At 44.9% G+C, this 135,773-nt stretch overlaps 1 protein-coding gene across 2 annotated transcripts; it reads right to left on the reverse strand.

Moving 5' to 3' along the window:
- Window positions 1-4,087: 4,087 nt before the first annotated feature.
- CPM (carboxypeptidase M) lies at window positions 4,088-70,215 on the reverse strand. 2 transcript variants are annotated; one of them, XM_045012417.1, is made up of 9 exons: window positions 70,012-70,215; window positions 69,360-69,516; window positions 40,027-40,124; window positions 24,105-24,277; window positions 21,402-21,586; window positions 20,977-21,147; window positions 17,424-17,576; window positions 6,573-6,721; window positions 4,088-4,508 (listed from the first exon to the last, which is right to left on the reverse strand). In XM_045012417.1, the coding sequence occupies exons 1-9, from the start codon at window positions 70,123-70,125 to the stop codon at window positions 4,275-4,277; spliced, it is 1,434 nt and encodes a 477-aa protein (XP_044868352.1). In that variant the 5' UTR covers window positions 70,126-70,215; the 3' UTR covers window positions 4,088-4,274. The 2 variants fall into 2 exon arrangements, with proteins under 2 accessions (XP_044868352.1, XP_044868362.1); XM_045012427.1 differs by lacking the exon at window positions 70,012-70,215 and adding an exon at window positions 69,753-69,847 and having other exon boundaries at window positions 4,089-4,508.
- Window positions 70,216-135,773: the final 65,558 nt, after the last annotated feature.

A 135,773-nucleotide genomic window follows, 5' to 3' on the forward strand; every position in this document is an offset into this window, starting at 1 on the left:
GGCGGGCTCCCTACCCGGCTCCGCATGGCTTCCCAAAGCAGCTGGCCTGTCCCTGCGGCCCCTAGGTGGGTGCATTTGGGATTGCCACCATTGTAGATCTAGATGTTTGGCTGTGATCAAGTTCTACCCAACCATACTCTTTCAAAGGCCTTCAGTATCCAAGATGGATTGGTTAGGACGGTGTGGCCAGCCTGCAGTTCCACATTGGTGGACAGAAAGAAATTGGTCCATATATTTACCTCTATCCAGAAAAGACAGCTCGCAGGACAATCCCAAAGCATATGGTGTAAGTTGAGTACCTGCTGCATTGCAGCACCAGCATTTGTCAAACCTGGGTACTCTGGACTTGAAAAGTCTATATGGAATCTATTGCATTCTCCAAAGAACTTTCTACTGGACTTATCTTAACACTGCTTGCTAGATTTGGGGTTGTATAGTGGAAGAAATCTGATTCCACTCAATGTTGGTAAGGGAAACTAATCACTCATCTTCCCATTTCTTTCTAACATTGTCCATGCTGATTGCCAATTTGCCTGATAGTTTGGAATACAGACTAGACAATGACTTCAGTAGACTAACTTTTTCAGGAAGCTCCAAAGTTAAGGATTCTGGGGCTGCAAAGGTATCTAAACCAAACTGGTGTTGCAGAGCATGAAATATTTGCCATTCCTTCTTTGGGTCCATTGAAATTTCTTCCTAAGACGAGGAAGGAGCATGAAGGAATCATTTTCAATTATGTGATTAATGCTCAAAATGTCTTCTTTAAATTCAGTCAGGCCATAGAGTGCGTCTATATGCAATTAAAATTTTTGAATGACTCCAAATTGAAGTCTCTGAATGTAATAAGAGATATTTAAACTGAGACGCAACCAGATACCAAGCTTTCCAAGATGTCAGAATTGTGACCGATTTCTTCTACCATTTTCTGAAGAAGTCTGATTTTAGAATTGATTCTAGTGGTGGTGGGGCTACAGTTCCTTCCTCCATGTACAGCCAGGCTGGAGAGCCTGAGCATTGAAGGGCCAATCATTATGCCATTTGTTTCAAGATTGAAGCTAATATAGTAAAGCCTAAAGTTGGGTAGACTCAAAGCCGCCTGATTTGATAGGCAGTTGCGGTTTTTCTCAAAGGATATTCTGGGCTTGTTGCCCACACCCCACAAGAAGATCTTACAAATGTTAATTCTGAAAAAAAATACCTGAAGGGTAATTATAAACTGACAAGGAGCTAAGCATAAATAGAACCATTAGGAGGACATTCATCTTTAATATATTAAACTCTACCCCAAAGGGATAGAGGGAGGGCCTGTCATCTATGTACATCCAAAGCTACTGGTGTGGTAAGAAGATTAAAATTAATTTTGACTCTTTTATATTACTAGAAAAGCAGACTCCCAAGCCACTGGCTGATTTCCTCCTGTTGCCAGCGAAGTTTTGTCTAAGAGGGTGACGTTATGCCCTTTCTGAGAGAGATTGACAGTCTCCAACTTGTGCCAATTAATTTTGTGCCCTGAGATTTTCCCAAACAATTCAATGGCTTTGTAATATATTGGAGGTGGTCCGAGGGGGGTTGGTGATGAATAAAAGTATATCAGCATATTTTTGTCTGTTAAGACCCTATGTGTAATACCTTGGATCCCCTAGCGTGCTCTGATTTGTATTGCATGCAGCTCCAAGGAGAGGAGGTGGGGACAACCCTGTCTATTACTGCGGGACTAGAGACTGAAAAGAGGGGAAATGTAGTTATTGGTTGCAACCTGGGATTGTAGCATGGAAGTCTAACCTAGGAAATGAAAGAGACACGAAGTCCATATTTTTATAGGATGAGGAAAAAATACCTCCAATTTGCTCTATTGAAGGCTTTTTCCACATCCACCAACAGAACAGCCATCAGTTTTAAGGAGTTTTGATAGTAGGACAGCACATTAAGTTGAGTGTTTTCTGACCCTTGTCTCTCTTGTATAAAACCCACCTGGTCCAGGTGTATTATGCGCATTACTTTTTCTAATCATCCAACTAGGATTCTAGACAATATTTTAATATCAGTTGATTATGGATATTAGTAAATAGTTAGCATGTTCATAGGCATCTTTGTCAGGCTTAAAACTGACAGAGATTAGGGCTTCATTCACTGAAGAGGGCAGAGTGCTTCTACCAAAAAGCCTCAGTGTATACTTTGGCCAGTCTGGGAGCCAGAGTGTTTTTGAATTGGGCATAAAATTCACCAGGAAAGCCTTCGAGGCTGGGGCCTTACCCAATTTCTTGTTGCATAGGACAGCTATGCTCTCAGAAGTTTGTAAAGGGGAATCAAGCAAAATTTTTTGTTCTACTGTTAGCTGGGGGAGTCGCAGGTTTGTTTTTTTTGGGGGGGGGGGTTTGGTGTATTCGTCAAGTAATTAATCGGGAATTTTCGTTTCAATATGAGCATTGGTAGAATTTAGAGAATTGTTCATTAATACTTTTTTGATTGGTGAGTATCTGCCTCTGACGAGTGAATTGAGGGGATGTTAGCTTTCAGTGAATTAGTTTCTCAGTTTTGTTGCTAAATTCCTAGTATGTCTCTTTTACTCTAAACAAAGCAAATTCAGCCTGAGTCAAGGTTAATGTATTAATTTCATATCTGAGATGGGTCATCTTGGAGTTTATCAGAAGAGGGAGAATCAGCATAGCTAAGATCTGCCTGCTTGAGCCTTTACATTAAATTCACCAGCTCACCCTGCTTAGCTCTCTTTTTATGAGAGAAGTAGGATATTATTCTTCCCCTTAAGTATGCCTTGAAAGCATCCAGTGAGATTGCTTAGGAGATCAAATGGTTGTCATTGGTCTCAAAGAAAAATTGTGTTTCTTCCTCCACAAAGTTTTTTTTTTTAAATTGTGTGTCTAGTAATAAAGAGGAGTTTAACCTCCATCTTCCAGTAGCCCCTATATTTCAGGAGATGAGTAGCAACACCACAGGTGCATGATCAAAGATCATAGTAGGTGTTGTTTCATTGTTAATGAAATACAAAGCCACCTGATACCAAACAGAATTCACTCTGATTATAGAGAATGCAAGGGTGAGAAAAAGGTGTTGTTTCTACCTCTAGGGTTCTGCTGCCTCCACATGTCCTTTAAGCCCCGTCTGGGCAATAATGGTCTGCCTCACGGAGGATTAGGAATGGTGGAGTCTGCTCGATCTGTCCAAAAGCAGGTCTAACATTTTGCTGAAGTCCCTTGATATAATCAGATTTACTAGGGAGGAGTCAATCTCAAAATAATTGATTGAAAAAGGAGGAATCATCTTCGTTGTAACAAAAGTTAACAAAAAAGTGTATGTAACATGGGAGACGCCAGCGTTGTTAATTAAGAGCCTTCCTTCCATGTCTTTATCGGTTGATAGGATTTATGGGTTCAATTTTTTTATTGAACTGAATTAACACCTGCCTAGACTTGGCTGGGTAATTACTAAAAAAGCCTCAGGCTCAATGAGGATTCCTGGAGGACTGTTAGATCAGCTTTCAACTTGAAGTGACACTTTTTTTTGTTTTGTTTTATAGGGTTATAGTGACCCAAGGACAGAAAGGCACATATGGATTCAGGGATCCCCAGGGTTTACCAAAAAGGGATCATGAAAGGCCTTTACTGAAAGCCTGTTTCACACTGGTCATCGTGATTGTGAGATGTCTGTACAGAGAATATCTATGGGGTTATGTATCCATGCTGAAAATTATTCTAACTAGGCCTTGTAATCAAAGGCAGGTCACTCAAAGATAGTGTGCCTTGAGTCATACTTCTCCAGACAGGGAGGTGGGAGACACTTATATCCCTGGTGGACCATTGTGTATCTTACAACAGAAGTCTATAAGCATACTGAGTCAAGTGTTAATGAAGAGCTTACCTGGACTTCAGAAGGCAATTAATGGGAAGAGTTACACAGTGTGGGGGATGACCCTGTTTTCAGGTGAAGATCAAAGGTCTTGGTCTGGTATATCTGGGGTGCAGACAGACACCTGAGCTACCTTCAACTTGTGAAGACAAACCTGCTGCAAGCTTGATCTTGTGAAAGGGGGATGGATTTCAGCATTATTCTGGTATATTTAAACAGTCAAAACATTTATTGATTGTCCAGCCAACATTTTAAAAATATAGTAAACTTGGTTAAAAAAAATCTTAGGTTTCAATTATACAATAATATACACTCTTTTGCAAATACAGCTTTTAGCTCTTAAAAAACACATTTGTGCACTGATGTGCTAGAGATAATGTCTTCAAGTCTCACCTAATTCATTCTTGGCTTTATTTGAAAACTGTATACAAAACAGTCATTAAAGCCAAGAAATGCAAAGTAGGTTTTACTGCTGCTGAAATGCTTTCAAAATCCTGATAAAGAGGTTTGGTAGGGCATGAAGCATCTCTTGCTAGTGTGGAGATCTCTGGGAAAACAAAGTCATATTTCAAAGCACTGAAGTTTTCAGGACCATTTGGTACTAGCAGTGTCTTTAGTATTGATCCAGATCCGGGTATTGTAGCCTAAGGACAAACAGGAAAATGTTCTTACTAGCTTGTTTAACATGCTAGCTCTAGTCATTTTAGTTCAAAATATGTGTAAAGTTAATTATGTGAGTGCTTCTTTGCATCTAATGCAGAGATTGGATGTTGTGCTCCTCCTGTATAAATTAGTTAGGTAGAATGTGAAAGTAAAGATATAGAATGAACATTAAATGAGAAGGGTGAGAAATATTTTACAAGTTTAAGTCTATTTGCAATAACATTGCTGATAACAGAGGAGAAAACATACTAGGTATCTCTTGGCAATTTTTTCACAAAAAACAAAAGGGCTTTAGTTAATTTTGCTTTAGCTGGTTTATTGGCTAATGATGAATGAACAATTAACTATTGGATGACTCAAATTATCAAAGCAAAAGAAATGAAGTCTGCATTGAGTGAGCCAAAGTAAGAATATTTTGTTTGATTAAGATGCTAAGGACACGAATAAGTGCTGGGTAGAACTCAGAATGTGTTTGTCCATATTGGATGGAAATATCCACAGGGAATAATAAATATTACCATGAACTCTGACATCAGTCAGGATTTCTCCTTGCTGCTTGTGGCATGTATTAACAGTTAGATGGGAGTCTCTGCCTTGCATAGGCCAAACAACTAGAGTCAACAACTGTCATTCACTTTTCTGGCTGTAGGTTGGGAAGTGTATTTATTTCTTTTTTAAAATGAGATTCTATTCTTCTGAAAAGTGACTGTATAAAAATGGCAGCTTCTTACTCAGTCAGTCCCCTCACAAGGTGCAGAGTCATATCTGTTAACTTAAGTGATATGTTTACTCTTGTAACTCTGCGGAGTCAACACAGCTAAGACTGAGTGAGCAGTGAATTTTATTCTATCTTGTAACTTAATACACATTTCTGTTAATTTACAATTAGTTAAAACTATGAAACTCTTTTGAAGAGCTGAGTGATGCAGTCAAAGGCCTAAGTTGGCCTGTAAAACCTATCAGTTGTGGTGATGCATTAGAAGGAAAAACCCAGGTTCACTTTCAGATCCCCAATATAAGTTTACAGGGCTAGTTGGTAGAAAAAAAATCTCATCATTTGTAAACAGACATCTGATGCGAAAATCCACTGAAGCAATAAGTAAGGCTACGATTTAGTCACGGATGTCATGGAATCCATGACTTCTAGCGACCTCCGTGACTTCAGCCTGCAGTGGTTGGGAGCTGCTGAAGGCCTGTCATGTTACCGCCTAGATATTAGGCTTTAGAAAATGCTGATAGTTTGTCCAACTTTGCACTCCTTTTAGAAAATAGGATTTTCTGTACTCATTTTTCTCATTCAAATGGGCAAATATGGCTCTGCATACACAATGAGAAGGTGCCATTTTTTTACAGTCACTTTTCAGAGCAGCACCATGCCTCACCTGGAAACATTGGAAATAGGCAGGTTGGCTGCATTTTTTAATATTTTTGATGGATACTGTTGATGGTTTTTTTAATCTTTTTTTTTTAGATTTGACAAATTGTCAACCTGTCAAAACACAAAGTAAATATCCTTAAATCAAGCTCTAATAATTTCTTAAGCAACATTTTTCTTTCTTTGCCTCTAATTTTGATGATCATTAATGGAAATAGTTTTGGTTGGGGTTGTATGTGTATGATGAAATCAACATTTGACACCCAATAAAAATCTAATCCTGCTCACCCTAGAAATATGCAACTACTATTTAAAAGGCCTCTGAATGAAAGAGATTTTGTTCTGTCATGCCAGTCCTTGCCATTCCCCCTCCCCTTGTACTGTGTCCACATGAGGCCTTTTGTACTTCTCACCTGCTCACTTTTCAATAAGTAATGGGTATTGCTAAATGGATGAATATTGATTTGATGATGTTACCAAGAGGAGAATGGCTGTTTTCAGCAATTAGGGGAACTCGCTGCCCTGTGTAGATGCTGTACATTTATTTTATTAAAACAAAACAAAAATCCAAACCCCAACACCTTAATTTCATAGGATCCTGTCTCTCGCAATTTCAAGAACTCTCTGAACATAATTTAGAAATGGAGGCTTAGCAGAGTAGTCATCTTACATTAAGCACATAGCTTCCAGGCAGGAGGAGAAGGTAATATTCTCCATGTTGATTGGTTCTATAAGGACAGATATGTTCCTTTCCTTTGGCTTCCACTATTACATTTGGTATAGGCTGTCCATGCCTGTCAAGAACTTGACCTTTGACACCTATGAGGCAGGGAGAGAGTATGTAAATGTGATTGTTGGTTTCACTTTCCGGTCTGGAAAAGCCAGTTTTTTTCATCGTTCATTGCAACATATGCTTGTTTCATTCATTTCCTCCCAAAACTAGACACAGAATTCTTAGTTCTTAATCATTTACCTTCCATCAAGTTAAAATGCAGCAGTGTCAGCTTTTCCATCTCATTCTCTAAAGATACAATTTCGTAGTTTACACTGATGTTGCTGCACCTGTTCTCTACAGAAGAACTTGCTTAAATCTCTTTTATGCCCTTGAATTTATTTACCTAGCTTGAAACAAAACAAAAAAACTCATTTACCCTGTTGGTGTGGTCAAACATTGCTTCTTGACTAGTGTTTCAAAAAGGCAGAGTAGTATTGTATATTTACTTATATTTTAGTCTTCCCAAATCTTCTAACACACCAGATTTTCAAGAATGAGCAGTTTTGTTAACTGACTTGTCTGCAACAGCTAGTTGAGACAATATTGATGAAGTGTTTTAGCTCAGTTTCTGCTATTTTAGTCAATATATTTAATAAAAAGGTATAATTTTGGCTCAGTAGCAACCTTGCCACTGTGTAAAGGTTGTGGGTTCAGATCCACTCATCCAAGCCCATGTTATTGGTGGTTTGTTTTTTTACTTATCTTGTTCAATGAAACCCCCAGGTTGAGCAATCTTACTCTAAGGTTTAAACAGTGCTGTATTAAATCCAGATTTCATTGTATGTGTGTGTCTTCCAAAAGAATATCTATCTGTTAAAATTAATGAGTAAAGTCTAGTCTATCAACCACATTTCAATAATCAAGGATCATGGGCAAAAGGTTAATGTGTATCTCTTGCTCCAAATTACTGCAACAATAAATAACACTACCCCCACCTGTTATAGTAAAAACAACAAAGCTCTAATACAGCAAAGGCTCAGTTTTCCCTTTTGATGTTACATTTTTTTTCTTCATAGTTACAGGTTAATTTTGATGTTGATCACCTCAGAGTTATATTTATTGCAATTTCCTTTTATTCTGCTTTAGGACCTGTGCAGGCAGCTTCTGCCTCAACCTTCCCCCTCCTCCCCTGCATCTACCACCACACACACACTTCCACTAAAGAACTCAACACTGTCATCTGGGATAGATGTTCAATATGAACACTTCGGAAAAATTTGGTTGCCATGAGTCGCTTCCTACCACTCTTTGTTGCTAAGCACATGCAGATAAATGTATAACCAGTGTTTACCTAGTTTATAAAGCCTTTCAGATATTCATTTTGCCTCTTTGCAAGCTCTAAACATTATTTTGCCAATAGGGTAACAGGAAGCAGTCAGTCTGTTAAAAGTGCCAAAGAAAAGGCACGTAGGTCAGTTCAGAATGCAGAGAACGTGCTATGACAATTAAGGAAAAGGAGACATTAAGTTTTAAAACTGAGAGTTAGAAAATGAACCAAATTTAGCAGTGACATTAGGAATGTAAGCAGGAAAGTATGGTAACTGGCACTGATTTGACAGTGTGTGTATAAAATTAATAATTTACACTGATCGTGTATTTTCTAAGGACCAGATTCATTCCAAGTGTAAGCAGGTACATTCCTCCCATTCCCCATATGCAAGTGGAGGAAAGCTATACAGGAATAAGGCACCTTTATAGTAGTATAACTGCATTTACACTAGGGGTTGTACTGGTATAACTCTTTCAGTAAAATATCATACTCCTAGCCAATTCAGACTCTTAGAAATGAAGGGCTAGAAGGGACCTCGAGAAGTCACCAAGTCCAGGCCCCTGCACTGTGGCAGGACTAAGTAAACCTACACTATCCCTGACAGGTGTTTATCCAAAACCTTCAGGGATGGGGATGTCACAACCTCCCTTGGAAGCCTATTCCAGAACTTAACTACCCTTTAATTAGGCAAAACTTTCTAACATCTAACCTAAATCTCTCTTACTGTGAATTAAACCATTTACTTTCTGGCCTACCTCCAGTGGACACAGAGGATTGATCCCTGGCCTCTATATAGCAGCCCTTAACTTACTTGAAGATTCTTATCATGTCCCCTCTCTGTCATCTCTTATTAAGACTAAACTTGCCCAAGTTTTTTTAACCTTTCCCCATAGGTCAAGTTTTCTAAACCTTTTATAATTTTTGTTGCTCTCGTCTGGACTCTCTTCGTTTGTCCACATCTTTCCTAAATTGTGGTGTCCAGAACTGGACACACTATTCCAACTGAGGCCTCACCAGTGCCAAGTAGAGTGAGACAATTACGGCCCATGTCTGACATACAACACTCCTGTTAATACCCCCCAGAATTATATTAATATTTTTTGCAGCTGCATCACATTGTTGACTCATATTCAATTTGTGATCCACCATAACCCCTCGATCCTCTTCAGCAATACAACTGCCTAGTCAGTTATTCCCTATTTTGTAGTTGTGCATTTTTTCTTAAGTGTTGTAATTTGCATTTGTCTTTAATTTTGTTGATTTCAGAGCAATTTTCCGGTTTGTCAAGGTTGTTGTGAATTCTAATCCTGTCCTCCAAAGTGCTTGCAACCCCTCTCAGCTTGGAGCCATCCACACATTTATAAGCATGTTCTCCACGTCATTCATGACAATATTGAATAGTATCTGACAAGGACTGCACCCTGTGGGACCCTACTAGAAACGCTCTCCCACTTCAACAGTGAACCGTTGATAACTACTCTTTGAGTACAATCTTTCAAGCAGTTTTGCGCCCACCTTATAGTAATTTCATCTAGACCACATTTCCCTAGTTTGCTCATGAGAATGTCATATGGGATTATGTGAAAAGCTGTATTAAAATTAAGATATACAATACTGCTTCCCCCACATCCACTTGCCCAGTAACCCTGTCAAAGAAGGAAATTAAGTTGGTTTGGCAGGAATTGTTTGTGACAGATGGATCCTTGTGTCACAGAGTCACCAGGCCAATGCTCTGGAACTACTCCATACGAAGCCAGTAAGGACTCTGGAGGAGCATGCCTCCTTTCTCTGAGCATACTGTCACCAGGGCAAGAAGCTAACACAGCTTTGACCTTCCTGGATCTGACCTCAGAGCATTCAGCATCCTCTTCCTCCCCCTGTGCTTCCCACAGTGAGTCTGCCCGGGCAGGGCTCCTGGGGAAACCAGAGGGCCCTGCACCCCAACTTCTGCAGTCAGCAGTGACTCTCAGCCAGCATGGTTTATTAGTTGACAGGAACACAGCATAGAACAGAGTTTGCTACCACAGAAATCAGTGACTTTCAGCCAAGTCCACCTGGGGGAGTCCTGGGCCAGATGGCCTGGACTCTCCCTTTTCCAGTCCCCCAAGCAGGCTCCCCAGCTTCCAGCGACCTGACCTCGGCCACCCCTGTTGCTCCCCCTCCTCTTTGTCCTGCTTCCCAGGCAAAACGTGTCACCTGGTCGCACCCCCCCTCCTGGGTCTCAGGTTACATTTGTGTGGACAGCTGGGCAGCCTCACCTGCCCCGAGGGCATCAGCAAAAATCACCACCCCCAATTCCCACCACCGAAATATTGGTGCAGTGCACAGGGAAACGGCGGTACACATAGTATTAGTATAGGACAGTAAGACTCACGTGCAACATAACACGATGAATAAAACTCCACTTCGTCACACCTTGTAACCCTCTTACCCTCTCGGTGCTTACAAAGTAATTTAATAATTTGTACCAATATCTTCCCACTTATCAAAATTAGGCAGACTGGTCTATAAGTTCCTGGGTTCTCTTTGTTGCCCTTTCTAAAGATAGGTACTATGTTTGCCCTTCTCCAGTCCTCCATGAGCTCTTAACAATAATTGTCAATGGTCTGAGCTTGCTTCAGCTCGTTCCTTAATTACCCTAGGATGAATTTCATTGGGGTCTGACAATTTGAATACATCTAATTTATCTAAATATTCTTTAACCTGGTGTTTCCCTATTTTGGCTTGCACTTCCTTCCCCCCACCAATGTTGTTAATAGTAATTGTGTTCAATATCTGGTCACCATTAACCTTCCTAGTGAAGACTGAATGAAGCGTAATAGTCATTAAACAGCCTTCTTGATGTCATCAGTTATTAGCAGGCCTTCCTCACTAAGCAGAGGAGCTACACTTTCCTTTGTCTTTCTCTTTCTCTTGCTCCTACTGTATTTAAAGAACCTCTTCTTATTGCCTTTTATGGCGCTTGCTAGGTGTAATTCTCCCTACATGCTTGTGCTATTCTTTTGTACTCCCCTTTAGCAATTCATCCATGTCTCCACTTTTGCAGGATTCCTTTTTGCTTTTCAGGTTATTAAAGAGCTTCTGATAAAGCCATATTGGCCTCTTACTGTTCTTATCTGTCCTTCACATGGGGATTGTTTGCAGTTGGGCATTTAATATTGTGTTCTTGAGAAACTACCAGCTGTCCTGAACTCTCCTTTCTTCCTTAGATTTTCTTCCTATGGGACCTTACCTAGCAGTTTTTGAAGTCTGCTTTTTTGAAGTCCGTTCTCCTTATTCTGCTGCTCTCACTCCTTCCTTGCCTTAGAATTGTGAAAGCTGTCATCTCATGATCACTTTCACCCAAATGGCCTTCCCTCTTCAGATTTACAACCAATTCTTCCCTGTTGGTCAGTTTAAAATGGCTGTCCCCCGGTTACTTCCTCCACTTTCTGAAACAAAAATTATTCCCAATACATTCCAAGAACTTACTGGAAATTTTGTGGTTTGCTGTATTAATTTTCCAACAGATATCTGGGAAGTTAGTCCCTCATTACAACTCCATCTTGTGTTTTGTGTATTTCTGTTATTTGCTCTAGAAATACCTCCTCCACTACTTCATCTTGATTTGGTGCTCTATAGTAGACCCCCTACTATGATGTCATGCCCATTTTCCCCCCTTTTTTCTTTACCCAAAGACTTTCAACTGGTCTGACTCTTCCCTCCTTCTGGTCCCCAGAACAGTTACACCAATTCTAATTGTGGAGTCCCATTTCAGACAGAGCTGCAGTATAAAGTAGGGCCATCCAAACTTTTACTCAGCTGAGGGACCATAATAAGAATGTCTGCAGCATTCAATTAGGCAAATTTCAGGCCCTTTCATCTTTAATATGAAAAGCATGGCCAGTGGACAGAACATAAGAACAGCCCTACTGGGTCAGACCAAAGGGACATCTAGCCCAGTATCCTGTCTTCCAACAGGGTCCAGGTGCCCCAGAGGGAATGAACAGAACAGGTAATCATCAAGTGTTGCTCATGCCCAGCTTCTGGCAAACAGAGGCTAGGGACACCATTCCTGCCCATCCTGGCTAATAGCCATTGATGGACCTATCCTCCATGAATTTATCTAGTTCTTTTTTGAACCCTGTTATAGTCTGGCATCCTCTGGCAAAGAGTTCCACAGGTTTACTGTGCGCTGTGTGAAGAAATACTTCCTTTTGTTTGTTTTAAACTTGCTCCCTATTAATTTCATTTGGTGCCCCCTAGTTCTTGTTATTTACTCATTTACTTTCTCCACACCAGTCATGATTTTATAGACCTTTATCATGTTCTCCCTTAGTCATCTCTTTTCCAAGATGAAAAGTCCCAGTCTTATTAATCTCTCCTCATATGGAAGCCGTTCCATACCCCTAATAATTTTTGTTGCCCTTTTCTGAACCTTTTCCAGTTCCAACTGATATTACAAGTCCTAGCCTGCCATGCTTTATTAGCATCTAAAGGCACATCTACACAGAGTTTTTTTGGGAATATAAACTTTGGCAGAATAACAAATCCAAAATAAGCACTTATGCTGAGACTGCTAGTAGCTGCAAGGTATTCTTGAATATAAAATATTACGACACTGTAGAACTATGTGGGCTTCCCCTCATGTGCCACTGATAAATTATGTAAGGGAAGAAAACCCATTTTGGCCATCTACTACACTGCTTATGTTTTTCCTTGAAAGCAAAATATCTGTAGGCATCTAACTTTTTTTTTTAAACTATTCAGAAAGAGAAGATTATTTAGGCCTGTGCTTCTCAACCTTTTTGATACCAGGGAGTGACTTGCTGCCTTCCTAAGCCATATTAGGGCGATCTCAGGGACTGGTGCGGGTCCATAGACCGGTCGTTGAGAAACAATGACTTAGACTATGTCTATACATGAGCTATGGGAGTGATTCCCAGCGGGCCTGTGTACACATACTCACACTAGCTTTCATCTGTGTATGTGTACATAAGCAAGGAATCGTACTCCTAGGTCACAGTGTAGATATAGTCTTAGGGCTTGGCTACACTTGCAAGTTGCAGCGCTGGTAGAGGCTTTCCAGTGCTGCAATTAGTAACCGTCCACACCTGCAAGGCACATCCAGCGCTGCAACTCCCTGGCTGCAGCGCTGGCTGTACACCTGGTCAGGTTGGGGTGTAGCGATTGCAGCGCTGGTGATCCAGCGCTGCTCATCAAGTGTGGACACACACCAGCGCTTTTATTGGCCTCCAGGGAATAAGGAGATATCCCAGAATGCTTTTAACTAAATTACTCGCTTTGTTTTGTTATGCAGCCTCTCTTTGTTTTGTTGTGAACTCCAATCGGAGCTCAGTTGAACTGCTTATCTAAAAAAACAAACACTGATCACAGCAAACAGGAGCTATCTGTACCTGACTGTGAACGATCAAATGAGAGGCAGGGAGTGAATGTTTGCTTGACAGAGAAACAGCGTTGGATGCAGGCTGTTTGCAATTAAGACTAAGGGTTCGCGAACATTTTGTGATTTTTCAATCCAGGAAGCTAACACACAGTGTTGGCTCCAAAAATCCACTCTCTCTATCTTCCCCGCTCCCTGTCACAGTACACCACCCTCCACCCCCCTCTTTTGAAAAGCACGTTGTTGCCACTTGAATGCTGGGATAGCTGCCCATAATGCAGCACTCCCAACAGCGCTGCAAATGTGGCCACACACCAGCGCTGTTCCTGCACAGCTGCATGACCAGCGCTGTAACTCCCAGCGCTGCAACTTTCAAGTGTAGCCAAGCCCATAGAGTACAAGCTCTTTGGGGCAGGAACAGTTTTTTGTGTTTATACAATGCCTACCACAATGGGGTCTTGGTCTGTGACTGGGGCTCTAAGGATCTATGACAAGTTTAAAGAGTAGGGTGTATTTCTGCCTGTGAATCCTGACAATTCCCTGCCCTCAGGTTTTTTTATAACAAATTTTACAAACATGCTAATTCTATAGTACGCTATAAAATACATAAGTATGCTAACTAGAAAATGTGCACCTACATTTTCTTTCCAGGATATGGAATCAGGGCCCACATGAGCAGGCCTCTATTTAAGCACTGTATGCCTATGTATTAACCCCCATATGAAAACTTGAAACAAACTGTTGCACAGGGCAATGTCTCGTGTGCGTGTGTGCTCTGGGTTGGTCTCTGTTAAATCACTGCTCGCTTCTGACCTCTTCCATTTAGAAGTTGCTGCCCTCTAGCACTGCCAGCCTTTGCCCACATAGGGGCAGAGTAGCTACATTTCACTTTAAAAAAAAATCTAATTCCTTCTTCCCCATGCTGCTTTTCTCTGAAGTGAAACCCTATAACTGTCTTTAATTACTGAACATCCCAATACAAACTGCCATCTCTAATCCCACACAGCCCACTGTAAATTACCCAGGATCGCCTCATCCTTTGAAGTGTGGGCATCACTTTTAGGTGCACCACACTGTGCAGAAAACTCATACTAAACCACAGTTCATAGGTTTAGAAAGAAGTTTAATGAGGGTGAGTTCTGTCACTTCTGTCCTATTCCTGGCTGAGGGAGGGGCTGGGAGGGTTCCATTGTGGTGACATGAGGCAATACTCCTTGAGTGACGAAGGCTTCTGCTCAGTTAGGGTGACCAGATGTCCTGATTTTATAGGGACAGTCCCAATATTTGAGGCTTTTTCTTATACAGAAGCCTATTACCCCCCACCCCCGTCCCTATTTTTCACGCTTGCTGTCTGGTCACCCTATGTTCAGTCCTTCCTGGGCAAGCAGGGCAAATGTTCCTCTCTCTCCCCTTCATACTAGGGAGCATATGAGGAGCATAGGTGGACAGTTTCCTCAAGGGCTAATATCATAAGGCTGAAGTCTGTTGCAATGTTATCAAATCTTGCAATACTTGATGTCTTTCTTAGAGACACAGCTTCCAAATTCATGTTTTGTTTTGTTTTGTTTTTAAATGAAAAGTAAGATTTCAGCCCCCATGGTTGTGGAGAAAAGCTTGAAAATGTGACCTCAGTACATCCTAATTGCTTAGAAACCAGAAGGCAAAGAAAGAGAACCCAAATTATTATTTTTTTAAATCTTACTGCATTTAAGCTAATATTTTGGGATTTGGGGGTGGGGGGAGGGAGGAGATGGGGCACGACTAACGAATAAGGATAAGATTGTTATGGAGGTCACGGAAGTCATGGATTCCATGACTTTCAGAGACCTCTATGACATTTTTTGCTTCAGCCATGGGGTACAGGAGCTGAAGCTGTCAGCCAGTGGGGACCCAGAGCCCTGAGCTGGCTTGGGTAGTGGGAGAACCTGGAGCTCCCAGCTGCTGTGAGTGGTGGGGGACATGGAGCTGCCGTCATGGCAGTGGCTGCTTCACCCCTTTTCCCCCCTCACAGCAGGGCTCGGGTGTCATCATCCCCCATCAGCCTCTCCCCTGCCAATTATTTTTAGTAAAAGTCACAGACTGGTCTTGAACTTCTGTGAATTTTTGTTTACTGCTTGTGACCTGTCCGCAGCTTTTACTAAAAACAAGCGTGACAACTTCTTAACCTTACTAATGAGTTTTGGCAATACCAGTTGCCAGCTGCTTCTAACTGGCTCCTAGTTCTGACACCTCGGTAAAGCCACCGATGAGTGGGAGAAGCCATTAATTTCCTAAGTAGTTGAGCCGTGCTCCTTCACCTGTGTGTGTGTTCTCCCCCTGCGCCCAGCTACTATAGATTCTAATCTCCTATGCCCAGTATTGGCTGTATGCCCCTCTCCCCCTCAGCACGTGTCTGCATCAGAGCTGGACCCCCTGTAGATTTTAGATCCCAGCATCTCTCTAACTCCTTTTGCCTCCTGAGCCTGGAGGATAGAGGCAGAGGCTGGGATATTTGTCTGACTCCTCAGAGGACCCTGTTTTGAACACTGCCCACTGGTGTCCACTTCCCAGAGACTGGCTGAACACAAGTCTCTATTTTACGTGACTTCAGTTCTGTTGCTGCTCTGCATACAGGAGCACCATAGAGGTCAATGGGAAGATCTGTGCAGAGAACAGCTGCAAAAATGGGCCCTCTGTGTGGTCACTCGCTTATGAAGTTTTAATCGATACGTTGAAACCTGGACAGCTGTCAGGAATGAGGAAGGCAGATGAATTCTGCTCTTAATAGCTCCAGGAACCTAAATGAAGCAAACCCACAAAAAGTAAGCCCCACCCTTTTCTCATTTGACACAAATGATATGTTTTGTCAGTCTTCATTTAAAAAAAGCTTTTTCATAAATGTCTCTTAGAATGGCTGCGTCTTTCCACAGATTTCTATTTTAACCAATGCTAGTCACTGCTCACTGCCCCTAACAGGTGTGAAAGCTGGATGTATGTTCCTTGACTGCTATGTGTCACTACTGTGACAGTATCTATCCAACTTGAATAAAGCTAGATACAGTAAAAGCTTTGTTATCCAACATGTTGGGAGAATGGGGGGTGCTGGTTAGTCAAAAATTCCGGTTAACTGAGTTTTACTTACCAATGGAGGGAGGGAGTTTGGGTGCAGGAGAGGTTGTGGGACATGGGCTCTGGGAGGGAGTTTGGGTGTGGGTGAGGCTCGGAGCAGGGGGTTGGGGCATGGGAGGGGTTTTTGGGTGTCAGATCCCGGCGGCGCTCACCTCGGGCAGCTCCCCGCAAGTGGTGACATGTCCTTGCTGCTCCTAGGCAGAGGCATGACCAGGTGGCTCTGGGTGCAGGCACTGCGTCTGCTGCTCCCATTGGCCATGGTTCCTGGCCAATGGGAGCTGCGGAGCCAGTGCTCGGGGTGAGGCAGGGACAGCACACAGAGACCCCATAGGCATTCCTCTGCCTAGGAGCAGCAGGGACATGTCGCTGCTTCTGGGGAGCCACGCAGAGCCAGGTAGGGAGCCTGGCATCCCTACTGAAGACTTGAACTTGGAGATATCAGAAATGCCAGTTTCTAGAGTTTTCTGTTTGGTAAAGTGCCAGATAACACAGCTTTGACTGTAAATTGGTCTGTTCACATACACTTAGTTTGGAGATTTCCTCTCTTTTCTCAAACCCCAATCTCAGGTTAAAGGGGGTTCACCTACATGGTTCAGTTTTTTTTAAAATGTTTGCATTTTTCTTCAGAACCATCTATGAATGAATGCATTCACAATCTAATATTCCAGATGCCCCAGTTGCTTCTGGGCAACATTCTCTGGCTCACTATCCTCCCTTAGCCACCATCATGCTCACAACATTGTTTCTAAAATGGGGATGGCGCACACAGCTCTCTGCTACATCTGTCTCTTAATTCAGCAAGAATGAAGAAAAAACGGATTTCATATTGAAAGTCAAAGGCCCTTATAGAAGTAGTTCTTTTGGTTCTAGCCTGTTGCTGGAGAGCCTGTTACATGTCCATGTCCATGTTGTTACTACAGCTGACCCTACACAAGCTGTATTGGAAGTTGAGCAGATGAAATTCAAAATACAAAAGCCTACCCACCAAGATGAACTTGTTTAATGTATTCAATCAAAGCAGCTTTGTTGTCATTCCAGAAGGCCTGAAGTTGACTTGCTGGTGGATATTTACAGCATGACAACTCCAATGTAATTTCAAAACATTGTCCCCAGATGTAGTTGTAATCCTGCATCCCACCTAAGAAAAAAAATTATTTGATTATTACAGCGAGAGCCACTGAGTAAGAGCTAGAAATGGACTAGGAGACTTGCAACTTCTTCTAAACTCTAGCCTTCTTGAAGTATTTCCTTCATTTCCATGATGCAAGGGCAATTCAGTTAGACAAATTACCACAAATTGGGAAGTACAATTGTTTTTTAATACCTTAGTCAGTTAGATTTATGATCCCCCGTGGAAAACCTGCTTACTTAAAAAAAACAACCACCCCAAAGTGCAGTGGAATTACTAGAATGAGGCTATAATAATGGTTGAGAAAGGGGACCCTTTGATTCAAAACCTCTTTTCAACTACTTGTATCTACAAGAGAGACACAAAATTATATTTTGGCACTAAATTTGTCATGCTCAGTTGTGCCTCAAAATCCTTTTAGCCATTTGAATTATGAATGTGGGGAAAATGTGATTTATTTTTATTTTTTTTTACAATAAGAAAATTGTTCAGGTGTGGGGTTTTTTGGCATGCTGAGGACCAAAGTGAATTGATTTAAACAAGGAAGATATAGTGTATCTTACACATATTTATCTAAGCAATGATTTAGCTTAAAATACATTTATTCAGTATTTTAGTTTTTACACATTTTATTATGTTAGAAAATGGCAAATGATACATCTTATTTACTAGATTTATTTTTATTTTGTGTGTGTGAAATTATATGGATGGAAACTGGAATTAAGTTAGAAATTCACAAAAACAGCATTTAGATGTTTTTATTAGTTAAATAAAGCTTACTTTAAATGTGCTGGACACAAAAGGAAAATATGTATTTTTATCAAAGCATGTTCTGCATTTAAAACTGATTTATTAAACAAAAGGAAATATTATCTGTAATTCATTAATTGAACTGATTGTTTCTAGTCACTATGTCCTTCAAGATTTTAGAACTAGTAGATCTCACTCTCTCACACTGAATTTTTATTCATAGACTGGAAAAGGAAAACAAGCTTCCATGTTTTTTCAACTCCTAATTGATTTCTTAACTTTGAATTAACTAGCTAATGAACTGAACTACATGAATAAACTGAAATGAAGAAAATATTCTCTATAACTTCAGAAGAGGTTACTGCTGGACTAGCACTACAATAATCTCTGGTTCCAGGTGCTAAGCCAATGGCTTCCACCACTTGAGTGGTTTGACTTTCTTTAAAACTTTGGCAGTAAACAGGTTTGAATATATTTTTTATTTAAATGCTTTAAATAGGTTACAGTAAGTTTGGACTAAACATAGGTTGTCATAATTTCAAATTTAATTTTATGTGTTTATTTTTAAAAATAAAAAGGTATTTAATTTCATTATATATATTCCATTATATATATTTTAATATAATGATTTTTATCCACCCTGCTGTAGTACTTTGGTTTTAAAAACCTGGATTTGGCATTTGCAGTATGGAGAACTCTGGGAGGAATGTAGGCTTTGCCAAGCTTGGGAGAAGACTGGTTGAGTAGTTGAAAATAGTTTACTAAACACGTGTAGTGTCACTTTTCGTAGTGATTCTAGTACATAGAATGTGGTTATTCAGGTGTGTATATCTGGTTATTTACACATGGATATAAATAGGGGTGTATTTGTTTCAGTGATTAGACATGAAGACATGTTACATAAATGTGAAATTGGTTCTCTCATTTTTAAACAGAGAGAGATTTTATCATCTCAGCTACACCAGATGAACTCTACTGATAACTGGAGTTACACTTGATTTACACAAGCATAGCACAGATAAGAATTTGGCACAGAGTTCATCATATATGTATGTGCATCTATGTTAATGCATAAAAATTAACCCCTTCCCTCTCAATTTGTGTATTGTAGGGGCGGGGGTGATGGAGCAAGTGCAAATGAAGGAGATGGACTTGTGGTGTTATTTGAATGGGGAAAAGCTGGCCTGACAGCAGAAGGGGAGGGGAAACCTTTGTGGCAGCTTGCCAATAGACAGACAGCTGTGCCAGCTGGTTAGGGAGGAGCTCTGAAGAGATGTGACAGATTATGAAATTAAGTTTGTCCAGAACACTGTCAAAGATAAATTTTACTGCATTAAGTATAATACCTTTGGGGCCACTGTATTAAAAATGCATGTTTATGTACTATTGTGGAATTCTATGGAACTTTGTTAGCCAGAAGACACAATTAATGCAATCTGCATTTAACTGCAATTAATGCAATATGAGGAACTTCAAAGGACCTTTTGGAACAATGCATGTAAAGTGGATTTCCTAGGCAATACCTGGGAGTAAGGGGAATGCAAATGACCCATTGGAATCCATCCCTTTGAACTTATGCCCTTGGCAGAGAAACCAAGTGTCTGCTAATTACCTGCTCCTGGAAACTCCAGATCAAAGATCCCTGAACTGTATAAGGGGTGGCCTAAGCTAGTCATGAGTGTGCTTGTTCTGAGCTGAAGCTGTGATGAACTTGAAACCATCAAGAAACCCCTTGGGTGGGGTTCTGAAAGATTGCTCCTGCCAGAGCTCATGGTAGGGTTGAGGTGAACTCTAGTTAATTTATTAGTATATGTGTAGGTTCTGTTATATGTTTTCTCTGTAGTGCTTTTATCTTAATAATAAAATAGGAAGTGCTAGGTGGTTAACTTACAATTGTTACCGATCCTTGTTAGTCTCTGAAGAGAGGCCAAGTGAAGCTTGCTCTGAGTGCCTGTCTTTTACTGATAATAACATGGGGAAGGGATAGCTCAGTGATTTGAGCATTGGCCTGCTAAACCCAGGGTTGTGAGTTCAGTCCTTGAGGGGGCCATTTAGGGATCTGGGGCAAAAAATCTGTCTGGGGATTGGTCCTGCTTTGAGCAGGGGGTTGGACTAGATGACCTCCTGAGGTCCCTTCCAACCCTATGATTCTAAGGCAGAGAACTGTTCAGCCTGGAGATACCCTGGTCAGAAGAGAGAGAGAGAGGCACCCAAGAGAGGTGACAGCCAGGGGAGATGGAAGCCAGAGAGCAGGTGCCCTTGCTGGACCACAGAGGGGGAGTACAGATCAATTGCCCTGAACTGTGACAGGTGCTATGCTGGCTGATGGAGCAGTAAAAGAGCCTGGCTTAAGGGCAGGGAGGAGCTGAAGACCCAGCCAGTGGAAGCTGGCCCATTAACTTGGATTAGCTAACATACTGGTACATGCTGGATGCTCCACAAAAGCTTGTGTCCTGAAGTGCCCAGACTAGTATGTGCAAACACAATGGATAGCTCAAGTTAATTAACAATCAGCTCACTTGAGTTAAACTCTAGTGTGGACAAGTCACAGAACTTTCGCTGTCAAGGAATGCAAAGGTGTGTTTTAGCAAGTACATGTTGGAGAATCAAATAAAAGCAGTGGAAATCAGAGAACATTGGAAAATACTGACATTTTTACCTTGCAGTTGGTACCAGGCATACCCATTTGTAATGCCATATGGAAAGACTGGTTTATTCCCACATTCATTCCCTTTGTACATGCTGGCATGGTTGGAAGAGTAGGTTTTTGCAAGGTGTATGAAAACATCATCATCTCGTGATCTGCTATAGCCTTGTAAAGAGCCAGTAGCTGTATAATAGAGATGGCCATGGTACAAGCCAAGTTAATGTTAAAAACACACAAAATATTGTCTTAGATAAAAAATATGAAGCCCCCAAACCTACACATCAGTTTGTGTGATACACTGATAGTACAGTTTCACTGGATCAGTGAGCTTGTGTAAGTCTGGTGCTTCTCTTCAACACATCAGGCATTTTGTTTTGCTCATACTGAATCAGGCAGAAAAAAATGGACCCAAATAAGAAACACAGATATTAGCTTACCTGGGTTACCATTATCAAATGTATAACTGGCAACCAGTGCTCCACCATGCAAGTTAGCTGAAAGAACAAATGTCTCATTTTGTATCCAATTTATCACTGCTTGAGTCTCTGGCTGGATTGTGACATTGTTACTGTTGAAGACATCAGGGAAATTCCTATTCAGATCTTCCCCATTCTTATTGAACCTGTGAAAGAGAAAATACAGTTCTATATTTGTTAATCTGTTGAATCTGAGTAGATTCACAATGCTTTGGATCTGTGTTAGTGACTGTTGGGAACAGAGTTACTGGAACGGTACATGGAAAGAATGAGCATCACAAACTGTGTTTTCACAAATCATGAAATAGTGACTTTATTCTGCATTGTGTATGCTACTAGCCTCTGCCCACAATGGGCAGATTACTGTAGAGTAATTAATATATTTCCAAGTGGAGACATTGGGAGTGATGCTTGAAACATCACACAAAACATAGTAAAATGTAACATTGCATAAGCCAAATAAGGGAGTGTATGAAATAAAAGGGTGTGTTTTCCACTTGTTTAGAAAGAAACCATGACTCACATGACTGCCAGTCATAATGCAGTCATCCCAAGCATGTGGCTACAAAAACTCTATAGATATTCAAAGCATTTTTTCCCTCTGACGGTGTTTGAAATTCCAACCTGTGTTCAAGTGCTTATTTCTGCCTTTCTTTTCTCCACTAGGAGGACAGTCTACCCATCTGATTAATATTGAGCTTTGGGTGTTAATTTTTAAAAGTCTCATTAGCTTAGCATCAATCCTTTGGATGCTTCACCCAATGGGAAAAAAAACCCTCTCCATTTAAAGATTCTTAGCCCACTTGTTTCAGGAATAAATATCTACCTTATCCAAAAGCAGGGCTTACTCTAGTTCGATAAGTATCAGAGGGGTAGCCGTGTTAGTCTGGTTCTGTAGAAGCAGCAAAGAATCCTGTGGCACCTTATAGACTAACAGACGTTTTGCAGCATGAGCTTTCGTGGGTGAATACCCACTTCTTCGGATGCAAGAGAAGAAGATTGCATCCGAAGAAGTGGGTATTCATCCACGAAAGCTCATGCTGCAAAACGTCTGTTAGTCTATAAGGTGCCACAGGATTCTTTGCTGCTTCTAGTTCGATAAGGCGCCAAATCCCCTAGGTTGCCAAAGTGGCTATGACAGCCACGGCAAAAGACCCAAGAGAACCCAATTCTTAGTTACACAAGTAGTCCTGGTACAATCAGCACAACTACTTGCATGAATATGAGTTGCAGGATTGGGCACTTTGTTCTTCTTTACCTTCCCAACTTTGTTAATTTGTTCTCTGCCACTTAGCATTTCTCTTCCTTATACTTTTCCATTCTGTCTCTTTTTCTATGGCTTTTTAAAATTGTCTACCCTTTTTAGTCTCTGCAGGGTCTCCGGCAATAACACTAGAGCATATAGGGTTTTGCAGAAGTGGCACAACGTTTACGTTTTCTTTGGCATCAAATACTTTACACACACAGAGCCAGCTGCCATTAGTGCAATATCCCTTGAAGCCAGGTCCATTTGCACAACCTCATCCACATTATTGAGACTGCTTTTTAATACTGCTTTGTAATTCTGCCTTTTGTTAGCATAGATGGGGCCTAGGGCTTTGTCTTCATTGGGAACTTGACAGTTCTCCTGCCAATGGTCTAGTACCACTGCAGCTAGTGTGAACATGGCTGATAATATTTTTACCCTGTCTTAACTGGATAAAAGCAATATGGACAATGTACAAATGTAAAAATGCTGCGGGCAGTCTATGCTAGCAACATTGGTGCTAGACCAACCATCAAAGAATTGACAAAAATTCTCAGTGGAGATGTGCTGTAAGAATACAGCCATCACTGCTTTAGAGGAAGCACTACACAGCACCTCCCCACCGATGAAGAGCTCTCTATAGCTGTCTGTTCCATATTTGCCTAAAATTGGCCCAGAGTAGAAATCAACTGAGACACCGTAAGTGTCTGCTGTAGGGGTGGGGTGGAATAACATGTCCTTTTGTAGTGCATAAAATGTCCGGTTTTAATGTGAATTCTTAAATTTTCTTTCTTGGTGGGGCAGGTGAAGAGTGGAGGCTTCGCCCAGTTTGGCATTTGTATTGTTAAACGCTGTATTCATTTATGTCTTTCCCCCACCCCCAGCAAACAGATTCATTTTAAGTTTTCAATCTTCCACCTCATCTCAAAGAAGAGTTGGGGGAAGAGGGCATTCCGCCTGCCCCTGATTCTGAAAATTTGAGATTCTCAGTTGAAGTTAAGTCCTTGTGACTGTTTTTATTTTTTGGCGTCTTGGGGATCCCGAGAAGATGTACTTTGAGTCGGAATCCAGAATAACCCAAGGTTAAAACCACTTAAAACCGATGATCATTCCTCTCTAGTTCAGAGCTGGCATTCTCTCTCTCCTCCCCGTGCCCCTAGATCTCCAAGGGCACATGCATGCACACGCTTTCTCTCTCGCACACCCAGTGTCTGACAGCTTTCTTCAAAGCAAAGCCCTGTGCCCTTCTAAAGACTGTGGCCCAAAGCATATCCCGAGTGTAGCTCCTAGGCTATTCTATCCACCAAGTATGACCCAGCTGCTTGGCTATCTCTAAATGTTAACAAAACAAACAACAACCTCCCTACTTACTGTCTCCTCTGCCCCCTACCCTACCCTGAAAAAACACACACCCTTACCTTCCTTCTGAGTAATAACAATCATGCGTTGTTGTAGCTTCAAATCCATCCGGGTTCATTGATGGCATGATATGAATCCGCGTGCTATTGATTAGCCTTGTAACAACTGGATCACTCTTATCATTGGTCACCAGGAAGTCTATCAAATGGAGCAGCAGCTCCCTGCCAACTGTCTGTATTGAGAAGCACAGTTTTTATTTTTCAAGTCCACTGTGAAGAAAGGAAAACGCTCAACACGGTGCTTATTTGATCTGACAAAGATAATACTGTATGATATAGACATGACAAAACTATAATCATAAAACAAATGCACTGTGGTCAACATTATTTTGTTACAATTCTTGGCCTCTAGAAAATTAAATGTAATTTAATAGAAGAGAAAGAAATGAATGTGGAGGGGCCACTTCTAACAAGTGATTTTAAATTCGGATTGACTGGGGTTTCTACTGTAGTGGGAACTGAACTGTGCCAGCTACAATGATGTTTAAGTAGTATACAGGTAGGGATTGTTTGTTTGATACCCATCTTAGAACTATGTATTTTTAGCATGTTAGAATATTAAAACCATCCTATCAATGCAGAGTTGTCTGTACTAGGGAATTGCACTGTTGCATGGGGCAATATCTTCTTACTAGCCATCTTGTTTGGGTGCACACCGTGCACCATATCTACACACAACACACTATTCAACCACTGGTGGGCCTGTGGATTTCTGCACTGATCCCACAATGCCTTGGACCTTCCTGGGGCAGGTGCATAATGCCCTTGCCCAGGAGCCCGTTAATTCTGTTGGCAGTGCTGCCTACGGATCTTTGCACTGGGCCCTGTTTATTCTACCACAGAACACTGCTCACCCATATGGATACATAGTTTCCACACATCACTTGTCGACTTTCAGCACTGCCCCTCGCACATTATGGGCACAGTAAAATCACCACCACAACTGTGGCTTCCAGTAGTGGTGTACAGACTTATGTCATACATCAGCATTTGTAAAACTGTCAACATAACAATTTACAATAACTGCTACAGTTCTTACTTAGTCACAAACTTCTATGGAATAAAGGATTCTGGTTTGGGCTAGTTCCTAACCAGCATTTTACATGGGATTTAGAACTATTCATTACAGGATTCTTGAAATATGATGTGATCTTTGCAGCAGTTCACGTATTGCTAGGCATCAAAACACGTAACTTAACTAGTCCCACAAGAGAGGATTTCTTCTAAAAAAATAACATGAATGTTAAATGTTTTTTTAAAATTCATTTCTTTTAAACTTAATCTCTTTAAAAACAAAGAGGACCCCAGTAATAGTCACTGATGAGTTTGCCGACGTGTCTTAAATTGTTGGTAATTATCTTCCTTGTCTGGTATATAAACAAAAAACTCTGATGTTTTATGAATCCAGAAATTAGTAATAACTAAGGCCCTGACCCTGCAACAAACTCCTTAGGGGGAACACCCAAAATAAAAGTCAATAGGGCTTTGTTTTGGTGCAGACCTCCATTCTCACGGACAGGGGTGAAAGTAACTTAATGGGGTTATGTTGCAGGGCGGCCGGGGTCCTGGGCAAGGTGTGGGGGGGTGGCTCTGGGCTCCCGGAAGGGGCGGGGCCTCACGTGGAAGGGGCAGGGCTGAGTCCAGACTCCCCCAGCCACCCTTTCAGTGCTGCCCGGCCCGGGGCTCAGGTGGTGATTTAAAGGGCCAGGGGCAGACGCCCCTTTTGCCCTCCCATTCCCCATCAGCGGCCCTGCCAGTATAGATGACTGTGCTCCGGTGCCCACTTTCTTAGTGGTACGCTGTACCGGACCGGCTTACTTTCACCTCTGCTCACAGAGCTCATTGCAGGATCAAAGCCAAAAAAGAGAAGAAGGTAAATGCACTTTGTCACATTCCCCTACCCCCTATTCCACAAAATCAACAGTACTTAATAGCCCTCAGTTTTTGCGCAAATTATTTTATTACATAGCACTGCAGTGGAGGGGTAGAATTTAAAAATAAGTTTATCGAAGAAGAGGAAAGTAGATGCTGAATGCTGAGTATTTAACAAAGAGTGGACTTCAAAATACTTTTTTACTGATGTGGCAGGTAAAGCTGTATGCTTACATTGCAAAGAAAGTGTGGCACTATTCAAAGACTATAACTTAAACCAGCATTTTGAGAGCAAACATGCGTCCACATATAAGAACATGTCTGCCGAAGAGAAAGAAAAGCGCATTAGATGGTTACTCGAATGCAAAAGAGCAGTTTTTTCACACAACTGTCCGCAGCACAAGATGGAATTAGAAGAACAAGCTACATGATTGCACACAATCTCCAAAAACAGCAAACCATTCTCCGAGGGAGAATTTATCAAGGAATGTTTGGTTGACTCTGCTGCGATATTGTGCCCAGACAAGAAAAAGCACTTCGAAAACATTTCATTGTCAAGGTGAACAGTGGTGAGACGTATAGAAGAAAACTCTGAGAACCTGGACCAACAGTTGAAAAATCAAGGTAAATGATTTCTCATACTTCGCACTGGCACTCAACAAAAGTTATGACATTAGAGACACAACCCAGTTGTTGATTTTCATTCAAGGTATTACCGCAAATTTTGGACTCACAGAAGAACTGGCATCAATGCAGTCAATGAAAAATATGACCACTGGAAAAGATCTACTGGAGGCAGTAAATAACAGTGTCTCAAAATTGGGATTGGAGTGGAAGAAATTGGTGAGTGGGACCACTGATGGAAGCCCTAATCTGACAGGCAAAAATGTTGGATTGTTGAAAAGAATACAAGACCAAGTGACAGAAACAAACCCAGAGCAGAAAATAATTTTTCTACATTGTATTATTCACCAAGAGGTCCTCTGTAAAAGTGTTCTGAAATTAAGCAAGGTCATGGATACAGTTACAAAATTGGTCAACTTTATTGGAGCATGAGCATTAAACCACAGGCAATTTGTCTCTCTGCTAAAAGAATCTGAGTCAGAGCTCAGGGATGTTCAGTACCATACATATGTTAGATGGCTTAGGTTGGGGGAAGTTCTGAAAAGAGTGTGGGGTCTGAGAGCAGAGATTAATTTGTTTTTGAAAATGAAAGGACAAGATGTGGATTTCCCTCAACTGAATGATGTGAACTGGCTCTCTGATTTCGCATTTGCCATTGATGTTATGGGTGACATGAACGAACTGAACTCAAAACTTTAAGGTAGGGGGATTTTTGCTCATGACATGTATTCCCTTGTCAAGTCTTTCATGACAAAGTTGCTCCTTTTCCCATCAGACTGGAAACAAGCAGTTCACACACTTCCCCACTTTGCAACAGATTACAATATCTGACCAGAACCTGGAAATAATTTGTTATTGCTATGCATGCTGAATTTTCTTGCCACTTTGGGTATGTCTACACTACAAGAGTAGTTCGATTTAACTTAGGTCGAATTTGTGGATTCGACCTTATGAAGTCGAATTTGTGTATCCACACTAAGGACACTAATTCGACTTTGTGAGTCCACACTAACGGGGCAAGCGTCGACATTGGACGCGGTGCATTCTGGGCAGCTATCCCACAGTTTCCGCAGTCCCCGCTTCCCATTGGAATGCTGGGTAGAGCCCCCAATGCCTGCTGGGGGAAAAATGTGTCGAGGGTGGTTTTGGGTAACTGTCGTCATTCAACCGTCACTCCCGCCCTCCCTCCCTGAAAGCGCCGGCGGGAAATCGGTTTGCGCACTTTTCTGGTCAGTGACAGCGCGGACGCCACAGCACTGCGAGCATGGAGCCCGCTGCGATCATCGCTGCACTTATGGCCGTTGTCAACTCCTCGCACCTTATCGTCCACCTCTTCCACAGTCAGCTGCTGAGAAATCGGGCGAGGAAGCTCCGGCAGCGCGGTGAGGACATGAAGTGTCAGAGTGGCACAGACCTCTCACAAAGCACGGGACCCCACGCCGCGGAGATCATGGTGGCAATGGGGCACGTTCATGCTATGGGACGGCGATTCTGGGCCCGGGAAACAAGCAAGGACTGGTGGGACCGCATAGTGCTGCAGGTCTGGGATGAATCACAGTGGCTGTGAAACTTCAGGATGCGTAAGGGCACTTTCCTTGAACTGTGTGACTTGCTGTCCCCTGCCCTGAAGCGCCAGGACACCCGGATGCGAGCAGCCCTGACTGTGCAGAAGCGAGTGGCCATAGCCCTCTGGAAACTTGCAACGCCAGACAGCTACCGGTCAGTAGCGAACCACTTTGGCATGGGCAAATCTACCGTGGGGGTTGCTGTGATGCAAGTAGCCCACGCAATCGTTGACCTACTGCTCTCAAAGGTAGTGACCCTGGGAAACGTCCAGGTCGTCATAGATGGCTTTGCCGCGATGGGATTCCCAAACTGCGGTGGGGCTATAGATGGGACTCACATCCCTATCCTGGGACCGGCCCACCAGGCCAGCCAGTATATTAACCGAAAGGGCTACTTTTCAATGGTGCTGCAAGCACTGGTGGACCATAGGGGACGTTTTACCAACATCTACGTCGGGTGGCCGGGCAAGGTTCATGACGCGCGTGTTTTCAGGAACTCTTGTCTGTTTAGACGCCTGCAGGAAGGTAGTTTCTTCCCGGACCACAAAATAACTGTTGGGGATGTGGAGATGCCTACAGTGATCCTCGGGGACCCAGCCTACCCGCTAATGCCCTGGCTCATGAAGCCCTATACAGGCGCCCTGGACAGTGACAAGGAACTCTTCAACTACCGGCTGAGCAAGTGCAGAATGGTGGTGGAGTGTGCTTTCGGACATCTCAAGGGGAGATGGAGGAGCTTACTGACTCGCTCGGATCTCAGCGAAACCAATATCCCCATTGTTATTGCAGCTTGCTGTGTGCTCCACAATCTCTGTGAGAGCAAGGGGGAGACCTTTATGGCGGGATGGGAGGTTGAGGCAAATCGCCTGGCTGCTGATTACGCTCAGTCAGACACCCGTGCGATTAGAAGAGCCCAGCGGGAAGCGCTGTGCATCCGGGAGGCTTTGAAAGCTAGGTTCCTCAGAGAGCAGGGTAACCTATGACTGTCCAGTCTCTTTACAGAGAAGCTGAACCTGCCCCTGTTTCAGTTACTATTGACTTTTTTCAGCGGTTACATACCCCGTTCACCAGGTTTTCCCCCTTCCAACAGACGTTTAAAAATAAAGTTATTGGAACATTTTTAATTAACAAAGTTTTCTTTACTAACGAATTCGCGTTAAAGGGTTCAAACAGGGACGCAGACTGTGGTGGGTACGGTGTGCAGTGATGTACAGACCACTTCTACACTCGAGGAATGACAGGCTCCTGCTCCTACAGCGGTCTCTGGGGGGAGGACGGTTACAGGAGGGTGTGCAGGAAGGGGTGGGTTTGCAGGAAGGGGTGAGGGGTGTGTGGGAAGGGTGAGTAGGTGTAGGGGGATGATGGCTCTGGCTGGGGCTCAGGGCATCGGAGAGGCTCATGGCTAGGGTGGAAGGGCATGGTAAGGGCAGCCTGCCTTGCCATTTGTGGATGCCAGGCACTCGGACCCTGGGGCAGCATACACCTCCCAGACTGACCTGGGGCAGCAGACACCTCCCAGAGTGACCCGGGTGCCTAGTGACTGCACTCTGTGTGTGACCTGCTGTTGATCCTGCCCCCATGTCTGTACCCTGGTAATGGTGGCTGTCCTATGCAATTAACAAACCCCTATCTCCCCTTCACACAAAGTCTTCTGCAAAGAAACATGACGGAAACAGTAATTAACAGCAAACTATTGTTAATACTCAACTACACAGTTGGGGGATGAAACTGGGATTTGGGATTGGGTGAGCCAGGAAGGGAAGCAATTCTCATACTTTAGGGAATGAGAGCTGTTTGTTACATGAGCGCTCTGCTGGGGTGGAGTGACAGTTTTCACGGCCCCTAGCACCCCTCCTTCTTGTTATTTTGGGTGAGGGGGGGACAGGACTTTGTGGCGGGGGAGGGCGGTTGCAGATACAGTTCAGGGGGGTTCTCTCCTCCTGCCTGCGGTCCTGCAGAACATCCACAAGGCGCCGAAGCGTGTCCGTTTGCTCCCTCATTAGGCCAAGCAGCGTTTGAGTCGCCTGCTGGTCTTCCTGCCGCCACCTGTCCTCCCGTTCACTGTGTGAGCGCTGCTGCTGAGAGAGGGTCTCCCTCCACTGGCTCTGCTGGGCCGCCTCGGCTCTGGAGCAGGCCATCAGTTCAGCGAACATCTCGTCCCGAGTCTTTTTCTTTTGCCGCCTAATCTGCGCCAGCCTCTGTGAGGGGGATGCCGGGGCAGGTCGGGAAACAGCCGCAGCTGTGTGATGGGAAAAAGGAAGTGAAGTGATTTCCTTGCAAAGATACATGTTTGCGAACACTGAACACAGTCTAGTCTGTTTCTGTGAACAAGACCATACACGGCACCTATCTCATGCGCTCTCAGGACAAGTTCAAATTTTCGGCATTCGCTTTCATTGCCTGGGGTCTTGCACTGGAGATCAGACAAGCGGGGCAGGACAGCAGAATCCGTGTAGCAGCCAGGCCTGGTAAGCCGTAAACTTTAGGCTGCTTAAAAGTTATGGATAGCAGTGCCCTCCTGCTGCAGGCAATCTGGAAAGCATAAACTCTGACCCTGTTCCACCCCCTCGCGGCTGTCCCCGGGAAAGATCCCTGTATACTTCCCCTCTGCAGCCTCCACCACGTGGCTGTTAAACGACACTTATTGTTATGCAAAGGAAAAGTGAAGCATTCCCAATAGTAACATTACACTAATTCCCCTAATTAGATGCAGCAGTCGCCGAGCGAGATCACCCTGAGGCAGGTCACTAAGAGAGACAGAGAGCGCATGCTGCGTGAAACCCTGCACAGTCCAGGGCCCTATGCTGCCATGCTCGTCGAGGCAATGCTCCCACTGTACGTGAGGATAGCCTGGCGCGGAAGAGTGTGCTTCCACGGAGCACCCAATAAGGCACCTCTCCCCAGGAACCTCCTGCGGAGGCTTTTCGAGTACCTCTACGAGAGCTTCGTGGAACTCTCCCAAGAGGATTTCTGTTCTATCCCCATATGCATTGACCTTCTTTTCATATAGTTTTTATTCCTGTTTTTTAAAAAATAAATGTTTACATGTTTATAGCACTTACCGACTGATCCTTCCCCTGATTCAGAGTCCAGGTTAACGGCCGGGGAGGGTTGGTAGGGAATCTCTGTGAGGCTGATGAAGAGATCCTGGCTGTCGGGGAAAGCAGTATTGTAAGCGCTGTCGCCTGCCTCGTCCGCCACAAACCCTTCCTCATCTTCCCCATCCGCGAACATCACCAAGAAACTGCCCATCGACACTATCCCATCCTCAGAGTCCACGGTCACTGGTGGGGCAGTGGTGGCAGACCCACCGAGAATGGCATGCAGTGCCTCGTAGAAGCGGCATGTCTGGGGCTGGGCTCCGGAGCGTCCGTTTGCTGCTTTGATTTTTTGGTATCCTTGTCTCAGGTCCTTGATTTTCACACGGCACTGCGTTGCATCCCGGCTGTATCCTCTGAGTGCCATGGCTTTGGAGACCTTCTCGTAGGTCTTTGCATTCCGTTTTTTGGAGCGCAGCTCCGAAAGCACAGACTCATCACCCCACACAGCGATCAGATCCAAGACTTCCCGGTCAGTCCATGCTGGGGCCCTCTTTCTACTCTGAGATTGCATGGACCCCTCTGCTGGAGAGCTCTGCATCGTTGCCGGTGCTGCTGAGCTCGCCCCGATGTCCAACCAGGAATTGAGATTCAAACTGGCCAGACAGGAAAAGGAATTCAAATTTTCCCGGGGCTTTTCCTGTATGGCTGATCAGAACATCTGAGCTCGGACTGCTGTCCAGAGCGTCAACACAGTGGTGCACTGTGGGATAGCTCCCGGAGCTACTAAGGTCGATTTCCGTCCAAACATAGGCTAACTCGACATAGCCATGTCGAATTTAGCGCTACTCCCCTCGTCGGGGTGGAGTACCAAATTCGAACTAAAGAGCCCTCTAGGTCAAACTAATTAGCTTCCTGGTGTGGACGGTTGCACGGTTAAATCGAATTAACGCTGCTAAATTCGACAAACTCCTAGTGTAGACCAGGCCTTTGAGGATTTTAGAATGATAGAAAATGACATGGCTTTGATCTCCTCCCCTTTCACATGTGATGTGGTCTGTGGACAACACTCCAAGTGACCTCCAACTTGAGCTTATTGACTTGCAGTGTGATGCATTGCTTGCGGAGCAACTCAAACCAGTGTCACTTCTGAGGTTTTACACATCTCTCAATGATCAGAACTTTCTGAAGATCAAGGCTCGTGCCCAAAAGATGCTTGTACTGTTCAGATCAATTTGCGTCTGCGAGCAGACATTTTCTGTGATGAAAGTCAACAAATCAAAGTACAGATCTTGGATCAATGATGACCACCTTGCAGCAGTGCTCTGCATTGGAACAACAGAAATGACACCTGACTTAACCTCCCTTGTTAATGCCCAGAGACTTTCTTCTTCACACTGAGTTTAATTTCTTCTTTTACACTTAATTTTAATAATGAACATAAGTTGTAAGTAAAAGCTTAGTGTTATTACAAATTTTACAAGTGTTCACAAAACAGTTTGCAATATAAATTGCCTTCTAAGATAAGTTTTGAATAATAACAATTAACTGAATATATGATTAAGTGTAATTACTTTGTGTAAAGAACATAATGGGGGTCTTTTTACAATAGATGGTGAGGTAATTTCATTCATAAGAAATGTGCAGTCTGTGACGACTTACCAAAATTCGTGGAGTGGGCCCCCTGCGAAAATTATTGCCCACCCCTGATTTAGAGACTAAGACCAGAGAAATGGTCCCCGCCTCTGTAGATGTGCAGGTCCGATGCACAGAGGCATGTCTGGAAACCCATGATAAGATGGTGAGCACAGAAAGAGAGTACCAGGAAGCTTGTATGGATACCAGTGCGTTGGCTGATGAGCCATGCAGAAAGACCCCCCCAAAAGGAGCAGGTAGCAGTCTAATAAAGAAGCGGGTGTCCTGTGGCACGAACACTAAGATCCCATGCACTACAGAGGCTGCAATAATGGCAGTAGCCCCCTCATCTACAGAGCAAACCTCTGCAATAAGGGACTGGGGTGAGCTAGAAGAGAAAGCTGCTACTGCTGATCGGAACCAGGCTGAAATCCTGGAACTACGGACTCAGGTCACGCAATGCTGGCAGAAGCTGGAAGATATCTGCTCTTCACGGGACAGGATCATAGGGCAAGCAGTAAAACAGGAGTAAGAGCTGACCTGCCTCACAGTGGAGAAGGAGACAGGGGAACAGCAGTGCTTTCTGCTGCAGAAGTAGCTTACTAAGCTCCAGAACCTGCTCAAGGTCCAACTCAGCTAAGGAGAAAGAGCTGGAGTTGTGTGGACCAAGGCCACTGCAGAAGGAAAATGATTTGGACAAGGACATATATCTGCCTGCTGAAGCAGAGAGCTGCCCGACTGTGGCTCTAAAACCCTAGGATCTTGATGAGGCAGCAGAGCAAGGCCAAAACCAGAAAATCAAAGAACTATACTAAAAAGAAGAGCTCTTCTCAGAGGAAAAAGGAAGCTAAAAATGGTCCTAACATGCTGAATGTTGTCCACACAATAGTGTGGGTATGGAAAGAACAAAAGTGAGTGTTGCTAAGCCAGGTATTGAAAGCAGTGGGCAAAACAATACAGTCCCTGGTCTTTGGAAAACCCGGAAGGGATCTGAACCTGGATAGAGAGATCTTTAACTCTGAAGGATGTACATGCAGATGCATCCAGAAGGACTCCTCTCCAGATCTGGAGGCCACAGTAAAAGAGTTTATTTCTTGGGAAATCCCAGCTTTGTTGATCTGAATGCCTCGCATGTGGTAAATTATGACATGCCACTGAATATGGACGGGGCAGCGAGTTGTATGGGCCTGTGGTGCCCGTGCTCCACCAATATGAGAGCATGGCGGACTGGTTCCACCAAAGTTTGGGGCCAGGTCTCTCCCCTGGCCCTGCATCCTGCCCCCACATGCCTCCCTCAGAGCGTCCCTTCCGGCCTGCCACCCTTGGGAAATTTAAAAGGGCCCAGGGCCCCCGCCGCCACTACTGGCAGCGCAGCAGAGCTAAGGTGGCTTCCTGCCCACCCACTCCGCTCCCAGGAGCAGCCGGCACGTCCCTGTGGCCCCTAAGGGGGGGGGGGCTCCATGCACTGCCCCTCCCCCAAGTGCCAATTCTGCCAACTGTGGCCAATGGGACCTGCAGTGGCTCGAGCAGCGGTGCGCGGAAACCCGTCTGGCCCCACCGCCTGGGGCTGCTGCCAGAGGGGGGTGTGGTAAGCACTGCACCCAAACTTTCTCCCAGAGCCTGCCCCCCGCACCCCAATCCCCTGGCCCAGCCCAGAGCCCATACCTGCTCCGGCACCCCAACCCTCTGCCCCAACCCAGAGCCCACACCCAAACTCCCTCCCAGAGCCTTAGGCAGGTGGCTGGGGGTAGGACTTGGACCTATTCTGGGCACCACCAAAAATTATACAAACCTGCCATTCCTGAATATGGAGGGTTATGTGCAACATATGGGCTACCTACAGAAAAGAGGATCCCAGGCTGTGGTAACTTCATATTTCTCTGAGGAAGATAAGAGTATTGCCCAGGACCTGGTGGACTTCCTAATGTTAGCCAAACAAGAAGTTCCCCCTTGGCTGAAGAACATGGCTAAAGAGTAACTAATTCAAACTGGATTCTCCAGAGACCGACAGACAAAGAAACAGCCAACAAGACTGATGGGTGATTTCTGGTAAGCTTTTAGCCTGCATCTAGAAATGTTTGTGATTTGTTTTCTCTGTAGTGCTTTTACCTTAAGAATAAATGTGCTTGTTTACAGAGAGCTGTGTGATACTCATAACTGCTGGCAATGACGCTACCTTAGCCTTTACGGAGAAAGTAAAGTGCAGACTTTAGCCTGTTTAGGCAGTCTGGCTTGCTGGGAATATCAGTGTATGCAGGGACCTGCACTGTCTGCAGGGGAAAAAAACCCAGTCCAGAAGGAGAGAGACTTGTGTCTTCACTCAATAGAAGTGATGGCTGAAGAACCAGGAACCTAGAGTGGGTGTGCTTAGTGTACCACAGAGGAGGAATACATGTGCAGTTGCCCTGAACTACAATACCAAGCACTAAATGGCCCAGGTATACCTCACTTTGTTTGCTGAGTTTATACTTGAATGAGCCAGAGCCGGTTTAAAACTTGTATTTGTACAAATACATTTCCTTATTGAATGGTACCCAGATGTATCTGTGCCAACCTGTTGATATTTCGCACTTGTAACAAAACAGGAGAACTACTGAATATCATGAACATGCTGTGTCTTCCTCCCTTTTGCCACTGAATGAAATGTCAAAGCCTGTTTCAGAGCTAGTAAGTGCACTAGGTGTTACCAAGTAGACCTGTTCTATCCCCACACAGTCTCTAGTTATCTTAAGAGATGGTTTAGAAGAAGAGTAGAGGGAGCTGGGGTGAGAGGAGGAAAGGAGGGGGGGAAGTAACTTGAGATTGGTTTAAGGCACTATGTATGTTGTGGAAGAATGTTAATCCTCTGCCTTTTTAAAAATGTCATTTTCTGGTGAATGGACTTCAGAGATTTCCAAAAACAATCATAGTGCTACTGACCTTGTTTTTTAGTTACAGTATAAACCCTTGTCTGTTATGCTGCTTATTGGCAAAATACATCACATCCAAGTTATTTAACTTAGGCTAGAGTTGAAAGATAGGAATCTAGCAGAAAAAAGAGAACAGTCCACTCTATAATCAAACACATCATTTGCAAGCTCTTTTCTCAGCATCTTCCATTTTTTTCTTTTTTTCATGCCATGGTGCACATCAGAGAATCTGCTAGTCAGTTTTCATATGGTTCCTTGAAGCACTTTCTTGTGGTTTTGTTTTTCCCTGGTGCTCAGCAGGTCACCTTTAGCCAGACTCTTCCTGGGAATTTTGATGATCTAGATGTGGTTTTCACTCATTTCTATTGTCTAGAGTTATGAGGCTTCTGAAAATCCCTGAGAAACATCCAAATATATAAAAAAGACACTTGTCTAAAAGAAAATCTTGGGACACAAAACACAGGAACTGCAGAGGTAACTAGATGGAAAGGTTTGCTTTGGCAGATCTTTTACCTCAATAATACTTGATATTTGATCACAAACAACCAAAATGCAACCCACTTATCCACCAGATTATCCACCTCCTATCTAGAAGCCTTTCTTTAATAATTCTTTTCATTTCATGGAGGTTAAAGTTTTGTGATGTCACAAGAAGCCAACATTATAGATACGTTCTTTCACTTAGGCTAGTTCAACACTGATCATGGGCCCAGTTTCTTGCAACAGAAAAAAGATAAGATAGCTGTAATTAAAGGAAAAACTATTGTGAGTTGTAATAAGATAATGGGGCAGGGGGAGCTTTCTCCTGAGGGCCAGACAACTTGATAGCTGTAACAAAGTTAGGAGAGCCAACTGTTCAGATTAACTGGTGAATGGGATAGAAATGTCCAAGTAGGTAACACTTAGAAGTTTTAATGAAACTATGGGGGAAGCTGCATACCGTGGTGTAACTGGGATCTCTAGTTTAGTTGTGCAAATGGGGCTTAGGTCATTAGAGCTGGCTGGAGAACAGCAATTCCACTGCACAGCAATGGTTGAGGTTTCAAAATTTGTTTTTATTCTGCATTGCAACAAAAACAAATCTTTTCAAAGGTGGGAGAGACTCGTGTTCCAGTCCTTGCTTTTCAATGCATTTTTCATTCCAGATCACTCTGGATCAGGCAAAGCAGGGCCTTGCACCTGGGCCTCCCACCTCCCAGGCCAATACCCTATCACCCAACCCAACCAGAGAATGTGTCTCTTACTTAACTTCCTGATGAAAACTTCATAGAAACAGACCAGTCTCCACACAACCTTTTGGCTTTGAAACAGCATATTTTGTCAGAACTTCATTTAATCAAAAATGTTCTGATCAGTTCTAATCTGACCTGAGCTGATAGTGATAAAAAACAATAACTTTAACATTGTTGAGTTGAGCTCCATTCAGGCCCAGGGACATGGAGCTATGCCAAATAGAATGAAAATTTGTTCTGGTCTCTAGATACACCAGAGCGGAGAGTGTAAAACAAACTATTAACATGACTTGGTTATGTCTCTATTAAAATAATTTAACCTATTCTAAAAATAACTTTAATATCCTGATTCTGAAAAACAAACAAATCTATCTGCTCTCCAAAACAGGAGCCACAACATTAAGATGTCAACTTCTCTGTTGGCAACCTTCCAAAACCACAGCATGTGTTTTTCTTCCAGCTGCAGATATGCATGGACTGCATGCAACTCAAACACATCACAGATCATTCTTCTGAGCAGGGTCTCCAGTGTAATACCCAACATTCCAAACAAAATAAGTAGGTCCAATTTTAGCTTTACCTGTCTGAACACTGTCCTTCTAAAACTCTTTGTTGTTGACAACTGGCTCCTCAGGGGGATATACAATACATACTAGGTATGCTATACAGCAGGCAAATGATGAATATACAGCTTCATTATAATAGTTGCTAGTCTAAATAAATCAAGTCAATGCATGCTGTACACGTAACACAACACTTATTGGCTTAATACGTTAAAGGGGAAGTTGAATATATTAAAGGGGAGGTTGAATACCACACCAGGGGACTAGCTCAGCAGAATTTTAGATTATGTGAATGAACATTCAAAGTCCCTGATGTTTTGCTGTATAGGACTTAGCTTCCTGTACTATAAAATCTGTTTATGGCCAGAGAGGAAAACTAAATGTCAACTTTACACATGTTAATTCTATACACAGAACATGGACCTAAAGGTGACCATGTGTCCCTGGAAAGCAGGAACAGCCCTGTTTCCAGGATCTCTCCCAGCTTCCCAATTGTTTTTTATATATGCACCAGAGTGCTGTTCCAGCGTCTTGAGGATTTGATTGAAACTGGTTGTTAGAAGGAGCTGATGGGCAACTGAGCTAATGAACTGTGCAGGTCAAGGACTACTCTCCCACAAACAAGCCTGTCATAGTGTCACCCTTTATCTCTGTCTACTCAGTCAAATGCACATAGTGAGATTCTGAGCAATGCATTGAGCTTAACTACCCAGTGCCCAAAGAACAAAGTCTGTGCATTCTAACAAACAATGCAAGAAACTAGTTTAATTAGGGGACATTTGTCATAGGTCAGTGTCGTAATTACCTCTGTAAGCATTTGGGGGCGTGGACTGTTTTTGTTCTCTGTTTGTATGGCACCTAGCACAATGGGGCCTGGTCCATGATGAGGTCAACTGGTGCTACAATAAATTAATCCACAATATTGTTCTAGCATAGTTTGTGCTATTCTTTAGGAGTAGAAAGCTTGTGCTATATAATCTATATTTCTTTCTAGAATGTATAGTATGGAATTTTACTGCTATTCTACAGAATTATTGCCAAGAACTCCCTCTCATATTGGGAGTCTACATCAGTCAGATGTAGTCGGTTTTGAGGTAAAATTTAAGGCATCTTTTACATGCCTATTAAATGTAGCTATAGCTTTTGTTTTAAAAAGGGACTTGAGTAAGATATAGATGAAATATTTGAAGAAAGGAGAAATCAGAAAAGTGAAAAAATGAAATCTGTGCTCACAGGTACAGTGGATATTGTACAATGGGATTACAGTAGTAGCCAAAGCAGCAAAGAGTGCTGTGGCACCTTATAGACTAACAGACGTATTGGAGCATGAGCTTTCGTAGGTGAATACCCACTTCGTCGGATGCATGAGTACTAGCCAATGTATCTTCAATAAAGACATTCTTTCTACAATGCCCTGATGTCTGCAAGTTTCTGTTTTGTATTCATAAACTGTTCTCAGCCACATTAGGTGAGGCATTTTAGTGATGGGTACCAACGCAGAGTCTGTCTTCAAAAGTAAGGCAGCTGGCACTAGATAGGGCAATTATCACTCATTTTTGGACTCACTGGGTTGTATCTAATATTACTGGTAAGGCTGTAGTACTTTCCTAGAAAGACTCTTACACTTGAGACTCGTTCCAAGTTATGCTAGGGTCTCAGGGCATTATCCAGAAAGGGGACATGTAAGGTTTACTCCATGTCTGCCATCTCAAACAGGTATCAACTGATGCAAGAGGAAGTCTAATGTGCTCTGTGTAAAGTGCTGAACTCTGCAACCTTACATTTAGCTTCTGTGGACATTCTGCATGAGGTCCATATACCATACATTGAATGTTTAATGTGCTCTCTCTCTAGCGGACCTTAGAGGTGATCTGTAATGGAGAAAAGAGAATGCTTGTTCTCTTTTTGATATATGAAGGAAGCCTAAATTATTTGTTTTTCCTCAAAAAATAAATGCTTATTTACATTAGAAATTCAGGTCTTTTCTGGGGTGGAAAAAGACAGGTGAACTAATGAAAATGGCAGTATCACAGACCCAAGGGAGGGAAAGTTGTGCTATTAAAAGGGAAAGATTTTTAGTCTGACTGTTTAAAAGCTTTTTTGGAAGTTTTGTTGACAAATTTTGGAGAAAGGAAGTCTTCTTGTTAAAAATTAATACACATTCCTTCAATTAACTTAAGAGCTCACACAAACACCTGAGACCTTCCAGAGATCCTCCACCAAACCCAGGAAAGATCAGACTTGAGATTTCTTAGATTGAAGAAAAACAAATAAATGTAAACATTTCAGGCTTTTTCAAACAGGCAAAAGGGCATAAGCCCATTTCAAGTCCTTTGTAGGTCACCTTTTAGAATCTGGGAGAAACTGGAGGGGTACAGTAAACCCCAATAATTAGTAATATGAGCATAAGCAAAATTCCTTTTAAGATCCCTGCTAAATGTTTTGCTATAAATGACATTGCAAAAATTGAAATTGTAGACGTACCTCATCCCCATGCATATTAGCAATATACTTGAATTCTGGTATGCCAATGGTATGTTGGGTTGGAAACCTTCCCAGAACAAGAACCCACAGGTCTCTACCTTTAAGAGGGGAAGGGGAAAAGAAATTTTAAGTGTCAAATGATAAACTTTTTTTTTTTACAAGCCTACCCTCCGTATAGCATAATATAGTAATTTTTTTTTTTTAGTAAACTTCAGAACTGTATTTTGTCTTCAAAGCCCAAATTAAAAATGTACGGAAGTATTCTTGTATAATATTCCAGTCTTCAAGCTAGACAGTTTTCTAAGATATTCATCTGGGGGGGGGGGGGGCGAGAACCACACACACACACAAATCTGCTACTAAGCGACAGGAAAACAAAAGAAAACAGCTTCCTCAAGAACAGGCAAAATATTTCAACACCAAGTAAAGTAGGAGCATCAACTTGCAAAATAAAATACAGTAATGAATTGTTGGTGAGACATCTGGAGACACTGGAATAACTATAACAAAGTTTCTCTGAGGTAAACAGGGATAAGAAATGAGTCATAAAAATAAAGTTAACTATAATGTATTATCTATAGCAAAAGCTTTTGTTGTTGGGTACTGGTCTTGCCACCTTTCCTCATGGGAGGAAATTGCAGGATTAGGCCCTTGATTATCAAATTTAAATTGGCTGCCAAAATGTGATCAGATTTAGGAAGTGAAGTAGGATACTCTACCACTATTCATAGCTACCATCTTATCTTCCATTGAAAGGGGAGAGTTAAAGGGAAAAATAGATTTGCTGAAATTAATATTCTTCCTAGCGGACCCTGGAACTACCCACAACCAAAGCACCCATTACTCTGTGTAAAATAAGCTAATGGATGGAGACAAAACTTGTCTTGTACATGTAAATAAATGGACCTAGTAGGTGTCTGTTCTAATTAGCAGCATGTCAAAATTATAAATGTTAAAGAAAAACAGGAAGCCTATATCTACTTTTTAAAAGGATAATATATTGAAACATTACTATTCTGTAGCTATTCCATACAAAGGATTGCACTACAGTAAAAAAAAAAGGTACATACTAACAGAAAACACTGCCTTATAGGGTGACCAGATGTCCTGATTTTGGAGGCTTTTTCCTATATAGGCACCTATTACCCCCCACCCCCGTCCCGATTTTTTACACTTGCTATCTGGCCTTACCTTGTGGATCTGTGGGCCTGTTTTTTCTAATCTTTTTTTAAGCTTGTCAATTTTTTTAAACCAAACACAGACCACATGTAATGGACCACTCTGATGCACATACACATTTAGCCCTAAATCTGACTTCTTCAAAGCGGATTGTGTTCAGATATTCGATCAGCACATATTTTTGTGACTAGTAGAGCTTCTGTTTTACCATATTAGAGCCATTTTACATTTGTGAATCTTCAAAACTGGTCTGCATGATTCATTTGAAGAAATCAAATAAGTTTATTCCATACTTTAAATACTTGGCTGATCAGTCCGTGAGTTCTAATACCAAACACTCTGAGCCAACCATGGGTGATAGTCACTTAATACCAAACTGCTTTGCAAATAAAAAAGCTTTGGGAATATTTCAGTATACAATCTCCCCCACTCTCCTCTCCTCCCACTCCCCCCACAAAAAACCCTTCCCCAACGCAATAAAAAACAAACTAGAATTCACCAAAATTTGCATTTGGTTAGTATCGTTCAGCCAGATCTATTTAAGCCCAGTATGTGCCACCCTTACTCACAGTTAGCAATAATACCTTACCATACAAGTAGTCCCACTGAAGTCAGTGGAACTACCCTCGAAATAAGTAACTAAATGTGAGGAAGAATAGCAGAATCTGATGATTCTTGATAAGAAAGACAAGAGATAGTAACAGCATGCAAATCTATTATCTATCTGAGGGTTTTATACTGCTGCCCACCATCATAGCACTTGCAGAGTGCTCTGGGACGGACTCCTGACGGTCAGCGCGGGCGACCAAGACCGGCTAGAGCTGCCTCTCACTCTAGTCAAGTTCTCAGAAGCCCTCTGCCACATGCCCACCAATAAATCATAGTATCTCAGTGCCTTCTGTGTAAAATCTATAGCAATAGTGAAGTCCCTAGTGGACTTAATGGAGTTTCCAGCACATATCCCTTTTTGTCAAACTCTGCTTGGGGTAGGATGTTTGTTGGGGGAAAGAGAGAAGGGGAGTTAGTAGGGGGCTGGAAATAAAACTGACGTTTAGATTGTCAGAACCATTTATGATGGAAGGGTTTTGCAAAGAGGAAGGTTTTGCAACATTTCTTAAAGATGGGCAGACTCTGGACTCACTGGATCACCTCTGGAAGATTGTTTCACAGCTGGATCCCCTTGCCAGAGAATGTCTTCTCCTCATCTCTCACATCTTTGTGATCTGCATTGTCCCAGGGAAGCATAGCCCTCATGGTGGTTCATAGATCAAAATTTAGTCTTTGATGTAGCTGGGGCTTGACCCATTACTACTCAGCCTAAAATCTAGAAAATCATTATTTGCTATAGGATGCAAAACTTTAAAATAGGATTTTTAAAATAAACTTTACATAGCTTTGACACATCCACTTCTGTTCCATACAAAAGTTATTAACGAAACTGTTTATGTTAAAAGTTCACAGGCAGGTTCCAGAAGGGAGAAACCCAAAATATGGAATAACTAAACTTTTAAAGCACATCCCCTCTTTCAAAACACAAGACAAACTTGCTGTAGTAGAAAGTCTCAAGCCTGGAAACATCATCTCCTGCAAAGGTGCTACTTTTATTCCAAGGTGAAATCCTGGTGTGGAGCACGCAGTCCAGATAACAGGACTAAGCATTCAGCCATTTGCACATGGGACCAAATAATACTTTGAGTGCACAGTGTCAAGGTATTATGGAGTTCTTGACTGGGAACAGCGTAAACTAACAAGCTCATCAAGGCAGGGACTATTCTTTAACAATTGTTGTACAGCATCTAGTACCTGGTAGAGGCCTATAGGAACTACTGTAATCCAAACATTGTTAAACTCTTGGGATTTTGGGTGTTTTTCTTAAAATTACAGTGCTTACAGTTGTGCAATTATGTTAGAATGAGTTTTTTTTTAAAAAGTTTCTAGCACTCATGATTGTAAAGAATCTAGAAAATGTGAACACCCACAGGCACAAAAGGCAAAATAAGACCCCACATGTTTTAAAATCTCATGATTTTAAAACCAGATTTAGTTCTGTACATTTGGGATTGGCAATACTGTATTTTCTTATAGCTATTGATTAAACATTTGTGTTTCCACTACCAAATACAAAGGACTTTGAATTTATCTAAATAATTCAGCTTTGAAATAGGACAGTGTTTAAACAGAGACTCATTTGGCTGTTACAGTAGGAAAAAGGCAAGTGCCTCTCCTGGAGAAGTAGCACCAAATCATTAACTTCAGCTGAATTTTTGCTTGAATAAGGACTGAAGGATTTTGGTTCTTCGTGATTAGTGAAGGGTATGAAATAAGGTTTTTTGGGGAGAGTACTGAAAGGGGAAATTTTTTTTCCCCCTCATGTCCATCCTCAAGTTTAAATAAAAACTAAGAAGATGATCTCTTATGGGTATCCATGAGTCTGAGAGAGAGTTCAGCTGGGAATCCCAAATAGAGGGAGGCACTTACTCCACACAGCCAAGAGTTAGGAAACTAAAAGTTATGTCTGCACTACTGCAGCACTGCTGTAGCTTAGATGCTTCCTACATCAACAGAAGGGGTTTTCCCCATTGCTGTAGTTAATCCATCTCCTCAAGGGGTGGTAGTTAGGTTAATGCAAGAACTCTTTTATCAACCTAGCTGCATCTACAGTGGGGGTTGGGTCAACCTAACTGTCACACTGGGCATGAAATTTTTCACACCTCTAAGGGATGTAGCTAGGTCATCTAATGTTTAGGTGTAAATGAGGCCTAACTCCTTGAGATGGGTGGGACTTAAGCCCCACCCCTCTCCTCAGCATGTCTTACTGGCTAGCTTTGGCACTAGTGTTTCCCCCCAGGAATTGAAATTAGGGGGAGTGTTTGAATTTATGGGGGGGGAGGGGTCAGGGCCGATGAGGGGTGAGACCGTGAGGGTGAAGGTGGGCTCTATGGCACCATAGTAAAAAATGAAAAATGTTTCATGACCATTTTATTAGATTTAAACTCATGTTTTAAAATCATCACACAAATTAAAGTTGGCTGCTCAAGCCTTCTATGAAGCACTACATCTACAGCCTTCTTGGTTTCTTTTTATAATTTTGCACAACTCTGTTAATGAACTTCTTGAATGCAGTGCGTTCATCTTTGGTGGCTTCTCGTGTGTCCGGTACTTCCATTCCATCAACTGATATGCTCATTAGATCATTCACATGCTCAGGCAGAAGGCAACTTCTTTCAGAACACAAAATTCAATGAGGCAAACGAACACTCAATTGTAGCTGTTGTGACTGGGAGTAGCAAGAGATGAATTCCTACTTCTTTCATCCCAGGAAACAGAGCATAAAGATCAGGTCAAGTGATTTGTAACCCAACCCCAGCCAAAATCTATGACTTGGGCAACGCAGCTCTGTTTGCTGGATACCTAGGTAGATTAGGTGTGAATGTAAATACAATCTGGTCCTGAATCCTTTTTCCCATAGCTCATCGCTAGCTGTCAGGGAGAGCTCATTTAGACTTTGCTTCAATAATTTGAAATTATTAGGTTGGCCGATGTCCCCAAAATGAATGCTCTGACATTGTCATAAAAAACAGCTGTATAAAGAAGATAGTCTATATTTATACTTTTCAAATCTATTGTACTTTTTCAGATACATGTATTTTATCATACACTGTATATGCTTATAAAGTGTGTATTAATGTTTCAATTTCAATTCAAATTTGCAAACAATCACTAACCTGGCAACACTGCATATAACTAGTTCACAAAACTGGGGTGGGGGTGGTAGGGGCCAGTGTAGGGAAATCCCTGTTTGGCACCTACGCTATTGGCATAGCTGAAATCGAAGTATCTTACTTCGACTTACCTGGCCGTCCTCACAGTGGTGAGTCGACCGCGGTGGCTCCCCTGTCGACTGCTTACTCCTCCTGCTGAGGTGGAGTACAGGCATTGATTGAGGGATCGATTTATTGCGTCTAGATGAGATGCAATAAATCGATCCCTGATTCATCAAACACTACCCGCTGATCCGGCAGGTAGTATAGACATACCCTAAGAGTTCCCAAAAGCTTAGGTTTAGTTAATCTAAGTCTCAGTCTTTGATAACCAAATCTATACAGTTTGCTGAGTCTAAAACATCTTCCCTCCACTTGCTTGTAGGAATCTTCAGTTGGAATCCATGCAGACTCTTCCTCTGCTGAAATCACTGCTAGCCAGTCAGCTAACTGATTAACCAATCACTCAGTTAAGTCACACGTGTATAGATGTAAAGAAAACCCTGCTGCAAAATGCTTCAGAGTTAGGGACAACAGCTTGTTTTCTGCTCCTGGGCTCAGCTTCTCCCAGCTCACAGGACACATGGCCCTTGGTAAAGCAGCTGCTCTGACTGCATGCCCTCATGGAGTCTGACCCCAGCAACAAGGAACATACAGTAACTCCTCACTTAAAGTCATCCCAGTTAATGTTGTTTTGTTACATTGCTGATCAATTAGGGAACATGCTCATTTAAAGTTGATCAATGCTCCCTTCTAACATCGTTTGGCAGCCGCCTGCTTTGTCCACTGCTTGCAGGAAGAGCAGCCCGTTGCAGCTAGCTTGGAACCAGGGTGGAGCGGTAGCCTCCCCATTAGCTCCATCAGCGTCCAGCTCCCCTAAGTTCCCTGTGCAGCAGCCACCCAGCAGGCTAGCAATCAGCAGTTCAGCTGTCCCTCCCCCTATGCCATGTGCTGCTCCTGCCCTCTGCCTTGGAGCTGCTCCCAGAGACTCCTGCTTGCTGTGTAGGGAGGAAGGGGGCTAATGTCAGGGTGCCCCCCTCCCCTCTACACCCCACTTACCCCTTCTCCATATAGAGCAGAGAGGGGACACAGATGGAGAGAGACAGAGGCCTTGGCTACACTGGCGCTTTACAGCGCTGCAACTTTCTCGCTCAGGGTATGAAAAAACACCTCCCTGAGCGCAGCAAGTTACAGCGCTGTAAAGCGCCAGTGTAAACAGTGCCCCAGCGCTGAGAGCACGGCTCCCAGCGCTGTAAGCTAATCCCCTCGGGGAGGTGGAGTACCTGCTGCGCTGGGAGAGCTCTCTCCCAGCGCTGGCGCCGCGACCACACTCACACTCCAAACCGCTGCCGCGGGAGCGCTCCCGCGGCAGCACTTTGAAGTTGCAAGTGTAGCCATACCCAGAGAGAGCTTGGGGCAGCAGCTGCTGTCTCAACTTCCTGATCCACTTAAAAAGACAATGCACTTAAGAGGCGGTCAGCTTACTTAAAGGGACAGTGTGCATCTCTCTCTCTCCCCCACACATAAGGTGAGTGTCTGTCTTCGTCTGCTATGCGGTCTCCCCTCCCTCCTGTTCGTGCTGCCTTGATGAAAGGCTACATTAACAACAATGTGTTAACCCTTGAGGGCTCAGCCTCAGAGGCTGACATCAGAGGAACTCCCACAAAAGAAGCTGAGGTGCTACAGTCCCTTCCACTGATGTTTATCTGAGGCGGTCACTCCACCAGATGCTTCAGTTTTAATAGGCCATAAAGGATTATTTGAGGATTTAAGGTGGAGTACTATTAGCAGAAGATAGCAAAGTTGTTATCAAGGAGGAGTTAGGAAAGAATTGCTAAAATGCCTGCATTAGTCATCCAAGATTTCAGAACGATTAAAGAGAAAGAGAAAGAGTGTGAGAGCCCACTATAAGATGAGTGAGGTAATACCTTTTATTGGACCAACTTCTGTGAAAATGAACTTCCGTGAACTCTTCTTCAGCTAGACTTGTCATGTATTGACCAGGTACGTCACATGACATTCAGAATGCAATAGAGACGTGCTTGAATACAGTGACCAGAAAGATCCCATGAAGAAACGCAAGACTTTTAGGTCCGCCATCAGAAAAGAAAAAAAAAAGACATGGGTTTTATTTTTTGTTTCAAGGGAAAAATCTCTTAGTAGTTGTTCACTGTTGTTCTAAACAGCCTGCAGTATTCAGAGAAAATGAGAAGACTAAAAACAGCATTTTCTGACAGACCATTGGAACGTAAGGACCTTGTTCTGTTGCCAGTCATACTGGACTTTGCAAAGCATCTGGGAATATATTTGTCACATTCAAGGGCTAGATATCAACAGTGAAAGGGCATGGCAATAGAGGATAAATGACGGTTAAAGCCATGATTTATAAAGGTAGTAGAGCCGGGGTCGGCAACCTTTGAGAAGTGGTGTGCCACGTCTTCATTTATTTACTATAATTTAAGGTTCCACATGTCAGTAATACATTTTACGTTTACAGGGGCTGGCAGACGGAACCCCAGACCAGCAGTGAGGGTGGCAGACGGAACCCCAGACCGGCAGCGGGCTGAGCCGCTCAGCCCACTGCCAATCTGGGGTTCTGTCCCCTGGCCTCTGCCAGCCGGGGTCCCAGCCGCCAGCCCCACTCAACCCGCTGCTGGTCTGGGGTTCCGTCCATCCAGACAGGCAGCAGGCTAAGCAGGGCCGGTGGCCAGGATCCCGGCTGGCAGCAGAGTGCCACTAAAATCAGCTGGCGTGTCTTTGGCACGTGTGCCGCAGGTTGCCGACCCCTGTAGTAGAGGCATGCAACAATCCTCCATTTTGCTCTGACTTGTATGTTATTCTTTTGCACAGTTGTTTTTAGAAGTGTACTTACTGGCTTCCATTACAGCAAGGAGATATTACAGCTATTCTTGGTTTTGCTGTACTAATTAAATACGAAACAAGTAGCACCACAGAGGCAAGGACAAGTTCCAACATTCAGAGTGTGGCAACAACTCATCTGACAGGAAATTTCAAACAATTTAATGCATCAGAATTGGTGATACAACCAGATCTCAATAGGGTTATGTTATTTCAAAACAGACCAACACACTTTTGAGTGAAAATTGCTTGCTCTGAGCAGAAAAAGGTTGTTAAAAGGTAAAGACAACGAGACTAGTTGGAAGTCCTATCACCTTTGCAGTCCATAAAATGCTTTGTACAAAACACAGAAGTTCACAGATATGTGCTATGGCTTTGAGATAGACACTATCTATGGTTCCCAGATGCAGACAACTTGTTTTATGTCTTATGATGTAAAAGGACTAACCATCTCAGTGACTGATATGCTGCAAATGCTTGTAATAACTGCCACAGTTAACAGGATAACTGCACCTCTGACCGCTCCTGATCTTGAGTGCCCCTCTTCTCAGGTATCAGGCCTCCAGCAGTCATCTTGCTCCAGGTGGAATCATTTGATTCTTCACTCTCAGATGGGGTCTCAGGCTGCAGTCCTCTGGTGCTAATTAGGATTACCTCGCAAGCCTGAGTTATGGTTGGTACCTGCAGTTCTACTCCTTGAGAGCAATGATCAGCGGCCTTCAACGATCAGCAGGGCCGTCCCTACCTATACACAGAGTATGCAGCTGTGTAGGGCACCAGGAAATGTGGGGCAAATTTCCTGGTGCCCTGCGCAGCTGCATGCTGCTCCAGCCCCCACCCCTGCCCCATGGTCCCCACCCCAGCCCCGCCCCCACTCCCCTAAGGATTGAAGCAGGGCTGGGCCTGCACTCACCCGTGGCAGGAAGTGCAGCAACCCAGCCCCAGCTATGCTGCTGGTGAGTGCTGGGGGGGGCGGTTCCCCCCTGTCCTCCAAGTCAGCCAGCACCCCCTTGCAGAGGCCTGCTCTCCCCTCCTCCCCCGGCGTAGGGCCCCAGAATAGCTAAGGACAGCCCTGCTGATCAGACAGCCTTTTTAAACACAGTACTATTTACTTAGAACCAAAGCATTCCAGATAAAAAGATCTTAAAATATTAAAACTTAGGTCTTCCTTAAGGCTTACCATCCCCTGGCAGCCACAACTGCTTCAGACACTCCTGCAGGGGACGTTTGTTCTTGTCAGTCGATTCTCTAATGAACAGCTCACCCCTCACTCTCTCCAGAGTCTCTTTTTAACCATTTAGCAACCCTCTATTCTCTCGGTCCCAGTCTTGGCAAGACAGTGTGTGTAACTTTGGCTGGACCTGATTTTATAGGGACAGTCCCGATGTTTGGGTATTTTTCTTATATAAGCTCTTATTACCCCCCATCCCTTGCCCTGGTTTTTCAGATTTGCTGTCTGGATACCCTACCACTAATAGCTCAGCCATTGTCTTGTAATCACCACCAAGTATGCTTGAGACGCTGCTTATCTAGCTTGTGTTGCCTTCCTGCTTGTTTTTCCAACAGCCCCCTATTAAACTAAATACACTCACTGGGGAAACTCCACTAGTTACTGTATACCTATACTGGGCTTAAGTCAGACAGCATTCATGAAATTATTACACAGCAGCTCCACGTCCACCAGAGTAACATCTTAGGGCTGTCCATTAGGACTCCAAGTAGAGGCAGTCATGTGCTTCAGGGCTACGGTGCATGTCTCAAAGTTCTAAATAGTTTTATATATTGTATCCTCTGTTTAATTATGAGGTGCCCAGGCCCAGAGTAATCCTGCTCCTTTAGAGTCAGGAATAGCACTGTAATCCCTCAAATATCCACATAGCCAACTTGAATGTTGGCACAAACGCCAGTTACTATACCTGTACCAAGTATGTCCTTCAATGCATAACAGCAGTAAAAATTGCTTGCATCTAGTACAATTTCTGCAATATGATTTTTTTTGATTCAGGTGTGTTTTAAAACATAACTATCATGTAATACTCAATTCCATCACGAAGCACTGGTTGGTGATGGGAACAGAACACCATAGATACATAGAAAAGGCAAGTTAAGGCTGAACGGGATCTTGTTATGTACAACAAAAAGCCTTGTATCTCTACTGTAATCAGTCTGTTTACTTAGTTCTATTTCTGGGATTGCAAGTTGCTAAGAGAAACCAACAACATATTTTTTTACAAGTGAAGAGCTAGTAAATGTACATGTGATGCATCTAACAATACATAGTAGGAGTTCTAATCTATTGCCCTTTTTTGTGAGAAGTGTGAAATTGCTGTGTGATTAGTACAGAAAAATTGCTAAGGGCAAGAGTTACCACCATATTAATTTTTTTAATTTACACAGGTTTGAAATTTACTGATCAAATGCTGCCAAGCGAAGACTCATTACATTAAGAACAAATGAGTTTTGGGTGTGATCTACACTGGCCAGGGCAACAGGATTAGAATGAGTTTGAGCATAGCACTTCATAATGAGAATTAACAAACAGATTAATATGAAGTTTAATGTTACTTCATGGGTAACACAGGCATGCATCTGCACTGCACTGCATGTCCTGGAATCCTTGGAGCTAAATGAACTAAAACTACAGATGCCTCAAACATCACAGATCCATGTCAGACAATTTCAGTGCCCTAATGAATAGTTAACAAAGCTCTCTGGGAAAGACACTCTTTATTGCCTGTATACAACCATGCTGTTGGCACTCAACAATATCTAGAACAACTTGTTTTGTTAAAACAGGAAGCACTACGTTCAAGATATCATCGCAAGTATGTTGGTGTTATGAATTCAGTCACTGTTTAGCCTTATTTAGCAGAATTTTGTGAAAATGACAAGAGATGTTTTTAAATTGGAATTTAAAAAGTCTGATCCATACGAACACAGTCCTAAATAATTAAATGAACCAGAAAGAACAACATTTTAATTTGAACAGCTGCTCTCAGATTCTGTCATTGAAATGGGAAACAAGATCTCATATCCTTTAAGGAGTATTCATGATAGTCTTTTAGCAAAGACAACTTGTCTTTAACAATTTCTACAGTAACTAAATTCTAAGCACTATGGCTGCCTATAACAAATGGTATAACGCAGCTCTTTGTCACACTCAGAGACACATTCTAGTGTCCTTTGTTTCCCCTTGGTTTTGAGATATCAGTCTGAAGTTAGTGTGTATCAAAGTGAGCTTTGTACTTTAACCTAGTTTTGTGCTGCCAGGACTGGAAAGCACAACTGGCAAAATACTACCACATCCAGTCAATTCTTTATGAATATACAATCCATTGTGGTCTGAGTTTGTACCAGGAGTATCCCTGTGACTAGATGAGAGCACATGTGAAAGAATCCATTAGCCATGCTTGAAGTTCCTAGTTGTGTTACCCTAGGATTACCTTTATTCAAGTAGATCCATCTCTCTAGACACCCATAGACAAACTAACAGTCATGAATGAATACACAAGTCCTTCAAGGCCCAGTGGGCTGGTGTGGAGGGTTGATGAAAGGATTAGTGAATGACACTATAGCCCAGATTTCTAGAACAGTCATTCTCAACCAGGGTGTGCATACTCCTTGGGATACATAGTGGTCTTCCAGGGGGTAAATCAACTCACCTGGATATTTGCCTAGTTTTACAACAGGCTACATAAAAAGTACTAGCGAAATCAGTACAAACTAAAATTTCATACAGACAATGACTTGTTTATATGGCTCTATATATTATACACTGAAATGTAAGTACAATATTTATATTCCAATTGATTTATAATGATATGGTAAAAATGAGAAAGTAAGTAATTTTTTGGTAGTAGTGTGTTGTGACACTTTTGTATTTTTGTGTCTGATTTGCAAGCAAGTTGTTTTTAAGTGAGGTGAAGCTTGGGGTATGCAAGACAAATCACACTCCTGAAAGGGGTACACTAGGCTGGAAAGGTTGAGAGCCACTGATCTAGAGGCACTGCAACTTGATCTCCCTTTTCACGAAGGCGATTTTCTCTTCAAAATAACTTCTGGTGCAAATGTTAGTGTCCATTACAGACCTGGTTGAGCTCTCCCTGATGGATATTCACCAGGCTGCTCTGGCTGTATCCAAACACTGGATCTATGTGCTTTCACAATCCCCCTAGACCTCAGAAGGCTTCAGCCACAGCCTGTGGCCTCTCAGGCACATGCTCTGTCTGATACCATTTCCAGGGAATGGCATCCCACAGTTCAACTGCCCTAAGCCTCCAAAGACACCCCAGTCACTCAAGAACAAGAACACCCTTTCCAGAGCTTGATCCTCATGGGTATTCTGCTTTACAGTTTAACACTTCTTCAGGGATGCGTAGTTGAAGCAAGAACCCAGAGATTTTGCAAAAAGAATTCTAAACCAATCACACTTTACTCATAGAAAAGCCAAGGAACTATATATGGAAAGACAACAAAACCTGCACACAAATCCGTGCCTCAGTTTCCTCACCACTCCAACAGTTCTTTGGGATTTGGTCAGTGTCTGTTCAGAGACTGCAAGATTCTGCCCTGCCATACCCATTCCTCCTGTTCAATCCTGTCTTCTTGTTCTGGTCATTGAGAGACCTTGTCCTTTTATAGTTTCTAATCCCCTCTGCCAAGTGATATGCCTGGTCAGTCTCAGTTCCTCCATCAGGTGATCTATTGCTTTGTTACAGCCCACTTGGAAGAGCTGGTTTCCTTTGGCAGTGGCCAGCTCTTCTGCCCAGATCAAGGGTAGTATTTAGGGAGGTTTGGGGGGTGGCAGGGAAGGAGGGGAACTGTCGTCCCTCCCCCCCAAAATTTTCTACCATATATGGGTGAAGTTTGCAGCAGGAGGGAAGATGCAGCCATGTTCTGCTGCCATCTGCATCTGCTGCCCCGCCCCTACCCCATCCCCACCATGGAGTGCCGCTTGGGACTGAGAGCCTGATCTGCTGTGCAGAGCTGGGCAGGGGCTGATGTCAGGGTGTCCCCCTCCCACCACCCCTTGTGTCCCTGGGTGGGCAGAGCATGCCTCTTGCCCCAGCCCCCAGAGTAGGGTTGCCACGCGTCCGGTTTTCAGCTGGAACACCCAGTCAAAAAGGGACCCTGGCAGCTCTGGTCAGCAGTGCTGACTGGGTCGCTAAAAGTCTGGTCAGTGGTGCAGCAGGGCTAAGGCAGGCTCCCTGCCTACTCTGGCTCCATGCAGCTCCCCGGAAGCAGCCGGAATGTCCGGCTCCTAGGTGCAGGGGCAGCCTGAGTACTCGACTCTGCAGATCCCATTGGCCCAGCCAATGGGAGCTCCAGGGGCGGTGCCTGTAAGCATGGACAATGCACAGATCCCCCTGGCCCCTCAGCGTAGGAGCTGTACATGACTGCCACTTTCGGGAGCCCGTAAGCTCCTACTGGCCAGAGCCTGGACCCCCACCCCCCGCCCCAGCACTGAGCCCCCTTCTGCATCCAAACGCCTTCCCAGAACCTGCACCCCCTCTCGCACTCCAAATCCCTCAGTCCCAGCCCTAAGCCCCTTCCCTCAGCCCCAAGCCCCTCATCCCTGGCCCCACCCCAGAGTCTGCACCCCCAACTGGAGTCCTCACCCCCTCACACACCCCAACCCTCTGCCCCAGCCTAGATCCCCCTCATGCACCCTGAACCCCTCATTTCTGAGCCCACCCCAGCATCTGCACCCCCAGGCAGAACCCTCACCCAACTCCCTGCCCCAGCCCAGTGAAGATGAACAAGTGAGCAAGGGACGGGAGGGACTGAGTGACCAGGGGTGGGGCAAGGGTGTTCAGTTTTCTGCAATCAGAAAGTTGGCAACCCTACCTCGGAGCTGCCCCCACTGTGTCATCGAGAGACTGAGTGCATGATTGGTCCCTCAGCAGCAGCACCCCCTCAGACACAGCCCCACCCTGCATCCTGAGCTATGCCCCTCCCGAGTCCCAGCACACAGCCCCTAGCAACCCTCTGCCTGGACACTGAGCTACATCCCTCTCCGGACAATCCCTCCCTGCAGCCTGAGCTACCCCCCCTGCCTGCACCCTGAGTGGATTTCAAACTTTTTGAGCTGAACTCTCCCTTTGAATTATAATTTTTGTTTGTGCCCCACCACCCCCCCATCTTCAAAAAAACAAGTTTTCAAGTGCCTAAGTAGCCCCTGGAATCACAGTTAAAGTTGCCTCCCCCAAGTTTGAAATGGCACCCCTGCCCAGATCCACAAAGGGACTTAGACATTGTGATGCTCAGTGTTGCAATACCTAACTTTTAGGTACTAAGAAAGTAACAGGAAAATCACTGTAATCCACAATACCTGAGGTTAGGTGCCTAGGCTCCTCACACAATGAATGGGGAGAGATAGGCACTCTCACAAAGAGAGGTGCCTAAGGGTATATCTCCACTGCAAACAAAGACCTGCCGCAAGAGACTCAGAGCCCAGGTCAACTGACTCAGGCTTGCGCTATGTGGCTAAAAATAGCAGTGCAGATATTTGGGCTCAGGCTCCCTGGATTTCAGAGCCCAGTCCCACTTGTTTACCCTGCTATTTTTAGCCCCAGAGTGAAAGCCCGAGTCAGGTGACTCACCTAAGCAGTTTCTTGCTGGAATGAGTTAGGCCCCTGCCTCGTTCAACACAAAACAGCTGAGGGAGAAGGAAGTGGCACCCACCCTATAACTTGTAGCTCAGTGACTAGAGCACTAAACTGGGAGGTGGAAGACCCAGGTTCAATTTCCCCCCTGCCTGAAGAGAAGAAAAGAGGTGAGAGATCCATGTTCAAATCCCTTCTCCCCCTCTGACAGGGGGGAAATTTAACTTGGTCTCCCACAACCCAGGTGACTGCTCTAGCCACCGGGCTAAAAAGTTATAAGGTTGGCAGCACAGCCACCTCCTCTTCCTCTGGCCAGATTCTGAATGGACTATAATCCACTAGGCAGCCTCCGAGCACACCTAAGATCAGGTGTCGCAGGTGAGATAGCCGGTGTTCATCCGCCTATCTCCTGTTAATTGGTGGCTCACTCTGGGGCTTAGGTAGGACACAGGCATCCAGATACTTAGAGATAGCATGTGCAAGCCCAGAATCAGAAATATAGGAGCTGAGAGAAATTTTACCCTGAAAACTTAGGCAACAAGTGAGCTTGGCCTCTGCAGGAATTGGGGGGAGTTTTGAGCATAGCAGTGAAGCCTAAAACTGGCATTTAGGCCCCTAAGTACTTTTGTGGATCATAGCTTTTGTCCAAGCGTCATCCACTCTCCACTGTTAGCCCTCTGCTAGGTCCAATATTTCTCCTGACACTCCCTGTGTATTTCAGGTGGCTACAAAGTCCAGGTGAAGGCACAGAACAGGTTTACAATCAAATTATCCCTCACAAAACAACATGGAGTTTGAAGATAGATATAGGTACATGCAGACATACTAATCCATCACAGTCAGCATTTGTATAGATAATCACTCTATTTCCACCCACAAAAAGGAAACTAGCCTTTTGAAAAAAATCTAGGCCTCTACTCTCCAGGGACTTGTCAACTTCTGACTTGTGTTACCAAAAATAGCCATCTCAGGACCATTTGTATTGAGACAGGCAAGATGTGAACTCCCCAGGGCCGGCTCCAGGCACCAGAGTAGGAAGCTGGTGCTTGGGGCAGCCAATTCAAAGGGCAGCACTCCGTCTGGTATCAGGGCAGCATGTCCAGGTCTTCGGCGGGAATTCGGCGGCGGGTCCCTCATTCCCTCTCTTCCTTCTTGAGCTGCTGCCGAATTGCCACCATTGCCAAAGAGGAAGAGAGGGAGGACCCGCCACCGAACTGCTGCCGAAGAAGCAGCATGATTGAGCTGCCACCGAAGTGCCGCTGCTCGTCTTTCTTCCCCCCCCAGTCCCCGCTTGGGGCGCCAGAAAAGCTGGAGCCGGCCCTGGAGCTCTCAGGAGAATAGTACAAAGTGTAACTGTATGTGATGTAAAATAATAAAATAGATTCAATTCATGCTCACTGAAAGAGAGACACACATGAATAGCCTAAACACAGAGCTGGGGATTAACAAGGGAATCCACCTGAAGCAACAGCTTCACTTTTAGCATTCATAGACTCATAGACTCTAGACTCTAGGACTGGAAGGGACCTTGAGAGGTCATCGAGTCCAGTCCCCTGCCCTCATGGCAGGACCAAATACTGTTTAGACCATCCCTGATAGACATTTATCTAACCTACTCTTAAATATCTCCAGAGATGGAGATTCCACAACCTCCCTAGGCAATTTATTCCAGTGTTTAACCACCCTGACAGTTAGGAACTTTTTCCTAATGTCCAACCTAAATCTCCCTTGCTGCAGTTTAAGCCCATTGCTTCTTGTTCTATCCTTAGAGGCTAAGGTGAACAAGTTTTCTCCCTCCTCCTGATGACACCCCTTTTAGATACCCGAAAACTGCTATCATGTCCCCTCTCAGTCTTCTTCTTTCCAAACTAAACAAACGCAGTTCTTTCAGCCTTCCTTCGTAGGTCATGTTCTCAAGACCTTTAATCATTCTTGTTGCTCTTCTCTGGACCCTCTCCAATTTCTCCACATCTTTCTTGAAATGCGGTGCCCAGAACTGGACACAATACTCCAGTTGAGGCCTAACCAGCGCAAAGCAGAGCGGAAGAATGACTTCTCGTGGCTTGCTCACAACGCACCTGTTAATGCATCCCAGAATCAAGTTTGCTTTTTTTGCAACAGCATCACACTGTTGACTCATATTTAGCTTGTGGTCCACTATAACCCCTAGATCCCTTTCTGCCGTACTCCTTCCTAGACAGTCTCTTCCCATTCTCTATGTGTGAAACTGATTGTTCCTTCCTAAGTGGAGCACTTTGCATTTGTCTTTATTAAACTTCATCCGGTTTACCTCAGACCATTTCTCCAATTTGTCCAGATCATTTTGAATTATGACCCTGTCCTCCAAAGCAGTTGCAATCCCTCCCAGTTTGGTATCATCTGCAAACTTAATAAGCATACTTTCTATGCCAACATCTAAGTCGTTGATGAAGCTATTGAACAGAGACGGTCCCAAAACAGACCCCTGCGGAATCCCACTTGTTATATCTTTCCAGCAGGATTGGGAACCATTAATAACTACTCTCTGAGTACGGTTATCCAGCCAGTTATGCACCCACCTTATAGTAGCCCCATCTAAATTGTATTTGCCTAGTTTATCGATAAGAATATCATGCAAGACATATCAAATGCCTTACCCTTGTGGCTTTGTGAGCAGTCCAGAGATGGACAGAGGCTTCTGGCAGTGGTCTAGAAAATGCAGCTGTTTTCTTCCCTCCATTGCTTGACCGAGAGAAAGCAGCTGTTCTAGCCATTTGGAGCAGGCACCTCATCGCCCTGATCAGTGACTATAAAAACATTGTTCTCCTCTTAAAGGCAAGAGAAATGAAGACAAACAGGAGGATCTGAGACAAAACAATGTGTAGGTACAGGTTCTAATTTAGTTTCTGCTCACATACTTTGTGTGTCTAAATGGGTGCATGTACGTGCTTTATAAAAACATAATACACAAATAAGATCACTGTCATACAAACAGCTTTTAAAAAAGTCACCATATATTGCTTTCATCCCATCTCCTTCCAGGTATGAAAAAAAACAACAACAAAAAACAGATGGACCTTGTAGTGTGACCTGAAGGTCAACAAATCTAGGCTCTGGCAGTGTGATGGCTGAAGCTAATTTCACAGTGGAGGACCCTTCACTGAAAACTCGTTCATGATTAAACCAGAATGTATGTGTTTGTTTTATCTTTGGTGTCTCAGCTGATCTCACATGCTGTGGTGTTGCACAGGGAGAGAGCCAGTCTGAGATAACCAGAACATAACTTTTGCAGGGCTTTATAAGAAAAATCAACACCATAAATTTCCCATGGAAATGAATTTAAAGACAGAGCAGATCATGGAGCACAGACCTAATGCGCCCCCAGTGAGGAGTGACCCACAAATAGACTATCTCATTCTACCCCCACTGAATTATCAGTGTACTTGCTAGGTGTAAGAAGAAGAAATATTGTTCCATGACAGACTTTTTATTTGAGTCACTAGGAACTCCACTATAGCACTCCAGGAAGTGGCAATTTATAAGAGAAAAAAAATTGCCATGGCTTATTTGTTCCATGTTGTTAAACCACAGTTCTTTTACAGACATTACATATTTACTTTCTAGCAACAGTTAAGGATATTGGCACAAATAAAAATGCATGGAAAAATAAAATGTATTGTTTTTGAGTTTCACAAGACTTTTGGGGTTGTTAATTTCACCAGCTATGTTTTGGTTCACAGGTGAGAATTGTACTATCCACTTGCTTTGCCTGCTCATTCTGTTCTTATCAGCAAACAAGACATAAAAAGCTGTGAGGATCTTGCTTATGAGGGAAAAAGGGCTTTTGTAAGTTTAAAATCCCTGGCTTCTCCCAAGCACAGCAGACAGGAGGGGTGGCCTGACATGCCTGTACATGGATGTAGTTAGGAGATCCACTCCAGGCTTGTTTCTATCTCAAAAAGGGATAATGGGATTTTTCCATATGCTAGTTTTGAACGACTCCGTTTTCAGGATCTGGATGATTTATTTTTTTTAAAGAGCTTGAACTGGTTCAGTCTTGGTCATTTAAAAAATGATAACCTAATTTTTCTATAATAAATGTTGGTTCTACACAAATAGAAGGGCATGGTTTGTTTTTGCCAGGTTAGGTTTTTTCTCTCCCTTATGCTCGAGTGAACAATATTGCTTTTCTATGTCACTATAACAGATGGCCAAAGTGCAGTTTGTGGGACAAATGCAGATTAGGGAGTACTACATGGCCTGTAGTCACCCTCATCTTCAATACAAAAGGGTGGCCCATTGAGGCTGATTTTGTTTGGATAAAGATAGGCAAGCTGCACCTCCATATTTAGAAGGGAACAATTACAGTCTCCTCTTGGAAGTACCATTTTAAGAGGACATGCTTCCCATTGTAACATTCTAGATAAAGTCGTTATCCAGTTTAGATTCACAACTGGAACTGTATGAAAATCTTCCATCAACATTTTAAATTGAAACTGGATTTTTTTTTGGAAAAAACAACAACAAATTTTGTGGAAAAAAATCCATTTGTCAACACCCCCCCAATCAATTTTTTTAAAGCTTTCTACCCCCCTCAATACAAAATGAAAACAAAACTGTTTTGCATTGGGGGGAAGAGGAGAGGAATTTCCTAACGAGCTTTACTCACCATGATCACAGAGGACACAAACAACAAAATATAACCTTTATAAATCATGCACATAAAAATTGCAGTCATACTGATAGGCTACAAAGGCCTATAAAACATCATGAAACAATTACAGCCAGGTAACACCTTGTATTTCTCACAATCTGTTATCCTTAGCAGTCCTCAAGTGTCTGAGTCAAGTTATCACAGTCACTTAAATGATTACCAGAGGTAAATTGCTGAATTTTTTCTTCCTACAAATAGGTATAGGAGATATGCATAGGCCCTAGAAAACTACAGGTTTCAAATGTAAGATTCAGTCTAATGAAATCCCTCAGTACATTTCAATATTGGTCTAAAAGGTGTATTTTAAAATGTATTCGCTAAAATGTTTTAACTAACATGTCATAAAAGTCTGGTGAAGATAGGATAAGTTGTGTTTTAACATGGCTTGTAGAGGTGAATTCCAGCCTAGAGCCAATGGTTTTAAAGAGCTAATAAACAAAAAAACAAAAAACAACCCACCTTTTAGTCTAGTCTAGACAAGACTTAAAGGTCTTTTTCCTCTGTTTTTAACTCCTTTCCCCTCCCGCCACACACTGAATACATCATGACAAGATTTCATAAGGCTGTTAATATGTCAAACTCACCTACCCATTTGGTTTTAAAATTAACATTTATGCATTATCTGGAATCTTGTTAACATTCACTTTAATGCCACAGGCACTGACAAAGACCAGAGCAATGCTAGCTGGGAGGGGAGATAAAGCTAGAGGGAAAGAGGCAGGAAAAAGGGGAAGTACCAGGAGAGCCACTATCCTCGGGGAGAGTGGGCAAAAGTTCAACTAAAACATCATAACAATTTTTAGAATGCCCCACTTTTATGAGGGCCTGATTCAGAGCCCATTGATGTGTAAAATGTTCCATTTAGAACGAACACTGAAAACCTGAATAACTACGTTATCCATGCATCTTGTGTCATGTCTAACTAGTTCTGTGAAATACCAGTTTAAGATTAATTTGGGGGGAAATGTGCTTTCAAGGACCAGTGACAGGAGAGAAAAGCCATGTCTGTATTAAGCAGTCAAATGAAACAAGAGAAGATAAGATTCTAATATACAGGAATGTGATTCACACCACGTATCCAGGGGGAAAGAATTGCATCATTTTCTCAGTAGGCATTGTTCCCTGTGGATTTTTTCTTTAAACAAACAAACAAACAAAACCCCTTAACAGTCAGCCATAAACTCACTAACAAACTGATCAGTCTTAAAGTTAAAGAACTGCTTTTATGGGGCACACACATACGGGTAATAGTTGAGATGGCTGTGTGATGAGGCGCTTTCACCAGACACAGCATTTAGCTACTTTTAATAATGGGTGCTATAGAGAAACATGTTTTTTTGGTTCTGTGTTTGTACGGTGCCTAGCACACTAAGGTCTCGTTCTATGGGTACATCTACACAGCAGCTGCGAGGTGCAATTCCCATCTTGGGTAGACATACACATGCGAGCCTGTGCCTAAAAATAGCAGTGTGGCCACTGTGGCACGGGCAGTGGCTTGGGTTAGCCACCAAAATATATAATCAGGAGGTTGGGCGGGATTGTACTCAAACCACTAGCCTGAGCCACCGCGGCCGGCCATGCAGCTATTTTTATGTGCTAGCTTGAGCAGAAGTAGCGCCCGTTCATCCATTCAAGATGAGAATTATATCTCCCAGCTGCTGTGCAATATACTTTCAGATTAGGACTCCTAGGTGGTACTGTAATACAAATAACTAGACTCTGCGTCCTGTTTTTTTTTTCCTGTTTGATCACTTATTCATTAGATTCAAATACAGTACAGATACAGATGCAATGCTGCAGCTATGCCACTGCACTGTAATGCAGACACTTGCTACAGAGACCCTCCATCTCTCCCCCCAAAAAGCAGTAGCTAAATTGATGGAAGAAGTCTTCCACTGACCTATTAGTGTCTATACTGGGGCTTCGGTTAACTTAACTACTTCTCTCAGGGGTATTGCAATTTTGCTCATCTTGACTATATTCATACAAAGATTATTTACCTATTATCAAGACCTTGTAAGATCCACAAGTCTGCAGCATTTTTAGAGTGATGGCAAAGTAACAATACTAAGGAAAGATATAGGGTTATGCCATTATATGTTACCAGGAAAGAAATAAGTTTGTGTTACTTACTAGAAACTACTGAACAAACTGGAATATTTTCCCCTCAACATTGGGCCTCAGTTACACTCTGAAAGTCTTCCAAATCTTGTGACTCTGGCATAAATTCAGAGTGCCTCTATTAAAGTCAAAATGTTACACAGCTAAAACAGATTGACATGGCCTTGCCATTTGCTCTACTGAGTGGTGGTTATACAAGTCTATAAACTAAGGGCAGTGTCTGGGACACTCTATTTTTGAAGTGTGAGTGATTTCTCTCTTAAACTCTCTACTCAATGAGGCAATTAAAGCTGCCTGGCACTGGAGAGCTATAGGCACACTTCGCTTTGCAGGAGGTAGAAAGTAACACGGGAACCAACTACAGATTTGGTTTTAATTAAGAAATTATCTTTTTTGTTATATTTATTTATGGAGGTGAATAAAGTGGCAATTACTCTGATTCACCACTATCCAATAATACTGTGATGTATAATGCAGTAGTGCGTAGAAGCCCCAGTCATGGAACAAGAGCCCATTGTGCTAAACAGTGGACAAACGCAAAACAAAAGACTAAACTCTTAGGGTGAGGGACTTAGGCTGTGTCTATACTACGCAGCTTTTAGCGACACAGCTGTACCACTACAGCCGGACTGCTAAAAGGCACACGGTGCAGCCATTATTTGTTGTCAGGAGAAAGCTCTGATGCCAACAAAAAGCTTCCACCCCCAATGAGTGGCATTAGTTTTGTCAGCAGGAGAGTATTCCTGCCGACAAAGCGCTGTTCATACTGGCCCTTGTTGGTAAAACTTTTGTCTTTTGGGACTGTATGTGGGGTTTTTGTTTTGTTTTTTAAAAAACACCTCTGAATAACAAAAGTTTATCTTTCACTTGCCTGTGTAGACAAAGCCTAAGTGTAAATCAAGAAACAACAGATGGATACAATACACATTAGGGGCACCACTATGGAACAGTATTTTGTTTCTGACCACTTTATATTGCAACCTACAAATGTGTTTAGGTGTTTTTTAAACAAATAGGAAAACGAAGTCCCTGCCAATCTACATACACCAAACAATAAATACTACGTGTTTCTCAATATTCCTGTCTTACATGAACTTCAGGAGGAAATAAGCTTCCCATCATGCAATGTCTGTCAACTTGTGTCCCCCTTCATGGCTGGCTTAAAAATTAAGTAGAGAAACTGTAGGTCTATTATTGGTGGAGACAGTTAACACTCTCTCAGGTAAAGAATGGTACCAGTATCTCTTAAACAAGCAATTGCATAAGAAGTGAAATCTTGACATGGGTCATCTCTCCAGTCACCACCCTATTCTAACCTGTTTTTTTCTGGAAGGTCATTGATAAGGCTGAGGTAAATCAGTTCCACAAACACCTGCATTCCTGAGATCTACAGCATTTTAAATCTAGAATTAGACCTGGCTATGGCATAAAGACAACCTAAGTCTCATTGGCTGATTTTCTCCTTTTGGTGATGGGTAGGCATCAGGTACCCATGCCAATTTCTTTGAATCTATTGGCTACCTTTGATACCATTGATCAAGAGGTTGATGTGTTTTGTTGACGTGTTTGCTGATACTGACAAGGTTAGATGGAGTGGTTCTTTTCTGTTTGACAACACAGAGACTAGTGTTGGGCCACCACTCTTCTGGCTGCACAGCCTGTATGTGGGATGATAAGTTCTGTCCCGTCAACTCGCTATTGGATGTATGTAAAGCCACTGGGGGGGGGGGAGGGAGAGAAAATGAGACTACGTGGGCTCTTAGACCATCAATATGCAAAAAGCATTCAGCTTTGTTTCCTTTACATTAGATACAGATGGTGAAGTAATTTAGCTTTCCAAGTACTTAACTGGGGATTGGGGCTATATGACCAACTAGACAAAATTCATGTTTTCCCCACCTGCTCTGGGTATTTGCTTATTCAACATAATGAGTTTGTCTGCATTGTTAGTAAGGTGAGTTATCTAGGGCGCCTACTAGATCCCTGGTAACTTTGTTGGCTCATAAGAGGAAACTGTGGCCAGCCACAAACATACATGCTCTTGATTAAGAGATTATGACCTTTCTTCTCTGATGTGGGTCTTGCCACAGTTATCCATATCTGTGTCACTTTCAGACTGGATTAATGCAATGCACTCTGCTTGGAGAGCTACACCTGAGGACCACACTGAAGTTGCAGCCTGTACAGAATATGACTGCCTACTCCTTTATACGTGTTTCTTGCATGACACTTGTGTACTATAGTCTCCGCTGGCTTCCAGTTCATGTCCAGATGCAATTAATGTTGGTGTTTCCACTATGTACATCTTCTTTAGATCCCACCTCCCCTTGTTTCATGTTGACAGCATATCAGCTGAGATGCCCAACCCTCACATTTAAATGTCTAGGGACTGGGAACAGGGCATTCTCAGCCCAGAATTCATTCTTCCCATTGGTCTGTCAGAGCTGCTGTTAGAGATGGGGTAAATGAGGAAGTATCTTTGATTAGACCAACTTCTGCTGGCAGGAGGTACAAGCTGAAGAAGAGTTCTGTTAGCTCAAAAGCTTGTACCTTCAACCAACAGAAGTTGGTCCAATAAAATATATTACTTCACCAACCTTGTCTCTCTCATACCAGGGATCAACACAGCTACAACAACACTGCAAAAGAGCTGGTGTTGACTTTCAGGACATGCAATGAGTCTGCTTTGCTTGCAGAGGGAGGGAATGGGAATTGCATTGATTTCTTTAATTCAGTAGTGTCCTTGATATTGGGACAACTTTTTTATTATCTCTTTAGTGTGGAGGGTTTCTTGTACATATGCTTAGAAGTACATTTTGCAAGTTTAAGATACAATATCTACTTTGGCCATATTATGCATATGAAATGCAGTATTACTGCTTTACACATATCTGTTTTAAAGAACTGCAATGTGTAACCTTACTAATCAGTCCCTACAGAGAAGACACATTGCTTGTTTAGTCATTATGACCCCAATCATGCGATGATCTCAGTGAGGATGGACCCTTCCAGCATGTGGAGCTCATTACACAGTGAGGCCTTCATGGGCTGATCAATATTCTGTTTAAGAATGGTGCCTCAATTACAGTTAAATATCCTTCAAATTCCAATAAAAGCTGTGGTACATAATCTTAGGATAAAAGCTATAACTTTGGCTTCTCTCTCTTCAGTCATCCCACCTATACACTAAATTCTTTGTTACCACTCAAGAACGAGATCTTGGAGTCATTGTGGATAGTTCTCTGAAAACATCCACTCAATGAACAGCGGCAGTCAAAACAGCGAACAGAATGTTGGGCATCATTAAGAGGGATAGATAATGAGGCAGAAAATATCATATTGCCTCTATATAAATCCATGGTATGCCCACATCTTGAACACTCTGTGCAGATGTGGTCGCCCCATCTCAAAAAAGATATATTGGACTTGGAAAAGGTTCAGAAAAGAGCAACAAAAGTGATTAGGGGTATGGAATGGCTGCCATATGAGGAGAGATTAATAAGACTGGGACTTTTCAGCTTGGAAAAGAGACAACTAAGGGGGGATATGATAGAGGTCTATAAAATCATGACTAGTGTGGAGAAAGTAAATAAGGAAGTGTTATTACTCCTTATCATAACACATGAACTAGAGGACACCAAATGAAATTAATAGAACTCCTTGCCAGAGGATGTTGTGAAGGCCAAGACTATAACAGGGTTAAAAAAAGAACTAGATAAATTCAGCCAGGATGGGCAGGGATGGTGTCCCTAACCTCTGTTTGCCAGAAGCTGGGAATGGGCAACAGGGGATGGATCACTTGAAACGAATAGAACAGATAATATCCTCTGGGGCACCTGGCATTGGCCACTGTCAGAAGACAGGATACTGGGCTAGATGGACCTTTGGTCTGACCCAGTATGGCTGTTCTTATGTTCTATATTCTTATCTAAGGATCATATAAGAATATTAATTCAGTGCAACAGTAAAATGGCATAAGTGCTGGGTTTCTAAAAATAAATTGTGTAACTATTCAATAAATAAATTCCAGTTAGTAGAAAATAATATCCTGAAAATGAAATGGTGAAGTTATGTATTTATTATTGATGACTGCCATGTACACCTCTACCTCGATACAACACTGTCCTCGGGAGCCAAAATTTTTTACTGCGTTATAGGTGAAACCGCGTTATATTGAACTTGATTTGATCCGCCGGAGTGCACAGCCCCGCCCCTCCAAAGAACTGCTTTACCACATTATATCCAAATTCGTGTTATATCGGGTCGTGTTATATCGGGGTAGAGGTCTAATTTGTCAGACAGAATTTTTCCAACTGCAAGCACTGCAAAAATCAGCCTGGGATTTAAAATAACAAACTCTGTTCTTTCTCATTGCCAGTAAAAAAATTCTGCAATCAGAATTTAGCTGATAAATTTTGTTGATCCAGGAGGCAGAACAGAACCTAGCACTACATAACTTTGGAAAAGTGAGCTAAGTGTGGCAGAAGAATTTGTTTTATTTAAAGTAAACAGACACCAAAGATAATGGGTTAAATTCTCCCCTGAGTTACACCAGTTCCCATTATTAATGGTATTGTAAGTGCAGAAATAATTTGGCCCACAGAGCAATTAAAATTAGGAAGCTATCACTTTACAGTCAGAAAGATGTCTGTGTAAATCTTAAGGCCTGATTTTCAGAAGCTCAGCATTCCGAAAATAAGGTCCTCACTCTGTCCCTATGCATGTATGCATTAAAATAGGGTAGTAATAATAATAAAGTTACATGTTCAAACATCATGTCTAAAATAATGCAAAATGCCACATGTGGATCTAAAAATCATAACATAAAGACCAAATTCTCCCCTAACTTAAACCTCATGCAAACCTACTGACGAACACGGCTCCTACTCTGAAAACTGAAGGAAGTGTAAACCAGGGTAGATTTTGCACAGAAGAGGGCAGAATTAACAGTGACTGATGCGGTCTGGGCACCTTCAAAAGATGTTAAATTTATCTAGCCCAGGATCTGAAAGACAGCATGAAAATTATTCCCTTTTCCTCCCCCTCCCATTACCTCAACTCATTTTCCTATTTTTTACTAGATTGGTATAAGGTCTTATTATATGCCATTGTACAGAGCTACAAGTTTAGATAGAACTGTTAGTAGAGTCCTGCAAATCCATGGATATCCACTTCATATCTGCAGACCATTTTTGCAGATAATGTATTGGATGTGGATATAACCGCACAGGGCTCTGCTCTCACCAGCAGCACCTGGCCCACGGTGTCCGGCTCAGGCAGCTGGAGGAGCACAGTGTGCTCAGGGACGGCAGCCAGTGGCTGGGCCTGGGTGGAGGCCGGAATTGGGGCTGTCCAGCCCCCGCTCACCGCACCACTTCCTGTCCAGCAGCTCGGGCCCCTTGGGCTACGCCAGCATCCCCAGCGACCATGGCCTGGTCGGGTAGCACTGGCTTCACTCCCGGCCCGCTGACTCCCGGTCAGCAGGGCCCCCCCCCAGCTGCAGAGATTGGAGCGGGCAGAGCCCCAGCACCCTACCCCTCAGCGATGGAACACACACTGCTGCTGCTGTCGCTTGTGAGCCCCCCGGAGCAACACCCAGTGTGACAACCCTTTTCCCCCCAGCCCTTTTCTCCTTGAGACCCCACCCTTGTGCCACCCCTTATCCCCAATCTTCGCCCTTATGCCGCCTCTTCCCTGCAAGACCCACCCCCTGCTCACTCATCTCCGCTCTCCCACTACCTTCGCTAGCCCTTGTGAGATGTCTTGCTGCTGTGGATACACATAAAAGACACCTAGCAGATCATGGGTTGGATGCATGTTAATTCTGGCGGATGCGGATCCACATTTTTGAATCTGTTCAGGGCTCTATTAGTCATAAGAACGGCCATACTGGGTCAGACCAATGGTCCATCTAGCCCAGTAGTCTGTCTTCCGACAGTGGCCAATGCCAAGTGCTGTTTGTTCCCTCTGAAGAACAGGCAATCAAGTGATCCATTCCCTATTGTCCACTCCCAGTTTCTGGTAAACAGGGATTGTATTGAGCATCTGCGTGAAATCTCACTAGCTCAAGTGGTGAGTAGAAGTAAAGACACAGATAAGATAATTGATAAGAAATGGCATGTATGTAACACTGTTCCTTTAAGTTTAGTGTAGCTACTGATCGGGATAGTATCTTTATAATACCAATTCTTCTATTAGTCTTCCATGGACCTTAATGTTGCCATAAGTATCTCTTGACCGTTTTCCTTGGGGAAGAGGATTGGTGTTTAGTTTTTAAGTTTTCCTCAGGATCCTGGCAGGGATATAAAGGGTGATATATATATGTTCCATCTCCCTTGAGAAAAGCTTGAGAAAACTGTATACCAGAATCTAATGTTGATCCCAGTGATGTCGGGAAGGGGTAAAGTCAGCTTTAGTTTCATCATTCTGGAAGCCAGTTATCTCTGCTACTGGTCATGTGGGAAGGTTTCTAACTGTTGTTACTGGAAGTGGGATGAGATCCTCTGCTGGCTGCTGAGAATGAAAGGACCTTCTTGCTCTCTCTCCACCCAAATCCCAGATACCACTTCCTCCGACTCCTCCAAATACTTCTGGTAGATGAAAAATGCAATACTGCTGTCTTCTCCTGCAGGGTTCCCTATCATCTTCATTTGTCTGCCCCACCCTGCTTTATGTGGTATTAATACATTGTACAGTGCCTATCTACTCCTTTCACTGCTCTGCTTAAAGTGCTTAGGAAGGGCAGGGAGCAAAGTGCTTCTCTTTTCACTGTGCATGATGCAAGTTTAGCAGGCAGAGCAGAGGGCACTCCTGAGGCAACACTTTTGGCTCCCACCTCTCCCATGTGCTTAAGCAGAGCAGGGGAAAGGAATGCCAAAATCCTTCGTAATCTTTACTCACTGACAAAGGATCAGTTTGGGGTTTTAAGTCAGTGGGAGCTGTGGGTGCTCAGTTCTTCTAAATGAAGGGGTCTGATTTTTCAGATGCCTAAATATTTATTTAGGGGCCATATTTTAAGCACTTAAGTTAGAAAAGTTTAGTCTTGTGAGAGGGTCCAAATTCAACTTCAGTTTCGCCACATAGAAGCCTGTGTGGTCCTGGGATGGCAATGAAGGCAGGATTTGGCCCTATAGTTAACAGTTAAGGTCCCTCAAGATAAAAATATTAAAAGTGCATTAACATTACTTGCTGATCAGTTATTTCCTTAAATCAAGAGTGAGTGAGTGGTCTGGCAGCTGCTTTCACAGTTAATACCAATGGTGATTGAGATCTAGCCAAAACAGAAGAGCCTGGACTTTAAAAATCAAATTCTCTTCCAGACAAGTACTGTTGCAGTCAGAAGATGTGAAGGCACACATTTACCTTTATTTTTAACCATACATGAAAGAGCAACTCTATCTACTATAATTCTTCATGCTAATCCGTCTATAATGATGCAGCTTTATCTAGAACATAATCATAGATTTGATCATTGCTACAATTGCTCTTGCTTAAGCAAAAACAGATTAATCAGGATTATGTGAACAGATGTTTCTCAAGAATGTAATTCCTCATCTCTAACTTTATACCGTATTTCTTAGAATAATTTCATTGTTCCTTGATCAAATGAAAACTATTGTACGTAAATTTCTTTTTCAGAACACTTGACAAGATGTGCATAAATGTAGATGCGCGCTAACGTACTTATTAAACTGAGTTTTTAAAAGCTGTAGTAACAATCTACATTTAAACACACACAAATCCCTGAAGGGGCAGATTTAAGTAGACCGATGCTAGGAACTACAGAAATAGCGCAGTCGCCAAGCCCTTTACTTGCATTGCAATCAACTACCTGAGTATGTCAAATATCAAAGCATCTGCTCCCGGGCACAAAATACTGAGTTGAGAATTATTTAGTGTTTGGCTAGAAGCCATAAGTCAAGGCGCAGTTAGATCAGACGTGGGTTGCCCCACTAGCCATTCGTCAGAGGTTAATGAATTAACATGCGGATAAACATCTTTAGACCGTCTGACTTTTTATTCTGGCTGCTCTTCACATACTTTATCAGAGACACGCACACACGCACCCCTCCCCCGGTCTCAATCTGCTCCGGAGCTTGCCCAGCACCAGCCTACCTGCCACGGAGCGCCCGATGCTGCGCAGGGCGGTGATGGAGGGGTGCTGCTGGTGCACCTCCTTCAGGAAGGTCTCCAGCTGCTCGCTGTGGTGATAGCTGAACTCCAAGCCGGCCACCACCGGGAGCAGGAGCGCCAGGCACAGGCTGCCCGCCTCCTGGAAGCAAACAGAGACTCCGTGTGACACGGGGGACGGAGCCCCGCTCGCCACGGCCCGCGGGCTCCAGGGGCTCGGCGCCTGCTTGTCCCACCGCCCCTCCCGCTACGCCGGGCTGAAGCCGGCCGGTCCCCGTTAGCCCGCCGGGGAAGGGGTGCAGGGGCTGCCCCGCCCGGGCTGAGAGAGGCGAGTCCCCCCCGTTCCCGGCAGCAGCATCCCGGGGCGCGCGCTCCTACCCGCATGGCTCTGGCTCGGAGCAGCGGCGGCGCCCGCACCTCCCGGCACAAGCTCCGCAGCGCGGGCAGGAGGCGGTGTAACCCCCTCAGGGGCCCGGCCCTGCCCGCTGACTGACGCAGGAGCCGTCCAGTCAGGTCCCCGAGGCCCGCCCATGGGGGGGGGGCCGGGCGTGAGAAGGGCTCGGGTCTGTCTCCCCCTCTCCCGCCCTCACTAGCCCCGGGGAAGCTCGAGGCAGCCGGGCGGCGTGGACGGGCTCACCTGCTCCAGGAAAGGTCGTGGGGGAAGCTGAGCCCTCAGCAGAAAGGGTCCCTGCCGTGGCCGCCAGCCTGAAATGCTGAGCGGGGCAATGGGAGGCTCCGGGGCTGGAAACATCCCGCTGATTGCAACGTTCTGACAAGCCCGTGGCTGAGCCTTTTCACGCCAGCGAGCGATCCCCACTAAGTCCCTCTTCTCAAACGGAAAAGCTAGTTCCCAGTCATATGGGGTGGGGCGGGAAGGGGGCTGGTGAGAGACACACGAGGTAGAGGGGTAATCGGGGGTGGCTGCTGCCTCAGTTTCTCCAGCTGCAGAAGGTGGATAATACACCTTCCTCTATGACACAGGTGTTTAATATACTTAAAAATATGCACGGATTTAGTTAAACAACAAAAAAGAATAGAGAGGATTTTTAATGGAAAAATGTAAATGTTGAGGGGGTGAATATAAACCATGACACTTTAAAATAGAATGTGTTTGTGTGTATGCGTACACAAAGTTTTATTACAAGCTACATCTGTGAGGAGAAAATAAAAGCAAACACCTGCTAGCTGGCATAGCTAAACACGTCTTGCATATTACTGCATGCATTTTAAAATGTGCTTGAGTCAACATTTGTGTGATGTTAGGTTCTCCTCTTCCCCTTTTGCTCCTCCCCCCCCATAAGAAGCCCTTTAAAAAGTTACTTGTTTGTTTAAGTTTTAACAGTTTACAGATGATCAACCTAGGGGTATCTGAAATACAATATTAGCCCCCAGTCCTACAAAGACTTAAAGGTTTAACTTTATACACTGAGTAGTCCCATTAAACATGTGTGTATTTACCTGCTAAAGATAAAATGGCAGAATATTTTTCATTTAAGCCCCTGTTCTGGTGTGGAAGTAGAGAAAAAAACTCACAGGGATTTGGGGGTGAACTTGTCCATGTCCATGCTTGAGATCTGCCTAAATGTGCTTTGTTGTTTGTTTAAATTTGAGCAAATTCTTTTCAGCAATTTGAGTTATGTAAGTATGAAAAGTAAACACCATTCTCATTGTTAAAAAAACAAAAACCCATACATCCAAAAACAGAGCTACAGTAAAAATAATTGTTTAAAACCTCCAACTTGGTATGGACAAATCCTTCACTGAAGCCTAATTTTGGTGGTAATCATTTATAAAGTTCTGTAAATGTCCAGGGCATTGTACAGCTGTAGTTCAGGGTCCTGCCTGATGCATTTACAATATAAAGATAGAAGTGAAGGAGCGAGGAGAGAACAGAGTATTTGCTGTATGCCAACCCCAACTGTGCAATGACATGGAACAGGCATTCCCATAGGAAGACTTTAAAATACTCTGGTTCACTGGGAGAAGCACTCACGCTCCCCCACCCAAAAAAGTGAATTGTGCTCATCATCACTAATCCCAATCATAAAGGAGCACATACACAGTATCTGGGTGTGGACAAAGGATTGCCAGTGTGTATGCACACAAAATTCAGTTAGCTACTGTACATGCTTGCATGGGGGCATGATACTGTGCTATAAAAGTCAAAGTCAGTGTGCTGCAAGCTATTGTTTGGAAAAATCTCCTTAACAAGTAGCAATAAAAAGTTTATAGTGTACCTTACTCTCATATTGTGTTTCTGAAACACCTTAAAAAAAAGCTGCTTCCAAATTAAACTAACAATCTAATGAAATAGCTTTCCCCTCTCTTGCCTTCCCTCATCCCTTCAATCTTCCAATCAGATTTTTGAAGGCACAGGGGCCATCCAAACAGAATCAAACATAGGAGCAGGGCTGCCTCGCCTTGTAAAGTCAAGCTGCCTTGGTTACCTCTGTCCAGCTCAAGTTGCAATTTACCACTGTTGCTTCCCAGAGGATCTGGTTCATCTGAGATCACTGGAATGGCAAAGGTAGTCAGGGACACCCTGGGGGTTCAGTTTGTTATCTATTTATTATTGTTAATAGTAAATAAAGCCCAGGGACTGGAATACACATTCCTTATGTATATGCCTATGTTTGTTATTTTTGGCTAAAAATTTAGCCCCTTTTAAAATTAATTCATACATCATGTCAGCATGGTCCAGGGATAGGGCACTGGACTAAGTCAGGAATCCTGGGTTTTGTCCCTGACTCTGCCACTGACCTTGGGCATCTCTCTTCATCTCTCAGTTCTCCATCTATAAAATGGAGATATCATTTGCCCTGTGCCCCTTGATTTCAGGGGGAATTAGATGCCTAAATACCTTGGAGGATCTGGGCCGTTGAGCACTACCGATGAAAAGCACTATATAAGTTTTATATTCTGAAATCTCCTAAATTTTAATTGCAGGGACTACAATTTACTTTAGTTAGCAATATAAAGTTTTACTGACAATTTTTAATCTGCAGAATGAACCAAACAGTCATGCAAATAACTGGGTTATTACAAGACGACAACGACTTGATGCTTCTGATTTCATCTTTAAAATGCGTTACAAATATTCTACAATTAAGGGTCTGATCCTTCATTCCATCCACTGAAGTCAGTGTGAGTTTTAGTGTGCAACTTTTAAATGCACGCTCTAACTGCTTTATTAGACAAATGTAAGTCACATTTTGAGGCCCACTGTATTTTAACAGTGATCAATATAGCCCTATAAAATATACATATTTTTCCTGTAGGAGTAACAGCATTTCCAACCAAGTGTTCAAAAATCATGTCTGATCCCCAAAATCACAATATTAGCTTTAAAATCATAAGATTTGTTTAATGTTTTTATTTCTCATATGATTTCTGAGCCTTTAGGATGCACTTGAATCATTTTCATTTCAGGCTTTTTGCCACAACCATGAGGACTAGAAATGTACTATTTTTTAAATAAAAAATGAAAACAGATTCTCAACCAATCACATCTCCCCAAGAGCTGGGACTTTAAGAAAAATAGCAAATATTGAAAGATTTACAATAAAATTGCAAGAAATGGCAACAGTAAAAACCCACCCCTCCATCTCTCCATGCTGGTGTCAGCAGAGGGAATATGCACAGCACAGGAAACACAGTCTCCCTGCTCTTACTTCCTATGCCTGGGGCCACTGCAGCCCTCAGGAGCTGGAAGAAGCAATTACAGGGAAAGTCCTGCTCAGCCTCTGCATTCATGGGATGGACCATGTTCAGTGCATACAGAAAAATCCTCAAAGAATTTGGCTGCCCAACTCCAACAAATCTCTGCTGAACATTTGTGAACTGAGACTTTCCAAAAACTCATCATTTACCCAAATTTTAGTGAATTTTCTCAAGGGACCAGTATGATTTCTTTTCCCTCTCCACCACCCCAATGTCTAGCCAAATTTCAAGTCCCTGCTCCAAAAGCGTTGAGGTGCTAGAGTTGTAATAATATTTGTTAAAATGGGCAAAACAGTGTATTTCCCCCATTTTCATTCTTGGAAACAACTGACCCATTTTAGCTGAAAATTCTAAACAAACAAAACTAAACTAAACAAAACAGCCTATGGCAGACACCCAGCATGGAAACTTTCAGCCCAAGCACTTAAAGTTTGGCAAAGCTACGAGCAAGTAAAAATGGGATCTTATAGTGGAAAGTATCAGGCAACTTCAACTATATTCAGTGCTACCAACTCTGGCTATAAAACTGAAAAGGATTGAATTATTTCTACAGAATTAAATACTTTTCCTGTTTTGGACCAAGTGTAATTTGCTTGATTTAGAGAGGTCGGCCTTAAGATCTATTGCCCCAATATTTTCCACACCTTTTATAATGATTGTTAAAGTCTGAGGTTGAAAGAGCCCGACATAGGAAAGTCAAAAAACCTGCCAAGAAAAAATTAGGATAGCATCAAGATTTCTTTTAAAACATGCTTCAGAAATTAGGATATGCCAATTTTTTTGAAAGGCCTCTATCTTGTGACACCTTCCAATGAAAGTAAAATGGCAGTAGCGTAAACCTATCTTTTGTAATTGCCCACTGCCCTGTTCTTGCCAGAGTCTGTTTTGCACCAACTTCTGAAGTATCTTGTACTGGTCACTATCAGAGACCTGATACTAGATTAAATGGACCATTGGTCTGATCTAGAATGGCAATTCCTACATTTCTATTAGGAGAAAATTTTCTGCTTTGATTAAATAAAAAGCTGTCAAATCTTATAAAATAATTTTAAACAAGTATTTGTATTGTGCAAATTAGTTTGTTATCAAACATTTAAATTTAAAAAAATGAAGATGCAAGACAGCAAATTTTCTAGTTTCAGGACTGCTTAAAAGATTATCCTAATGGCATGATTCAAGTGAGTGAGGGAGGAAGGCAAATTTCTTCACCCTGTAATGAGTCTAGCTCATAGTAGGTCATAGTTCTACTGACAGTCATTAAAAAAAAATCAAAGTACATGATTGAGGTAGAGCACAGATGTAATTACTTAACTTGATTGGAACAATTAAAATCATGTCTGATGTCATGCAGTTGTAACCTTTGGGTTGGCTAGAGTTCACTTCAGTTCCTGTCTCCAGTGCCTTAAAAACAAAAACAAAAACCTCCCATAGAAAGTAGCTGGAGACCCAGAGTTCAGTCTCTAAGGATTTTCAGTAAGGATTGCACAGGGTCAACCTCTCCACATTCAAGTCCCAAAAGGAACTACAAAAAAATGAATTTAATTAAATAACTTTATAAAATTTTATGATAAACAAATCTAATTTTACAGCATGACATGGCTATTTTATAATCTGCACGTTACCTTCACAGTTATACAGAAATAAAACTAATTAAAATCTGAACAGTCCAGTCCCCACAGAAACACAGTGAGAAGAAACAAAGTTCCCAAAAGCTTAGGTTTAGTTAATTTAAGTCTCAGTTAGAGTCTTTGATCACCAAATCTACACAGTCTGCTGAGTCTAAAACATCTTCCCTCCACTTGCTTGTAGGAATCTTCAGTTGGAATCCATGCAGACTCTTCCTCTGCTGAAATCACTGCTAGCCAATCAGCTAATTGATTAACCAATCACTCAGTTAAGTGTATAGATTTAAAGAAAACCCTGTTACAAGAAAATACAAAACTGAGAATAGCAAAATATAAATGACTCTTTCTCCATTACTACATTTAAAGAAGAGTTGGTGAATCAGACCAGTTGAGACAATTAGACTAGAACAGTTTAGCTAAAATCAAAACTTTCAAAGCATACAATTAAAATAGAAGTTACTTTTCCCTCCCATGCTTCCCTGTTAAAGGGTTAACAATATCACTAGCCTGCTGCAAAATGTTTCAGAGTTAAGTACAACAACTTGCTTTCTGCTCCTGGGCTCAGCTTCTCCCAACCAGGGGCGGCTCTAGGAATTTGGCCGCCCCAAGCAGTCATGCCTGCGGGAGGTGCACCGGAGCCGCGGGACCAGCGGCCCTCCCGCAGGCATTACTGCGCACGGTTCCCTGGTCCCGCGGCTCCAGTGGATCTCCCGCAGCTGCGGAGGGTTCGCTGGTCCCGCGGCTCCGGTGGAGCGTCCGCAGGCATGCCTGCGGGAGGTCCACCCAAGTCGCGGGACCAGCGAACCCTCCGCAGTCATGCCTGCGGGAGGGTCGCTGGTCCCGCGGCTCAGGTGCACCTCCCGCAGGCATGACTGCGGAAGGTCCGCCGGACCCACCTGCCGCCCTGCCGGCAAAATGCTGCCCCAAGCGCGCGCAAAGCGCGCTGGGGTCTGGAGCCGGCCCTGCTCCCAACTCACACAGGACACATGGCCTTCTGCAAAGCAGCTGTCCTGACTGCTTGCCCTCATGGAGTCTGACTCCAGCAACAGGGAACCTATTGGAGCAGACCCAAAACTACCACACCCAATTCCAGAAGCTTCTGCATGTGGAGTGCTTAATCCGCCCAGAAACAATGAGCTTCCAGGTCCTGTGGATCCCCCTCTTAGGCTGGGGGAGTGGGGGAGGAAGAATCCTTCAGCAGTGGGTGGGCTTTTGGCCGCCCACTTCCTGGATCCCAATAGGATCACTCTCCTGTAGCCCTCTGGCCCGACCCTGTCACAATATATATATATACGCAATACGAAGAGGATAGTGAGTTTTAAAAAGGAACTCTAATCAAAATCCTTATTTTTTCTGAAGAATTGCAGTTATATGGATCACATTAATAAAGCGGCACTAATCACATGGCTGTTCTAAATACCATGAACAGTATTTACATAACACTCTTCTCCCTTTGTTTCCCTTCATGCTATGTAACTCTGCAGTCCTGGTGTATGCCAAATTGCCACTGAATTCAATGAGAATTGCATGCATATAAGAGGTGTATGATTAGACCTTTTCACAAACAAAATATAAATTTTAATACATATTTTTGATTAACAGTTTGTCCCATTACAAATAAACAAAAGTTAAAGAATGTTAAAAAACAACAAAACAAAAACAATGAGCCAGACAAAGCTCACTCCTACCTCCCCACTCACCCACCCCAATGGGTCTCTTAAAGAGATATCTCCCTATTAGGCACACGTGTTACACAATCCCAGCCTTCTCACCTTTTGAGATTATGCAATCCCTTTCATTCACAATTGTGGTACAAGTCATTATTAAGGGCCAGATACTATCTCCACTGTAGTCAATAGATTTTATTGGGAACTAATTTCAGCATTATCACCAGCATTGTAACCGACAATGCATCCTTTATGAAAAAAGCATAAACAGAAAAATTCAGGTGGATACCATGTAGCATTAACAATCATTTGGTGGCGTTTGGTGTGTTAAGAGTCCACACAAGGACAAATCTGAAGCCTCAGTGAAGACAGCATTTTAGTGTGGGTCTTGCAGGAAGGAAATATTTATGGACTGTGGAACCCCAAAGAGAGAGCAAAACATGTTGTGATAGAACAGGGTGGGCAAACTTTTTGGCCTGAGGGCCATATCTGGGTATAGAAATTGTATGGTGGGCCATGAATGCTCACAAAATTGGGGGTTGGGGTGCAGGGAGGGGTGAAGGTGCTAGCTGGGGGTGCAGGCTCTGGGGTGGGGCTGGGAATGAGGGGATTGGGGTATAGGACGGTGCTCTGGGCTGGGACCAAAGGGTTCAGAGGGTGGGAGGGGGGATCAGGGTGCGGGCAAGGATTTGAGGTGCGGGGGGTGCGGGTTCAGGGGTGCAGGCTCCGGACGGCGCTTACCTCAAGTAGCTCCTGGAAGCAGCGGCATGTCCTCACTCTGGCTCCTAAGTGGAGGCATGGCACCAGCCAGACAGCTCTGTGCACTGCTCCATGCACAGGCACTGCCCCTGCAGCTGCCATTAGCCATGATTCCCAGCCAACGGGAGCTGTGGGGGCTGCGCTTGGGGCGGGGGCAGCGTGAAGAGCCCCCTGGCTGCCCCTACGCATAGGAGACGGAGAAGAGACATGCCACTGTTTCCGGAAGCTGTGCAGAAAGCCCCTGACCCCATTCCCCAGCTGGAGCGCTAGAGCAGGGCAAGCCCCCAACCCCGTTTCTTGGGGGGAGCTCGAGGGCCAGATTAAAAGTTCTGATGGGCCAGAGTTTGCCCACCCCTGTAATAGAGCATTCATGGATGTGACTATGTTGCCCTTTAGTGACTTATTGTAGCTTACAGAGATAATGAAAATCCTACTGCGATTGACAAGTATTGGATATTCTCCTTCACTAATAATTACTTATATTTCACAATAGGTGTACGTAGCACTTTGCAGACATATAGAAAAGATAGGTCCCTGCACATGAGGCCAAGTCTACACTAAAAAATTAGAGTGGCCCAACTACATTGCTCAGGGGGTTGAAAAATCCACACCCCTGAACATGTAGTTAAGTTGACCAGTCTAGACAGCGCTAAATCAAGGGAAGCATTTTTCCATCAACCTTTCTACCTTTCAGGGAGATGGATTAACTACAGCCGCGGGAGAACCCCTCTCGTCACTGTAAGTGAGTGTCTAGACTGAAGTGTTACAACAGTGCAGCTGCAGTACTGCAAGTGAAGACAGCCTATAACTTATTGGATGATTATGCTTTCACTGCAGCAAATGAAGAGCCACTTACAAAGCTCACCTTGAATTTGAAAATTTCCTCTGTCTTGCAATCTTACCTACAAGACTGTCATGTGATGCATCTCCTGCACTGATCAAAAACAAGTGAGAAAAAAGTGCAATGACTCATAATGAAGAATTCAAATGTTTTCAGTAAAATAAATGATAAACTGTAACAATGTTGCACTCCAAGAGAGTGAGGGACAGGCTGTGGGAGAAAATAGTTTTCCCAAGCTGTGGTCCAATTTTTGAAGGATGTCTTTGTACCACCTTTAGCAGTGAAACTTTCAAACGGATTCATATAATTGATGATATTACAATTGGGAATAATGCTGTATGCTCACAGGCTGCAACTTTCAATTTCTGTGCATCTGAATGTAACATCAAAGACATGACAACTGGAGTTTTGGTTTCGATGAAGAGTCATGACACAGCTTTCCTAAACTTATAGCTGTTTCAAAGTATGTCTGTGGGTATATCTTCACTGCAAATTAACTTGTGCTCTGATGCATGCATTGCCCCAGCTCCTTTCTTGTACGCACATAAATCCCTCTCACCTGAGTTTAGTGGCGCTTTCAACCCCAGACTAATTGGCTCGTCTGGAGATGTAGGCTACAATTTGAGTGAGGCTTTCACTCAGGGAAGTAACCTGCCATTTTGCAGTGAGGATGTAGGCTAAATCACTCAAGTGTTGATAGTCCTCCAGAGCCTTCCCACAGTTCCCCCTGGATGCCCAGAAGAACTGACAAGTTCACCAACAATTCACTGGGAAAGAATTTTAGAAGCTCAGCTTACTGCAGCACAAAGTATCACAGGATATGCCCCTAGAAGTCCTAGTGATGTAGGTGGGTACGTACAGCACCGGTGAGGACATAGTAACTCTAGTGTGGCTTTGTGGTGTGTCTGCTCACGCCTGGGCCCTGGCTAACCCAGGTGCTCAGACCTGGGTGTTGATCAATGCAGAGTTAACTCAGATGAAGACATACCAGTTGCATAGCTAGGGGGGAAGCAGGGGGAGCAGCCGCTCTCCACTGAGCACATTCCCCAAAAGTGGCGCCTTTTTAATTTTTACACTCACCCCAGCCGCTCCGGTCTTCGGCGGCAATTCGGCGGTTGGTCCTTCAGCCGCTCTGGGTCCTCGGTGGCAAGACTTGGTTTTTTCTTTTTTTTTCCCCGCTGCTTCGGCGCCTTTTTTTGGGGGGTGGGGAGGGCAATCATTGAATGGGTGTGTTTCCAGTTGGGTCCCACAGGGATTGGTTCTTGGCCCAATGCGATTTAGCATTTTTATCAATGACCTGGAAGAAATCATCACTGATACAGTTTTCAGCTGACACATAAATATGGGGATTGCTAAATAATGAAGAGGACAGGTCACTGATTAAAGTGATCTGGATTGTTTAGTAAACTGGGTGCAAGCAAACAATATACGTTTTAATATGGCTAAATGTAAACATCTAAGAACAAAAAATGTAGGACATACTTTTAGGATGGGGGGACCCTATCCTGGGGAAGCAGTGACTTTGAAAAAGATTTGGGGATTGTGGTGGATAATCAGTTAAACATGACCTCGGAGTGTGATGCTATAGCCAAAAGAACTAGTGCAATCTTGGGATGCATAAACAGGGGAATCTCAAGTTGGAATAGAGCGGTTATTTTACCTCTGTATTTGACACTCGTGTGGCCACTGCTGGAATGCTGTGTCTAGTTCTGGTGCCCAGAATCCAAGAAGGATGTTGATAAAATTGAAGAGAGTTCAGAGAAAAGCCACAAGAATGATTAAAGGATTAGAAAACTTGCCTTATAGTGATAGACTTCTCTTTGTTAAGCTCAGTAGATAGACTCAAAAAGTTCAATGTGGTGGCTTGATTACAGTCTGTAAGTATCTACATGGGAACAAAGATTTAATAATGTACCCTTCAATCTAGAAGACAAAGTCAAAATAACGCATTCCAATGGCTGAAAGTTAAAGCTAGGCAAATTCAGCATGGAAATAAGGTGTACATTTTTGATAGTGAGGGTAATTAACCATTGGAACAATTTACCAAGGGTTATGGTGGATTCTCCATCATAGATGGATTCTCCATCCATCTTTAAATCAAGATTGGATTTTTTTAAAAAGATATGCTCTGGAAAGTTCTATGACAGAAGTTATTCAAGAGGTCAGACTAGATCGGGGGGGCCAACCTGTGGCTCCGGAGCTGCATGTGGCTCTTCAGAGGTTAATATGCGGCTCCTTGTATAGGCACTGACTCCAGGGCTGAAGCTACAGGTGCCAACTTTCCAATACTCACTGTTCAATCCCTGCCTCTGCCACAGGCCCTGCCCCCACTTCACCGCTTCCCCCAAGGCCCTGTCCCTTCCTGCCCCCTTCCCCTAGCCTGCCGCACCCTCGCTCGTCTCCTTGCCCCCCAGAGACTCCTGCATCCTGCGTGAGGCACAGGGAAGGAGGGGAGGCACTGATGGGCGGGGCAGCTGGCAGGCAGGGCAGGGGAGCTCATGGGGCTGCTGACATAATACTGTGGCTCTTTGGCAATGTACACTGGCAAATTCTGGCTCCTTCTCAGGCACAGGTTGGCCACCCCTGGACTAGATGAACACAATGGTCTCTTGTAGCCTTGGGATCTAAGAATAGTAATGACATAGTGAGAGCCGTTTTCTCGGTATGGCCAAGTGTTCACAAAGCAGCACAAAAGAATAAAAGAAGGGATAACAGGCTAGATTCTCTGATCCATTCAGGGAGCATAAGGATGCCTGCAATTGGCCAAAACTCACCAGCTGAGATTTCTCTGGCATGAGGGAGTTCTCAGTTGGTGTTATGACACCCTCTCCCCACATCCCAGCATAGGGAACATGCCAGGAGCAGAAGGGGACGTGGTCAGATCACTGTTATTCTCTAGTAATCCCCAGCTAGTGGATGGCCTCAAGGTCCTTTACCAACTGGCACAGTTCAGAGCAGTGGTTTTCAAACTGTGGATCATGACCCAGTACTGGGTTGTGGAATGTAAGGCACTGGTCGTGGCGGCTCTGGCCAGCACTGCTGACCAGGCCATTAAAAGTCCCATCAGTGGTGCTGCCCAGCTAAGGCAGGCTAGTCCCTACCGGTTCCAACACTGTGCTGCGCCCTGGAAGTGGCCAGCAGCAGGTCTGGCTCCTAGGTGGGGGGGCTATGCTACCTCTGCCCCAAGAATTGGCTCTGCACTCCCATTGGCCGGGAACTGGCCAATGGGAGTTGGGAGGGCAGTGCCTGCAGGTGAGAGCCGCGTGGAGCTGTTTGCGTGCCTCTGCTTAGGAGTCAAACCTGCTGCTGGCCGCTTCCAGGGTGTAGCGCTATCCGCAGTGCCAGGAGAGGCAGGAAGCCTGCCTTAGCACCCCGCTGCACTGTTGATTGAGAGTCACCTGAGGTAAACCTGTGCCCCAATCCCCTGCCCCAAGTCCCCCAAACCTGGAGCCCCCTCCTGCACCCCAAACCCTCATTCCCGGCCCCACCCCAGAGCCCTGACCCCATCCTGCACCCTAACCCTCTGCCCCAGCTTAGAGCTACCTCCCACACTCTGAACCCCTCATTCCTGGCCCCACCCCACAGTCCTCACCTCAAGCCTCTGCCCCAGCCCTGAGCCCCTCCCACACCCTAAATCCCTTATCCCCAGCTCTGTTGGGTCACGGGCATCAACAATTTTCTTCAACTGGGTTGCCAGAAAAAAGTTTGAAAACCACTGGTTTAGAGCAGTCAGGGCTAGAGTTGAGTTGGCCCGATTCTGACAAACCTGCCATCCAGCGAACCCTGCATGCAGCAAAAACTGCAAACAGTAGAGAAGTTGGGCCGATAAATGACAATGCTTCGCTTAAATTTTATTCTGGAATTGGTTTATGCTGTTCTCTGTAGTGGATTGGTGTATTAATTTGTATTTGGATACTGGAATTCACAGAAATGTGTTCTAGTTGTTCTCCAAATGTCTTTAAGATAGTATGTTGGCTGCAGTAATGGAATTGCACAGTATTTTATATTCGAATTCTGTTAATCGAATTGGTACATATGCTGAAACACTCATAAATATAGTCTCTTTTGTTTGTGCTGGTCTCCAGCTGTGATGACTGTTTAAACTCTTTCAGTATTTAAAAAAAACAAACAAACCTTGAGATCCTCACCTCTTTGTTAGCTAGCAGCATTATTGAATGCTAAAAGTGGCGCCTGTATTTCAAAGTAGAATTGTTGAGAAAAATCACTTTTCAATATTTTTGGTTTAAATTTTACAATACAGTTTTTTTTTCTGAGTGGTAGCTGTGTTAGGCTGTATCACCAAAAAGAACAAGGAGTACTTGTGGCACCTTAGAGACTAACACATTTATTTGAGCATAAGCTTTCGTGGGCTAAAACCCACTTAATTGGATGTATGCAGTGGAAAATACAGTAGGAAGATATATATACACACACACACATATATTTTTTTCTAGTACTCATAGAAATGGTCAGTAATATTATTTTGTGACTTTCTTGTATTGCACTTAAGTCCTAGCACTTCACCCTTATAAGTATACTCTTGGTCCCTTGAATCATTTTGGGAGTTTTGCCGTGCTTTAAATAGTTGCTTACCCATAATCAGGTTTTATTTCTTTTTCAGCTACATGGACCAGAAGAAATGTTTTTGTGGGTTGACATTAGAGGGTTGAGTCACATATGGAATTTTTTGAGGTATAATAGTTTGATTTATGATGTACAACAGTGTTTCCCAAACTTGGGACGCCGCTTGTGTAGGGAAAGCCTCTGGTGGACCAGGCCCTGTCTGCACGTTCTGCTGATCACGGCTTCCACAGGCCGCGATTTGCTGCTCCAGGCCAATGGGAGCTGCTGGAAGTGGCGCAGGCCGAGTCGCTGCTTCCAGCAGCTCCCAATGGCCGGGAGCAACGAATCGTGGCCAGTGGGAGCCACGATTGGTGGAACCTGCGGATGGGGCAGGTAAACAAACCGGCCCGGCCCGCCAAGGGCTTTCCCTACACAAGTGGCATCCCAAGTTTGGGAAACATTGATGTATAGAATTGCAGGAAAAGATTACCAAATTGTTTTAATAGCTGGATTTTTTGATGCATGAAAGAGAGATTAACATAAATAGAAAGTGTTTAAATAAAATAATGAGTTTCTGGATCAACCACTGGAGTTTGATGGTTATCTTTTCTTTTGATTAAATTCCTAACTTACCTTAGTGCAAATGACAGGTAGCAGCATCTAATAACACTAGATGTATCTTTAAGGGAAGATGTTTCAGACCGTTGGAAAAAGTTGAGAGAAAAGGGGAATCTCAGTGCGCGGTCAGTCCGCTGTTCCTGAACAAGTTTTCTCTGACCAAGTGCGCTTTCTTGCCTTTTATTTTCAAGGAAATTTGCCACTTTTTTAAATTTTCCTTGGCTTTCTATTCCCAGCTGCATATCATTATAATTTATTTTGCCTGATTGGGTTTTCTTTAGGGTATTGTGGCCCTAAGAGAAAGAGAGAGAGACTCACTAGACATCAGGCAAGTACCTTTGGTCAGGGCCTTGTGATATGGAGGAAGGAAATCTCAGCTGGGCCTCTGCTGAGGCTGCCTTTACTCTTCCACAGACGGCAAATAAAATAGGGGAAACTCAGAGTACTAGTGAAACTAGTTTGACTGGACTGGAGATAACTCTGCAAGCTGTGGTTTCCTCAGCAAAAGCCCAGACCCTCTATACTGCAACTTTTGGAAAATGTTATGATCACACACCCTAAGAGCATGAGCTTACTAAAATAGACCTGAAAATATTTGGTCTTCATCACTGGCATTGCAGGAAATATATACCTATGTAAAAAAGTGGAAACTTTACAAAGCAAACTCTGATGCTGCATTTAGTTTGTGGAATTCCACACAGGATTATAAAACACTGTCCTCCTAGAGCATTAGCACAGTGAGGGTAGGTGACTCACTTTCTGAAGGTTCCGCAATTGCTTTTTGTTCCATTGTCTCTAACTTCTCCTGCAGACAGTGCTCTCACCAGCTCTTCCATGGGTATGGATTCTTTAATGCTGACATTGTACCATTGATGTTCTTTTTAGGCATTCAGTAAACAAAACTAATAATTTGTGATATCTTTCTGGAACTCTGACGGACTTTTGTGCTCTGGCTCTAAGTACTCAGTGTCATAATTGTTTCTGTCTTCTTCCACTTCACAGACCATCAAGCTTAAGTTCTGTCACAGCTGTTTCTTTTGTTTCAGTAAACAAAACTAATAATTTTGTGATCTCTTTCTGGAACTCTGACAGAACCATCTAGTCACTTGTGCATTCCTCTCCTTGTTTGTGTGCATCCATTGGAGTGGGGCGTGGTCTGTCACAAGGGTGAACCACTGCCCAAGTAGGTAGTACCGTAGAATCTCCATGGCCCATTTAACCACTAGGCATTCCTTTTCTACTATGGCATACTGTTGCTCCCTGGGAAGGCACTTCCGGCTGGGGTAAAGGATTGGGTGCTTCTCATCCCCCACCATCTGTGAAAGGCGTCTGTTTGTAGAATGAATTACGTCTTGAAATCTGGGGCTTTTTGCACTGGATGACTGCAAAGGCTGTCCTCAGGTTTGTGAAAGCTTTTTCCATTGCCTTGGTCCACTTAACTATCTCCGGGCCCCGAGCTCTTATCGGGTCCGTCAGCGGCGCTGCCCTCGTGGTGAAGTAAGTGATGAGTAACTACCCTACTATCCCTAAGAACAGTCTGACTTGCTTCTTGTGGATTGGTCAGGGCTATTCCTGTATTGCCTCAACTTTGTTCCATTGGGGTTTCACCAGGCCCCTTCTGAGTACATACCCGAGGTATCTGGCCTCGGCTAGCCCTATTGCACATTTGGATGGGTTAGCGGTGACGACGGCATGTCTAAGAGCATGTAGTACCGCTTCCACTTTCCCCAGGTGCGTCTCCCAGTCAAGGCTATGAATTACTACATTGTCTAAATAGGCAGCAGCATACTTGGCATGGGTTCGAAGTAATCTGTCCATCAACCATTGGAAAGTTGCGGGGGCCCCATGAAGCCTGAAAAGGAGGACAGTATATTGGAAGAGGCGGTCAGGTGTAGAGAAAGCGGTTTTTTCCTTGGCGTCTTGAGCCAGGGGATCTGCCAGTAGCCCTTTGTCAAGTCCAAGGTGGTCAAGTATTGGGCCTTGCCTAACTGATCCACCAGCTCATCAATATGTGATATTGGGTAGGCATCGAATTGGGATACCTTGTTTAACTTCTGGAATTCATTACAAAACCTCAGGGTGCCGTCAGACTTGGGGACCAAGACAATAGGGCTGGACCACTGGCTGCTGGATTCTTCAATCATCCTGAGTTCCAGCATCTTCCTTATTTCCGCCCTAATTTCTTCGCTTTTTGCCTCTGGTATGCAATATGGTTTTATTGTCACCCTTGCTCCGGGACAGATGATGATGTGGTGTTGGATAGCAGCGTATGGCCTGGTTGTGTGGAGAACATGTCGTGGTTACACTGGATCATCTCGACAACCTCTGTTGGTTGTTTTGGGGCTAATTTGGGGGATATCCTTACTGCCCTTGTGGGCTATCTGCCTGGGGTCGAGCCAGCAGAATGGTCAGGCACATCTCCCAGTCAAGCCAGGGTTTCAGTAAGTTCACGTGGTAGATCTGCTCTGGCCTTCGGCAGCCTGGCTGCTTCGCCTTATAATTCACCTCCCCTACGGCTTCTGTGATCTCATAGGGTCCACACCAGCTGGCCAGGAGCTTGCTTTCTGTTGTTGGTACCAGCACCAGCTTCCATTTTCCTGGTTGAAGTTTCTGTGTTTTTGCCCAATGGTTGTAGTAGGTTCGCTGGGCCTCTTGTGCTTTATCCAAATGTTTTTGTACAATGGGGGTTACTTGGGCTATTCGTTCTCTCATCTGGGCCACGTGTGCGATGACGTTCTTCCCCAGTTGGGTTGTTCCTCCCTGTAGCAGGGTGCTGGTGCAAAGGCACCTAATTGGCCCCTGCTCAGCTAGCCCCAATCAGCCCCTGCTCAGCTAGCCCCAATCAGCCCCTGCTCAGCTAGCCCCAATCAGGAGAAATAGATTGGGGCTGGGGAAAGGCTGGTGCCTGGCCTCTGGAACTGGCTGCACCTGTGGGCCTGCTAGTAGAAGAGCTATAAAGGCTGGCTGGCAGCCAGTGCAAAAGGGGGAATGGCCAGGGAAGGGGCAGTCTCCAGGCTGAAGGGAGACTCCCTGTAACAGAGGAGATAGGAAGACCTGTGTGTTTGTAAATAGTATCGCTGGTGGTGGGAACTGTATGTAAATAAAAGCCACGGGTGCTGCAGCAAGAAAAGCCTCACAGTGCTTTATTGGTGAAGAGAAAGAGTTCAGCAGGGGGGCGGCCCAGGAAAGGACCCGGTTACACGTGGGGGCTTGTCCGGGAACCTTGCCATAGATGCAGTGTGGCAGCCTGAGCATGGAGGGCACCCTGCAATGGCTCGCCGAGCAGCAAACTGAAATGCAAAACTGAACTTTCCAGGAGTCCCACCAGGTGGAGCGGCAGGCTCTCCTCATCTGGCAAACTGAGCAACAAAAAGCATTCCAGGACTTCATCAAAGAGCAGTCGACTGTACAGCAACAGCTCCTGCAACGATTGGTGAGTCCTGTGTGGGGGATGGTGCCTGGATTCCAGGCCTCAGCCTTTGTAAGATGGCCCCCGCGGATTACCCTGATGCTTTTTTGGGCACCTTTGAGCGGGTGGCCCTGGGAGCTGGTTGGGATCGTACCGGCTGGGCCCTTATCTCACCGGGGAGGCGCAGGCCGCGTATATGGCCCTGATGGAGACCCAAGCCAGGGATTATGATGCGGTGAAGGCGGCAATCTTGGACTGCCTCGGGTTGTCAGCCGAGAAATACTGCCAGAAGCTTCGGGCAGCCCGATGGACAGGGCGTGTGTGACCCCGGGCCTTTGCACAAAAGTTAACGGACTGGGCAACCTGGTGGTTGAGGCCCGATGCCCACACGGTGGGCCAGATAATGGACCAAGTGGTCCTTGAGCAGTTTCTACAGGGCCTCCCTGACAGCGTGCGGGTTTGGGTGCGGCGACATCAGCCAGCCACTCTGGAAGCGGCCGTGCAAAGGACCGAGGAATATGCGGAGGCTGACTTCCCAGTGAGGGAGCATCGAGTCCTGCGAGACCCAGAGGGGGGCAGGAAACCCCGTGAGCACGGCGGGGTGAAGCCGCCGGACAAGCGACGAGAGGAGCCCAAGGGGACCCCTAGCCGCCCGGGGCAGTTCGTGTGTTGGCGCTGTGGTCAGCTGGGACACAAGAGTCGGGACTGCCCGGTGATGGAGCGTGGGGTGGCGGACTTTTGTGGATAGACTAGGAGTGGGGCAGGGAAAAGGAGGCGTGGGTTGACCACCATCCCGGTGCGGGTAGGAAAAAGGCCCCAGAGGGGTCTGGTGGACACGGCCTCTGCCCGCTCCTTTATACAGCAGCGCTTGGCGAAGCCACACTGGCTTATCCCTGGGGGACGGATGTGGGTGGAATGCATCCACGGGGATAGGAAAAGTTGTCCCGTGGCCCAGGTACCTCTCGAAGTAGACGGGCGGTCCACCTGGAAGTGGGTGGGGGTAATTGAAGGGTTAGCTTACCCCGTGGTCCTAGGGCAAGACTGGAGCTTTCCCCTGAGGGGAAAGGCGGCCGGGGGGAAGCAACCGAGAAAGAGGGGAGAAAGAACCCTGGAAAGGGAGAGCAAGGCCTCGGGGGAGGCGGATCGGGAGCAAGAGAAGGCCCCACAACCTCCGGGGGGAGAAGTAGAACAGCCTAGACAACAGAGGCAAGATAGTAAACAGGAGGGAATGACTGAGGAGCCCAGGGAGCTCTGGGGGAGGGAGCCCTCAGGGAGGTAGAAGGCGTTCAGCAGAGGGAGGCCCAACAGCAAAGGGACAAAGGGCCTGGACCAGAGACAGGGGGCCGACTCGGGGCAGTGAGCTCTGAGCCATCACCCCCACTGGAAAGGAAAGAGGAGCCTCTGGGGCAGCCGGCCCAGCCGTGTGAATGGTGTGAGGACCTCTGAGTAAGCGTGGACCTGTGGGGTGCCTCACCCCCTACCCAATGCACCTTTTGTGGGTGGGGGTGCCAAAGCCCCCTGGGGTTGTTTCAGGGGACCCCTCGGCTGGGCAGGGGGCCCAACCTCAGAATAGAATCCCTGGCCGTGGAAGGTGAGGCCGAGGGAGGCCAGGCCCGGCACCAGCTTAAGGGGGGAGGTGTGTAGCAGGGTGCTGGTGCAAAGGCACCTAATTAGCCCCTGCTCAGCCAGCCCCAATCAGCCCCTGCTCAGCCAGCCCCAATCAGGAGAAATAGATTGGGGCTGGGGAGAAGTCTGGTGCCTGGCCTCTGGAACTGGCTGCACCTGTGGGCCTGCTAGTAGAAGAGCTATAAAGGCTGGCTGGCAGCCAGTGCAAAAGGGGGAATGGCCAGTCTCCAGGCTGAAGGGAGACTCCCTGTAACGGAGGAGATAGGAAGACCTGTGTGTTTGTAAATAGTATCGCTGGTGGTGGGAACTGTATGTAAATAAAAGCCATGGGTGCTGCAGCAAGAAAAGCCTCACAGTGCTTTATTGGTGGAGAGAAAGAGCTCAGCAGGGGGGCAGCCCAGGAAAGGACCCGGTTACACTCCCATTCCTTCTTCACCATGTCTAATATGCTACGTGGGTGGTGTCCATACAGTAGGTCAAAGGGGGAGAATCCACTAGGTGCCTGGGGAACTTCTCGTATCGCAAACATCAGGTATGGTAGGAGGCTATACCAGTCTCTTCTGTCTTCAGCCACCACCTTTTGGATCATGCTCTTGAGAATGCAGTTAAACGGCTTGACTAGACCATCTGTTTGGGGATGATAGACCAAGGTCTGCAAGGCTTGGATGTGGAGCAGGGTACATAAGTCTTTCATTACTCTTGACATGAAGAGGGTCTCTCAGGATCTGCTCTTGGGGTGCCGAGGGCCCCACTAGTGGCCCGGGAAGGTGGTAGAGGAGGGAAGCGGGGAAGGGGTCTGGGTTTGCTCCTCACTCTGAGCCCAGTCCCTCTCAACCCCCCTTTATGGCTTCCCAGGGCCTTGTGCCCTCCCCACTCCCGCTGTGGCTGGGGCTTGACAGGGGCTGCAGTGGGGGCTGTGCACCCTTGTCCCGCAGCTGGGCCAACTCTTGAGCAGGGGCTGTGTGCCCCCCGTGGCTGTGCCCCGCTGCAGCCACTGGAGTTGGGCTGTGCCTGTTGTGTATTTGGTTGTCATGGGTTTTGTTACTATGGCAACTGAGTTAGACTATTAAGGGATAGCTCAGCCGGTTGAAACCGGCTGAGTGAGCTCTCTGTGTCTGTAAATAAAATGGAGATTTTGGTTAGCTGTCTGCTCTCTGGCCTCAAGTGATTGCTTCCTACACCGGCTGCCCCAAGGATATAACACTGGCAACGAGGGTGGGATCCTGGTGCTGCTCCAGTAACAGAAGGAAGTAGAAGTCAAGGTAAAGACCAAACAAAGAAAAAAAGCTGCTTGTTTGCACTGACTGTGAAAGTGAAACTAAAAATCATGGCTACTCTGACCAGGCCCCTGGAGCCTTTTGATGAGAATACAGAGCAGTGGCATGTGTATACTGAGCGTTTTGAGCTTTTTGGTATTGCAAATGACATTACAGAAGCGAAGAAGGTGCCAATATTCTTAACTGTTGTAGGGGCTAAAACCTACTCTCTGCTATGCAGCTTACTACACCCTGTTAAGCCTGAGACTAAATCTTACAGTGACATTGTGGAAATCCTGGGGTCTCATTTCTCCCCAAAACCACTGGTAATTGCTGAAAGATACAGGTTCCACAAAAGAGACCAAAAGGAAGATGAAACAGTTGTACAATTTGTAGCCATTTTAAAAAAGCGTCTGGATACCTTCTTACTTTCCTATAGAAACACACCTCATGCTACGACCCAGGCTTCCCCAGCCTTTCTAATGATGGGACGACAGCTGCGCACTTGCTTTGATCTGCTGAAACCTTCTGAACCCCGACAAACTGTGCAACATCAGCAGCAATATCAAGTCATCAGACGGGCACCCAGAGCAAAAGACCGAACCTTTAGCCCAGGACAGCCAGTTTTGGCTCGGAATTATACTTCCAGAGCTAAATGGGTCCCGGCCACAGTCATCACTCAAACAGGACCTGTTTCCTATACAGTCCGGACTGCAGAGAATCTTACCTGGCGGCGACATGTAGATCAGCTGTTGCCAGGTCATGCCAGTCTTCAGGACGCATCTGCAGTTGAGGGGTCTGACTTCACCCCTCCTGGTGAGACACTGAATCATGAGTCACCTGTTCCTGACTGTTCTCCTCCATTACCGCCGGCAGCTGAGATACCCCCTTTGCCCAGCACGAGCTGATACCACCTCCTCACCTATTCGTGCTGCGGACCCTGAGCCCCTAGTACTTTCGGGTGCAACAACACCAGAAGTTTGCCGTAATCCACCTAGAGACAGAAGGCCTCCTCATCGGCTGGATCTTTAGTTAGGGCGAACCCACGGTTATGGGGCAAAATAATCCCCAGGGTTTAGCCGGGAATGGAGGCAGTCTACCCTCCTTCTCTAGTTTAGTGTGTGTTTTATTTTGGGGATGTTCTTATTAGGGGGGGAGGAATATGTTGTGTATTTGGTTGTCATGGGTTTTGTTACTATGGCAACTGAGTTAGACTATTAAGGGATAGCTCAGCCGGTTGAAACTGGCTGAGTGAGCTCTCTGTGTCTGTAAATAAAATGTAGGTTTTGGTTAGCTGTCTGCTCTCTGGCCTCAAGTGATTGCTTCCTACACCGGCTGCCCCAAGGATATAACAGTGCCCTCTGCCATGACAGGGGGCTGGTCCTGTCAGTCTCCCCCTGCCATGGGACTCCATTACTCTCTCCTACCTAGCCCTGCCCCTGGAAAAATTAGTTATGTAATCCAAAGAAAAACTTGCTGTGAAGTTCCACCAAATTATGCATGATAGGCCTTTTTGCAGACAACTGAGCAAACGGTGTTCTTAGGAAAGTCCTGTCAATGAGCAGTGCACATCACTCTAGGATGGTGCTATAAAGTGAACTCTCTCATTTTGGGAGAGAATGGAGGAAGAGCATTTGAAACATAGAAATTTATTCATTTGCCAGTCAGTAGTCTGGAAGCAAATATTTAGCACTGAAGTCAAGCAGTATGTGGCTTATTTCACCTCATAAGGTGGTATCTTTGATTAGATAGTTTGCATTGTATAATTTATAGCCTCTCTTTATCTAAATCATATGGCCACATCAGCGGTGAGTAGATCTAAGTATGTGGACTTCAGGTACATTATTCATGTAGCTGAAGTTGCGTAATTTAGATCGATTTCCTCCACCCTCCAGTGTTGACCAGGGCTCAGTGGAGCAATTCAAAGACTGCAGCAGTTCATGAGCACTTTGAGCTGGAGAGAGAAGGCCCAAGTTAGCCTTAATTTTGTCTTGTTTCATTTGATTATTTGTGTGGTTAACCCTTTTCTAATGCTTCTGGTTTTCTAAAGATTACTTCTTGATGTAGCTGAACTCTTTTTTATAACTTGGCTTTTTCACATGCAACATGTTTTGAAGTAGATCAGTATGCGTCTAGGTAGGGCCATTGTCTGAGATTGATGCTGTAAATTGGCATAGAAACTGACTTCATTTTGGGCCATGTAGGGCCGAGCACATTGTCGGCATTTAACACGTTATAATATTTTGGACTGACATCTCTGCTACGTTAGGGAAGTTTTGTGCCACTTTGCTGATGCAAAGCTGCCTTAAAGCCAACCACTGGATTATTAATCCTGCACAGGGTAATTCTTAGTCAGTGCAGAACTGCCACAGTGCCTGCTGTGACACTTCTCTCCCACTTGCTAGCACAGAGGGTGTGGCTGTGACTCCGGTATACCTGGCTCATCCCTGGAATAGTTTTTTAAAACCAGCCTAAATTAGAGAAGCCTTAAGGTTTACATCAGGAACCAGAATGGGCCCAGGATTGGGGGAGCTCCTGTCCTAAGATGTATGGAGTGCTCCTCAGCATCAGCCTGGGAACTGGACACATTTGTCTTGGGCGTCAGGCTACTTCTGTCACCATTCATTATATCCTATTATTATATAACAATATATGTCAGAATAATGTATACAGCTATGTGGAAATAAGATCTTAAAGTGTTTAAAAATAATAATAATCTGGTTTACATTAGTTATGTTCTTTGACTGCCTCCCACACAGGAAGCCTGAAAATACACGAGGAAAAAAAAATCAACTCCCCAGAGGAGCCTGTGCAAAGGAGATCAGAATGAGCTCACCGTTTAGCAAATGTGGCAATAAGTTACAAGCAGTCCCTGTTTTAAGGATTTACATTTGTCCTTTAAATATCATCTGTTCAGTTAATCATGTAAAACTATAACACACATGTTGCATGCAGTGCAAAATTAGGTTACAAGCTATCTCTAGTAAACGAGTGTCTATAGTCCAGAGGTGGCCAAATTTACTGACTCTCTGAGCCGCATACAACAATTTTCAGAAGTTTGAGAGCTGGATGCACCTGCTGGGGCTTCAGCCCTGTGGGAGGTGCCTGGCGGGGTTCGGGGCTGAAGCACCGTGACCCTCCCCATCTCTGCTGGAAAGAAACTCCTACCCCACCACCCCACTGCAAGGCAGAGGTCCTGAGGACCCCCCACCCCGGTCTAGTAGATGGAGAATGGGCAGGAGCATGGGGGGCTCTGTGAGCTGCACTTTAATTGTAAAAGAGCTGCATGCAGCTCACGAGCCACGATTTGGTCACCCCTGCTATAGTCTATATTCTTGAAAAAGTTTTTAATTAGTTTTATAAAAGATAAGACAGAGATTCACCAAATTAGAGTAGATAAATATCAACAATCATGTCTGATAATGGTAACTACTAAAGTTTTCCAACCAATTTGGACATCAGAACATGCTTTTCCATAACTCTACCAACAGCTAAATTCCTCTTCCCACCCCCTATCATGGGTGTATGTGCAGATCTAGAGCATTTTACTGTCTAGCTATGAACATACTGGTTCATATAAAACAAACATCAAGGATATGACAGAGCTCCGGTGCCTTTTACATTGGATCTGCTTTAACACTTATGAACAACCCCTCTTCCCAACACATAGCCTGAGTAAACTGGCTGTGTACAAGAGAGGTCAGCAGAATTTAGGGATAATGAGGAGGGAAGGAATCTCACCCCATGGGACATGATGAGAAATGGAACTGCTCCATGGTAGCCTCTGGCCTGCCATAGGAACTATGTCTGTTGCACTCTTCAGTCAGTTCGTGTGAGTAAGGGGTTGGCTAGTGCAGTAGCTCTCGCCCGGGGGCCCCTAGGTGGCCTCAAGTAGGTTTCAGGGGGGCCTCCAAGCAGGGCCAGCTTTAGACTTGCTGGGGCCCAGGGCAGAAAGCCGAAGCCCCACCGCATAGGGCAGAAGCCCAGGTCCCTGAGCCCCGCCACCCGGGGCTGAAGCTGAAGCATGAGCAATGTAGCTCTATGGGGGCTGCTGTGGCATGGAGCCCCAGGCAATTGCCCTGCTTGGTATCCACTAACACTGGCCCTGGCTTTTATATGCAGAAAACCAGTTATTGTGGCACAGGTGGGCCGTGGAGTTTTTATAGCATGTTGCAGGGGCCTCAGAAAGAAAAAGGTTGAGAACCTCCGGGCTTGTGGATAGTTACTGATCCCCAACCTGCCCTAAAACCCTTGCACAGTGATGTAAAGGCTTCCTACCTCCCCCTGCACCATTTCAGCTGTTTTTAGGGCCTTCTTTAGGTGTAATTTTAGCCAGAGGATTATTTGGCTCTTGAAGTATTTTTGTACTTGATATGACCTAATGCAAAGCACTGCATTTCATCATTAGATAGAGCCATTCAAAATGTTGCCACAGGGTGTTTTTTGTTGTATTGTTGCAGAAAAGGATTTTTTCCAAATGGTGATAGCTTTTTTGTTGGATTAGAGATGCTTACTAACTATACAAAATTAGCACTTTCCTTATCCACCATGTCCCAGTATGGATTGTTCCATCTTGTCCCAGTATTCATTGCTCCATCGTGCCCTGGTATACAACAAACCAGGCATTAGTTCCCGTTGGTGAATTACAATTGTGTTTTATTACAACATAACTCTAGCATAATTGCAGACCTAAAGCCTAAGACTGCAGTTTATCCTCATGGCAGTTGACAGAAATTGTGCAGGATGGGGCCCCTCAGCAGTTCCCAAATGAATGGAAGAAAACTATAATATACATTTTGCCTTTAACCATTTAAAATAATGGGCCAAATGCAAAGATGTAAATACATCTTCATTTAGCCCCAATATGTAAACTACACTAATGGAGCATCTGAGTCTACAATTTAGATTGGCTCTCTTAGATTTGAGTCCCTTAGACATCACCTTTGAATTTGACCCTTTGAGTTTAAGGGTGTCTAAGTTGGTGTAATTTATCTACTGAGGATGAATTAAGGGTGTCACTTTACATTGTGTCATATTGCAAGTCTTCTCCCTTTGCCTTGACACATTTAAACTTATCTACTGTTTTGCTAGCTGAGGGTCATAGTGATCGGTAAATGTGTAATTTCACCAGCGTCACAACAGATTTACACCAGCATATGTAAATTCAGAGTTTGGTTCCTGAGTATATGCATGTGTGATTTCTAGCATCTCTTTCTTTTCCTCTTTATACCTAAGTATGGAATTTTGTTCAGAATTCATTCTTCCTATCATATTCTGCAGCAAAATCCCAGTGATTTGCTGAGTCTATCCAAAATCTCCTAAGAAAGTGCACTAGCCAATGGCAAATTGCACACTGGGATACCTACCCATGGTGCACTGCACTGTGCATTGACACAAGCACTCCTGGTGAGCAGGGGCGGCTCTAGGGATTTTGCCGCCCCAAGCACGGCAGGCAGGCTGCCTCCGGCGGTTTGCCTGCGGAGGATCCGCTGGTCCCGTGGCTTCGGCGGACCTCCCGCAGGTGTTGGCAGAGCGCCCCCCACGGCTTGCCGCCCCAAGCACGTGCTTGGCGTGCTGGGGCCTGGAGCCGCCCCTGCTGGTGAGTACATGCAGTGGCAACACAAGAAGCCAATTATGCATGTGCATGAGCAATATACTAACTGTGGCGGATTTATGCTGACTTAACTTGTATCAACCAAAATTTGTAGCGTATACATGATCTTAGTTTCTCCCAGTTAGTCTACTCCACACTCCCCAACTAGACTTTTTCCAGACACACCCTCTCTCCACTCTTGTCAGAACAGTTTCTATTGGACTCCTCCACCCTCTGTATCCCGTAGGCTGAGTGTTTTGAAATACTGGGATAAGCATTGTTCTAGTGTGTTCCACAGTGCTAGGTGTATCAGAAGTAAAACAGAAATTTGTAGTAGTGACATTACAAATGAGGCCTTCATATATAAATTTTATTGTGTTTAGTTAGTACTGTTAGATCACGATTCCTACAGAGGACAGCTCACTTACTTACCAGATCAGTAGTCAGGTGTCACCAGTGTTGTTAGATGTTCGGCTGCATGTGTGTGTTCTCTCTGTGTGCTGCCCCAGCTCTGCGCAGACAGCCAGCACAGCAGACTTTGCGCAAACCGCCCAATGATCACAAGATTCATTAAGGTATGAAGGCAGCAGGCCAGGTTTATTGTCGACAAAGCCCAGTAATAGCACCTGGCAGACTCTATGAGGATATTAAGACAGGTATGCCCGTGACAATAGATTCATAGACTCATAGACTTTGTCAGAAGGGACCATTATGATCATCTAGTCTGACCTCCTGCACAATGCAGGCCACAGAATCTCACCCACCCACTCCTGTAACAAACCCCTAACCTGTGTATGCATCTCAGTGAATGGCAGGAGTTTCCATTCCCCCCTCGCCTGGACCAAGACACTCTCTCAGAGATGCCTCTTTATACCCTGATACAAACAAGTTATGTACTGCCCCACTAACATAGTCAGTTACTGCCCCTTGACATGGCTAGATATCACCCATCTCATTGTACATGTTGATTCAATCAAAATATCTTTATTCATCACACTGTTATTCTGACTTTATCTTTTAGAAGGGGTGAGTGTGTTCCTCTTATCCTTGGGGAATGTTTTTGGTACCATCCTTGATATCAGAATGTTCTGGTACCACTCTTCTGGAATGTGTTTGCGTGAATACTCTGTGCCTAGCACTCCTTAGAAATATGTATTTCTGCAATATCAGCCCTGTTCTTGCCAGATACTGTGAACTTGCAAGCAGGCAGGACCTGACATTTGCTCAGAGCCTGACTTTTGCTACCCTTGCTTTCTATCATCAAAGCACTTGCTATTGTGTATTTGGTTGTCATGGTTTTTGTTGCTATGGCAACTGAGTTAGATTATTATGGGTTAGCTCAACCGGTTTCAACCGGCTGAGTGAGCTCTCTGTATATCTGTAAATAAAATGGAGGTTTTGGTTAGCTGCCTGCTCTCTGGCCTCAAGTGATTGCTTCCTACACCGGCTGCCCCAAGGATATAACACTGGCGACGAGGATGGGATCCTGGTGCTGCTCCAGTAACAGAAGGAAGTAGAAGTCAAGGTAAAGAACAAACAAACAAAAAAAGCTGCTTGTTTGCACTGACTGTGAAAGTGAAACTAAAAATCATGGCTACTGTGACCAGGCCCCTGGAGCCTTTTGATGAGAATACAGAGCAGTGGCATGTGTATACTGAGCGTTTTGAGCTTTTTGGTATTGCAAATGACATTACAGAAGCGAAGAATGTGCCAATATTCTTAAGTGTTGTAGGGGCTAAAACCTACTCTCTGCTACGCAGCTTACTGCACCCTGTTAAGCCTGAGACTAAATCTTACAGTGACATTGTGGAAATCCTGGGGTCTCATTTCTCCCCAAAACCACTGGTAATTGCTGAAAGATATAGGTTCCACAAAAGAGACCAAAAGGAAGATGAAACAGTTGTACAATTTGTAGCCATTTTAAAAAAGCTAGCAGAACACTGTGAATTTAAAGAGATGTTAAATGATGCCCTGCGTGACAGGTTAGTGTGTGGCCTCTGCAGTGAAGCTATACGGAAGCGCCTACTGACAGAGGCTCAGCTTACATTACAGAAGGCTGTTGATATTGCTGTCTCCATGGAACTGGCTACAAGGGAGGCACAATACACAAAGGGACACATTGAGTATGCCTGTAAACAAGGCTGCCCCAAGGATATAACACTTGCCCACTATTTTAGTTCAGGCCTTAGGCCACACACCAGGCCTCTAATACAAGGCCTTATGTTTCAGGCTCTCTTTCTACTACACTCCCCTGGACTGGCTCCTAGCCTAAGCTTGTCTCCTCAGGCTCCTCATCTAATCTCAATATCTACCCCTCCTCCCACAGTTCCTTGTTCCACTCTCTTTGCAAAGTAAGTCCTATTTCTCCCCTCCCCTACCTGCAGGGGCGGCAGGTTTGTAGACATTTTGGTGGTGCCTAGAATGCTCAGAGCCTGCCCCCCCCCGAACTCCACCCCCCCACCTGCCTAAGGTTCTGTGAGGGAGTTTGGGTGGGGGGAGGAGGTCTGGGGTGCAGGCCCTGGGTTGGGGTAGGGGATTGGGGTGTAGGACAGTAGAGAGGTTGGGCTCTGAGCTGGAGTCTGGGGTGCAGGCTCTGGGATGGAGTTTGGATGCTAGGTGCAGACTCCGGGCTGGGGCACAGGGTGGGAGTGCAGGATGGATGGAGAGGTGCAGGCTCTGGGAGGGAGTTTGGGGATGGGAGGGGCTGCGGAGGGAGGGGCTGCATGCTCTGGGCTGGGGTAAGGGGTGGGGGTGTAGGAGGGAGTTTGGATGCAGGAGAGGGTGTGTGGGAAGGGGGTGGGGGTGCAGGCTCTGGGATAGAGTTTGGGTGCTGGGTGCAGGTTCTGGGCTGGGGTACGGGCTGGGGTGCAGAATGGGTGGAGGTGTGCAGGCTCTGGGACCGAGTTTAGGTGCAGGCTCTGGGACAGAGTTTGGGGGCTGGAGGAGGTGTGTGGGAAGGGGGTGGGGGTACAGGCTCTGGGACAGAGTTTGGATGCTGGGTGCAGGCTCCGGGCTGGGGTGCAGGATGGGTGGAAGGGTGCAGGCTCTGTGAGGGAGTTTGGGGGCAGGGAAGGGTGTGTGGGAAGAGGTGGGGGTGCAGGATCTGGGACAGAGTTTGGGTGCAGGCTCTAGGCTGGGGGTGCAGGCTCTGGGAGGGAGTTTGGGGGCCGGAGAGGGGGTGTGGGCTCTGGGAGTGGGTGGTGGGTGCTGGGGGTGGGGGAGGAGACTGCCATCACATGTGGCTTCGTTCCTCCCCTGCTGCCCTTCTCCATAGCCTCACTGGGGGTGGGGGATGGGGCTGACCCTTGCCCAGTGTTTGCAGGAGTGGTGGCTGGGAAGGAGAGGGGGGCAGATCACTGGGTCAAACACTCACTGAAGCCTCAGCAGCTGCTCAGGTGAGTGAGGTCCACTCCAGATGTCTCCTGCCGGAAGCCCCCTTGGCGTCTGGTGCCAGGGGAGGGGAGGACTGCCAAGCACGTGTGTGCCCCCTCCTCCTCCTCCTGAGGTGCAGTAGCAGCAGCAGCTGCCTCAGCCTGATGCCAGTGCTACTCTTGTGCTGTGGTGTAGCTGCCGGCAGTGGAGGTGAGGGAGATCCCCACCGCTTTCACTCAGACTGGGGTGTTCCGGGGGCTGCTCCAGGCAGGGCCAGGGGAGACACCCAGCTGCAAACATTGGTGGAGCAGGGGTCCCAGCCCTGAATATTGCTGAAGCCTGGGCACCACAAGAGAATATAACTTGCCACCCCTGCCCACCTGTACCTCAGCAGCTTGTGAGATCTGACTCTGCTCTTCCTTTCGTCCATTCCTCACGATGGTTCCTACTCCTAGTCTCCTTGTCCAGTCAGTCCCAGTTGCCATCTCCCCCTGCTTCTCACCTGATCTGAAATTTTCCCTTCAAATCATCTGACTCCCTGTTCCCCTCCATTTCCTTCAATGGTTCCCAGTTCCAGCCTCCCCTCCATTCAATTTAGACAGCCATTTACACAAGTGGTTTGAAACGTCCACATTTGTTGATGTCATAACATGACTAAGTGATGCAAGTAATGGGAACATTTCTTTTAAAGCTTAACTTCTGAGGCTGCAATTTAGATATAGACGACACTGACTGTTTCTTTAACATCTTAAATCAGCAGACATCTGCGGCCTCAAGGCAAGAAACAGAGAGATTTGCCAAAATTAGGCTTAAAACAATTCTTTATGTGAAGATCTCATAAGGATCTTACTGTTGATCCTCTGAGGTTTTTCTTTCTTTGTCTTCAATTTTCAAAAATGTACAAGAATAAAATTCCACAGTGGAACTACTGGTAACTTCTCTTTTCAATTCCTTTCCTGCTATAGAAAAATATCACCCTGGCTCAGTAATTATTCAGCACAGAGCAGAAGTAAAGCAGCACAATATAACGCTAAATTCTACCCAGTTGGAACACATCAGAGATTCTGTCAGAAGGAGGAGTATGGGTTAGAAAGTGTCTGAGCTAAGTCAGGCTTCACCACCCAAAATTTAGAGGTCAAATCAGGCCTTCCATGACAGGAGTGTTTGAGGGACATTCTTATGATTAGGAGGCATGATCTATAAATTTGTGCAAATATTACTTTGACCCAACAATGGCATAGCCACCATTCTCAGTGGAGATTATTCCTCTTTGGGTAAGAAATTATCCACACCTGGAAATATGAAGTGGTTTGTACATGGGACAACTGCTAGCCAGAATATACAGTAGGAGCATATGCTGCTTTTGCATTGTTAATAATCCTTTTTTTTTTCTGGCCAGATAACATGGTTCCAGAGTTTGCTCTGTATTGTGCATTTACTGAGCAATCCTATGATTACTGTGCAAAAGATCTCAGCTATCTAAGTCTAGATAGAGTCTACTCTTAAAATATCTTCATTTTAAAATAACTGATACTATTTCTACTTGTGCTGACAACAAAATTTAAAGAATGAGCAATTTGTTACTCAATATGTAAATATTTGTGTGGTACTAATAAAAATATTAAGTGATGCTCAATTGTTTTTCATTGGTATTGTTTTTTCTTTATGCAAACAGGCTCTCAAGTTTAGAATGTTAAAAATAAAGAATTGCAATTATGTTGTCTACTGTGTAATGCTGAACAATGTAGGATTTTTTCTCAATTTTTCTTCAAACTTAAATTTACAAAAAATAACTTAGATACCTTATTATTTTGCCAGTTGGAAAATGTTATGATGAGATGATTTTTCTAACCATAATTCAACCCTCTAGCTCTGCCTTATGTATGAGGATGATGTCAATACAAAGGTGACACTGTTTAGGGTGAGCTGTGCCTCTGCCCTCTCTGTGTTCGTCTGTGGGAATCCATTCCAAGTGACAGAGGCAGTACCTGCACTTCTGTCAAGGTGGAATCTTATGACTCACCCCATTTTTAGACTGGGGCTCCAGATTTCAGCTCCCCCTATTTACCCACCATGTTTCCCTAGCAGGCTCAGCTGGGTTTGGTGCTTACCAGAGATTTTCCTTTGAGAGCTGTGAGTGGTATGAAATACAGTGACATCGGACAACTTCTTCAAAACAGGTATGATTTATTTATTCACAGGAATGTAGCAATCAGAGAGAAAGAGGTTGAAACAACTTAAGGGTTACACTCATATTGTCTTAACTGAAGCTTAGTACTTCCCTCAAGATATAGGCCCATCTTATCTCAGGTACCCCTGCTTCTCAGTAGTGGGTTACAGTCTCCTCCTTTGGAAACCCTGCCTCTGCAGTTCCTTTCAGCTTCAGGATAAAGGCTGTTTAATCCCTCCCAGACTCTGTTTCATTTTTCCCACTTAGTAGCCTCAGTGGGGCTTGAAATCCATCCAACTTGTCAATCAGCAAGATGGGTGTGGGGGGAACTGTATTGATTAAATACCAGTGATTGGTTATCTGGAACCACTGACTTTGGGCTTGTCTACATGGTGGGAAAATGCAATTTCTAAAGCACAGAAATGTGTTGCGCACTATCTGTCCTGCTGGTGAGAACCAAAAGTTCTACTATAGTGTGCATTAATACAGTGCTGTGTTAAATCACTATGCTAAAGCACAGTAGGGAATTTTTAATGCACACCAGCAGGGTCTACATGGACCAGTTAGTACAAAACATGTTAATGTTCTTTAGAAAGCACACCCCCATAAGGTGCATTACCCCAATGTAGACAAGCCATTTAATGCCTTCAGACATGCAATCCCACGTAAGACTGAACCTTTACTTATATTTTAACAAGCAACATCATGTCCAGGAAGCAGATAGAGGAACACATAATAGCCACAAAAAATATTACAGATACCAGTATTTTCCATATTCTTAACAATCAGTATGTTACTTAGTAATTGAGAAGTCCATCATGTATATTACTTATACCACATAACAGTAACTATGAGATCTTTATTCAGTAAGTTACATGTGTGTCAGTTTTATTGGAACAAGTAAAATACAATCTAAATAATAAAAAATCTAATATTAAAAGTCACAATAGTGGCTTGAGAAAGAAAAATAGCATTATTATTAATGTCTGTTCAGGGCTGAACTTAATGGGAAATCCAACACTGAAACCTTGTTCTTTTGAATTCATGTTCTGGTGGTGGATTGTGTATATGTGGATCTATTCAGCAATTCTGCTTATGTGTCGAAAGCCAAAATATGATGGTGTATGTCTTTGCATAGATATAATCACTCTAGTATCATACGCATAATATAAAATGACAACCCAAAATTAAAAAGCATCCACCAAATGCTAGAATAACGCAATAGTTCAATTAGTTATGAAAAGAGAAAGTGTTTAAGCACATACTGAAAATTCCACAGAGAAGAGCTCCATAGGATTTTAAAATAAATGATGGCTTAACCCCACTCCACCCCCAACCAGAAACCAACAACTCTGATACCACATGGAGCCACAGAGTGCTCTTATTCCATTAATAAATTTGGATTATTTTAATCTCCAGTCTTCCCTTGTCTAAGCATATTTCTGTCATGCCCAGGCTGGCTCACTAGCATTTGAAGAACTTACTGTAGCTAGATGGTTTTCTATCAGTGATGTGACAAAAATTGTATCTGCACTTTAATAGTAAACAGATTCTTGAGGCAGATTATCTTTGTCTATGTAGCTCCATCCTGCTAGTCTAAACACTATAATTTCTGTTGGATTCTCCTACCCTCGCTCATTATGGATGTAATGAAAAGCTCATCGAAGTCAATTGAAAAACTTCCATTAGGGTCTTAATATTTATCCTGGAAGATGATCACTTGGGAAAACAACTGATATTAGCCCCTGACTAAAATGAGCAAGATTCAGGTTTGTACTGGTCTCTTCAGTATTAGTAAACATTGCAGCTTTTGGTGATAAATACAGTATTAAGATCCATTCAATAATAACTTTCAATAGGAGCCCATTGTAGGCACTTCCTCAGGGCAAGGACTACAGTAAAACAACCAATTTTCATATTAAATTATGGTATGTCAACACTTTTCATATAATATTTTAAATATTAATTATGACTAATTATGAAGTTTTTTCCAATACAGATTTAGTAGTGGCAAATCTGTATGTGCAAATATGATTTATGACGCTGAACTGGCTAGACAGGAGTGCAAATGTTTTAAAAACTGATAACATTCAGAATTAAATTGTCCTGTCGTCTATAATTTTGCTTCCACGATTTTCCATCATTTTGATACAACAAAGTATGATCTAACGTCCTTCACAAACATAGATTTGCAGTAGAAATCTAGATCTTCAGTTTAAATGTTAGAAGAAAAAGAAGGAACTCAGGATTACATTCCATCAACCACATTTCACCCTCTTCCTGTTCTCGGCTCAACATATGATGTTTGCATTTGGGGTCAGTCTTTTGGCTAAGAAATAGAAAAGATCCATTGTCCTCTTGAATTTTTTTTTTATTTTGTCTTTGGTGACACTAGTTCATTGTTAAATCATTCAGAACAGTGTTCCACTGAGACACTGACAGTAATGTACTTTAGTCAGTCTGGTATCTATCAGATTTCTCTTTCGATTTATTATATTGATGTAAGCAGAGTCAGGATGAGCTCTACCCTGACATCTGGTGGTGAATTGTGGTGAGTTGTGGAAAAGAACTTCAGGGGCTGATCTTGTTTGCATAGGGACACCCACCCCACCTAGCATGAGCCCAAATGGTCACTTTGGCTGCTGTGGGATCCCCAGTTTTTCTGTTATTGGGGCAGGAAGAATAAAGTGTTGTTACCCTGATTATGTGAATCAAGGACAGTGAAACTGTTTTGACAGAGAGACTCACCATCAACTAAGTAGCATTTACTAGACAAGGGACATGTGTTCCATAACCCAGTGAATTGAGAGAGGCTGGGGACAGGTATCTGTATCTGATGGCATGGGCCCCCCTTTGAGGGCCTGAAATACCAATTGCTCCTCCTCTCTCTACTGTGGAATATCAGAGATAATTTTAATTCTATTAGGAGTCTAGTTACAGGCTGCTGAGGTGAATTCACTTTGGGCCAATGGTGCACCAGCACTGAGACTCCTCTACTACAAGTTGAAATCACTAAAGAGCTGAAATCACTGAGTGCTGTGGGGGGCCTGAAGATATGTTGCTGAGCAGCTAGCAGAGCACAGCAGTTTGTGGGATGACTGGAGTGGCTCGTGGGACAGCTGGTGGAGCAGAGCAGTTTGCAGGATGACTGGAGTGGCTTGTGGGACAGCTGGTGGAGCGGAGTGGCTAGCGGAGCAGAGCAGTTCGCGGAATGGCTGGAGCGGCTCACGGGATGGCGGGTGGAGTGGAGTGGCTGGTGAAGTGGTTCATGGTGAAGGCTGCATCAGAACCCCATGGAGAGGCGGGGCAGTCGGCCTAGGGCTATGTAAGGTGCCCCTTAACACTGCTCCCCACCCCCCAGGCTGGGAGGTAAAACTCTGCAGATAAACTTTTGAACTCTGGAGCTACACTGACCAGGGACAGAGACTTTTGGGTTGTTGGACTTTTGGGTGACTTTTTGGGTTGCTGGATGAAGACCCTGGGGGGGAAAGGATACTGCCAAACTTACTGGGGGGGATGGTGGTCTTTTGCTCATGGTTTGTGTTATGAATCCTGTTTGTGGTGTTTCCTCAACATAATGCCACATTGTTTCCCTCCTTTATTAAAAGGATTTTGCTACACTCAGACTCTGTGCTTGCAAGAGGGGAAGTATTGCCTCTTCGAGCCAGTTTTGCATTGTGTTATTGAAATGGAACCCCTAGATACTGAACCAGGCCCTTGTTGCTGCCAACTCAGACAGCCAGAAGGGTTACATTAGCTTAGTGCATTATTGTAAAGCCCCCTTGTTGTGTAAAATGCAAGCTATGTTTTGCTCAAATTCCTCCTCGTGCTCACGGCAAATTTCAATATATAACTGCTGCAAATGTAGAGGACCACTATTCTGTATAAACACAAGCTAATTATCTTTACTTTTAAGACCTTTCACTGCCTAGCTTTGCCCTGCCTATCCTCTCTTATATCCTATTGCTGACCCGTGCCTTGCCAATAATACCAGTTCATTGCCCGCTAGTCCAGTTTTCCCTCAGAAATCTTTATGCTTTTTCTCATGGTGTCCTTTAACTCTTTTTTCTTTCTTCACATGTAGTATCTAGTCATGAACCTGAGAACTGAAATCTATCTGGAGCAGTATAGCCAGGACAGAGTGCTTCATCCATTTCTTTAAACTGCTCATTTTGTGCCACATTGATTTTTATTCACTAGCCACATCTCTCTCCAATAACTAACAGTAGACTTTGTCGTGCTTCTGTAATCTGTTTATTGTCTCCTAATATGTCTAAGAGGCATTATAAGTGCTTTGTTCACAGGGGCAGCTCTAGGCACCAGCAAAGCAAGCATGTGCTTGGGGCAGCCCATTTGCAGAGGCGGCAGGGATCCAGCATGGGAGCTGAGAACCAACAGGGGGCTCTGGGAGCTGTAGTTCCTTGGTTAGCTCCCTGCCTATAGAGCCGGCCCTGGAGCAGGGAAAGAACTACATTTCCCAGCATTCCCTTGGCCACTACCAACAGGAAAGGAAGGGGGAGGGAGTGAGGTAGCTGAGACCTCATGCTGTAGCCTGCTGTGAATGGAGAGCTGCACTGTGAAGGGCAGGGAACCATATTTTAACATTCAAAAAATAGGACACTCCATAGGGAGGGAGGGTAGCCCCGCCCTGCCACCATCCACTCCCTCCAACTGCCCCCCACAGAAACCCCAACCCCCCTACTCCTTGTCCCCTGATTGCCCCCTCCTGGGACCCCTGCCCCTTGGGGCCCCACCCCCTATCTAAGCCTCCCTACTCCTTGTCCCCAACTGCCCCCCAACTTTCCCCCTAGGACTCCACCCCTTACCTGTCCCCTGACAAGCCCCTGGGACTCTCATGCCTATCCAACCGCTGCCTGTCCCCTGACTGGCCCCCCGACCCATCTAACCCCCCCTGCTCCCTGTCCCTTGACTGCCCCCCTGGAATTCCCTACCCCTTCTCCAACCTCCCAGCCTCCTTACCATGCCACTCAGACCAGCATGTCTGGCTCCGAGCAGTGCCAGACACGCTGCTGCATACATGCTGCCGTACTCCCCCGCAGAGCCACAGCTCACCCCCAGCACCTGCCTTCCAGATTTGAACACCTCAAAATTCAGGGGTGTTCAAGCTCAGTTTGGGCAGCTGTTACTTCATTTCTCCCAAATCAAATATACTGTTCCATTGTAATTTGCTGTAGAAAAAGTAGGATAAAATTGAGCAAGAAATGCTTCCCAGTGGTTATTAGGACTGGAATTGCTATTTTCAACAGCCACTGCCTCTTTTTTTGTTTGTTTGTTTAAAAGGAAGACAGTGATATTGCACTGGCAAATTCCCCATAGAAAGAAAGAGTGGAACAAAAGAATAATAAAGACACCTCAACTTTTCCTAATTTATGTAGGACAGTCTTATAATATGCATCCAGATATCCTCCAATCACACAGGCTGAAAATTGTTTCACTTTACTGCAGTTCTGTAACCATAAGGAAACCAATCCTGTCTGTGTTCGGTGCACATCTAAAATTCCTGCTGAATGACCTGCCCTGGGAGCGAGTTACCAGTGACCCAGGGCTGCGGCGGAAGGAGGGTGCAGGTGTGGGGGGGAGACCCCAGGGCTGGGGCAGCAGGGGGGTGCGGCGAGGAGCCCAGGGCTGGGACGGGGGGCAGCCAAAAATTTTTTTTGATTGGGGCGGCAAAAAAACCTAGAGCCAGCCCTGTTTGTTCACTTCCCATTTAATTTTTTAAGATAATTAGTTTTAATTCACAGACTGAAATTGGAGTCTAATGCTTCAGTATAAAAAACTTTCAGATGCAGTTTATGCTCCTGAAAGTATTGCAGAGTGACATAGAATTTTAAAAAAATAGATAAAAGCTGGAAATACTAGAAAAAAACGGGTGAAAAATCCCCCATTGAGCTGGGCTTTCAAGAGGAATAAAACATTCACAATGGGCTTTTCACATTCCTGGTTGAGTGGTTTAATAGACCACATTGGATTTTCTATTTTTTTTATAATGGGTGTTAAACCAATATTTAAAATCTAATTTAAAAAAAGTTGTATAATTTTATAGGCTACAGTGTATGCAAACAAGTTTTGTGTCTTTACTCTCATCTCCAAGGCATATTTTTTCCCAATCCTTTGGATGTAATTTATTTTTTATTTCACACACAAAAACAATTTTGTTAATAAAATACAAAGGAGAACACATAATAGTACAGCTATGTAAATAAAAGGACACATGGGCAATTAGGGTATGTGAAGATTTTTTTTAATAGTTGTAAAGACATTTGTAAAACTGTTCAATCTGTTTATTCAGTAACAGTCACTGTATCTGCTTAGTATGTTAATGCTTGATCGCACATTAAAACTTTAAACTTTTGGCAGTGGATTGAAATAGAAGCTTTGTTGCTTAGGCTGCTGATATTTTTTGCAATGTTAATCAACTGGAATGTTTATAGCATACACTATCAATGGGCAATTTTTTGTCCAAAAATAATGAGGTTTTATTTATTTATTTATTTGCAGTGTTCCAGTGGAAAAAAACTCCACCTAAAAATATTTGATTGAAAATGTTTCTTTTAAAGAATACTTTTTAAAAAGTGTCATTTAGCATTATTGTGATTAAAATAAAAAGTGTTGCTGCTGAACTCTTATATTGGTGATTTTTTTATTACAATAAAGATTACATGTAAACCATTCATACTTTAGTATCTTTGTTTCCATAACTTGGAAGAAAGGGGGAAGAAGCACAGAATATTGATTTGGCTAGAGTGCTCTTTGACTTGAGGCCAGTTCTGATTACCATAGTGATGGAGAGCAGCAGTGGGAGGAAAGGAATCAGGACCTATTATTAAAAGGGGGGAATGGCAGATCATGGGAAAGTACACAAAGAACGAAAGCTTTAAGAGAGGACAAAATTACTTGGGAAAATAATGAAATGAAAAGCAGAAGAAGAGGAGGAAGAGAGGATCAATTAAGGCCTTGTCTACACTAGTCTGTTATTTTGGAATTAGCCTAGTTAATTCGGAAAAAAAATGATTCCATCCACATGACCAAACCAGCTTTTTCGATTTAAAGGGCTCTTTAATTTGATTTCTGTACTCCACCTCAGCAAATGGAGCAGTGCTTAAATCGAGATTGCAATCCCAGGTTAAAGGTATTGTGGACACAATTCAACGTTATTGGCCTGCGGGAGCTATCCCAGAATGCTCCCTTGTGATTGCTCTGGACAACACTCTCAACTCCGATGCACTAGCCAGGTGCATTTCCTGTTTGGTCACCATCAGCACAGTCCACCATCACAGCAGATCACGCAGTCCCGAATTCGCAGACAAACTCCAGCATGGTCCGAACAGGAGGTACTGGATCTCATCGCATGTTGGGGAGATGAATCTGTTATGGCAGAACTACATTCCAAAAAGAGGAACACAAATACCGGTACATACGCTAAAGTCTCCAGGGCCATGATGGAAAGAGGCTACTCCAGAGACACAGAGCGGTGTTGTACAAAAATCAAGTTGCTCAGGCAAACATACCAAAAAGCCAGGGAGGCAAATGGGCGCTTTTGGTCACAGACCCATGCATTCTGCTTCTACAGTGAGTTGCATGCAATTACCCCACCACTACCCTACCACTGTCTGTGGACACCTGCAAGAGGGGAGTTGCATGGAGCGAGGAGGAAGAGTCATTGGAGGCTGAAGAGAAGGAGGAGGAGGAGGACAGTGCTCAGGCGGCAAATGGGGAATCCGTTTTCCCCCCTAGCCAGGAACTATGCTTAATGCTGGAGCCAATAGCCTCCCTGCACTCCCAGTGCAGACTCCCGGACCATGACCATGCTTCCGCCGCAAACTCTGCTCTTGCCGCTTTTTCCATGTTGTCGGTCCTGGGCTCCCATTGACGCTATAGAAGGCAACAATTCCCTGCTGTTTCTCAGCCATAGTGAACAGAGCCGCACAGACAATCCGGAGAAAGCAACGGAAGCTGTCCTGGGCTCCTGTGGAAGCTACAGAAGACAACCATTTACCACCTTTATCAGCCATCTTGAACCGAACAGCTCATTTTGCGCCCTTTTTCAAGGATTACCCGTGCAGGCGCCATTGCGCAGCAAAGATGGAGCCTGCTCAGATCTCTGCTGCAGTTATGACCATTGTAAATACCTTGTGCATTATCCAGCAGTATGTTCAGTACCTGCAAAACCGGGTGAGGAAGCGACGACCGTGCAATTACTATACTGATGAGGACATCGACACAGACGTTTCTAGATGCACGGCATGTGGCGATTGGGAGATCGTGGTGGCATTGGGCCAGGTTCATGCTGTGGAACATCAATTCTGGGCCTGGGAAACAAGCACAGACTGGTGGGATCGCATAGTGTTGCAGGTCTGGGATGATTCTCAGTGGCTAGGAAACTTTCGTATGCGTAGGACCACTTTCATAGAACTTCGTGACTTGCTGTCCCCTGCCCTGAAGCGCAAAGACACCAAAATGAGAGCAGCCCTCATGGTTGAGAACTGAGTGGCCAGAGCACTGTGGAAGCTTGCAACGGCCGACAGCTACCGTTCAGTCGGGAATCAGTTTGGAGTGGGCAAGTCTACTGTAGGGGCTGCTGTGCTGCAAGTAGCCAACGCAATCATTGACCAGCTGCTATCAATGGTAGTGACTTTGGGAAATGTGCAGACCATTGTGGATGGCTTTAATGTGCTGGGGTTCCCTAACTGCAGCAGGGCGATAGACAGAACGCATATCCCTATCTTGGTACCGGCACACCGGGGCGGCCAGTACATAAATCGCAAGGGGTACTCTTCCATGGTGCTGCAAGCACTGGTGGATCACAAGGGACGTTTCACCGACATCAACATGGGATGGCTGGGAAAGGTGCATGACGCTCACATCTTCAGGAACTCTGGTCTGTTTGAACAGCTGCAGGAAGGGACTGACTTCCCAGACCAGAAAATTACTGTTGGGGATGTTGAAATGCCTATAGTTATCCTCGGGGACCCAGCCTACCCCTTAATGCTATGGCTCATGAAGCCATACACAGGCACCCTGAACAGTAGTAAGGAACAGTTCAACTATAGGCTGAGCAAGTGCAGAATGGTGGTAGAATGTGCATTTGGACATTTGAAAGCGCGCTGGTGCAGTTTACTAACTCGGTTAGATCTCAGCACAACCAATATTCCAATTGTAATTGCTGCTTGTTGTGTGCTCCACAATATCTATGAGAGTAAGGGGGAGACGTTTTATGGTGGGGTGGGAGGTTGAGGCAACTCGACTGGCAGCCAATTTTGCACAGCCAGACAACAGAGTGATTAGAAGAGCGCAGCAGGGTGCGCTGAGCATCAGAGAAGCTTTGAAAGCCAGTTTCATGACTGGCCAGGGTACGGTGTGACAGTTGTGTTTGTTTCTCTTGAAGTTACCTGCCCCCTATATATATGAAAGGAAATTAAGTCAAAAATTATTTTAAAACCGTTCTTTATTATTTGTTGCACAACACATTGAGAGAAATCAGAAGGTAGACCGGGGGTGGGGGTGGGGGGAGGCGTAATTGGGTTAGGGAGGTGGAGGAGGAGGGAAGGACAAGTCCAGATACCAAATCAAAAGTTCGCATATGCCAGCTTTCTGCTGCTTGGGTGATCCTCTGGGGTTGAGTGTGTGGGTCCCCGTAGCCTCCCCCGTCGTGTTCTTGGGTGTTTGGGTGAGGAGGCTATGGAACTTGGGGAGGAGGGAGGGCGGTTATACAGGGGCTGCAGCAGCAGTCTGTGGTCTTGCTGCCTTTCCCGCATTAGATCCACCATACAGCGGAGCATGTCAGTTTGTTCCCCCATGAGCTTGACCATAGCGTCCTGCCTGCTCTCATCGCGTGCATCCCTCCTCTCTTCGTGTTCCTGTAATGCTTTACGGACTCCGCAATTGTTTGCCTCCACGCATTCAGTTGGGCCCTATCAGTGCAGGGGGACTACATGAGCTCAGCAAACATGTCTTCCCGAGTTGGTTTTTTCGCCTTCTAATCTGGACCAGCCCCTGGGACAGAGAAGATAGTGGCCACGTTGAAACATTTTCATCTGCGGGAGGAGGAAAGGGGAAGGTAGTATTTTAAAAGAAACATTTCAGAGAACAAAGGGGACACTCTTTTTCATTTAAACAGGCAATTCATAGTACACAGCACATGTTCTTTCAGTACAAGTTAGCATTTTGCCTCTTGTACTGAAGTGCCTGCCACTTTGGTGTGAGTAAGCCATCACACACGGCCGGTCAACAGAATTCAGCTTGCAGGCAGCCATGGTAAACCCTAGGGGCATGAAGGGTTCTGCTTCTTCCGCATTCATTTCAATGCTTTCAAACTGCCAGGCCCACTTTCCCATAGCAAGCAATGCCTTGTAGGTTTGACATATAAAAGAAGGGCCTGCCGGCTCTCTGGGATGATCGCTTCACACCACTCCCCACCACCCCGTGTGGCTCCGATGAGGCTCTGAGGAGGGATGAGCCCTTTAAAGTAAACACGAACAGCCCAGCGCGGCTAGGTTTCCCATGTGGCTCCAATCAGGCTTTCATTCATCAGAAGTACCTTCTCCAGGGTCATGATCTGGGAGCCCACCTTGGGAGTGGGGGGAGGCTATTGGCTCCAGCGTTAAGAATAGTTCCTGGCTAAGGGGGAAAACGGATTCCCCACTTGCTGCCTGTGCACTGTCCTCCTCCTTCTCTTTGTCCTCCAATGACTCTTCCTCCTCGGTCCATGCAACTCCCCCCTTGCAGGTGCCCACAGACAGTGGTGGGATAGTGGTGGCGTCATCTCCCATAATTGCATGCAGCTCACGGTAGAAGTGGAATGTATGGGGCTGTGACCCAGAGCACCTGTTCGCCTCCCTGGCTTTTTGTTACGCTTGCCTGAGCTCCGTGATTTTTGTACGACACTGCTCTGTGTCCCTGGAGTAGCCTCTTTCCGTCATGGCCCTGGCGACTTTAGTGTATGTATTTGCGTTCCTTTTTTTTTGGAATGTAGTTCTGCCATAACAGATTCATCTCCCCAACATGCAATGAGATCCAGTACCTCCCGTTCAGACCATGCTGGAGCTCGTCTGCGAATTTGGGACTGTGTGATCTCCTGTGATGGTGGACTCTGCATGGTCGGCTGTGATGGTGGACTGTTCTGATGGTCACCTGTGCTGATGGTGACCAAACAGGAAATGAAATTCAAAAGTTCCTGGGGCTTTTCCTGCCCACCTGGCTAGTGCATCGAAGTTGAGAGTGTTGTCCAGAGCGGTCACACGGGAGCATTCCTGCACCCTCCCCAAACAAAGAATCGGGTACCACAAAACCTTTTACATGCCTATAAGCATCTATTTGACCACTGCAAGCTCTGCAAGCAGCTGAAAGATGACAACAGGAGCGTCCCAAGTTCCTGAATGACATGGCTGATATCGAGGGAACTGAGTCTATGATGGCCCTGCTGAAAAGAGTTGCTGCTGCAGACACTTTAGAAATCAAGACCATAATGGCCACTATGCAATCCACTCTTATGTCAATTGATTCAACTCTGCAAGCACCAACAGGATGGCTGAAGCAAGATATAAGTAATGGAGGATCAGGTACAAGGCTCTCTGCCTAGGTGCAGAGAAGCCTTAAAGACATCTTCTGTAAAATTTAAATGGGCAGACCTTAAGGAGAGGTCTTGTCATCATAATCTGAGAATTGTAGGGGTACCTGAAGGAGCAGAGCAAGGCAAAACCCTAGAATTTGTCCCCCAGCTCCTTACAGAAGAGTTTAGACTACCAGATGGTTTTGACAGGTTTCAGAGTAGCAGCCGTGTTAGTCTGTATCCGCAAAAAGAACAGGAGTACTTGTGGCACCTTAAAGACTAACAAATTTATTTTAGCATGAGCTTTCGTGAGCTGCAGGTTTTGAGTTTCTGCTAGAAAAAGCACATAAGTCCCTGGCTCTTATATAAGCCCTAAATGCCAAACCTCATGCATTAATTGTCAAGTTTCTGAGTCACTCTAAAAGCAGAAATAATGCAGCTAGCTCATGATTGAAAACACTGTTGGGGGGACGCTATGCAATGAGAACTTTTCAGTGTTTAGCAAGATGTGGTAGAAGAGAGAGCCTTTAGTAGGGCTAGGGAACTTGACAAGCAACAAGGCCTCAAATATTTCATTATGTTTCCAGCTTGGTTCCATGTCCGGATCGGTGAGGACGAGCATCCACTTCAAAAGCCGCGAGAAGCAGAAAGTCTTTTTAACTAGCCTGCAGAAAACTTTATTATTAATTATGTTTATTACAGACAGTAGAGCCTAAAAGGCCAGCCAAGAACAGGGCCCCAATGTGCTAGACACTTTACAAACAGAGTAGTAGACTATCCCTGCCCTGAAGAGTTTATTATCTAAATAGACAAGACATCACAGGAGTAGAAATACAAGCAGAGTGAACAATATGATGAAATCATGCCATTAGTGCCAGGATTTTATTTATCTATTGGGGTGGGTTTAGGTAGGATGGGATAACCTACATGGAAAGAAACGGGAAGGGGGGTGAAGGGGAGGGCAGAAGACGGGCAAGTGTGGAGCGAAGCTGAAGTCAAAAGACGGGGAAGGAGGAGAAGGGGGGAGAAAGGGTTGGCTGTTTGCTGCAATCAGCACAGGACCGAGAAAGTTCAGTAAAAACTGCAGAGTTCTCTGAATGTCTGAGTATTTGTTCTCCGTTATCAAATTCTGCCCTACTTGCAGATATGAAACTATCCAGGGCCTGTGATAACTTTCTTTTCTGGGTTCTCTTCTGCTCCTAGTTTAGCCTGTATTAGGTTTTGTGACATGTAATTCAGTTCTCTTCAGTGGCTGAATGTGAGGTGCCCCACTAGGGGAGTTAAGGGAAGGGTTAACGCTAAATGAATATTCTGCCTAAGCTGCTCTATGTTCTAAGGCTAGGTAGCTGACCTCTATATATTCCTCCATACTGGAGCCTTCCCAGGTAGCCCTGGTCAACAGCCACAACTATTATTTGAAAGCAAACAAAACAAAACACATACCTCCCTATGGGTAAGGGAGGGATTTACGTTCCCAGACCTACAAAATTACTGGTGTGCTTTTATCATGGCACAGTTGTCAAACTGTTTCCAGCATGCTACTACCTCCCCACCTGGATGAAAGTTGACTGTGTACTAAACACCGGATTCCCACTGTGGGTTTTGTCTGTGTCTGGACAGTGCCTACCACACTGGGCTCTGCTTGGCTCGTCTTGTTCAATAGAGAACAATAAGGTGCAGTGGTGGCTGCACAAAGGGTGTGGACAGTCCTTCCTGCAAAGGTGCCTATGTGGGGCACAAACCTATAATTTTGAAGAAGTTGCTGAGCAAGGGTATCATATGGGTCTCCTAATTAGTCAGCGATGAGAGCTTTGTCCCTTTTATGCTAAAGCAGAGCTCCAACCTGCCACCCTCAGCAGAGTGGCATTACCTACAACATTTACTAACATATCAGTTTGGCCCAGACTTACTAGGACTGTGAGAGGCCTCAAACTACTGGGAACTTTATAAATGCTTCATAAACTCCCCAGGCCCCTGTCCACTATGTATGCTTATTAATAAAAAAAACTCGGTTAGACTAGAGTACTTTGTGAAAGCATGGGAAGGGGATTTATCACAGCCTTAAAAGTATTCCCATGGCAGAGCATATTACACAATGTTACAAATGCTTCTGTGGCTCTCCGGCTATGCTACATACAACAAGAGATTTTATTCAAAATATATTGGATGCTATAAAGGTTGCACAAGATGAAAGCCTTTTCCTCGGTTTGTTGGTACTACAGACAATGGCACACATGCATATGCTATGCAACTGTCCAATGATCAGGCAGCTGTGAAAAAGAGAGAGACGTGAGAGTTAAAATTGCACTTGACGTCAGCAGCCAAACCTCTGCTGAAACTTACCTGGTAAACTGGGTTTAACTTCTCCACAAAAATTTTGGTTCTTGAGGGCTGCAATGATCACAAAGTCTGTTTTTCAAAGATAAAGGAGTAGGCTTATGCCCAGAGTAGTGCAGTGGCATTCAGACCTGTCTGAGTCAGCAGCCAATGAAAGAATAGCTTCTCACGCTAGAGATCAGTTATATGAAGTTTGGATCCTGTTTCTAGGTATGTTTGGATTAAAAAAACAACCAAACTTTGAGACTGTTAGAAGAATGCTAGACCTCCATTTCACTTAGCCCCCTCCCCCTCTAGTCCCTTCTTTATGTATCTCTTCTCCTCTTTTATTATTGTAACCCCTGTCAAAGGACATGCCTGCCCTGTAGCACCATCTGCTGGCCAAGGATGGCTCTGTTAAGGCCTGGCCCCTTCAGAAATTCACCCAGGCCAGATATTCAAAATATTACCCCTTCTGGGGTCCAGTTTAGTTAGCCCTGCACAAAGTCTTGAAAAAAAAACAACTCAAATTTACAAAGTCTTCATCCCAGTTTCAGATGGGCCCAGCTCCCCACCTGAGGGTCAGAGTTTTAACACTAGTGACTCTTCTGCTCCAGTTCCAATCTGGACACAGCCCTTCCTCCCTGAGGGTCTGTCTTCCTGCTCTCCCAACACCGCTTGCCTGGAATTTGGCCTTCTCCACAGGCCTTCCCTGCTGGTGCCTTTCCCCTGCTGACTCAGTGTCCCGTAGGAGCCTTCCTAGACCCTGCAGTGTTTGTAGGCATCTGCCAACCAGCTACATCTGCTTCCCCCTTCATAAGGCCCAGGTACCTTCCCTTAAGCCCTAGTGGGCAGCGGGTAATCAGTCAGGTGCACTGACCCTCACTCCCTCTTAAAGGGGTCAGTCACCCTGTTGACACTCCCACACTGCAAGATCAAGCTTTGGAGCAGAAGGACCACAGGTCTGTTTTGTTATATGAAGTCCATTGTGGCCACAGATCTGTTACATGTGCTGTTGTAGATAGATGATGTCCTTCTGTGTTTGAAGAGTTTGGAAGGCATGTATTTTGGTTTTGCCTTTCATTTATTTAGTCTATTTGCTGGTTATATAATAAACTATACGATATTTGTACTCAAATTTGGTTTGAAATTTCTGAGTTCTTGAGTTACTACCTGGATGTCTCTAGAACACGGGAACTCTTATTATGCAATTTCTGTTGGATGTATTGTTAACAGTATCCTTTAATCTTAGATTAAAATATTTTGTCTGGTTTCAGTATCAGAGCAGATAAGAAGAGGAAAAGAATTATATATCATATAATGAGAAAATAAACAAAACTATTAGGTGAACTACACAAATAATAGAAGTACTGGTTTCTTTTGTTTGTTATTTTATTAATTATAGCACCTAAAATTGGACTACAGGCAAAACTGGAACAATTAGCCACGTGCCCTCTAAGCAGAAAAAATATAAGTGAGAGTGTCATCAGTTTTTATCTTTTCCAGATTCAGCTCTGAAGAGAAGCTTAAAAATATTAAGGCTGTATCGCATTCTATCATAGAAAGAGGTTGATCTATTATTTTTTGTACATTACTAAAGTGAATTGTTAGCAACTCCATGGGTCAACAAAGAATTCAAGACTTTTTCCTTTGCATTGTATAGGCCATCTGAATTTGTGATACCATTACAGTGTTCTGTTATATGATGAAATGTTACCATGGCTGCGGGATGGGAGGGTGAGAATGATAAAAATAATATCACATAAATGATTAACCATTTGGAGTTTACACTATGAGGAAAGGAAGTTTTATACTTGTCTTCTTAAGGGCCTTATACTGATTTATTTGCACACCCCAAGCTTGAAATGAAATTAATGAAAGTTGCAATGTGTTGTGTATTTGGTTGTCATGGTTTTGTTGCTATGGCAACTGAGTTAGATTATTATGGGTTAGCTCAACCGGTTTCAACCGGCTGAGGAGCTCTCTGTATATATGTAAATAAAATGGAGGTTTTGGTTAGCTGCCTGCTCTCTGGCCTCAAGTGATTGCTTCCTACACCGGCTGCCCCAAGGATATAACACTGGCGACGAGGGTGAGACTCCGGTGCTGCTCCAGTAACAGAAGGAAGTAGAAGTTAAGGTAAAGAACAAACAAACAAAAAAGCTGCTTGTTTGCACTGACTGTGAAAGTGAAACTAAAAATCATGGCTACTCTGACCAGGCCCCTGGAGCCTTTTGATGAGAATACAGAGCAGTGGCATGTGTATACTGAGCGTTTTGAGCTTTTTGGTATTGCAAATGACATTACAGAAGCGAAGAAGGTGCCAATATTCTTAACTGTTGTAGGGGCTAAAACCTACTCTCTGCTACGCAGCTTACTACACCCTGTTAAGCCTGAGACTAAATCTTACAGTGACATTGTGGAAATCCTGGGGTCTCATTTCTCCCCAAAACCACTGGTAATTGCTGAAAGATATAGGTTCCACAAAAGAGACCAAAAGGAAGATGAAACAGTTGTACAATTTGTAGCCATTTTAAAAAAGCTAGCAGAACACTGTGAATTTAAAGAAATGTTACATGATGCCCTGCGTGACAGGTTAGTGTGTGGCCTGTACAGTGAAGCTATACGGAAGCGCCTACTGACAGAGGCTCAGCTTACCTTACAGAAGGCTGTTGATATTGCTGTCTCCATGGAACTGGCTACAAGGGAGGCACAATACATCGGTGCACCCCTAGGGTGCAAAAAGTGTCACAAGAACCGACCCACAAAACTGTGCAGAGTCAAGAATGTTACCGCTGTGGTAAGCCGGGTCACCAGGCATCAGAATGCTGGTGTAAAGACCTGGTGTGTCGACACTGTGGCAAAAAGGGACACATTGAGTGTGCCTGTAAACAAAAGAAAAAGAGGCCTGTGGTCTGGCCGACAAAAAGAGGAACCCTGCATACCCTAGAGCAGACCCAGGATGATCAAGGTGACACCTCATCGCAAGAGGAAGTGCCACTGCATGTTTTGTCTTTGGCAATGGGCTCACATGAATACTGGGTAACCCCGTTATTGGATGGCAAACGTATACGCATGGAACTGGACACCGGTGCAGCCGTCTCACTGATCTCCGAGACTGTGTATAAAGAAAAGCTACAGCATCTTCCGCTTAAGGCAACAAAAACTGTTCTGAAGACGTATACGGGAGAAGCTGTGCCCATGTTGGGCACTATTGATGTTAAGGTGGAGCTCAATGGACAGGTGGCTAAATTGCCACTGTTTGTGGTGAGAGGTAACTACCCAGCCTTAATGGGTAGGTCTTGGCTTGGGAAGATTCAACTGAACTGGGCAGAAGTGCACCGGATGACTAAAGAAGAAACCAGTCTAACCCCTATACTAAGGAAACATGCTGCTGTTTTTGGAGATGATTTGGGAAGTATGAAGGGAATCACTGTGACATTGAACATTAAACCTGGCAGTCCACCAAAATATCTGAAAGCCCGAACTGTGCCATATGCCATCAGGCCAAAAGTTGAAGCAGACCTGGAGCGCCTGGTCACCAATGGAGTCCTAATACCAGTTACCCATAGCTCATGGGCCACTCCTATCGTTCCAATCGTGAAGAAAGATGGCTCTCTCCGGATTTGCGGTGATTTTAAAGTCACTGTCAACCCAGTGTTGTGTGCAGAGCAATACCCGCTTTCCCGCATCGATGACCTCTTCGCAGGCCTGGCTGGGGGACAAAAGTTCAGTAAGATTGATCTGAGTCAAGCATATTTACAGATGCACGTCGATGAAAAGTCCCAAGAGCTGTTGACTATTGTGACTCATAAGGGGCTTTATCGATACTGTCGTCTACCCTTCGGAATAACATCTGCTCCCGCCCTGTTCCAGAGGGCTATGGACCAGATCTTGTGTGGCTTGTCAGGAGTTCAGTGCTATCTGGATGATATCCTGGTCACTGGAAGAAATGAAGAGGATCACTTAAAGAATTTAGAGGCTACCCTACAAAGACTGGAAGAGTATGGCCTACGAGTTCGCAAAGACAAGTGTGAATTCTTCAAGCCCTCTGTTGAATATTTGGGACACATCATTGATTCTGCAGGTCTTCATAAGGCCCCTGCAAAAGTTAAAGCTATTGTGGAGGCTCCCCCACCTCGAAATGTAAGCCAGCTGCGCTCGTTTCTAGGACTCCTGAACTATTATGGAAAGTTCATCTCACAGTTAGCCACACTGCTAAAACCACTTCATGAGCTCCTTGGGCAGAACAAGGCCTGGAAGTGGACTGAAGCCTGTGATGTTGCGTTTAACAAAGCTAAGGATGCATTGCTAAATTCTGAAGTTCTAACGCACTTTGATCCATCCTTACCACTGCAATTGGCCTGCGATGCCTCCCCTTATGGAGTGGGAGCAGTCGTGTCACATATTATGCCTTCAGGAGAAGAGAGACCTATTGCTTTTGCTTCACGCACTCTAAGCAAAGCAGAAACTAACTACGCCCAAATCGAACGTGAGGCATTAGGAATTGTTTTTGGAATTCGGAAGTTTCATCAGTACCTGTTTGGGCGAAAATTTACTCTTCTCACAGACCATCGACCTCTGACATCAATTTTTGGACCTTACACAGGCATTCCCCCATTAGCTGCTAGTCGTATGCAACGTTGGGCATTGTTACTTTCAGCACACACATATGAAATCAAATATCGGAAATCCACTCTACACGGCAATGCAGATGGCCTCTCAAGGTTGCCTTTGCCGGTCAAACACCAAGATAGTGCCCACAAGGAAATCTTCTACTTTGAACAGGTAGAGAATACACCCATCACTGCTACTCAGATAAAGAAGGCAACTCGCGTTGACCCAGTATTGTCCCACGTTATGGACCTGGTGATGCATGGAACATCTCGACAAACCTCTCCGGTCTCATCCGACCTTGTTCCCTACATGTCCAAGCGGACGGAGTTATCGGTCCAATCTGGTTGTTTGTTGTGGGGGAGACATGTCATTATTCCACCACCACTGAGATCACAGATGTTAGAACAGCTACATTCTGGTCACTGTGGAATAGTGCGCATGAAGGAAATTGCACGAAGCTATTTTTGGTGGCCTGGACTGGACAGCGCTATTGAAGAGAAGGCAAAAGCTTGTATGTCATGTCAGGGTGTGAGGAATGCACCCCAGTGGGCACCCCTACACCCATGGGACTGGGCTGAAAACCCGTGGCAACGTATTCACGTTGACTTTGCTGGCCCCCTTGAAGGAAGCATGTTCTTGGTGGCAATAGATGCCCATTCTAAATGGCCAGAAGTCTCTATAATGCAGTCCACTTCTGCAGAGAGTACTATCCAAAAACTACTAGGACTCTTTAGTCGTTTTGGTCTGCCAGAACAACTTGTGAGCGACAACGGACCGCAGTTCGTTTCTCAGGAGTTTCAAAATTTTATGAAAGCAAATGGGATACACCACATCACGTCAGCACCATATCATCCGTCCACCAACGGATTAGCTGAAAGATTTGTGCGGACAATGAAAAACGCTTTGAAATCAGCAAAGGGACAACACTCCATTCAAAAGCGTCTGGATACCTTTTTACTTTCCTACAGAAACACACCTCATGCTACGACCCACGCATCTCCGGCCTTTCTAATGATGGGACGACAGCTGCGCACTTGCTTTGATCTGCTGAAACCTTCTGAACCCCGACAAATTGTGCAACATCAGCAGCAATATCAAGTCATCAGACGGGCACCCAGAGCAAAAGACCGAACCTTTAGCCCGGGACAGCCAGTTTTGGCTCAGAATTATACTTCCAGAGCTAAATGGGTTCCGGCCACAGTCATCACTCAAACAGGACCTGTTTCCTACACAGTCCGGACTGCAGAGAATCTTACCTGGCGGCGACATGTAGATCAGCTGTTGCCAGGTCATGCCAGTCCTCAGGACCCATCTGCAGTTGAGGGGTCTGACTTCACCTCTTCTGGTGAGGGATCGAATCACGAGTCACCTGTTTCTGACTGTTTTCCTCCATTACTGCCGGCGGCTGAGATACCCCTTTGCCCAGCACGAGCTGATACCACCTCCTCACCTGTTCGTGCTGCGGACCCTGAGCCCCTAGTGCTTTCGGGTGCAATAACACCAGTAGTTCGCCGTAATCCACCTAGAGACAGAAGGCCTCCTCATCGGCTGGATCTTTAGCTAGGGCGAACCCACGGTTATGGGGCAAAATAATCCCCAGGGTTTAGCCGGGAATGGAGGCAGTCTACCCTCCTTCTCTAGTCTAGTGTGTGTTTTATTTAGGGGATGTTCTTATTAGGGGGGGAGGAATATGTTGTGTATTTGGTTGTCATGGTTTTGTTGCTATGGCAACTGAGTTAGATTATTATGGGTTAGCTCAACCGGTTTCAACCGGCTGAGGAGCTCTCTGTATATATGTAAATAAAATGGAGGTTTTGATTAGCTGCCTGCTCTCTGGCCTCAAGTGATTGCTTCCTACACCGGCTGCCCCAAGGATATAACACAATGTGCAAAGAATGGAGGATGACTGTCCTAAAAAATAAGCTTTCTATAGCAATCAAGGGTTTGTCTGCATGGGAAAGTTATACAACTATAAGCTAAGACAGGCCTGCACTGTGCGGCCCGCGGGCAAGAAAGCGGGGTGGGACTGCTGGGTTCGCCCCCTGCCCAGGGGGGGCCCCACCTCACAGCCCCGCGCGTGCCGCATTCCAATTGCCCTAACGTCCAGAACTGCATGTGTCTCCATCTCCTGCTCCCCCCACCTGGCGTACAGCAAGTGCATCACTGGGGCCTGCTGAGGTGGGAAGCGCTGGTGCTGAGTGAGGGGAGGGGCGCCCGGCCTGGGCTTGAGCCACACCTCGGGGGGGGGGAGGGGGACTGGGCCGAGACCCCCCCCCCTTTGGTTGGGGGCGGGGCGGCTACTGCACTGGTTGGTCCCAGGGCAGCCTCCGTAGTGATTGGGCGGAGGTGGGGGGGTTGAACTGTCTGTGGGCAACCAGGAAATCTCCGGGGGAGACGTGTGTATGTGTGTTGCACCTGTCCTGCCCCGACTGCTGCCCCCTTCCCTGGTCCAGGCACCTTCCCCCTCCCCAGCCCCTATCACACTGCCTCCCCCCCCTTAGTTAACCTGCGGCCCCTGTGTTTGTGTGTTGAACAGTCACATCCGATCCCTTCACGCTACCCCCCTTTCCCCTCCCCTTAGTTCATAGACCCAGAAAATCCCTTCAAACTGTCCCCCTTTTCCCCTCCCCTTATTTCATGGGGGGATGACGAGCTGAGTGGGCGGGTGGGCAGTGGTGGTGAGGCATTATACTGGGGGGGCGGTGTTTCCGTGGGGCTGGGCAGCACTGGGGTTGGGAATGTGTTTCGGGGGGGGGGGGGAATGGGCAGTGCTGGGGGGGTGTTTCGGCAGGGCTGGGGGGTTTCGGCCCTCAGCTGTTTTGTTTGGAGTAATATGACCCTTGCCACTTTACGAGTTGTGCAGCTGGAGCTAAGATGTGAATTTAAACTGAGACAGTTATACCAATATAACTGCCCATGCTGACGCTCTTAGTCCATGATTGCTGGTTTATCTTATGTTACTTTGGAGCTGTTTAAGCTACCCCTCCCCCAATCACTCTGAATAAGGGCTTGGCTACACTGAAGAGTTACAGCGCTGGTGGTGGCTTTACAGCGCTGTAACTTACTCCCCGTCCACACTGGCAAGACACACATATAGCGCTGTATCTCCCTGCCTACAGCGCTGCATGTACTCCACCTTGACAAGAGGAATAAAGAGAACAGCGCTGCAGCACTGGGGTGCCAGTGTAAATAGTGATTAATCTTACTATGCTGTAACTGACCTCTGGAACCTTCCCATAATGCTTTTTAAGTAAAGATAACACTCTTTGTTTTGTTGTGAAATAGGGGCTCCCGGAGCTGCTTATCTAAAAAACAAACACAGCTACTGTTTGCAGTGAATGAGGCAGGCAGGGGGATGAATGTCCACAGCTAGTGTTTGCTTGAGGCGAGAAGCAGCCCGGAGGGGGGGAGCGGGATCCGTTTTGGAGCAGCTGCTTATCTGGTCTGAAGGCTATTTGCATTTAGTGAATGAGAGAGGGCTGGGGGAAGGGGTCAAAACTTTTAAAATGATTGAAGGTTGGTGCTGTGTATCTTCAAGTCCTTAGAACTTGCAAGGCAGGGAGCTGACACAGTGTCAGCTCCAAAAATCCACTCTCTCTGTCTCCCCCACGCTCCCTGTCACACTCCACCCCACCCCCCTCTTTTGAAAAGCACGTTGCAGCCACTTGAACGCTGGGATAGCTGCCCATAATGCACCACTCCCAACACCGCTGTAAATGCTGCAAATGTGGCCACACTGCAGCGCTGGTAGTTATCAGTGTGGCCACACTGCAGCGCTTTCCCTACACAGCTGTACGAAGACAGCTTTAACTCCCAGCGCTGTATAGCTGCAAGTGTAGCCAAACCCTAAGAGTGCCTACAGGAATTATACTGGTATAACTATATCAATTTAAACATACCTGTATAATTTTACCAGTATAATTGGTAAACCTACCCCATGTAGACAAGCCCTGGGAGATACTTGCCAATAAGTTAATAAATTAAAAGATGGATTTGAACTTAATTTTTCTCAGGGCTTTACTCAGGGTTAATACTTTTATAAGTCACTCTGTGCTTCTCTAGATTTCTTTGATACAGAATTACAAAAGCCTTGAATGTAGAGTTGTTATTTTCACTTAAACTGTTTATAGTCTACCAGTAAATTTACCTAGTGAGGTGTGTTAATTGTATGAATTTTGCTGAGCAGAAAAATATATGTATTTTTAGTACAGTTATTTATTAAAGGTTGGAGTTTTATGTTCTATTCAAACTGAGAAAATTACATTATTTCCCACACGTACAATTTTTTAGTTTCTGCAAGCAAAAAATAAAGGGCTCTCTTAAACTTTTGGCTTCTGTTTTCAGCAGCTGCTGCTATAATTGCCCCCTGTTTCCCATGCTTACATTTTCCCAGGTGCCGAAACACTGCCATGGCTATGCAAAAATGTTTTCACTCATGCACGTGATTTTAGAGGCTGTGCTGAGGACCCTTTCAACAGTCATCACTCACTGTATCAATTAATTTACTTCTGAATACATGATCAAAAAGAAAATATGTGGCGGAATTAGGTACTAAGTGAGTACACTAGTGAGAGAATGGGGTTTAGGGAGCTCACACTCCACAGCATCTGGACAGGATTTCAAATTAGTGTTCTATTCATCACTGGGGAGGGAGACAGGCTACCAGGCTGGTCAGCACACCACAGCTTCAAGGCAATGCAGTCTGCTTAGGAGGTGTACGGTCACCTGAAGTGTGTGCTGATACCTGCAGCATGTGATAGGAAGGGCAGCACACTGCTCCACTGGGACGTGATCCAATGCACATTGAAATCAGTGGGATTTCTTTCCATTGACTTCAATGAGTTTTGGATCAGAACCCTATAAAGGAGCAGTAGTGTGCAACTCACAGTATGGGTGCAGCTTCATCTCTGGCCTGTACCAGCAAGATAGGTCTTGGAAATAACCTCTAGTTGGCATCATTTTGCTCCCCACCTGCAACGCTGCTCCTATCTGTGAGAGTAAACTTTGATCTAAATCCTGATGGCTATTAATGGCATGTAATAGAAGGTGTCAAATAAAAATGAATACAGCTTAAAACTTTGGACAGAGCTTTTCACCTCATCTAGAGTATACAGCATACATGTGGACATGCTAAGCATTTCATCCCAAACTCCAAAGCTAATGGAAAGCACATGCTGTGGCTTTGCCAAATTAACATAGCAGATCAACCTAGTTTTGTATGTGAGTATTTTATTATTCCCTGTTTTTTTTGCTGTGTCTTGGCTTTGACTTTAGACAGAATGATACACAGACTAGTGCAAAGAAGAGTAATGTGTTTAGTTCTGGCCTTGGACAGAAAATCAAATCCTCATGGAATGGAAGTCCTTTTTGTTAGGACAAATAGTATGTTTTATTTTGCTGCTGCTCTTTGGGACTCAACTCTGTGGTTGCTTTTTATATCTAGCTTTTAATGTGCTAATATGAAGAGGCCAAATCCAGAAATACTTGCTCAGGCAAAACTCTTCCTGAAATCAATGGGAATTTTGACTGAATAAGGAATGAGTAAAGCCTTCAGGATTTGGTCCATAATGCTCAAGGAGAGAGCCTCACTCTTATCTCTGGCCTCTTTATGCTGTTTAAAAGGGCAGAAGCAGCATAAAAGGGCCCTAAAAGCTCCATAACTAAAAGGATTCTTCTGGTGCACACATTGTGGAAGACAGATGCAAGGCTGCCTTCTGATGACCCATTTGCAAGCCTCAGCGGAGGACATGTTGGGGGTGGGACTGGAGGTGGGGGGGGGTGTTACGAATCGGGCTGCAGCACAGAGTGCTGCCACGGTTCTGGGAAGTGCTACCCAGGGACACAGGTCCCCAGGGCTCCCTAAATTATGCAGCACAGACTCTCGCCCTATGAATTGTAAAACAAGTAATGTTCATCTGTGAAAGATGTTGCTTGGCCAGTCCTAGAGATAGATGGGCCTGGTTCTGACTTACACCTTTATACTGTCAGTATAAAGGAGCCAATGCACTAGTATACAGCAACATTAGTGTAATTGAGCATTCATGCCAAAGGACTTCAGACTACAGCATAACAATAAGAGCTGTCTCGCATTGCCCCACTAGTATAAAGCCTACTAGAGTCATGAGATTATGTGACACTCTCAGTTTTCATTTAAAATAAAGTAAGCTTCTGGCCCTCATGGTTGTAGACAAAAGCCTGAAAATGTGAATCCTAAGGACTCAAAATCCAGAAGGCAAATAAATCTCATGATTTGTCAGGTCTGATTCAAGATTTTTGAAAGCTTGAGATTGGCAATACTTCTCAACCCTGACCTAGAGGTGAGTGTGTTGTTCAGTCTTTATGTTCTCCTTGATCTGTCTATTGAGGATGCCAATTAGTGTCAATAGTGGTGATTTATAATTGGGACACCTCTCCAATAGGAACTACGATGAGACCCTCAACTCTGGTAATGTATTATAGGTAAGGCTACATTTTAGTCATGGGTATTTTTAGTAAAAGTCATGGACAAGTCACGGGCAGTACACAAAAATTCACGGGCCATGACCTGTCCATGACTTGTACTATATACCTCTGACTAAACCTTGGGGCAGGGGTGGCCCCAGGGGTGCCGCAGGTGCTGGAAAGGGGAGGCCCGGGACCCCCGCTGCTGCTGCGGGGGAGGAGGAGGGCTGGTGGGGCTGACAGGCTCCATACCTGGGTCCATGGCTTTAAAAACAAAACAGCTGGAGAAAGGAAGGTCCAGATTGCCCTCACTTTTTCTGTGTGTGGCATTTTCCCCGCAGATCTAATTAATTATACTAATGTTCTTCTTGAACAATACGAACAATATCCAAAAACTTGCTACCTTGAGTTTTAGTTATATTCTTGATGGAACAGAACTCCATTTATCTTGAAGAAACAGAAGCAGAAAGCCTGCTAAACAACCAGTTGGGCCACTGGACTACGAGATGCTAAAGGAGCACTCAAGGATGATAAGGCCATTGCAGAGAAACTAAATGAATACTTTGCATCAGTCTTCACGCCTGAGGATGGGAGGGAGATTCCCAAACTTGAGCCATTCTTTTTAGGTGACAAATCTGAGTAACTGTCCCAGATTGAGGTGTCATTAGAGGAGGTTTTGGAACAAATTGATAAAGTAAACAGTAATAAGGCACCAGGACCAGATGGTATTCACCCAAGAGTTGTGAAGGAACTCAAATGTGAAATTGCAGAACTGCTAACTGTAGTCTGTAACCTATCATTTAAATCAGCTTCTGTACCAAATGACTGGAGGATAGATAATTTGATGCCAATTTTTTAAAAGGGCTCCAGAGGTGATCCCAGCAATTACTGGCCGGTAAGCTGACTTTAGTACTGGGCAAACTGGTTGAAACTATAGTCAAGAATAAAATTGTCAGAAACATGGATGAACATAATTTGTTGGAGAAGAATCAACATGGTTTTTGTAAAGGGAAATCATGCCTCACCAATCTACTAGAATTCTTTGAGGGGGGTCAACAAGCATCTGGACAAGGGGAATCCAGTGGATATAGTGTACTTAGATTTTCAGAAAGCCTTGACAAGGTCCCTCACCAAAGGCTCTTACGCAAAGTAAGCTGTCATGGGATAAGAGAGAAGGTCCTCTCATGGATTGGTAACTGGTTAAAAGATAGGAAACAAAGGATAGGAATAAATGGTCAGTTTTGAGAATGGAGAGAGGCAAATTGTGGTGTCCCCCAGGGGTCTGTACTGGAACCAATCCTATTCAACATATTAATAAATGATCTGGAAAAAGGGGTAAACAGTGACATGGCGAAATTTGCAGATGATACAAAACTACTCAAGATAGTTAAGTCCCAGGCAGACTGCGAAGAGCTACAACTGGGTGACTGGGCAACAAAATGGCAGATGAAATTCAATGTTGATAAATGCAAAGTAATGCACATTGGAAAACATAATCCCAAGTATACATATAAAATGATGGGGTCTACATTAGCTGTTACCACTCAAGAAAGATCTTGGAGTCATTGTGGATAGTTCTCTGAAAACATACTCTCAATGTGCAGCGGTAGTCAAAAAAGTGAACAGAATGTTGGGAATCATTAAGAAAGGTATAGATAATAAGATAGAAAATATCATATTGCCTCTATATAAGTCCATGGTTTGCCCACATCTTGAATACTGCATGCAGATGTGGTCGCCCCATCTCAAAAAAGATATATTGGAATTGGAAAAGGTTCAGAAAAGGGCAACAAAAATGATTAGGGGTAAGGAATGGCTTCCGTATGAGGAGAGATTAATAAGACTGGGACTTTTCAGCTTGGAAAAGAGACGACTAAGCGGGGATATGATTGAATATAAAATCATGACTGGTGTGGAGAAAGTAAATAAGGAAGTGTTATTTACTCCTCATAACACAAGAACTACCAAATGAAATTAACAGGCAGCAGGTTTAAAACAAACAAAAGAAGTGTTTTTTTTCACACAACGTACAGTCAGTCTGTGGAACTCTTTGCCAGAGAATGTTGTGAAGGCCAAGACTATAACAGGGTTCAAAAAAAGAACTAGATAAGTTCATGGAGGATATGTCCATCAGTGGCTATTAGCCAAGATGGGCAGGGATGGTGTCCCTAGCCTCTGTTTGCCAGAAACTGGGAATGGATCACTTGATGATTACCTGTTCTGTTCATTCCCTCTGGGGCATCTGGCATTAGCTACTGTCAGAAGACAGAATACTGGGCTTGATGGACCTTTTGGTCTGATCCAGTATCACCGCCCATATGTTCTTATGTCCTGAGATGCACAGGCTGCCACAGCTTTAGTCATGGACAGGTCACTATACATTTTAAATTTTAAGCAATATATTCAAGGAAGATTTGTACTTCATGTGTTTACTCTTGGAATGACTCTTCTCTCTGCATCCTGGAGTGATTTAACCAGTCTTTGAAATCGATGTCAAGAGTGAGAATTAGCTCATTATACCTAAGTGAATTTTTGAATGCACTGGAATGAGAATCTGTAATGCATGAAAGCCTCTTATCTAAAGAAGACCTCTTCATTTCAGATTTACAGCATTTAGGACCTGATCCAAAGGCCATTGAAGTCAGTAGCAAGATTTGACTTCAGTGGGCTTTGAATTAGGTTGTTATTTTGCAAAATACTTTATTTCTGTAAATTGAGTGCTCTACATTTTGTTGAAATAGAATGCATACACAGGCCAAGTGTGCATTCTATCTGCTTGTATATAGTTCTAACATAAATCTTTGAAGAAAGGAGGGATTGTTTAGTGGCTAAGGCACTAGGCTGAGACTTGAGTTCAAGTCTGCTGTACTATAGACTCCCTGTGTGATCTTGGGCAAATCACTCCACTGCCTCAGTTCCCTATCTGAAAAATGGGATAGTTGCACTGTTCTACCTCACAGGGGTGTTGTGAGACTAGATACATTAAAAAGATTGTGGTACACTCAGGTGCTACAATAATGGGGCCCAGATAAGTTCCTTAGATAAGCAATATACAAATATATACGCTGTATACAGTATGACACAATTTTAGGGCCTGATTCTACTTACATGTATTAGCCAGTGGGGGCCTATTCATATGGGTAAGGGCAGCGGGATTAGACTCTTATTTTGTATAATGCCTTTCATAAAAACTGTACCCCAAAACACTTTACAGAGTTAAATATAACCACAGAGTTATAAGAATAGAAGGAGAGTGTGATGGGGTGTCCACCCCACACTGGCCTGTAAGGAGTATTTGCTGCATCAAGCTTTAATGCACAATTCAGATGGTTTGGTTCATTTTGCTTAAATGATAGTGCCATCTAGTGTAGTACTAGCATAAAATAATCCAGCAGTGTTACCAAATCCATTCTCCTTGATCTCATGTTCCAGCTAAGGAGCTTTCTACACTACACTTACAATTAAATCAAGCCAAGCATTTACTTTCAGACAAAGCGTACTGAGTCGTGTGTAGGTACCCTGGTCCATGCAGTGCAAAGAACTACAAAGATTAGGCAATAAGAAGAATCTTTTTAAAAAATGTGAATGCATGAAAAGCATCATATTGAGAGCCTGTGATGGGGTGCATGAGCCCCACACTGGTGAACTATGGGTTAATGAGCAGCTCTGGGTCCAGAAGGCCCTGCTCAGTCACCCCTGCTGGGCATGCTCACATTGGAGGCTGAGCTCAAAAGGGAGCAGCTCAGGGTAGTGGAGCAGTTGTGTGCTGCAAGCTTCTGCAGAGAAACTGCCAGGTCTCCACATGGCTGGGACCAGGTCCCACTGTCCGGCAGTCACAGGCCTTTCACCCCTGGGGGCCAGGACTGACAGGCTGTGACTGATAGAGAAAAACCCTCCAGAGCATGAATAGAGAGGATTCCATGGGGAATCCAAATTCAGTCCAGTGGCGCCAGTGGAGGATCTGAAGCCAGGGTAGGAAATGGCCCAGGGAGCAGGCCTGGGGACAGCCACCCACCTGGCTGCAGAGTTAAACTATTACTCACATGGTCCAGGGTCAGAACCTAGTAGAACAGGGAGGGCCTGGGTTCCCCCAGCCATTGACTCCTACCACTGGGTGGTGTTGCCAGGTTCAGATTTCAATCCCCTGACAGAGCCTTAAATTAAAGTGCCTCATCTATCTATGGGACAGACACTGCTCATGTAATCCTTGACCTCTTTGCTCACAGGTGCCAGCTGTGAGACAGACATCCATCTGTTAGAAAACTGACCAAAATCACCAACTCTATTAACATAGGTGACCAAACAGACATCAGATGGTAACAATTTATAGACATTGCCAATCTAGCCTTGATTAAAACTGTAAATTTGGAGGTGAAAGGCCCTGGAACCCATTACTTATCCCCTGAGTCATAGAGTCCCTTAGTTATAAATAAAAACTGAGCAAAATGATAAAATAATACATAGTAAAGATCATAATATCAATATGACATTTCTACTTAAATACAATTTCCTCAGGGATAATTCTGCATTCCTATGTCTTAAGTAGCTAGACAGTGCCAATATTATAATTTTGATCAGAGCATGTTTCAAAGGGTTACTAAGGATAGTTTTAAGGGAAACTATCCTTAATTTCTTTCATTTGGAGAAAGGAAGCCTCTTTACTGTTAATAAAATACACTTTATTTTGCTTTGTTATTGCTTTAGTTATTTTATATGGCAATGTTTTTTAATAAATGGCAATGTCTGTGGTGTCTTGGATGATGATAACATACATGAAGCCCCTTAGTAGAGTATTACATAAGGTACCTTAGTCAGGCTTTGTTGACAGAATGGCTGGAATTGAGCCAACAACACTGGTTTAAACACGCTTGTTGACCGAACTTATTATAATTTCTCTGTTCGGTGTGGGCAGAGCATGCTAGAACAGTGCTAGAAAAATGGTGCTAGAGACTGGGGGTAGTTTTATGCCCATATGCTAGATCAGTGGTGCAAACAAGTACATTTCAGTGCTCATCTTCTCCTGTCTTGCCCCTTTACCACAAGCACAAGTAAAAATGACAAGATGATTCAGGACGCTGACTAAACACGTTCTGAGTGTGATGGGAGAGACAGACCGAGGGTGAGGTCCTCCCCCTCACTTACCTTTTACCTTTAAAAAGCAAAGCACTGTAAAGGGGCCTAAAAGCCCTGGTTCCAGCATGGGGAGGATCCCCCTGGTGTAGACATTGTGAGGATATCCATAAGGCTGACCTCTGAGGACCCCCTTGCAAGGTCTGGCATAGAAAACATATCAGGGTTGGGGCATGAACCTGAGTGGGGCCTTGGCACCCAATGCTGTGGAGATTCTGGGAAGCTCCGTAGCCCAAAGAACACTCAGGAGGCTTCTGTAACTTACACAGGCCCCTGGGGCTAAGTTAGACCTGGGGCCTCTGCAGTTCCCAGAGCAGCCCAGGCACAAGAGAGTACAAAAGTAACCTGAAGTCACCATAAGATAGTTCGGTGGTTTGAGCATTGGCCTATTAAACCCAGGATTGTGAGTTTAGTCCTTGAGGAGGGCATTTAGGGAACTGAGGTAAAAATCTGTCTGGGGATTGGACCTGCTTTGAGCAGGGGATTAGACTGGATGACCTCCTGAGATCCCTTCCAACCCTGATATTCTATGATTTTTCTATAAACCCCTGTAGTAAGGGGGCATGGTCACCCTTTGGGCCTGATGGGGAGGAATCACCGCCCAACCACTGGTGAGCGCAACCAGGCCTGCCCTGCTGGAAGCAGATGGGTGGAACAGGAAGTATAAAAGTCAGGCACTGCAGCTCATTTGAGTTGGAGCTGCTGAAGGAGGCAGAAGCCTCTAGTCTGCTGCTGGGGCTTGTTCCCAAGAGGGATCTCTGCCGCACCGAGGACCTGAAGCATAGGTGCTGGAACTTGGATTGTAGTGGTTTCCATTGTATACAGGGTTTACAGTTTGGTTTAATGGCTCTCAGCACCACCTCTATACACATTGTTCCAGCACCCCTGACCTGAAAGGATTGCCAGAGCTGCCAGCCGACAAGTGTACCAAGGAGCTGCTGGGACTGCCGCTAACTGTGTACCCCAGGGAGACGGTGGATACCCATGAAGTGAAGGTACCCAGTGAGGGGATCATAGGAAGTAGCCTGAGGACACCAGACAATAGCCCAGTGTTGTGGCTAGTGTGTTGTGGTGGGATCCCCGCTGACCAAGTGGCAGAGCCCTCCACCACTGTTAGGGCCTGGACTGGGACCCAGTGGAATAGGGTGAGCCCAAGTACCCCTGCCACCAAGACCACCCTTGGGATGGCAGCCTCCCCACTTTAGGCCAAGAGGCCTGCATTTGTCTGCCGTCTACCTGAGTTAGGACATTAGGCAAGAGACTGTTTGGTGCTTAGGGTTGCCAGGTGTCCAGTTTTGACCAGAACGCCTGGTCAAAAAGGGACCTTGGTGGCTCTGGTCAGCACCACTGACTGGGCTATTAAAAGTCCGGTTGGCGTTGCAGCGGGGCTAAGGCAGAATCCCTGCCTGCTGTGGCTCTGCGCGGCTCCCGGAAGCAGCAGCGTGTCCCCTCTCTGGTTCCTACATGTAGGGGCAGCCAGGGGGCTCCACACACTGCCCCCCACAAATGCCAGCTCTGCAGCTCCCATCAGCTGGGAACTGCAGCCAATGGGAGCGTCGGGGGCGGTGCTTCCTGTCTGGCCGTGCCTACGTGTAGGAGCCAGAGTGGGGACATGGTGCTGCTTCTGGGAGCTGCTTGCGGTAAGCACCACCTGGAGCCTGCACCCAGGACTCCGTCCTGTGCCTAGGGTGACCAGACAGCAAGTGTGAAAAATCGGGACAGAGTGGGAGGGTAATAGGAGCCTACATAAGAAAAAGATTCAAAAATTGGGACTGCCCCTATAAAATTGGGACATCTGGTCACCCTACCTGTGCCCCAACTCCCTGCTCCAGCCCTGATCCCCCTCCTACCCTCTGAACCCCTCAACCCCAGCCCAGAGCCCCCTCCTGCACCCTAAATCCCTCATCCTCAGCCCCACATCAGAGCCAGCACCCCCAAACAGAGCCCTCACCCCACCCCCACACCTCAACCTCCTATCCCCTATAAGTAGGGGCATTTCCAGCAGATCAAGGGATGTGATCATCCCCCTCTACTCAGCACTGGTGAGGCCTCATTTGGAGTACTGTGTCCAGTTTTGGGCCCCACACTACAAGAAGGATGTGGATAAATTGGAGAGAGTCCAGCGGAGGGCAACAAAAATGATTAGGGGGCTGGAGCACATGACTTATGAGGAGAGGCTGAGGGAACTGGGATTGTTTAGTCTGCAGAAGAGAAGAATGAGGGGGGATTTGATAGCTGCTTTCAACTACCTGAAAGGGGGTTCCAAAGAGGATGGATCTAGACTGTTCTCAGTGGTAGAAGATGACAGAACAAGGAGTAATGGTCTCAAGTTGCAGAGGGGGAGGTTTAGGTTGGATATTAGGAAAAACTTTTTCACTAGTAGGGTGGTGAAGAACTGGAATGGGTTACCTAGGGAGGTAGTGGAATCTCCTTCCTTAGAGGTTTTTAAGGTCAGGCTTGACAAAGCCCTGGCTGGGATGATTTAGTTGGGTTTGGTCCTGCTTTGAGCAGGGGGTTGGACTAGATGACCTCCTGAGGTCCCTTCCAACCCTGAGATTCTATGATTCTATGATTCTATGATCCCAGCCCAGAGCCTCCTCCTGCACCCTGAACCCCTCATTTCTGACCCCACCTTGGAACCTGCACCCCCATCCCAGAGCCTGTACCCACTCCCACACCCCGTCTCAGTCCAAAGCCCCCCTATAGTCTGAACCCCTTAGGCTCCACCCCCAGCCCCAAGGTCCCTCCTGCACCCTAAATCCCTCATCCTTTGCCCCACCCCAGAGCCTGAACCCCCACCCAGAGCCCTCACCCCCTCTCGCATCCCAACCCACTGTCTCAGCCTGGAGACCCCCCCACACACACCCTAAACTCCTTATTTCTGGTCCCACCCCAGAGCCTGCACCACCAGCTGGAGCACTCACCCCCTCCCATACCCCAACTCCTTGAGCCAGCCCAGTGAAAATAAGTGAGTGAGTGAGGGTGGGGAGATCGAGCAACAGAGGGATGGGGAGATGGAGTGAGCAGGGGTGGGGCCTCAGAGAAGGGGCGGGGCAGAGGCTCAGAGGAGGGGCAGGGCAAGGGTGTTCGGTTTTGTGCAGGTAGAAGGTTGGCAACCCTATTGTTTCTCCAACCTGCCTAGAGGGTTAAGGCCTCTGAGGCTGCTAATTCCCTTTTAAGGCGGTCCTGACCCAAAAAGGAGTTGGGGGGGTCACAAGGTTTTTGTAGGGGGGTTGCAGTACTGCTACCCTTACTTCTGTGCTGCTGTTGGTGATGGTGCTGCCTTCAGAGCTGGGCAGCTGGAGAGCAGCAGCTGCTGGCCAGGAGCCCAGCTCTGAAGGCAGCACCGCTGCCAGCAGCAGCGCAGAAGAAAGGATGGCATGGTATGGTATTGCCACCCTTCCCTCTGTGCTGCTACTGATGGGGTGCTGCCTTCAGAGCTGGGCGCCTGGCCAACAGCTGCAGCTCTCTGGCCGCCAGCTCTGAAGGCAGCACAGAAGCAAGGGTGGAAATACTGTGACTCCCCTAAAATAACCTTGTGACCACTCTGCAACTCTCTTTTGGGTCAGGACCCCCAGTTTGAGAAACACTGGTCTCCCCTGTGAACAGGGGTGAAAGTGATCTGGTATGGGCTGGTAGTCTGTACCGGTAAGAACCCACACCGGCCCATACCCAGCCCAAATTAAAGTGCTGCTGCGGCAGCACTTTAATGTCCCTACCCCTTTTCCTCCCCTGTTGGTAGGGTCCGTACCAGCAGAGCTGCTGACACGGGGTGGGATGGGAGGGGCAGGGACATTAAAGCACTGCTGCAGCAGCACTTTAAGGACGGTCCTTTGCTGTGGCAGCGCTTTAACATTTCTGCCCCCTCCCCCCCCAGTAGGCGGGGGGTGCAGCAAGTTAAAGCGCTGCTGAGCAAAGGGCCCTGCAGCGCTTTAAGGGCCCTGCAGCGCTTTAATGTCCCTGCCTCATTGGTCCCCCCTCCCCCGCAGCCTCTGACGGGCAGGGGGCAGGGCAAATGGAGCAGTTGCCCTGGGGCCAGCAATTTAAAAGGGCCTGGGGCTCTGGACGCTGCTACCGCTAGCACAGCAGCGACTTCCAGAGCCCCGGGCCCTTTAAATCAACACGGGAGCCCCGGGCGGCACGGGCCAGGTGGCCTGAAAGGGCTGGTTGGGGGATGCTGACCCGCAGCCCTGCCCCTTCTGCCTGAGGCCCCGCCCCTTCTGGGGGCCGGAGGACCCCTGTACCGGTAAGTGCCTAACTTACTTTCACCCCTGCCTGTGAAATCTCTATAGTATAGAGCAGGGGTCGGCAACCGGTGGCTCGCGGCTCGCCAGGGTAAGCACCCTGGCGGGCCGGCCCGGTTTGTTTATCTGTCACGTCGGCAAGTCCGTCCGATCACGGCTCCCACTGGCCGCGGTTCGTGGTCCCAGGCCAATGCGGGAGGCAGGAAGCCGCGGCCAGAGCATCCCTCGGCTCGCGCCGCTTCCTGCCTCCCGCATTGGCCTGGGACCGCAAACCGCGGCCAGTGGGAGCCGCGATCGGCCGAACTTGCCGACGCGGCAGATAAACAAACCGGGCCGGCCCGCCAGGGTGCTTACCCTGGCGAGCCACCGGTTGCCAACCCCTGGTATAGAGTAAAAACACACAAGACTAGATGTCATGGTCCATGACTCATTTTTCATGGCTGTGAATTTGGTAGGGCCCTAATTATAATGTTGTTATGAAACAAACTGATCTTTGTGAGTGCAACTCCAGTGAGTTACACAAAACTGAATTTGGCCTAAAGCATTTACAGGAACCTGTGGGTAACTGAAACTATCCTGTGGTAGTATTCAGTAATAATATTGATGCATATAGTTCCAAGTAAGGACCTGACCTAGACCTCTTATCCATGTAAATAGTCCCACTGAGGTCAATAAGTAACACCTGTAGGATCAGGCCTCAATGCTTAGAGATCCTTATGCTTAGTTTGAGGCAGAAAATATAATACATTATATGTGCCAACATATAGTGATGTTGATGTTCCTGCTGTGGGGGAAAATCTCTTGAAAGAGTTTTGCATGATCATTCTTCATTAGTTTCCATAGAAACATCTAGTATAGATGTT

Source organism: Mauremys mutica, chromosome 1 (genome assembly GCF_020497125.1).
Source record: "Mauremys mutica isolate MM-2020 ecotype Southern chromosome 1, ASM2049712v1, whole genome shotgun sequence".
NCBI lineage: Eukaryota > Metazoa > Chordata > Testudines > Geoemydidae > Mauremys > Mauremys mutica.

Excerpts from the sequence above, each read along its gene's own strand:
- CPM (XM_045012417.1), bottom strand. The coding sequence starts at position 70,125 with ATGTTTCCAGCCCCGGAGCCTCCCATTGCCCCGCTCAGCATTTCAGGC. Across the intron at positions 24,278-40,026 it reads CTAATATGCATGGGGATGAG|ACAGTTGGCAGGGAGCTGCT; the intron begins GTACGTCTACAA and ends TTCTCAATACAG. Across the intron at positions 21,587-24,104 it reads TGTTATTACTCAGAAGGAAG|GTTCAATAAGAATGGGGAAG; the intron begins GTAAGGGTGTGT and ends TCTCTTTCACAG.